The sequence below is a fragment of the Dipodomys spectabilis genome, unplaced genomic scaffold (genome assembly GCF_019054845.1).
Source record: "Dipodomys spectabilis isolate Male_0828 unplaced genomic scaffold, ASM1905484v1 ptg000173l, whole genome shotgun sequence".
NCBI lineage: Eukaryota > Metazoa > Chordata > Mammalia > Rodentia > Heteromyidae > Dipodomys > Dipodomys spectabilis.
Window position 1 is genome coordinate 7,987,140 of NW_024870850.1, and position 144,179 is coordinate 8,131,318.

A 144,179-nucleotide genomic window follows, 5' to 3' on the forward strand; every position below is an offset into this window, starting at 1 on the left:
TATCCAATAAATAAGTGGGCTAAAGACTTAAAGAGAAACATCTCTGAAGAGGAAAGGATGGCCAATAGACACATGAAGAAATGCTAAGCCTACCTAGCCATAAAAGAAATGCAAATCAAAACAAGATTAAGATACCACCTCACCCCACTGAGAATGGCAAAAATCAAGAACTCTAATAACAACAGATGCTAGAGGGCATGTGGACAGAAGGGAACCTTACTGCATTGTTGGTGGGAGTGTAAATTTGTTCAACCACTTTGGAAAATAGTATGGAGGTTCCTCAAAAGACTCCACATAGAGCTCCCCTATGACCCAGCAATCCCATTTGGGGCATTTACCCAAATGTTTACAAACAAGACCACACTAAAGCTACCAGCACAACTATGTTTATCGCAGCATTTTTTACTATAGCTAAGATATGGAACCAACCCAGATGCCCCTCAGTAGATGAATTAATCAAGAAAATGTGGTATATATACACAATGGCATTCTATGCCTCCATCAGAAAGAATGACATTGCACAATTTGTTAGGAAATGCAAAGTCTTGGATAAAAGTATGTTAAGTGAAGTAAGCCAAGCTCAAAGAAACATTGGTCCCATGGTTTCCCTTATTTGCAATATCTAGTATATATCTGAGTCAAGCAGAAAAGGTTAGATAAGATGATGTTAGGGAAATGAACCCTACGATATGTATTGAAATGTTTTTTTTTTTCATGTGATTGTTTCTAAGGCATTTATAAGATTATTTCTTTGTTGCTTTGTATGTCCCTCCCCCACAGTATAACCCCTGCTTTCACTGTATTTGATGTCGGTATATTTTTTGGAGAGGAAAAGGAAAAACAATCGTTTAAACAGAGATACAGTTGGACCCATTGCAACAATGAGATATACAAGTCATTATGTCGAAAAGGAACTTCACAGCTTTGGTTGGGGGGGGAGAATAGGATAGGGAGGACAGGGGGGTGGTCGATGGGAAGGGATGGGAAGGGGAAAAAAAGGAGGAGGCTACAATGATTGATAAGAAATGTACTCATTATCTCACCCATGTAATTGTAAACCCTCTGTACAATATTTTCACAATAAAAAAAAAAAAAAACTTGGCCAATCAACTTCAACAATTCATCCATAAGATCATACACCGAGATCGAACAGGATCAATTTCAGGGATGCAAAGATGGTTCAATATATGCAAATCAACTAATGTAATCTATCACACAAAAAACAGCAAGGATAAGATCCACATGGCTATTTCAATAGACGCAGAAATAGCATTTAACAAGATCCAATACTCCTTTATAATGAAGGCTCTGGAAAGACTACAAATCCAGGGAACATTCCTCAATACAATAAAGGCTGTATATAATAAATCTACAGCCAGAATTATACTTAATGCTGAAAAACTAAAGCCTTTTTCTCTTAACTTAGGAATGAGACAAAGATGGCCACTCTCTCCATTTCTCTTCACTTTAGTATTAGAATGCCTAGCTACAGCAATGAGACAAGATGCAATCATAAAAGGGATCCAAATAGGAAAGAAGAAGTAAAACATGACATGATCTTGTATTTAAAGAATCCCATGGACTCCAATCCCAAATTACTCAAGCTGATTTGAAACTTTGACAAACTAGCAGGGTACATACTTAACCCTCAATAATCAATGGCTTTTCTGTATGCCAACAATGAGAAGCGTAGGGCTAAAATCAGGAAAGAAACTCGTTTGTAATATCCCTACACACAAGAAATGACTAGGAATTAATTAAAGAAGTGAAGGACCTCTATGATGAAAACTAAAAACCTGAAAAAGGATTCAAAGCAGAACTTAGAAAGTGGATAAACCTCCCATGCTCCGATATTGGAAGGATCACCATCTTGAAAAAGGCAATACTTCCCAAGGCTATTTACAAATTCATTGTGATACCTATCAATATTCCAACCTCGTTCTTCAAGGATATAGAAGAAGCAATCCAAATATTCATATGGAACAATAAAAGACCCCGAATAGCACAAACGATCCTGAACAGAAAGAACAGTGCTGGAGGAATATCAATACCAAATTTCAAACTCTACTACAAAGCCATAATATCAAAGCAGCTTGGTACTGGCACAAGAAATGACCTGAGGAACAATGGAATCGAATTGAAAACTCAGAAACCAACTCACAAACCTATAGCCACCTAAACTTCGATAAGTTAGCTAAAAAAATAGAATGGAAGAAAGACACCCTCTTAAGTAAATGGTGCTGGCAAAATTGGTTAATCAACTACAGAAAACTAAAGCTATGTTCTTATATATCACCCTGCATCAGAATCAACTCCAAATGGATCAAAGAACTCGAAGTCAAAGCAGACACCCTGAAAACATTACAGGATGGAATAGGAGAAACCCTAGGTCTCCTTAGCACAAGGTGAAATTTTCATAATAGAGACCCAGAAATACAACAAATCAAAGAAAGGTTGGACAAATGGGATCCCATGAAATTGCAGAGCTTCTGCGTGGCAAAGGACATAGCTAGCAAGGTCAATAGAAAGCCCAGGGATTGGGAGAATATCTTCACTAGCCATACAATGGACAAGGGTATCATATCTAAAATATACTTGGAACTCAAAACCTGCATCTCCCCACAACAAATGCTCAAAGAAACAACTTCCTGATAAATAAGTTGGCCAAAGACTTAAAGAGAAACTTCTCTGAAGAGGAAATAAGAATGCCAATAGACACAGGAAGAAATGCTCAAATTCTCTAGCCATAAAAGAAATACAAATCCAAACAACATTGAGATTCTACCTCACCACAGTTAGAATGGCTATAATCAAGAACTCTAATAACAACAGATTCTGGAGGGGATGTGGATATAAAGGAACCCTACTACATTGTTGGTGGGAGTGTAAATTGGTTCAACCACTTTGGAAACTAGTACAGAGGCTCCTCAAAAGACTCCACATAGAGCTCCTCTATGACCCAGCAATCCCACTGTCGAGCATTTACCTGAATGATCACATACAAGACAATACTAAAGGTACCAGCACAACTATGTTTTTTGCAGCATTAATTACCATAGCTAAGACATGGAACAAAACCACATGCCTCTCAGTAGATGAATAGAACAAGAAAATGTGGTATATATACACAATGGAAGTCTATGCCTCCATCAGAAAGAATGACATTGCCCCATTTGTTTAGGAAATGGAAAGACTTGGAAAAAATTATATCAATTGAAGTAAACCAGGCCCAAAGAAACATATGTCCCATAGTTTCCCTTATTTGCAATAACTAGTATAGGTCTTGGACAAGTAGAAAAGATCAAAAGCTATGTACATATGACAAGATAAGATGATGTTAAGCAAAATGAACTCCAGGATAGGGACAAAAGTGGTTTTTTCTTTCTTCCTATTGTTTCTAACATATTTATAAGCTATCATGTGATTTTTTTGTTGCTTTCTGTGTTCCTCCCCCACACTATAACCCCTTTTTTCACTGTATTTGACCTTGGTATAATTCACGGAGGGGAAGGGTAAAAACAAAATGTTTAAATAGGGATGTAGGTTGACCCTTTGCAGTAATGAGATGTAGAACACTATGGTGAAAAGCAAACGTTACAATTTATGGGGCGTTGGGAGTAGAGGGGTATAGTTGTGGAGATGGTAGGAAAGGGATGATAGGGGAAAAACAAAGGAGGAGGCAAAAATACTTGATAAGAAATGTGTTCATTACCTTCCTCATGTGACTGTTACCCCTCTGACCAGTATTTTCACAATTAAAAAAACCTATTTAAAAAATTCAAAATCTCCTTGTTACTGATTATAATAATAGGTCAAGGTGGACTACTTGCTTGAAAACCTAAGATTATCTGAGCACAACTGTCCCATACCTGTGGATCACTCAAGGCTAAGTACTTAGGAGGCTGGGATCTGAAGATTTCAGTTCAAAGCCAAGCCAGACAGGGAAGTGTATGTGACACTTATCTCCAGTTAAGCACTAAAAAGCCAGAAGTGGAGCTGTGACTCCTATGGAAAAGTGCTAGCCTAGAGAAAGAATAAAATTAAAGGAAGTACCCAGGCCCTCAGTTCAATCCCCATGACAGGCACACACAATAAACTTAGTCTTGCTTGAGATAATCATTCCTAGGTGTCATAAATGTTCTGATTCTATTTAGTTTATTGTTTATCTATTTTCAGACTGAATCTCTGATTCAGGTTATGTATGGTTCATTGAAGAGAGGCAGTTAAGGTCTACCTTATCATAATTCATTAGTTAGGCAGATGTAGCTGGAGTTTTAATTTTTTTGTTGTTGGTCGAGGGGCCTGAACTCAGGGCCTGGGTGCTTTTCCTCAGCTCTTCAGCTGTAGACTAGCGCTCTACCACTTACTTGGATCACAGTGCCACTTCCGGCTTTTTCTGTTTATGGGTTGTGAGGAATCGACCCAAGGCCTCATGAATGCAAGACAAGCACTCTACCACTGAGCCACCTTCCCTGCCCCCAGCACTTTAGTCTTCTACAGGCTTGCATCTGCTCCACTTGATTAGATTCCTATGTGTGTGTGAACTGTGTGGTGGGAATGAAAGCTAATCAGAACTTGTCCATGATATTGCATTACTGTGGTCAATCTGGAAAGCACTTCAACATAGGGTAATGTGTGTCTTTTAGCTGCATCCTTTTTGAAGCAGATCCAATTTACCAATCCTGTCAGAGAACCAGTGGTTTTGGTTTTGGGGGAAGGGAAATTGGGGGCAGAGTGTGACATTCTGAGGTTTTGGAATTTTCCAGAATGTCTAGGACAAAGGGTGAAAGTTGACAAGTTTTCTCCATCAAAGCCACATGTTCAGTGATTGATTTTGTTTGAAATTCTGATAGAGTGACCCATAGGCATTACCAAAGTGGGAATGTCCATTTGTTTCGCTGTCTTCTTTTGAAGTTTTTGTTATTATTGAGTAGGTATAGAAAAAGCTTACAGTTCCCTAAATCAGACTGTGAGTACAATGATTGTTGACAATGTCACAGCATCCTAATTTCTCGCCCAGAGTTGGTTATTTCTGACTAGAATGACATGATCTCTGTATAAAAAAGCAATAATAATCTTAAGGGATGTAGATGAATGAATAACTCTGTATTTGATGTAGCTTACCATTTTTTCCTAATCTATGCTACTCCATTTTCCCCTAAATGACTTCATTCCCTTTCAATTAGGGAAATAGATGGACAAACTTTAAGCTTGAGTTTTTGAATTGCTGGCATGCATTAACCAGGCCTCATTTCCCCCTAGTCTATCATGCCTCAGTACGGCATCCTCAGTCTATTGCAATCAAGACCAAACAACTAATGCAAATCAAAACATCATTGAGATACCACTTCACCCCAGTTAGAATGGCTACAATCAAGAACTCTAATGACAACAGATGCTAGAGGGAATGTGGACAGAAGGAAACCTTACTGCATTATTGGTGGAACTGTCAACTTGTTCAACCACTTTGGAAAGCAGTATGGAGGTTCCTCAAAAGACTCCACATAGAGGTCCCCTATGACCCAGCAATCCCACTTTGGGGCATTAACCCAAATGTTCACAAACAAGACCACACTAAAGCTACCAGCACAACTATGTTTATTGCAGCATTATTTACCATAGCTAACATATGGAACCAACCTAGATACCACTTAGTAGATGAATGGATCGAGAAAATTTGGTATATATACACAATGGAATTCTATGCATCCACCAGAAAAAATGACATTACCCATTTGTTAGGAAATTGAAAGATTTGGAAAAAATTATATTAATAGAAGTAAGCCAGGCCAAAGAAACATATGTCCCTGGTTTCCCTTATTTGCAATAATCAGTATTTGCCTGAGCCAAGCAGAAAAGGTCAGATAAGTTGATGTCAGGGAAATGAACCCTAAGATATGTACTCAAATGTTTTTTTTCTTTCATGTGATTGTTTCTAAGGCATTTATAAGATTATTTCTTTGTTGCTTTGTATGCTCCTCCCCCTTGCTATAACCCCTGCTTTCACTGTATTTGATGTTGGTATAATTTGTGGAGGGAAGGGGGAAAAACAAATCGTTTATATAGGGATACAGGTGGACCAATTGCAACAATGAGAGGTACAATTCATTATGTCCAAAACGAACTTTACAACTTTGGTGGGGGGGGGGGGGATTGGGGGATCGGGTGGAGGATAGGAAGGGATGGGAAGGGAAAACAACAGAGGAGGCTACAATGCTTGATAAGAAATGTACTCATTATCTTGCCCATGTAATTGTAACCACTCTGTACAGTTTTTTCACAATAAAAAAAAGACCAGACTGCACTGGGTGAGCAGTACCATCCTCCCAGAGTGTATGTGGTAGAGGTGGCCTCATGGGCCAAGATTGCCCCAACCATATGCAATTAGTGATAGCTAGAGTAGATCTCAGATTCTCTGGTGGTAGATTACTTTCCCAGGTACTGAGGTGATTACAGAGCTCTGCCAGAGGCTGTTCTGGCTATGGGGTCATGTCACAATTCTGGTGCTATCACCTGGGCCACACTAAGCTGTGGGACAATATCACCATCTTGCTTCCCTGTCCTACCCATGAAAAGTGCGTAGGAGAACAAGGATGAGTCACAGCTGCATAGAAAGTTTTGTCAGGTAAGCCACAATCTTTGCACCGGTGGCAGACACCTGTAATCCTACCTACTTACGAGGCGGAGATCAGAGGATTATGGTTGAAAGCCAGCCCAGGCAGAAAAGTCTGTGAGTCTTTTATCTCCACAAAAACATAAGAAAACTGGTGATGGAACTGTGGCTCAAGTGTTAAAGAGCTAGCCTTCACCTGAAGGATTCAGGGTCAGAGCCCAGGCCTAGAGTTCAAACCACATAACCAACAACAAAAAAGCCACAGGGCATTTTTAGTGAATACTGCCATGCACTCAGGCTTAATATCCCATCCAGAAAGCCCAAACAGTCATATGGATACACTGAGGCCTCACTCTAGCTTGTGCTGTTGTAGACCAATGCACACTGGATTCCTAGAGCAACCTAAGTTTCATACTGATTCCATCTTGAGCACAGTCCTTCTAGGGCAATGGTCCCTGAGATGATTCACTGCCCAACAAGACTGGGACTGAGCCAGGTGTTAACAGAGTCACACAGAAATAGTGATTTTACAAGGCTAAGCATGAAGACAGGTGTCAGCCTACTCCACTCATGGTGGAAACTGATGCAAATGGCATTTGGTTCTGCCTCAGCGACCTTCCAACACCTCCTGAAAGATTCCAATGGAAGCTTGGGTGCCAGAACCAAAGAGTGCCTCTAGTTAATTCTGGATGATTGGTCCAACCATGACATGCCTGACACAGGGTTCAAAGAAAAACCCTGGCCCACTCTTATGCTCTCTTCACTAGGAGGTTGTACCTCATACCTGCTGTCGTTCACAAGATTGGAGGAGGGAAGTTGTGGCACTGTCTTCCTTGTCTGTCCTAAACCAGTTCCAGAGGCACAATCTAAAGGTCTGGACACAAGAGTAGAGAGTATAACCACTTCCCCAGCACTGGTCTCAGTGTATGGGGATGGTGCTGAGATTTAACTTTAATTCTCTCCCTCCCTGCAATGTTGGAGGGTTTCTGTCCATAATGAGCTACTAATGCTGTTGTATGGGAGGAACATGGAGATGGCTTCTTCCACCATTTCTCATTCATCCTTTCCTGTTGTTTTGTTCTAATAGAGAATAATCTCCGGTCCACACCACTTGACTCTCATATGTTCTTTGTTGGGTGGTGCAATCTTTATATTCTCTCTTTGTCAGCTGCCATCTTGCTCTGCTTCTGGGGAATCCTCTTGAATGATGACATTCACTGAGTCAGCTTAGTGTGCCTCTACTACATGACATGAATTGTATTTCTTTGTTTTCTTTTTTTGCTAGTTGTGGGGCCTGAACTCTGGGCCTGGTTGCTGTCTCTCAGCTCTTCAGCTCAAGGATAGCGCTCTACCACTTGAGCCACAGCACCAATTCCATCTTTTTCTGATTATGTGTGCTGAAGAATAAAACCCAGGACCTCATACAAGGCAAGCATTTTACCAGTGAGCCTCCTTCTTTGTTTTCTTTACTTTGCTCAGAAGGGAAGATTTACTTCTTTGCAGAAGCGTGCCTCATCGGCAAAAGTGTGGCAAGTGAGCACAGTCACAAGGCAGCCTGCTTTCCTATTTACTCCTAACACAGCAGGCCCTGCATCCCTGCTGATATTGGTTGAACTCAGGTAGACAATCTGCTCTCAAACTGAATTGTGTTTCTTGAGAGTTTCTTCATATGCAAATTTTATTCTTTCCTTGCTCCTCTCTTCTTCTCTCACCATCATAGAAACTCCTCTGGGTTCACGAATTTTATTCTGACAGAGACCTTGTGCAAGAACTCAGGAGATAATTCCCTTCCCACATCATGGATTCAGTATGTTTATAGCCTACTGATTAAGTCTGACTGCAGAGACTTGGGGCACTGTTCATACAATGCCACACTGCATTGGTTTCTGAGGCATATTTTTGACATGACCATGTCAGAAGAGAGTTACAATATCTATAATGCTGTGTATGCCATGGCCCATGCCCTCCACCAGATATTTCTTCATCACATGGAAGAGCCACAAGTGGACAATGCACAACCAAGGGCATTTCTCTCTTCACAGGTTTATGACATTGCTTTTGGGTGATCTGTTCTAGGCATGTAGACTTTCTATTGAAGGTTTCATAGCAGATAGTACTAAGTCATCCGGCTCCATTTTGGGAAATACAAGAGACACTGGGCCTATTGTGCTGACCATGAAATGACTGTAGAGCTATGAAGACAATCTCTTGAGGATCGCTGCATCCGTGACAAGGAAGTATCTGCACAAAGTATCTGCACAGAGATAGAAATGTCTGGAAACCCAACAGATTATTCCATTTACAATGACTCAAAGAAAAGAGTGCTCACTGTTCTGTAGGTGCTTATGTAATGGCTGTTTTTGTTGGACAACTATGTATTCAACACAGGGGAGTTGATGAATTTTACTACAATAAAATTTCAAGGCGAACCAAAACAGCCTAAGTAAATAAAGTAAATGGGTGTTAGAATGCCATGTCAAATGTCTACATCAAACTTTATGAAGTCTCTGATCACTTGCCCACTAGAGAAAAGGAAACTTCAAATCCAATAACTTTTTGCCCTTTATTAAGTATAAACTTACAATTTGGGGCTAATAATTAATAGGTAGTTGCCCTTATACATTCATCATACTCCAATAGTAAAGGAAGTTAGTGTTAAGTCATTTCTAAGCAAAGAGGCTAAGGTACAAGGGAACTGTTGCTGGATTCTCAGCAAGATAAAATGACTGTTTACCTTGTCAAAGAGGACAATGTACCAGAATGATTCTGATCTCATGTCTTTTGCCCATAAACAGTGAGCCCAATGCAAACACAGTTGTAACAGTTTGTGTTTAAACAGTCACAAGTTACATTAAAATTGCTCACACTTAGCTGAGTTCCAGTGCCTTAGGCCTGTAAACTTAGCTCCTCAGAGAGCTGATATATGAGGTTCATGGTTCCAAACCATCCTGGGAAGGAAAGTTCATGAGTCTTTTATCTCCAGTACCAACAAAAGTCAGAATGTATACGTGGTTAAAGTGGCAGAGCACTCACTTTACACAAAAACAATGCTCAGAAACAACACCCAGACCCTGGCTTCAACTATCAGAACCAGCACCAAAAAAACAAAACCCATAAGAACATCAGCTCATTTTCATTTCTTTAGGTGGCCAAGATGGAAATTCACTGTGAAGTACAGAAAGGTGAAGCATATGAAATTAAAAGAACAACACAGAAGACAGAGATCATAGCTTGGCAAAAATAGGAAATTCTGAATAGTATCATTGATGCTGGTATTGTTTTGTCAGTCTCAGGACTTGAACTCTGGGCCTGGGTGCTGTCCCTGAGCTCTTCAGCTGAAGGAGAGTGCTCTACTACTTAAGCCATAGCACCAATTCTGGTTTTATGGTGATTATTTGGAGATAATAGTTTCAGAGACTTTCCTGCCTGGACTGGCACTGAATCACAATCCTCAGATCTCAGCCTGTGAGTAGCTAGGATTACAGGCGAAAGCCACGAGTATCCCACCATTGATGCTGTTTTGATAACTGAGGTCCAGGCCTTTAATACTGTTGCAATAGTTCCTTTTAAGTACTCAGAAAGAGTTTAAAATAATACATGTATTGTAGTTAGGGGAAGACTTCAACAGGAAACAGAGCCAGTACAGTGTAGGTAGAAAAAAAACATTGGTTACCCATTCTGCTAACCAAACACAACTAAGGAGGTATAAAACTTGGTGAACTGTGAACACAAGTGTGAAATAATTTTTACTGGCTACCCAAGGCAATTATGTTTTTATGTTTTAAGAGGTGATATTTCCAAGGCTTTTAATTTACATCATTACTTACTACGTAGAGCTGCATCTGCCGTTAGACACAACTAAGGGGTAAAGAACCAAAGATCTTTTCAAGCTTGGAGCCCAAGGAAAGCTCAGCCTCAATCCTCAGGACTGACATACCAGGAGCTGGCCATTGCCAGCCTCTGTCTCAGAGGATAGAAGCGTGGAACCTATACCTCTCCAGGAGACACTCAAGTAAAGGAGAGAAAGGATGGGCTCATCATTGACTTCCATAGGACCTTGGTAAAATCAATTCCCAGAGCTCATAATGAGTCAATTTGTGCATCATATCGGTCCAAATCTCTAAGGACACCCAAATAGAAATGGAAGAAGAAGAGAAAAGAGAGCAACAGAAACACTAGATTTTTGAGGGGAATCTCTTTAGCCATGCTGGCAAAAGATAGTGTGTCCTTTCTTCCACTGCTTTATTTTCTACTTACATTTTTCAGATCCAGTGGTGTTCAATCACCTCTTAAGTGGACTAAATTACACATCATAAATGTGTTACTGTTTTACAATGAAATATGACAAAATAAACAAGACACAAGAAACAAAGCTTGGCTTCTTAATTTGTTATATAGTTTCTAAATGACTCTATATCCTGGCCGCATATATGGTGTATAAGCATGCACATCTAAGGGAAACTAAGAGGAGGGCAAAGAACTATAGGAAAATGGGTGAAAAAATACAGCAGAGGGGCCCATCAGCGGCATTGGTCATTGATGAAAGTGAACTAAGCAACTCAAGGCTGGTGATGGGAGGGAGGGAAAGAGAGAGAAAGAGGAAACAGCTGATACTGAGCAAAAGGAAAGAAATGTACATATCACCCGATTTGGGAGAAACCATTTTATTGTTAAACTCTGCAGAGTTCATAAGCTTTGTAGATGAAGACAATGACAAGATGCATTGTGAAGGTTAAAATGTGTTAGTGACTTTAGCTAAGTATCACTATGCCACAATACTGTGAAATTTATGTAATTACTCTCAATAAAGAAAAAGTGTTACTGTTTTAAAGTACTCACTAAAACATTGAGTCATATGTATTAACTTTTCACATTCTTTTGGAAGTCTATTAGTAAATTCATTATTAATTTCAATATTATAAACGCAATTTTTTCAAGTCAGACACCAATGGCTACTTTAGAAGGCTTGGATCTGAAGATCACAATTCAAAATTAGCCTGGACAACAAAGTGTATGAGACTCCATCTTTAACTTACAAGTAAGAATACAGGACGCGTGGTATTTCTCAAATGGTAAAATGCCACTTGTGAATTACAAAGCCAAGAAAGGGAGTTTGGGTCCTGATTTCCATGGCTGGCACACACATACACACACACACACACACACACACACACACACACACACACACACACACACACGATTTTTTCCATAAATTAATTTTTTCCCTTATCTTCTCACCAACCAACTCTGAAAACCATCAATCCTGTCTTTAATTTTTTTTAAAGCAAGTGATGTCTTTTCTCACAATGGTCTGTGGATGCCACTGTGGGCAGTGCCAATGATGCCAAGGGCTCAGCAGATACCAGGAAATAAAAAGGGGGAGAGCAAAAAATACCCAATATATTAAATAAAAACCAATCAAAGGAGGGACATGAAGGGTGGGAAGATGGGAGGGCAGGGATGGGAAGGGGATAAAAAGGAGGAGGCAAAAATGCTTGATAAGAAATGTACTCATTACCTTGCTCATGTAATTGCAACTCCTCTGTACGGTATTTTCACAATAAAAAAAAACATAAATTTTTTTAAAAAAGAAAACCAACCAAATCTGCCTGAGCAGGAAAAAAATGAAAAGAGATGCCCATACATTGCAGGTGAATCATCTCAACCTGGAGAGGGGCCAGAATAGCAGGAATAGGCTATGGATCCCACCCGTGCTCCCTAGACTTGCTGCTCAGATCTGCCTCGAGTTGGTGTTGCTGAACAAACCCTCAGACATGAACAAGGCCCTAGCCACATGCAGCCCCTCGTGCTCAAGGCCAAGGTCTCCTTCCTATGATGCTCACTGCCCCATGCCCCAGGGCATGCTGGGAGTATCCTTCCCCTTCCAGAACAGGATCCTGAGCCCCATCTTCCCCAGAGGCGCCAAACCATGTGCAGGGGCTAAGCAGCTCAGACATGCTGCTTGTCATGTCTGGAGACCGCTTGATGCACCCCGTGGGGCCTGCACCCTAGGTCGGTTGACCTGGTATGGGTGGATCTGGAAACTCCCAGAGGCAGAAGCCGCACTCCTGCACTAACAGGTGGTGAACAGCTCATGGACCAACCAGACTGGGTACTGTGATCTGGAAGTCTCTGCGTATGTTCCCAGGAGGTTCTGGCAATGTACTGGTAGCTTCCACCAGCCAAAGGGATAGAAGGTAGAAATTTTCTAACTGGCTTTGAGACCATCCAAAGCTAAGAATATTGCCTTGAGTTTTATGGTTTTCTTATTTTTCTTCTCTTATTTTGCCACTTCTTGCCAAAATTAACTCATCCAAACTCATATTTGCCTTCTTTCCCCATCCCCCCAGGATTCTTTTGATAAAACAATCATGCAGTGTGTGTTCAGATTTTCTATTTTCTTATAGATATAGGTCAGATAGATAATGTGCAGTTTGCTCTACATACATATTTTCCCATTGTGGTTTCCTTTAAGGGACAAAGAAAAAAAGTAGAAATTACATTTATATTTTCCTGGCTTTGGTTAGATATTTACTTCAATGTAAAACCTAATTTACGTTACTCGATCCTTTTTTTTTTTTTTTTTTTTGGTCGGTCATAGGGCTTGAACTCTGAGCCTAGGCTCTGTCCCTCAGTTCTTCAGCTCAAGGCAAGCAATCTACCACGTGAGCCACAGCACCACTCTTAGTTTTCTGAGTGGTTTATTGGAGATAAGAGTCTCAGGAAGTTTTTTGAAACAGCTAGCTTTGAACTGTGATCCTCAAATCTCTGCCTCCTGAGTACCTAGGATTATGGGTTTGAGCCACGGGCTCTCAGCTATAGCTCAATTCTTTTATTATTATTATTATTGCTCAATTCTTTACACACCAAAATGCCAATATATGAGTGTTTTTAACTAAAAGTTGCTTTCCTTCAAATATTACCTGAAGAAAGTTACAAGAGTGATATGTAAAGTGATGCAATCAGCTGCATTTTGAAAACACCAAGAGATGGTCTGAGATCCCTCAAGTTTGTTAAGTTTGGACTCTTCATGCAATGTCAGTCTACATGTGATTCTCCTGTTCTCCCTGCTTTAAAACCAAATGGGAAATACCAATTTACAACCAGTTTGTCTAAGGATTACTACTTTACATCTTTAAAAATGTCATTTTGAGATCAAATGTTTTCAAAGAGTTAATTAAACATGTAATTTTTAAAAACTCATTAAGGAATCCAGGTGCCAGTGATTCACACCTGTAATCCTAGCTACTCAGGAGGTTGAGATCTGAGGATCAGGGTACAAAGCCAGCCCAGGCATGAAACTTCATACAACACTTATCTCCAATTAACCACCAGAAAACCAAAAGCAGTGCTGTGGCTCAAGGGATAGAGCATTCTCCTTGAGCTGAAAACTGAGGGACAGCACCTAGACCCAGAGTTCAAATCTCATGACCAAGGGAAGATAATAAATGAAAGTCTTGAGAAAGGGAATTGATGAAACAAATTGGTTTCATTTGGATACAAAATGATTTCAGAAGCAAAAACAGTCTTCATTTTTTTTTTGGTGTGTTGTGGGGCTTGAACTCTGGGCCTTGGCACTGTCCCTCAGCTCTTCAGCTCAAGGCTAGCACTCTACCACTTCAGTCACAGCACCACTTCCCATATTCAATTTGTTATACCCACAAAATGTTCAAGTAAGTAGCAGAGGAGTACATCTTAAGTTTCATAAAATATAACTCATTATAAAATAATTAGCAATAAATAAGTTGATTGATTATTCAGAAAATTAATAATAACAGACACTAATGGAGATATGGCCAAAAGGAATATTATAACTCCTTTGGTAACATAATACGACAAAAGATATAATATTACATGCATATTACACACACACAAATATTGGTGTTTGTTATGTCTATGTTTACATATGGTGAGTGTTTATCATGATACTACTTAGAAGCTGAGTTGCAGAACCAGGCTCTGTTCCAATCAACACATGAATGGAAAAAGTAAATTGAATCACACAGACACAAGGAGTCTTGAGCATGCAATTATATGTTTGAGTCAGGAATATGGGTGGAAGTGGAGAACATCGTGTTCAGTTAATCACCCTGGCAAATGCAGCAGTGGTATATACTGGACACCGTGTGAACAATGAAGCATACAACCTTTCGGTGGGGCAGGGAGGGAAAAACTGGGTAACATTTTAAAAACAGAAATGTACTCACTACCTGATTTACATAATGGTAACTCTTCTGTACAACACATTTACAATACACACAGACAAACAAACAGACATACCAGAAAGAAAGCACACCCATAGAGGCAACAGAGATCCCCAAGTTTTCTCTTATTTTTGAAATGTAGGGAGAAGAAGGCATAGAGTACTAGAGTAGATATCAATGATAATGAAGTAGAAATTGTTAGCTTCTCCAGCAAGGAAACCTGATACACGGTTCAGGCAGAAAAGGCAAACTGGCCACCCTCAGGAGATGGAAGCCCCTGGAGAAGACAGAGGAAAAGGAATAAGAAGAAAATAAAAAGAGAGAGAAGGGGACCACAGCAGATGTGGAAGTGACCACAGAGTCTGGGGAACTTATCACTGTCCTACAGAGGTGTGACCAGGATGGTCCAGGAAGTGACCTCCGTGGATGAGGAAGTGACCTCAGATTGTGGGGTCCTTTGCTGACTCCAAGTCAGGTGATTAACAGGTGACTACTGGTTTCAGGCAAGTGAAGAAGAAGTGGGGAGGGCCTGTACTCTTGGGCAGACTGAACATAAATAGTTCGAGTAATAGATGAGGAGAATGGGATAAAAGTTTGTCCTCTGAGCCAGGCACAGCTGGCTCATACCGATAATCCTGGGTACAGAAGCAACAAAGATTTCTACCTCCAAACCCAAGTCAGGCTAGGACCAGCACTGATGCTCTTGCAAGTTCTTGCCGGCTACCATCACCAAATAGCATTTGCATCCTTACTTTTCCAACTTACATTTGCCAAGCCCTTCCTCATAAATATATGCAGCCAGTTCACAGAACCAGCCACCATGGTGAACTCTGTGCAGAGCAGGACACTATGCTGTGACCTTGGTTTCACTTCTAGTATGAGAAACTAGTAGAGAAGACAGGTAGGGAGACATGGACAGAGCTGGCACCATACAGCTGTCCAAGTGGGAAAAAGAATTCCCGGAGCACTCAGGACATGATGTGGACACAGCAGAGCAAGACCCATCCATACACCCACAGCTACCAGGATCCTCAGTGTGCAGGCCTGCTATGTTCCCAGATAGTCATAGATCATAGAACACCTCTGTCTAACAATGGACTGTCCATATATTGATAAGTGCAGTCTGATGGTCAACAACATGCAAGCACTGAAGAAGTTCAAGATTCAGAGTGCCAATGTCTAATTGGATAAATGCATTGAACTTAAAGTATTGATCTGTAATGGTAGGATTCCAGGACACTGTTGGTAACACCTGCAACAGTAAATAAATATATTGAGCTCTTCTGGATTCTTGTGCATGTGCAGTTGGTATAAAAACCTGAATGGGTCATTTCACCAAACTTCGGTGTCTCCCTTTTCCCTAGGTTGTGAGCCTGCCCATCCTCATCTTTGACGGTGCTCCAATAACTCTGACTGAGCCTTTGCCTGCCATGGTGCTCTATGATCATTTGACCTTCACATGGCATCCACTGCTGTCATCCATTCCCATCATCCCTAGTGACCCTTGATTGGTTGTGCTTTTTTGTTTTCAACTTTTTGCTTTCACACAAATTTGTGAACAACTCAACAAGAGAGGAATCCATCCCTGGAGTTTCATTATCTACAGTCTTGGATGAAATCATGGTCCTGAGGGTGTGGAGAGGAAGATGGTACACATGTTTTCTAACTTCTGTTTTGACCTTGAAGCTGGGCGCCAGATGCAGAGCCAGAGGGCAGAACAGGCTCTGTATTCCTCGAGGACAGTGGAGGACATCCAGGAAACAAGAAGCCACAGAAACTGAAGATCCATTTAGACACCTGCCTGAAGCTGCAGGCACAGTCTGCATCCAGAAACACAGCTCCATGTCAAAGCAGCAGCAATGTTCCCTGTGGCTCTGACACTGCTTCTCCTCCAGCATCCTCTCCTGATCACTTTCTCTGAAGATGGAAGATGCATTTGGACAGAGAAATCTGTGGCATGCAGCAAGGGAGATGTGGTCATTGCTGGATTTTACCCCCTCTATTCTTGGGAATTGGTCGGTCAAGGCTTGAATGACCCTACCCTGCAGCAACAGAACATTCAGTAAGTGATTTCTTGGATTTTCTTAAATTTTGAATTTTCTCTTTGTGTTACAGTCAGATGTGGGGGAAGTTTGGACACAATCACTGATGTGCTCTGCATCTTCTACACTGCCCTCACTACAACAGCTCTACTTCATTTCAAGTTTTCCTAATGAATATTTTTCTTTCTTCCAAGGGTATAGAGTTTTCTGTCTGTCTTCCATTCTACTCCTCTTTCCAGAGATGTCCCGACCACCCCACCATCACTGTGACTCCTCCACTCATCACTGTTATTCAGGGTCACTGGGGTGACCAAGAGTCCATACAAAGACACTAAAGTGCAATGTCCCCATCTATAGGGCAAAGGCCAGGGAATCTTCAATCCATTCTGTTCTTTATACTTTTCAAAACAGGGCCAATGTTTGGACCGCCTTCAGGGCAATGTTTCTTAGGATAGACATGCAGTTTCTGCTTCTGGGGTTAATTCATGTCAGCAAAACTCTGGAAATGGGGAGCTGCTGGACAGATCAGTAATGGGAAATGCATGACACATTTTATTTTTTTTCCCCTTAACTAATGTAAGTAAGCTTCTGTCCTGCTATCCATGTCTTGGCCTGTCTCCTATGTCATTCCCAGAAACTCTGTTTCCATTCCTTGTTCTCCAAATGTTTCCAGGCTTATTTATTTTTCCCTGCTCATAACTTCCTAAACTAGATTTTAATGTGTTTTCCATATATATTGCAGTAATGGCTCTTGAACTCTAGGCTTGGATGCTGTCCCTGTGCTATTCAGCTTAAGACAAGCGCTCGATTGCTGGTGCCACAGTGCCATTTCCAATTTTCTAGTGGTTTATTGGAGATAAGAGTCTGATGGACACTTCTGCCCTGGCTGGCTTTGAACCCTGATCCTCAGATCTCAGCCTCCTGAGTAGATAGGATGACAGGTGTGAGCAAAGGTGCCTGGCTTTTTCATAATTTTTATACACAGTTTCATTCATGCATTTGACCCAGGTGAGCTCATTACTTTCAGATCTATAGAATTCTCTGTAAACTAGATAAGTCATGGATGAATCTTCTCAGACAAGTTGTGTGGAAACACCCTGTATCGGGTTTGTTCAGGAGAAGAATACTTTATTCCATGATAGATTTATGAGAGATATTTAAGCCAAATTAATGTGGTGAGGAAGTGAGTGAGAAAGATAGGGCTCATGTGTAAACCCAGCATTGGAGACTCTAATGAGCTGTGTGTGTGTGTGTGTGTGTGTGTGTGTGTGCGTGTGTGTGTGTGTGTGTGTGCATGTTCACATACATTCTGGTACACATGCATCATCTCAAGTCTTGATGGCTGTCCCTTAGCATTTTTTCTCTCATGGCTGGCACTCTACCACTTGACCTACAGCTCTGTACCAGTTTCTGTGGAGTTGCTTGCACATAAAGAGTGTCACAGACATTCCTGCACAAAGTGACTACAAAACATAATTCTCCTATATCATCCTCCAGAGTAGTTATAATTGCAGGCCTGAGCCACCAGTTCCCAATTCATTATTTAGTATTACTGTCATTCTAGATGTCAAAGCCTCAGTTACATTGTACACAATGACATCAGCAAACATCCATGAGAGTTGAGATTCTCTCTATGAGAATTTCCCTAAAATGATTATATTGAATGCTAGGAGAATTCATCATTCTGGAACATTCTTCATTCATATTGGCATGTGATACCATCTGGCCTTTGAAATGTCTCCAAATTATACCAGTCTGACTGGTCTGGCTTTGTGCCTGTCTTTCCAGAAATCCCAGGCAGGCTTCAGTGTTCCTGAGTCTGTCGTGACTTCCACAATGTCAACACTAGATGGAGCCCAGGGCCTGTGAGAAGTCAGCTGTGAGGTGATAAACCATTTCAGTACCAGAGAAAACTAAAGGCTAATTTGGTGACAAATACTCTGTGGTTCTAAAAACCTCACGAGAACCCCAATGAGTCATGGGTCCAAATATGCCTTCTCCTGGGTGCACAGGGGTCCCATATGCCTCATCCACAGGGAATGGCCTTGTGCGTCGATTCTGCCTAGCAATAGCAAGATCTGTGTGCTGGAACTGGCGTTAGACACAGCTGTGCCACCAGAGCTCTATTACACTTGGAATACCAAACAGCAGGGTCACCAAAACAGATGAAGGTTAATGAAGTTTCACTCTAAAAGTAGGGACTCTTCACTTGGGATCCTGGACTCTGATCCCAGAAGAAGAAATTCTAGACAAGTCACAACAGGATGAAAATGTGGCAGAGCTTTTCTCAGTAAGGAAGCAATGAAACAAGCAGGTAGACAAACAAGAAACAGAAAGGCAAAGACACACTGTAATTGAGAAGAGACACTCAGCTCTTGGGCTTCCAGGGGTATTCAGATGGTAAAGGCAGGAGGTCTGACTTAAAAGTTACACAAACATAGGTTTGTCATCTTTGCTCTAATCATTCCTGCTGTTACACTTTCTGAGTTTCTGTATGTTTTGGCCATTCTTTCCAGATGATTATCCTTGAGGGAAGGAAGGTGTGCTGTTGTCTATATTTGGCATAGGATGTTGCTTACGTTTTGGGGAGTGTCTTGTGGGGAAGGCATTTGCCCTACAAGACAACTGCTAATTCATATGATGAGAAATGCATCTCTCAGGAAGCAATTCAACCTGTTTCCTCTCTTTGAAGTAAAGATGGTAGCCCTGTGTTTCGAAATCACATGTTTCTGAGTTGCCTTCTCTAGGACTCATTTTTTTCCTTAATTGATCCAGCTTCTTTTTGTGTTCAATGACTTTGGTCCCTTAATCTTTTTTTTTTTTTTTTTTGGGTGCGGTGGTGGGGCCTGAACTCTGGGCCTGGGCGCTGTCCCTCAGCTCTTCAGCTCAAGGCTAGAGCTCTACCACTTGAGCCACAGCGCCACTTCCGGCTTTTTTTCTTTTTGCTTATGTGGTGCTGAGGAATCGAACCCAGGGCCTCAGGCATGCAGGGCAAGCGCTCTACCACTGAGCCACCTTCCCAGCCCTGGTCCCTCAATCTCAAGATATGTAGATGGATGAATAGCTCTCTGTTCGCTGTGAGCTTCCCATACATCATATTTTACTAATCTATTCTACTCCATTTCCCCCTAAATGACGTCATTCCCTTAACATTAAGGGAAGTAGATGGACAAGTTTTAAGCTTGAGTTTTTGAATTCCTGGCATGCATTAACCAGGCCTCATTTTCCTATCCTGCCTGAGTACATCATCCTCAGTCTACTGCGATCAAGACCAATACAGTACTGGGTGAGTACTAAGATTGACTCAGGTTGAATATGGTAGAGGTGTGCTCATGAGCCAAGATGCCCACAACCATATACAATTAGTGATAGCTAATATAAAATTCAGATTGTCTGGTGGTAGATGACTTTCTCAGGTATTGAGGTGATTACAGAGTCTACCAAAGGCTGTCCTGGCAATATGGTCATGATACAGTTCTACTGCTATTATCTAGCCCACAGTAAGTTGTAGGACAATATCACCATCTTACTTCCCTGTCTTACCTATTATAATTGGGATGGAAAACCATGCAATGCTACAGAAGCATGGTAAGGTTTATAAAGGAAGCCACAAGCTGGGCATGGGTGGCTGATACCTAGAATTCTAGATACTTAGGAGGCTGAGATCTGAGGACCGGGGTTCAATGCCAGCCCAGGCAGAAAAGTCTGTGAGACTTTTATCTCCAGTAAAACAAAAGAAAGCCAGAAGTGGTGCTGTGCCTCAAGTGCTAGAGAGCTAGTCTTAAGCTGAAGATTTTAGGGTCAGATCCCAGGCCTACAGTTCAAGCCACACAATCAACAAAAACAATAAAGCAAGCCCCAGGACCATCTTGGTGAACACCACCATCTACTCAGGCTATCTAGCATCCCCAAAGCCCAAACTATCATGTGGATACACTTAAGCCACAATCTAGCTTATGCTGCTCTAGACCAATGCACACTGGATTCCTAGAGAAACTTCAGTTTCTGCCTGGTGCCATCTTGAGCACTGTCCTTCTAGGGCAGTGGTCCTGAAATAATTCACTGTGCAATGAGACTGGACTGAGCCAGATAACAACAGAGTCACATAGCCACAGTGGCTTCACAAGGCTAAGCAAGAAGACAGGTGTCAGCCTACTCCACCCATGGTGGAAACTGATGGAAATGGCATTTGGTTCTGCCTCAGCGACCTTCCAAATCCTCCTGAAAGATTCTAATGGAAGCTATGGTGCTAGCACCAAACAGTGCTCCTAGTTTATTCTGGATTATGGGTGCAACCATGACATGCTTGACAAAGGGTTCTAAGAAAAACTCTGACCCAATCTTCTGCCCTGATCACTAGGAGGTTGTATCCCATACCTGCTGTCATTCACAAGATTGGAGGAGGGAGGTTGTGGCAGCGTCTTCCTTCTCTGCCCTAAACCAGTTCCAGAAGCACAATTTAAGGTCTGGACCCAAAAGTAGAAACTATAAGCACTTCCCCAGCACTGGTCTGAGTGTATGGGGATGGTGCTGAGATTTAACTTTAATTCTCTCCCTCCCTGCAATGTTGAAGGGCTTCTGTGCATAATGAGCAACTAATGCTGATAATGGGGAAAACATGGAGATGGCTTCTTCCCCCTTTTTTCACACATCCTTTTCTGTTGTTTGTTCTACTAGAGAAGTATCCTCCAGTCCACACTCCCTGACTCTTGTCTGCTCTTTGTTGGGTGAGGCAATCTTTATGTTCTAGCTTTCTGGGATGCCATCTTGCTCTGTTCTGGGGAATCCCCTAGAATGATGACATTCTCTGAGTCAGCTTAGTGTGCCTCTATCACAAGCCATTGATTGTAGTTCTGTGATTTCTTTACTTTCCTCACAAGACAAGATTCACTTCTTTGCAGAAGGACGCACCATTGGCAAATGTGTGGCAAGCGAGCACAGACACAAAGCAGCCTGCTTTCCTATTTACTCCTAACACAGAAGGCCCTGCCTCTCTGCTCATACTGGTTGAACTCAGGTGGACAATCTATTCCCAATTGGAATTGTATTTCTTAAGAGTTTTTCCATATGCACAGCTAATATGAGGTACTAAATGATTTGGTATGTGAGCTGGGCCTGTTCCTATGTCACAGCAGACAGCAGTGTTTTTCACATATCCATAAGGTGCAGAGAGGAAAAGCCAGCTTGATCACTCCCCCCACCCTCTCTCTCTCTGCAACTCAGAAGAATAGTCATCTCATGTATGCTGATCAAGGCCTGTTCAGGAACTCTCCCAATTCTAAGAACTTTTCTTAGACTCCAAATTAGAATGCCATCCCGTTGGATCTATACATATTACTGTGTGTAGAAATCAACATTTGATTCAACAAAGTCATGAGATTTGCAGTTAATCATTTGTAATACTTGTATACCTACCCAAATTTGGTGATTTCTGTGCAGGATCAACTTAAAGAAATACCAATTGCTTCTCACCCTGGTGCTGGCTGTGGAGGAGATCAACAAGAATCCCCATCTGCTACCCAACATGACTCTGGGGTTTGAGATCTACACTGTGCATTACTCAGGTACTGATCTGTTAGAGGATCCACTCACCTGGCTGTCTGGGAAGAATAAAAACATCCCTAATTACACCTGCAGAAGAGACAGCAAAGCTATAGCGGCACTCACAGGAATCTCAAGCACATTCTTCCCAATAGGGACACTGCTGGACCTCTATAAACTTCCACAGGTGAGACTGGAACTGGTGGGCAGATGTGAAACCATATCCACAGTGACTGTCCTCAACAGGTTGAAGAGGAGGTGGTATCACAAACCCTTCCAAATGCATAATCTCACAGGGAGAAGCCTCCAAAAGTGGGTGGGACATACACATTTTCATTGCTGCAAATAAAAAGAGGGGTGTTGAGAGGAAAGGATGACCCAAAGTGCTTAGCCTTATCTGTACATGTCTACAAAGAGTTCAGAACATGGGAGATGACTTTGCAAATGGGATAAGCAAACTTTTGTTCCCACCTCTGTACTACGAGTTGTTGTGTCGTTCACATCAGGACTGAGATTTGCCTATGACCATCCTCTTCCTGATGTTGTTTCCATTTGTTCCCTGTAGTTCACCTTTGGGTCTTTTGATCCTCTCCTGAGTAACCATGGACAGTTTGGTACTGTCTATCAGATGGCTGCCAAGGACTCAGGTCTAGCCCTGGCCATGGTCTCCTTGATGCTTCATTTCAGCTGGAACTGGGTGGGACTATTCATCACTGAAGACAACAATGGTATGTGGTTCCTCTCAGAATTGAGAGAAGAGATGAGCAAGAGTAGAGTCTGCTTTGCCTTTGAGAACATGATCACTTACAGTGTCCTTTCAGATTACTCAAATGATCTATCGATGCAGCGCCAGCTAATGGACTTATCAACCAATGTGATTATCATTTATGCGGACAGTAAATTTCTACTAGGCTTCATTCTTAAATTTAGGCACTTTGTAATTACAGGCAAAGTCTGGGTCATGAACTCACCCTATGATGATGTGACTATTGCTAAAAGACATTTTCTGATTGACTCTTTCCATGCACCTCTTATCTTCTCTCACCATCATAGAAACACTGCTGGGTTCACCAATTTTATTCTGACAGAGACCTTCTCCAAGAACTCAGCAAATAACTCCCTTCTCAGGTCATGGATTCAGTCTGTTTATAGCCTACTGATTAAGTCTGACTGCAGAGACTTGGGGCACTGTTCATACAATGCCACACTGCATTGGTTGCTGAGGCACATTTTTGACATGACCATGTCAGATGAGAGTTACAACATCTACAATGCTGTGTATGCTGTGGCCCATGCCCTCCACCAGATGTTTCTTCATTACATGGAAGAGCCAAGAGTGCACAATGGGCAACACAGGGCATTTCTCTCTTCACAGGTAATGGCTTTTCTTTTGGGTGCCCTACTCTAGGCATGCAGAACTTCTATATAAGCTTTCATATCAGATGCAACTAGGTTGTCTGGCACCATTTTGGCAAATACAAGAGAGTCTGTTTTCTCTCCATGAAGTGACGGTAGAGCTGTGTAGACAATGTTCTTGAAGAACGCTGCATCCGTGACAAGAAAGTGCTGTGTCTTCTGTCCCCATCCTCACTATGTGTGGAAAAAGCCATCCCCATTTCAACAGGATATATTCAAATAATCCTTGTACCTTTTTAAAATAACAGATTAAGAGTGACTAGTTTTTTTATTGTGAAAATACTATACAGAGGGGTTACAATAACATGGGCAAGATAATGAGTACATTTCTTAACAAGCGTTGTAGCCTCCTCCTTTGTTTCCCCTTCCCATCCCTTCCCATCGGCCACATCCCCCCCCCCCCCCCGTCCCCCCAATGCTATCCTCCCCCACGCCCTGAACCAAAGCTGTGAAGTTTGTTTTCGACATAACCACTTGTACATCTCATTGTTGCAATGGGTCCACCTGCATCCCTATTTAAACGATTCTTTTTCCCCTTCCCCTCCAAAAAATATACCAACATCAAATATAGTGAAAGCAGGGATTATACTGTATACTGTGGGAGAGGGACATACAAAGCAACAAAGAAATAATCTTATTAATGTGTTAGAAACAATCCCATGAAAGAAAAAATCATTTGAATTCATATCTTAGGGTTCATTTCCCTAACATCACCTTATCTGACCTTTTCTACTTGACTCAGACATATACTAGATATTACTAATAAGGGAAACCATGGGACCTATGTTTCTTTGGGCCTTGCTTACTTCACTTAATATAATTTTTTCCAAGCCTTTCCATTTCCTAACAAATTGGGCAATGTCATTCTTTCTGATGGAGGCATAGAGTTCCATTTTGTATATATAACACTTTTTCTTGATCCATTCATCTACTGAGGGGCATCTGGGTTGGTTACACATCTTAGCTGTAGTAAATAATGCTGCAATAAACATAGTCGTTCTAGTAGCTTTAGTGTGGTCTTGTTTGTAAACATTTGGGTTAATGCCCAAAAGTGGGATTGCTGGGTCATAGCAGAGCTCTATGTTGAGTCTTTTGAGGAACCTCCATACTACTTTTCAAAGTGGTTAAACATGTTTACACTCCCACCAACAATACAGTAAGGTTCCCTATTGTCCACATCCCCTCCAGCATCTGTTGTTATTAGAGTTCTTTATTTTAGCCATTTTAAGTGGAGTGAGGTGTTATCTCAACGTTGTTTTGAATTGCATTTCTTTTAGGGATAGGGAGGTTGAGCATTTCTTCATGTGTCTACTGGCCATCGTTCGTTCCTCTTCAGAGAAGCTTCTCTTTAAGTCTTTAGCCGACTTATTTATTGGGCAGTTGTTTCTTTGAGGATTTGTTTTTGGGGCATTTAATTTTTTGAATTCCAAGTATATTTTAGATATGAGACCCTTATCCGTTGTATGGCTAGTGAAGATCTTCTCTAAGGGTGACTAGTTCTTGAAAACCTAATTTTGCCTAGACACAAGTGGCTCACACCTGTGGCTCACTCATGACTACAATTGACCACCAAAAAGACAGAGGGAGAGCTGTGGCTCAATGGACAGAATGATTACTTTGAAAAGAACAAAAAAAAAAATACCAAGTTGAGTGCCTAAGCTGTGAGGTCACACCAAAGTACAGGCATACACACATAGACACAGACATACACACACACACATACACACACACACACACACACACACACACACACATGCAGTGAACTAAGTCTTGCTTAAGGTAATCTTTCATAGTTGTGAAAAATATTCTATGATTCTACTTAGTTTATTATTTAACCCATATTTCAGACTGATTCTCTTATCAGAATCACAAAATTAGTGATTGAAATGCAATTTATAGAGTCTATCATGTGATAATTCATATTTGGTTGGTTATGGCTGCAGTTTCATTCCCTTGAAATTGAGTTTCTGCATCCCATCCTGGATACCCAGGTTTATGAACTTGGTAACACTTTAGTCTGCTGTGGGCCTGCATTTGATACAGTTGGTTGGCTTCCTGTGGTGTGTGAATCAGGAGATGGGAATGAAGAGTAATTCATTGTTCTTCGGTTCTGTGATAACACTGGGAAGCACCTCACCATACTGTAATGTGTACCTTTTAGCTGCATCCCTTTTTGAAGAAGATCCAATTTACCAATCCTGTTGGAGACCAAGTGGTTTTGAATGAGGAAAGGAACTTGGAGGCAGAGTATGACATTAAGAGCTTTTGGAATTTTCCAGAAGGTCTGGGACAAAAGGTGAAAGTTGGCAAGTTTTCTCCATCTAGGCCACATGATCAACAACTGATTTTGTTTGAAAATCTGATAGAGTGGCCCATAGGAATTACCAAGGTGGGTCATTTCTACTTTTGTTACTCTCTCCTTTATAAAAATGTATTGTTATTAGGAAGTAGTTGTAGAAAGAGCTTACAATTCTCTAAGCCAGGTTATGATCACAATGCTTGTAGACAATGTCACCACATCCTTATTTCTCCCCCAGGGTCAGTCGTTTCTAACCATAATGGCATGATCTATGTATAAATGAGCAATAAGCTTATCCTGTTTTAAAGTTTCTTCAATAAAACTATGGCTCAGTGGTGTACATTTCAAAACTTTCTGTTTCTGGAAGTTTCTTACTAACAGATTCATGGAGGGAACAGGGGAACATATCATGACCAATATGTTGTTCTATGTTTGCATAGTGAATATCATAAAGGTGACACCTGTGAATCATCATACCAGCACTGTGACAAAATATCTGAGTGAATCAAATGAGAAGGCAGAAGGGCTTGCTTTGCTTCTGCCTGGAGATTTCAGACCATGGTTGGATAGATTGTTGCTTCTTAGTCTAGTGAGACAGGATGTAATGAAAGGAGCATCTGCCAGAAAAATTCACCCACTTCATGACAGTTAGGAAGCCAAGAGTGATGTCAATGGCCCTGGGTACAGCAGCACCTCCAAAGCAATTAGCCATGCTTTAGAGCGTGGGTTTGAAATTTCCCTGAGTGATTTTCTTCTCATGCTCTTATTCATCTGTAAACAGATCACCTGAATTCAAGAATAGGATGCAGGATTAACTTCCATTTCCTAATTTCCTAGAATTAACATCCAACACTTCAAGGCTCCATGACTTCCCGATAGTATGAATGCTGGGTGTTCAGGCCCCACATGTTCTTCAGCTCATGTCAGATGAAACTGTAAGAAGATTCAGTAAATTCATTTTCTGTATGCATATAAATATTTTGTGTTTTGAGGATCATTTCCCCTAAAGCACTGGAGTAGCTCAGATGTCAGGTAAAAGGATAAATGGTCACTAACTTTCATCTGAATATTCTCAGACTCCTCAGTCTGTGTGCAGTGAGAGCTGTGGTCCTGGATTCAGAAAGACCTCTCTGGAGGGAAATGCTACCTGTTGTTTTGATTGCACTCCTTGCCCAGAGAATGAGATTTCTAATGTGACAGGTGAGTCTGTTAGTTAGAGAAATTCCCCATCTGTCCTTCCTAACCTTCAGTCCATGCAAGCCAGTGGAGTGATCTACAGTAACATGGCAGGAACACACATGCACCCTCATGCAGAGTTCCAGGGCTACCGTTAACCATACTTCCCTTAGAAGAAACACCCACTGCCCCTTCATTACATCTCTGATTGTATTTTCTAATCTATTACAGGCTTCATCATGAGAATACCCATGTTCCCCTCTCCTCAATCGCATTTTTTGTATTTAAAGAACCCATGGTTTCCATTATTTGTAACAACTACTATATGTCTAGGGGAAGCAGAAAAGGTTGAAAGCTATGTACTTATGGCCATATAAGTTGATGTTAAGCGAAATGAACACCAAGATAGGAACACAAGTGGTTTTTTCTTTCTTTTTTAAGGTATTTATAATGACCATGTGATTTTTTGTTTCTTTGTTATGTTCCACCCCCATGGTATAACCCGTGTTTTCAATGTATTGGATTCTAGTGCCCTGCATCTTGTATATACATTTTCCTAATTTGGGAAGGGCAAGGAAAAAACAAACTGCTTAAATAGGGATACAGGTTGACCAATTTTAACCAGGAGATGTACAAGACACTATATTGAAAAAGAACTTTACCACTTTGGCATTGTCGGAGGAGTTTTTGGGGAGGTGGGCAAGGAAGGGATGATAAAGAAAAAACAAAGGAGGAGGCAACAATGCTAGATAAGAAATGTACACTTTACCTTACTCATGTAACTGTAACTACTCTGTACAGTATTTTTAAAATAACAAACATTTTTTAAAAAAGGGGGAACAATGCTCGATAGGAGAAGTACTCATTACCTTACTCATGTAACTGTAACCACTTTGTACAGTATCTTAACAATAAAACATATATTTAATAAACAAGGGAGAAATGGAGAAAATAAGAGCTAAACACTGAAAAAAAGAAAATATCAAGGACCAGCTGTTGATCTTTGAAATGATATGCAAATCATCATGGAATTGTGGGTCTAACACAGCCTTTCTTTTCTGAGTGCCTATTGCTGCTCATTTCTAATTAAATTTTATTTTCTATTTAGCATGCACTAATAATACAATGGGCTATGTTATGGTCACTCCATGTCTGACACTGGCACTAGGATGACTAGCAATTCTTCAAATATAAAAGATTCAGAAGTAGTTTATCATCTCCATTTCATTTCTCTTCTGCCTCCTCCAGCTGATCTTTCCCAGACCATATCATATCAGTGGAGGACTACTGTTCTTGACACAGATCAAATGCTCTGTGTTTGGTGTAATGAGGAGATTGAGGTTTGGATTAGGCCCTCTTGTACAAAGTGAAGTGGTTGGGCTGATTCTCTATTTTCCATTATGTCTTGAATGAGTAGCAGAGAGCCAGAGTGGTATGACCTGTCAAGAATGCAGCACATAATGCTGGTAATTATATATTACACCTGTAATCCAATCGATTCAGGCAGTTGAGATTTGAGGATGGAGCTTCGATGTAATGATGTACAGGAAACTCAGTAAGATTCTTTCTCACCATTAAGCACCCAAAAACCTGTAATTGGAGCTGTGGCTCAAGTGGTAGAGTGGTAGTTTTGAGCATGAATACTCTGGAAAATGTCGCATGGCCAGAGTTCAAGCACTGGAGGAAAGAAAGACAGATGTAAGGAAGGAAGGAGCTAGAGAAGGAAGAAGTGAAGGAGGGAGGGAGGGAGGGAGGGAGGGAGGGAGGGAGCGAGGAAAGGAAGGAGGGAAGGAAGGAAGGAGAGAAAGAAAGAAAGAGAGAGAGAGAGAAAGAAAGAAAGAAAGAAAGAAAGAAAGAAAGGAAGGAAGGAAGGAAGGAAGGAAGGAAGGAAGGAAGGAAGGAAGGAAGGAAGGAAAAGAAAAAAAGAAAAACAAAAACAGAAAGAGGAGGGAAAGAAGAAGAAATGCCAGAAAGAGATTTGATGTGAAAGGATTTTGATATAGAGAGTTACTCTATTGATACTGAACTCAATACAGGGCAACTGGTGAATCAGGGAAAATGAGCTAGCTAGTTGAATCAAAGGGGTTGAGAGGAAAGACAAATACTGACCACAAACTAATAGTGATTCTCACACCTCACCAGACATGGAGCAGTGTGTCAGGTGTGCAGATCATCAGTTTGCCAACATCCAGAGAAATCACTGCCTGAGGAAAACTGAGGGCTTCCTGGCTTATGAAGACCCCTTGAGTATGGCTCTGGCTTGCACAGCTCTTTGCTGCTCTGCACTCACAGCTGCTGTTCTTGCGGTGTTTATCAAGCACCAAGACACCCCCATTGTCAAGGCCAATAACTGGGCCCTCAGCTACATCCTGCTCATCTCCCTCATCTGTAGCTTCCTCTGCACCTTACTCTTCCTTGGCCGTCCTCACAAAACTGCCTGCATCCTGCAGCACATCACATTCGCAGTGGTCTTCACTGTGGCTGTCTCCACAGTCCTGGCCAAGACCATCACTGTGGTTCTGGCCTTCACGCTCACTGCTCCAGGGAGAAGCACGAGGCAGAGGCTGCTCTTCTGGGTTCCTAACCTCCTCATCCCCATCTGCACTCTCATCCAGGTGACCCTCTGTGGCCTCTGGCTGCAAATCTCTCCTCCCTTTGTGGACAAAGATGCACAATCAGAACATGGATACATCATCATACTGTGCAACATGGGCTCCCTCACTGCCTTCTACTGTGTCCTGGGATACCTTGGCTCTCTAGCCCTGGCCAGCTTCACTGTGGCTTTTCTGGCCAGAAACCTGCCTGACACCTTTAATGAGGCCAAGTTCCTGACCTTCAGCATGCTGGTGTTCTGCAGTGTGTGGCTCACCTTCCTGCCTGTCTACCACAGCACCAAGGGGAAGGCCATGGTGGCCGTTGAGATCTTCTGCATTTTGGCCTCCAGTGCAGGTCTCCTAGGCTGCATCTTTGCCCCCAAGTGCTACATCATCCTCATAAGACCTGAGAGAAATTCTTTCTCCAGGTTCAGGGAGAGATCACGTTCTGGAAGAAACAAACATTAAGATAAACATAGATGTTGCCTAGAATGTTTAGAGGCTCTGAGAGCAATCTGTATTACATCTTAGTTTAATGTGAGGACTTCTTTGAACAAACAAGTTACTCTTATTCATTTCTCTGGTTATGTTAGAGACATAGCACATTCCCAACAAGACCTCCTACATTTGCATTCTAACTTGGATATTTTGTGATTCCTCCAGTGTAATCTGTCCTTTATACTATCATACTTCCTAATGAGTACATTATCTACTGTGCTTTTTCCTTTCTCTTTCCTGTCTCAATTATTCTTCCTACCTATCCTATATCACAGCTTCAATATCACTATATTGCTAAGCTACTAGTATAGGAAGTTACGTTGTTGAACATTTCCATGCTTTCATTATGGTAACTCAAGTCCATTCTCTGACCTAGCTGCATATTTCTGTTCACATATTTTCTATTTTGCTATATAACTGAGTGTGTTTTACTGGAAAATCTCTCATTCTCTCTCTTCTTTCTTTAAGAATTTTAGAGCAGGATGTTAATCTGTTGCAGTTTCTAACAGGAATCTATGAATGTATTTTTTGGGGAAGAAATGTGAGTGTACCAAAATAACTACAGTTGTCCAAATGAGTAGCTGCAGCAATAGTTTGCTTATTGGTCATTATTTCTTATTGAAATCCAAAAATACAGAGTATACAATTGGCCAAGCAGAGCCTTGTCATCCCAGTCCCTAAGAATCCTCAATAGTAATGGATGGAGAAATGGAATCCTTTATAAGAAGAGAAAAAACTCCCCAAGAGAGGACAAAAACATCAGATAGGCTCAGACTTCAAAACTCTCAATGATCTTTATAATTCTATGAGAACAAGAATGATTCAGAAGAGTCCCAAAGAAATCAAAATTTTGAGGAGCTTGAAGGAAGAGTATTGTCAGGCCACCCCCACATTGTATAGCCAGGAGGAGTCCAATGGATAAACAAGCACATGTCTTTGAGTCCAGAGATCTTGATGTCATTCAATGCTGTAGCTGTGTCTCAGTGGAGTGATGTCACCCAGACATGAATGACAGAGATACACACAGTGCTGTCTCTAATTCTGCTGGGCCAAGGATGGAAAACAGAAAAGCATCTGCACAGAGACAGAAATCTCTGGAAGCCAAACAGATTATCCCACTTACAATGACTCAAAGAAGAGAGTGCTCACTGTTCTGTATAGGTGCTCATTTAATGATTGCCACTTCTGGTTTTCAGTGGTCCATGGGAGAAAAGAGTTTCAAGGAATTCCCTGCTTGGGATGGCTTTGAACTGCAATCCTAAGATCTCAGCATCCTGAGTAACTAGGATCACAGGCATGTGGCACCAGCACCCTGCCATTGATGCTGTTTTGATAACTGAGGTCCAGACCTTCAATATGATTGTGATAGTCCCTCTGCAGTACTCAGAAAGAGTTTAGAATAATACAGGTATTGTAGTTTGGGGAAGAACTTAACAGGATCAGAGCCAGTACTGTATGGGTAGAAAGAAAAAAAAATTTTGGTTACCCATTCTGGTAACAAAACATAACTATAAGAAAGTATAAAACATAGGGAACTGAAGCATTCACACAAGTGGTGAAATAAATTTTACTGCGCTGTCCTACAATCTGGCTACCCAAAACCGTTATGTTGATATTTTTGAGGAAGTGGTGGTATTTCCAAGACTCTTCATGTATCAAATACATCAGTACTTACTGGGTAGAGATGCTTCTGTCTTTAGACACAACCAAGGAGTAAAGAACCAAGGATCTCTTCAAGCCTGGTGCATAGGGAAAGCTCAGCCTCCATCCTCAGGACTGACAGACCAGGAGCGGGCTAGTACCAGCCTCTGTTCCAGAGGAGTGCAGCTGTCCAGGAGATGCTCAAGTGAAGGTGGGAAAGGATGGACTCATCATTAACCTTAGGAAAATCAATCTTCAGAGCTCACAGTTAGCCAACTTGTGCATCTTATTGGACCAAATCACTAAAGACTTCCAAACAGAAATGGAAGAAGAGAAAAGACACGAATAGCCACACTCGATTTTTGGAGGAAATCTCGTTAGATATGCTGGTAAAAGGTAGTGTGTCCTTTCTTCCATTGCTTCATTTTCTGCTTATTTTTTAAGATCCAGTGATGTTCAATCTCTATTTGATTGGACTAAATTACATGTCATAAACATAAACAAGTAAACAAAGTAGACAAGTAAACAAGACCCAAGAAATAAAGGACCTGTTCTTACTTTTCATATAATTTCTAAATCACTCTGTGTTCTTGACCGCATATAAGCTGAATAGGCATGCACATCTGAGGGAAGCCAGGAGGAGGGCAAAGAAGTGGAGGAAAATGGGTGAAAAAAATACAGCAGAGGGCCCATCAGCAGCACTGGTCATTGATGAAAGTGAACTAAGCAACTCAACAGTGATTATGGGAGGGAGGGAATGAGAGAGAAAGAGGAAACAGCTGATACTGAGCAAAAGGAAAGAAATGTACATATCACCCAATTTGGAAGAAACAGATTTATTGTTAAAGTCTGTAGAATTCATAAGCTTTGTAGAACAAGACGATGACAAGATGCATTGGGAAGGTTAAAATGTGTTAGTGACTTTAGCTAAGTATCATTATGCCACAATAGTGTGAAATTTATGTAATTACATAATCTCAAAAAAGAAAATGTGTTACTCTTAAAATATGGACTAAAACCTTAGGTAATGTGTATTAAATTTTCACATTCTTGTGGAAATCTATTATTAAATTCATTTTGAATTTCTATATTAGACACGTAATTTTTTGAGAGCCAGACACCAGTGGCTCTCTTAAAAGGCTTAGATCTGAGGATTACAGTTCAAAATTAGCCTGTACAGAAACATCTATGAGACTTCACCTCTAACTTACAAGTAAAAATATAGGACAGGAGGTATTTGTCAAATGCTAAAATGCCACATGTGTATTACAAAGCCAAAAGAGGGAGCTTGGGGCCCTGACTTCCAGGGCTGATACACACACACACACACAAACACACACACACACACACACACACAGAAACACACACACACACACAGAGACGTTTTTCATATTGAAAACATAAATTCATATTTAATTCCCTTTACTTTTGCCACCCAACTCCAATAAACATCAATCCTGTATTTAAATTTTTTAAAGAAAAAGCAAGTGGTTTCATTTCTCACTAGGGTCTGTGGATGCCACAGTGAGCAGTGCCAATGATGGCAAAGGCTCAACAGAAACACGGAGAAAAGAAATGGTGAAGAAAGACAGACAGACAGACAGAATAGCCAATATATTAAAGCTACACAATCATTAAATGAAAATCATCCCAAACTGTGAGAGCAGGAGAACAAAAGAAAAGAGAAGCCCACACGTGGCAGGTGAGACACCTCAACCCAGAGAGGGGGCCAGAATAGCAGGAATAGACTATGGATCCCACCCATGCCCCCTGGGCCTGCTGCTCAGGATCTACCCGTGTTGTTGTTGCTGAATCTGCGCCCAGACACGGGCAAGGCCCTGCGGTATTCCAGAACCACATGCAGTCCCTCATGCTCAAGGGCCAAGTCTCCTTCCTATGATGCTCACTGCCCCATGCCCCAGGGCATGCTAAGAGTATACTTCACCTTCTAGAGCAGGACCCTGAGCCCCATCTTCCCCCAGAGGCGCCAAACCAACAATTTAATGACACATCTAAACCTCCTTGTAAAAGAGCAGCAAGATAAATCCCAATCCAGTAGACAGAAAGAAATAATTAAAATTACATCAGAATTCAACGAATAAGAATAAAAACACCATAGAAAGAATCAACACAACAGAGGGTTGATTCTTTGAAAAAATTAACAAAATTGACAAACCCTTAGCAAATCTTATCAGAAAAAGAAGAGAACACACCCAAATAAATAAACTCAGGGATGAGAATGGAAACCACCACAGAAAAAAAAAAACAAGATTCAGAACGTTATAATGGAATACTTCTCAAAACTTTATGCTAATAAGTTTGAGAACTTAGCAGAAATGGTCCTTTTCCTTGCAAATATCGACATGCCGAAACTAAACCAAAACGAATTAAACCATCTTAACAGGCCGATATCAAGCATTGAAATAGAAACAGCAATAAGAGACCTCCTATCTAAGAAAAGAAAAGGACCAGATGGATTTAGAGAGGAATTCTACAAGGCCTTCAAAGCAGAGTTCACACCAATACGACTCCAACTCTTCAATGAAATTTAAAGAGAAAGTTGACTACCGAACACATTCAAAAAAATTTGACCAATAGACTTCAACAATTCATCCAAAAAATCATACAGCACGATCATACAGGATTCATTCAGGGATACAAAGCTGGTTAATATAATTCATCACATCAACAAGACCAAGGATAAGAACCACATGGTTATCTCAATAGGTGCAGAAAAGGCATTTGAGAAGATACAACACTCCTTTATGATGACGATTCTGAAAAATTAGGAATCCAGGGAACAGTTTTCCACAATACAGTAAAGTCTGTATATGACAAACCTACAGCCAGCATTATAGTTAATGGTGGAGAACTAAAGCCATTTCCTCTTAGCTCAGGAGTGAGAAAAGGACGGCTACTCTCTCCACTTCTCTTAAATTTAGTATTAGAATGCCTAGGTAGAGCAATAAGACAAGATGCAAGCATAAAAGGAATCCAAATAGGGAAAGATGAAGTAAAACTCACCCTCTTTGCAGATGACATGATTTTGTACTTAAAGAACCCCGGACTCCACTCCCAAATTACTCAAGCTGATTCAAAACTTTGGCAAAGTAGAAGGGTATAAAATTAGCCCTCAAAAAATCAATGGCTTCTCTGTATTCCAACAATGAGAAAAGCATACCTGAAATCAGGAAAGCTACTCCATTAATTAAATAGCCACACAAAAAATAAAATACCTAGAAATTAACTTAACCAAAGAAGTGAAGGACCTTTATAATGAAAAATTTGAAAAACCTGAAAACGGAAATCAAAACAGAACTTAGAAAGTGACAAATACTCTCATGCTCCTGGATTGGAAGGATCAACATAGTGAAAATGGCAGTACTTCCTAAGGCTATCTAGAAATTCAATGCGATACCTATAAATATTCCAACCTCATTCTTCAAGGAAATAGAAGAGGCAATCCAAACATTCATATGGAACAATAAAAGACCCCAAATAGCAAAAAACAATCCTCAACAGAAAGAACAGTGCTGGAGGAATATCAATACCAAATTTCAAACTCTACTATAAAGCCATAGTAATCAAAACAGCTTGGTACTGGCACAATAACAGACCTCAAGACCAATGGAATAGAAATGAAAACCCACAAATGAACCTACAGGCGTATAGCCATCAAATCTTTGATAAGGGAGCTAAAAAAATAGAGTGGAGGAAAGACAGCCTCTTCAGTAAATGGTGCTGGCAAAATTGGTTAACTACTTGTAGAAAACTAAAGCTAGATGCTTATATATCACCCTGCACCAGAATCAACTCCAAATGGATCAAAGACCTTGGAGTCAAAGCAGACATTCTGAAAACATTACAGGATGGAATAGAAGAAACCCTAGGTCTCCTTGGTACAGGCCAAAATTTTTTTAATAGAGACCCAGAAACACAACAAATCAAAGAAAGGTTGGACAAATGGGATTGCATGAAATTGCAGAGCTTCTGTATGGCAAAGGACATAGCTAGAAAGATCAATAGAAAGCCCAAGGATTGGGAGAAGATAATAACCAGCCACACATCGGACAAGGGTCTCATATCTAAAATGTACTTGGAACTCAAAAGATTAAATCCCCCAACAAACCCTCAAAGAAACAACTGCTTAATAAACAACTGGTCTAAAGACTTACAGAGAAACTTCTCTGAAGAGGAAAGAAGGATGGCCAATAGACACATGAATACATGTTCAGCCTCCCTAGCCATAAAAGAAATGCAAATCAAAACAACATTGAGAAACCACCTCACCCCAGTTAGAATGGCTATAATCAAGAACTCTAATAACAACAGATGCTGGAGGGGATGTGGACAGAAGGGCAGTTTACTGCATTGTTGGTGGGAGTGTAAACTTGTTCAAGCACTTTAGAAAGTAGTATGGAGGTTCCTCATAAGACTCCATATAGAGCTCCTCTATGACTCAGCAATCCCAGTTTTGGGCATTTACCCAACTGATCACAAACAAGTCCATACTAAAGCTCCCAACACAACAATGATTATTGCAGTATTTTTACCATAGCTAAGATATGGAGCTAGCCCAGATGCCCCTCCGTAGATGAATGGATCAAGAAACTGTGGTATACATACACAATGGAATTCTATTCCTCCAACAGAAAGAATGGCATGGCCCCCTTTGTTAGGAAATGGAAAGACTTGAAAAAATTATATTAAGTGAAGTAAGGCAGGCCCAAAGAGATATAGGTCCCAAGGTTTCCCTTCTTTGCAATAACGAGTACATGTCTGAGACAAACAGAAACTGTCAGACAGGTTGATGTTAGGCGAAATTAACCCAAAGATAAGGATTCAATGTTTTTTTTTCTTTCTTGCTATTGTTTCCAGAAAAGGCAAACTGCATACATGCAGGAGATGGAAGAGCATGGAAAAGACAGAGGAAAAGGAAAAAGAGAAAAAGAGAAAGAAAGAGAAGGGGACTTGTGCTGAGACAGGACAACAGCGGATGTGGAAATGACCACAGAGTCTGTGGAACTTCTCACTGTCCTATGGAGGCGTGACCAGGGTGGTTCAGGAAGTGACCTCTGTGGATGAAGGAGTGACCAGAGAGTGTGGGGTCCTCTACTGAATCACAGTCAGGTGACTGACAGCTGATTACTGGTTTCAGGCAGGTGAAGAGGAAGTGGGGAGGGCCTGTTCTCTTGGACAGATTTAGCAGAAATAGAGTAATAGATGAAGAGAACAGGATAAATGTTTCTCTTCTGAGCCAGCCACAGGTGGCTCATACTGGTAATCCTGGGTATAGAAGCAACAAAGATTTCTACCTCAGAACCCAAGTCAGGCTAGGCCCCAGCACTGATGCTCTTGCAAGGTCTTGCTGGCTACCAATATCAAATAGCATTTGCATCCTTACCTTTCCAACTTACATTTGCCAAGCCTTTCCTCATAAATATATGCAGCAAGTTCACCAGACCAGCCACCATGGTGAACTCTGGGCAGAGCAGGATCCTATGTTGTGACCTTGATTTCACTTCTATTATGAGAAACTAATAGAGAAGACAGGTAGGGAGACATGGACAGAGCTGGCACCACACAGTTGTACAAGTGGTAACAAGAATTACCAAAGCACTCTGGACATGAGGGAGACACAGCAGAGCAAGATCCATCCATACACCCACAGCTACCAGGATTCTCAGTGGGCAAGCCTGCTATGTTCCCAGAAAGTCACAGATCATAGAACATCTCTGTGTCTAACAGTGGACCACCACAATATATTGATAGGTGCAGTCTGATGGTCAACGACATGCAAGCACTGAAGAAGTTTAAGTTTCAGAGTGCTAATATCCAATTGGATATGTGCATTGACCTTGAAGTATTGATCTGTAATAGTTGAATTCAGGGAGAATGTTGGTAACACCAGCAGAAGTAAATAAATGCCTTGACCACTTCTGGATACTTATGCATGTGCAGATGGTATGGAAAGCTGAATGGTTCATTTCAGCAAACTTCTGTGGCTCACTTGGCCCTGGATTGTGAGGCTGCCCATCCTTATGTTTGACGGTGCTCCACTAACTCTTATTGGGCCTTTTCTGGCCATGGCATTCTATGACCATTTGACCTTCACATGGCATCTTCTGGTGTCATCCATTCCCCTCATCCCTAGTGACCCTTGATTGGTTGTGCTTTTTCTGTTCAACTTTTTGCTTTCAAACTAATTTGTGAACAACTCAACAAGAAAGGAATCCATTCCTGGAGTTTCATTATCTACAGTATTGGATGAAATCACAGTCCTGAGGGAGTGGAGAGGAAGATTGTAAACATGTTTTCTAACTACTGTTTTGACCTTGAAGCCAGACCCCAGATGCAGAGCCAGAGGGCAGAATGGGCTCTGTATTCCTCTAGGCAGAGGAGGCCATCCAGGTAATAAGAAGCCACAAAAAACTGAAGATCTATTTAGACACCTGCCTGACACAGAAATCAGAGTCTGCATCCAGAATCACAGCTCCAGGTCAAAGCAGCAGCAATGTTCCCTGTGACTCTAACACTGCTTCTCCAGCATCCACACCTGATCAGTTCCTCTGAAGACAGCAGATGGATTTGCACAGAGAAATCTGTGGTATGCAGCAGGGAAGATGTGGTCATTGTTGGATTTTACCCCCTCTATTCTTGGGAATTGTTCATTCAAAGCTTGAATGACCCTACCCTGCAGCAACAGAACATTCAGTAAGTGATTTCTTGGCTTTCCTTAAATTGTGAATTTTCTCTTTGGGTTACAGTCAGAGGTGGGGGAAGTTTGGACACAATCACTGATGTCCTCTGCATCTTCTACATTTCCCTCACTACAACAGCTCTACTTCATTTCAGATTTTCCTGATGAATATTATTCTTTCATCCAAAGGTAAAGAGTTTTCTGTCTGTCTTCCATTCAACTCCCCTTTCCAGAGATGTCTGACCACCTCACCATCACTGTGTCTCCTCCACTCATCACTGTTACTCAAGGTCACTGGGGTGACTAAGAGTCCATACGGACACTAATGAGCAATGTCCCCATCCATAGTGCAAAGTCCAAGGACTCTTCAATCAATTCTGTACTTTACACTTTTCAAAACAGGACCAATGTTTGGACCTCCTTCATAGCAACTTTTGTTAGGGTGGACATGCAATTTCTGCTTCTGGAATTATTTTGTGTCAGCAAAGTTCTGGGAATGGGGAGCTGCTGGTCAGATCAGTAATAAGAGATTCAAGACATGTTTGATTTTTTCCCCTTAATTAATCTAAGTAAACATGTGCCCTGATGTCCATGTCTTGGCCTGTGTCCCATGTCATTCCCAGAAGCTCTGCTTCCATTCCTTGTCCTCCAACATCTTTCCAGGCTTATTTATTTTTCCCTGCTCATAACTTCCTAAACTACATTTGAATGTTTTTTTCATATCTATTGTCAGTAATGGGGCTTCAACTCTGGGCTTCGATGCTGCCCCTGTGCTATTCAGCTTAAGACAAGCGCTCCATTGCTTGTGCCACTTCCTATTTTTTGGTGGTTTATTAGAGATAAGAGTCTCATGAACTCTAATGCCTTTGATGGCTTTGGACACTGATCCTCAGATCTCAGCCTCCTGAGTAACTAGTATGACAGGCGTGAGCAAAGATGCCTGACTTTTTCATATTTTATACACACTTTCATTCATGCATTTGACCCAGATGAGCTCACTACTTTCAGATCTACATAATTCTCTGTAAACTAGAGAAGTCATGGATGGACAAGTTGTGTGGAAACATCCTGTTTGAGGAAGGTTTGGGAGAGGAATACTTTATTAAATAAGAGATATGTGAGGGATATTGAAGCAACTGATCCTGGTGAGGAACTGAGTGAGAAAGATGGGGCTCATGTGTAAACCTAGCATTAGAAACGTACCCCAGGGGAGGTGGGAGATGTCAGAGCTATCCTCTTCTCTGTCCATTCTCTAATTGGGCTGTGGATTTGTGTGTGTGTGTGTGTGTGTGTGTGTGTGTGTGTGTGTGTGTGTGTGTGTGTGCATGTTCACACATACTCTGATACTCAGGTGTCATCCCAAGTCCTGATGGCTGTCCCTTAGCATTTTTTCTGTCATGACTGGCACTCTACCACTTGACCCACAGCTCTGCACCAGCTTCTCTTGAGTTGCTTGCACATAAGACTGTCACAGACATTCCTGGCCAAAGTAACTACAAAACATAATTCTCCTATATCAGCCTCCTTAATAGTTATAATTACAGGCCTTAGCCACCAGTTCCCAATTCATATTTAGTATAACTGACATTCTAGCTGTCAAGCCTGAGAGTTAAATTGTACACAAGGACATCAGCAAACATCCATGAGAGTTGAGATTCTATGAGAATTTCCCCAAAATGATTACAATGAATGCTAGGAGAACTCATTGTTCTGGAACATTCTTGATTCATATTGGCATGTGGTACCATCTGGCCTTTGAAATGTCTCTGAATTACACCAGTGGTCTGGCTTTGTGCCTGTCTTTCCAGAAATTCCAGGCAGGCTTCAGTGTTCCTGAGTCTGTAGTGACTTCCACAATGGCACCACTAGAGGGAGCGCAGGCCTTGAGGGAAATCAGCTCAGAGGCGATAAACCACTTACTTCAGTACCAGAGAAAACCAAAGGCAATTTTGGTGACAAATACTCTGTGGTTCTAAAAACTTCAAAAGAACTTTAATGAGTCGTGGGTCCAAGTATGCCTCCTCCTGGGTGCACAGGGGGAACATATGCCTCCTCCACAGGGAATGGCCTTGTGAGTGGATTCTGCCTAGCAGTGGCAAGATCTGTGTGCCTTTGTCACAGCCGTGGACACCAGAACTCTATTACACCTGGAATACCAATCTGCAGGGTCACCAAATCAGATGAAGGTTAATGAAGTTTCCCTTGAAAATAGGAACTCTTCACTTGGGATCCTGGACTTTGATCACAGAAAAAAAAATTCTAGACAATCACAACAGTAAGAAAATGTGGCAGAGCTTTCCTGAGTAAGGAAGCAAACAAGCAAGCAGGTAGACAAACAGGAAGCAGAAAGGCAAAGACACACTCTAACTGAGGAGAGACACACAGCTCTTGGGCTGCCAGGGGTATTCATATGGTAAAGGTAGGAGTTCTCACTTCAAAGTTATGCAAACATATGTGTCTCACTTTTGTTCTAATAATTCCTGGTGTTAAACTTTCTGAGTTTCTGTATGTTTTGGGCATTCTTTCCAGATGATTATCCTTGAGGGAAGGTGTGCTGTTATCTATATTTGGGGTAGGATGTTGCTAAAGTTTGGGGGAGCATCTTGGAGGAAGGCGTACATACAACAAGACAACTGCTATTTCATATGATGAGAAATGCATCTCTCAGGAAGGAATGCAACCTGTCATCTCTCTTTGAAGTAAAGATAGCCCTGTGTTTCTAAATCACATGTTTCTAAGTTGCCTTCTCTAGGACTCATTTTTTCCCATAATTTATCCAGCTTCTTTTTGTGCTCAATGACTTTGGTCCCATAATCTTTTTTTTTAAGTTATTTCTTGCCTTTTCTTTTTTCTTTTCTTTGTTTATTGTGAAAATACTGTACAGAGGGGTTACAACTACATGGGCAAGATAATGAGTACATTTCTTATCAAGTATTGTAGCCTCCTCCTTTGTTTCCCCTTCCCATCCCTTCCTATGCTCCCCCTACTCCCCAATTCTCCCCCTCCCCCCGCACGGAGGTTGTAAAGTCCATTTTCGACATAAGGACTTGTACATCTCATTGTTGCAATGGATCCAACTGTATCCCTATTTAAATGATTTGTTTTTCCCCTTCCCCTCCACAAATTATACCGATATGAAATAAAGTGAAAGAAGGAGTTATACTGTGAGGGAGGGACATACAAAGAAACAAAGAAATAATCTTATAAATGTGTTAGGAACAATCACATGAAAGAAAAAAACATTTGAATACATATTTTAAGGTTCATTTCCCTAACATCAACTTATCTGACCTTTTCTGCTTGACTCAGACATATACTAGGTATTGCAAATAAGGGAAACCATGGGACCTATGTTTCTTTGGGCTTGGCTTACTTCACTTAATATAATTTTTTCTAAGCCTTTCCACTTCCTAAAAATTGGAGCAATGTCATTCTTTCTGATGGAGGCATAGAATCACATTGTGTATATATACCACAATTTTTTGATCCATACATCTACTGAGGGGCATCTGGCTTGATTCCATATCTTAGCTATAGTAAATAATGCTGCAATAAACATAGTCGTGTTGGTAGCTTTATTACGGTCTTGTTTGTAAGCATTTGGGTAAATGCCCAACAGTGGGATTGCTGGGTGAGAGGGGAGCTCTATGTGGAGTCTTTTGAGGAACCTCCATACTGCTTTCCAAAGTGGTTTAACAAGTTTACACTCTCACCAACAGTGCAGTAAGGTTCCCTTCTGTCCACATCCCTTCCAGCCTCTGTTGTTTTTAGAGTTCTTAATTTTAGCCATTCTAACTGGAGTGAGGTGGTATCTCAATGTTGTTTTGATTTGCATTTCTTTTATGGCGAGAGAAGTTGAGCATGTGTTCATGTGTCTATTGGCCATCCTTCTTTGCTCTTCAGAGAGGTTTCTCTTTGAGTATTTAGTGCACTTGTTTCCTGGGCAGTTGTGTCTTTAAAGATTTGTTGTTGGGGTATTTAATTTTTTGAGTTCAAGGTATATTTTAGATATGAGACCCTTGTCTGTTGTGTGGCTAGTGATGATCTTCTCCCAATCCTTGAGCTTTCTATTGATCTTTCTAGCTGTGTCCTTTGCCATGCAGAAGCTCTGCAATTTCATGCAATCCCATTTGTACAACCTTTCTTTGTTTTGTTGTGTTTCTGGGTCTCTACTAAAAAATTTTTGGCATGTGCCAAGGAGACCTAGGGTTTCTCCTATTCCATCCTGTAATGGTTTCAGAGTGTCTGCTTTGACTCCGAGGTCATTGATTCATTTGGAGTTGATTCTGGTGCAGGGTGATATACAAGGATCTAGCTTTAGTTTTCTACAAGTAGTTAACCAATTTTGACAGCACCATTTACTGAAGAAGCTGTCTTTCTTCCATTCTATTTTTTTATCTCCCTTATCGAAGATTAGATGGCTGTAGGTCTCTAGGTTCATTTCTGGGTTTTCAGTTCTATTCCTTTGGACCTGAGGTCTGTTCTTGTGCCAGTACCAAGCTGTTTTGATTACTATGGCTTTATAGTAGAGTTTGAAATTTGGTATTGATATTCCTCCAGCAGTGTTCTTTCTGTTAAGGATCATTTTTACTATTCGGAGTCTTTTATGTTCCATATGAATTTTTGGATTGCTTCTTCTATTTCCTTGAAAAATGAGGTTGAAATTTTGATAGGACCACAATGAATTTGTAGATAGCCTTGGGAAGTATTGCCATTTTCATGATGTTGATCTTTCCAAGCCAGGAGCATGAGAGTTTTTGCCACTTTCTAAGTTCTATTTTGATTTCCTTTTTCTAGTTTTTAATATTTTCATCATAGAGGTCCTTCACTTCTTTGGTTAAGTTAATTCCTAGGTATTTTATTTTTTGTGGGGCTATTATGAATGGAGTTGCTTTCCTAATTCCAGCCACACTTTTCTCATTATTGGCATACAGAAAAGCCATTGATTTTTTGAGGGTTAATTTTATACCCTGCTACATTGCCAAAGTTGTTAATCAGCTTGAGTAATTTGGGAATGGAGTCTATGGGATTCTTTAAATATAAGACCATGTCATATGCAAAGAGGGAGTGTTTTTCTTCTTTTTTCCCTATTTGGATCCCCATTATGTTTGCATCTTGTCTTATTGCTGTAGCTAGGCATTCTAATACTAGATTGAAGAAAGGGTGGACATCCTTGTCTTGTTCATGAGTTAAGAGGATATGGCTTTAGTTTTTCACCATTAAGTATAATGCTGGCTGTAGGTTTGTCATATACAGCCTTTATTGTATTGAAGAATGTTCCACGGATTCCTAATTTTTCCAGAACCTTCATCATAAAGGAGTGTTGGATCTTGTCGAATGCTTTTTCTGCATGGTCCCTTAATCTTAAGATATGTAGATGGATTAATACCTCTCTATTTACTGTGAGCTTCCCAAACCTCATTTTTTACTAATCTATTCTACTCCACTTTCCCCTAAATGATTTCATTCCCTTAATATAAAGGGAAGTAGATGGACAAGCTTTAAGCTTGAGTTTTTGAATTCCTGGCATGCATTAACCGGGCCTCATTTTCCTTAGTCTGTCCTGCCTGAGTACAGCATCCTCAGTCCACTGCAATCAAGACCAATACAGTGCTAGGTGAGCACTAAGATTGCCTCAGGTTGAATGTGGTAGAGGTGCATTCATGGGCCAAGATGGCCACAACCATACACAATTAGAGATAGCTAGAATAAAATTCAGACTGTCTGGTGGTAGACGACTCACAGGTACTGAGATGATTATAGAGCTCTGCCAGAGGCTGTCCTGGCTATGGGGTGATGGCAAAGTTCTAGTGCTATCATATGGCCCACACTAAGCTATGGGACAAGATCACCATCTTAATTCCCTGTATCCAACCCATGGGAAGTAGAATGGAGAACCATGCTGTGTCACAGCAGCTTGGTAAAGTTTGTAATGGAAGACACAGCTGGGCACCGGTGGCTGATGCCTGTAATCCTAGCTACTTAGGAAGCTGAGATCTGAGTACCAGGGTTCAAAGCCATCCCAGGCAGGAAAATCCATGAGACTTTTATCTCCAAATAAACGTCAGAAAGCCAAAAGTGGCATTGTGGCTCAAGTGGTAGAGCACTAGCCTTGAACTGAAAAATTCAGGGACAGATCCATGGCCTAGAGTTCAAGCACTAAAACTGACAAAATAAAAAAAAAGCAGGCCACAGGGCCATCTTGGTGAACACTGCCATACACTCAGACTCAATCTCCCATCCAGAAAGCCAAACTGTCAGGTGGCCCACACTCCAGCTAATGCTGATATAGACCAGTGCACATTAGTTTCCTAGAGCAACCTACGTTTCTGCTTGGTTCCGTGTTGAGCACTATCTTTCTAGGGTTATGGTCTCTGAGATTCTTCACTGTGCACAAGACTGGGACTGAGCCAGATTTCAACAGAGTCACATAGCAACAGTGGCTTCGCAAGGCTAAGCAAGAAGATAAGTGTCAGCCTACTTCAACCATGGTGGAAACTGATGGAAATGGCATTTGGTTCTGCCTCAGCGACCTTCCAACATCTCCTGAAAGATTCTAGCAGATGCTTGGGTGCTAGCATCAAACAGTGCTTTTAGTTTATTCTGGATTATTAGTCCAATCATGACATGCCTGACACAGGGTTCTAAGAAAAAACTCTGAAGCACTCTGCCCTGCTCACTAGGAGATTGTTTCCCATACCTGCTTTCATTGACAAGATTGGAGGAGGGAGGTTGTGGCAGTGTCTTCCTTCTCTGTCCTAAACCAGTTCCATAGGAGCAATCTAAATGTCTGGACACAAGAGTAGAGACTATAACCACTTCCCCAGCACTCGTTCAAAGATAAAGGGATGAGATTTAACTTTAATTATCTCCCTCCCGGCAATGTTGAGGGGTTTCTGTCCATAATGAGATAGTAATGCTCTTGACTGGGAGGAACATGGAGGCAGCTTCTTTCTTCCTTTTCTCACACATCTTTATCTGTTGTTTTGTTCCCCTAGAGAAGTACCCTCCGGTCCACACCCCATGACTCTCATCTCTTCTTTGTTGGGTGAAGCAAGCTTCAGGTTCTCTCTCCCTCAGTTGCCATCTTGCACTGCTTCTGAGTAATAACCTTGAATGATGGCATTCTCTAAGTCAGCTTAGTGTGCCTCTACCATATGAAATGAATTGAATTGCTTTGTTTTCTTTAATGTCCTCACAAGGTAAGATTCAGGTCTTTGCAGAAGGGTGCACCATCGGCAAAGTCTGGCAAGAGAGTGCAGAGACAAGGCAGCCTGTTTGCTATTTACTCCTGAGACAGCAGGCACTGCCTCTCTGCTCATATTAGTCGAACTCAGGTGGACAATCTGCTCCCAATTTGAATTGTATTTCTTAAGAATTTTTTCATATGCACAGCTAATTCAAGGTATTTAATGATTTGGGGTGTGAGCTGGGCATGCCCCTGTGTTCCAACAGACAGCAGTATTTTTCACATAGACATATGTGCAAAAGAGGAAAAGCCACCTTGCTCATCCCCCCCTCCTCTCTACAATCTCAGAAGAACAGTCACCTCATGTATGCTGATCAAGTCCTGTATAGGAGCTCTCTCAATTCTTTTTTTTTTTTTTTTAATTTAATTTTATTTTATTTGAGAACATACTGTACAGAGGGGTTACAATTACATGGGCAGGATAATGCATACATTTCTTACCAAGCATTGCAGCCTCCTCCTTTGTTTACCCTTCACCTCCCTTCCCAGCCTCCCCCCTCACTCCCACCCAATCATACCCCCCCTCCCCCCCCCACCGACATTGTAAAGCTGGTTTTGACATGACATTTTGTACTTCTCATTGTTGCAACAGGTCCACCTGAATCCTTAAACGACTTGTTTGTCCCCATCTCCTCCACATGTTATACTGACATCAAATATAGTGAAAGCGGGGGTTACACTGTGGGGGAGGGACATACAAAGCAACAAAGAAATAATCTTATAAATTCGTTAGAAACACATGCATGAAAGAAACAAAAACATTAAAATACATATTTGAGGTTTCGTTTTCCTAACATCACATTATCTGACTTTTTCCGCTTGACTCATACCTATACTAGATATTGCAAATAAGGGAAACCATGGGACCTATGTTTCTTTGGGCCTGGCTTACTTCACTTAATATAATTTTTTCCAAGCCTTTCCATTTCCTAACAAATGGGGAAATGTCATTCTTTCTGATGGAGGCATAGAATTCCATTGTGTATATATACCACATCTTCTTGATCCATTCATCTACTGAGGGGCATGTGGGTTGGTTCCATGTCTTAGCTATGGTAAATAATGCTGAATTAAACATAGTTGTGCTGGTAGCTTTAGTGTGGCCTTGTTTGTGATCATTTGGGTAAATGCCCAAAAGTGGGATTGCTAGGTCATTGGGGAGCTCTATGTGGACTCTTTTGAGGAACCTCCATACTGCTTTCCAAAGTGGTTGAACAAGTTTACATTCCCACCAACAATGAAGTAAGGTTCCTTCCTGTCCACATCCCCTCCAGCATCTGTTGTTGTTAGAGTTCTTGATTTTTGCTGTTCTAACTGGAGTGAGGTGATATCTCAATGTTGTTTTGATTTGCATTTCTTTTATGGCTAGGGATGTTGAACATTTCTTCATGTGTCTATTGGCCATCCTTCTTTCTTCTTCAGAGAAGCTTCTCTTTAAGTCTTTCGCCCACTTACTTATTGGGCAGTTGTTTCTTTGAGGATTTGTTGTTGGGTGGTTTAATTTTTTGAGTTCCAAGTATATTTTAGATATGAGACCCTTGTCCGTTGTATGGCTAGTAAAGATCTTCTCCCAGTCCGTGGGCTTTCTATTGATCTTGCTAGCTATGTCATTTGCCCTGCAGAAGCTCTGCAACCTTATACAATCCCATTTGTCCAGCCTTTCTTTGATTTGTTGTGTTTCCGGGTCTCTATTCAGAAAATTTCGGCCTGAGCCAAGGAGACCCAGGGTTTCTCCTATTCCATCCTGTAATGTTTTCAGAGTGTCTGCTTTGACTCCAAAGTCTTTGATCCATTTGGAGTTGATTCTGGTGCAGGGTGATATATAAGGATCTAGCTTTAGTTTTCTACATGTAGTTAACCAGTTTTGCCAGCACCATTTACTGAAGAGGCTGACTTTCTTCCATTCTATTGTTTTAGCTCCCTTATCGAAGATTAGATGGCTATAGGTCTGTAGGTTCATTTCTGGGTTTTCAATTCTATTCCATTGGTCCTGAGGTCTGTTCTTATGCCAATACCAAGCTGTTTTGATTACTATGGCTTTATAGTAGAGTTTGAAATTTGGTATTGATATTCCTCCAGCAGTGTTCTTTCCGTTGAGGAGCGTTTTTGCTATTCGGGGTCTTTTATTGTTCCATATGAATTTTTGGATTGCCTCTTCTATTTCCTTGAAGAATGAGGGTGGAATTTTGATAGGTATTGCGTTGAATTTGTAGATAGCCTTGGGAAGTATTGCCATTTTCACGATGTTAATCTTTCCAATCCAGGAGCATGGGAGGTTTTGCCATTTTCAAAGTTCTGTGTTGATTTCCTTTTTCAAGATTTTAAAGTTTTCATCATAGAGGTCCTTCACTTCTTTAGTTAAGTTAATTCCTAGGTATTTTATTTTTTGGGGGCTATTACAAATGGAGTTACTTTCCTAATTTCAGCCACACTTTTCTCATTGTTGGCATACAGAAAAGCCATTGATTTTGGGGGGTTAATTTTATAACCTGCTACTTTGCCAAAGTTTTGAATCAGCTTGAGTAATTTGGGAGTGGAGTCTATGGGATTCTTTAAATACAAGATCATGTCATCTGCAAAGAGGGAGAGTTTTATTTCTTCTTTCCCTATTTGGACCCCCTTTATGTCTGCATCTTGTCTTATTGATGTAGCTAGGCATTCTAATACTAGATTGAAGAGAAGTGGAGAGAGTGGGCATCCTTGTCTTGTCCCTGAGTTAAGAGGAAATGGCTTTAGTTTTTCACCATTGAGTATAATGCTGGCTGTAGGTTTGTCATATACAGCCTTTATTGTATTGAGGAATGTTCCATGGATTCCTAATTTTTCCAAAACCTTCATTAGGAAGGGGTGTTGGATCTTGTCGAATGCTTTTTCTGCGTCTATTGAGATAACCATGTGGTTCTTATTCTTGCTCCTGTTGATGTGATGAATAATATTAATTGATTTGCGTATATTGAACCAGCTTTGCATCCCTGAAATGAATCCTGTTTGATCGTGGTGTATGATTTTTTGGATGAATTGTTGAAGTCGGTTGGCCAAAATTTTGTTGAGAAGTTTTGCGTCAATGTTCATCAAAGAAATGGGTCTATAGTTCTCTTTCTTTGATGAGTCCCTGCCTGGTTTTGGGATGAGGGTTATGATGGCTTCATAGAATGTGATTGGTAGTGAGCTTTCTCTTTCAATTTCATTGAAGAGTTGGAGGAGAATTGGTGTGAGCTCTGCTTTGAAGGCCTTGTAAAATTCCGCTATAAAACCATCTGGTCCTGGACTTTTCTTAGCTGGGAGGTCACTTATTGCTGTTTCTATTTCAATGCTTGATGTGGGCCTGGTAAGATAGTTTACCTCATCTTGGTTTAGTTTTGGCATGTCAATATTTGCTAGGAAGAGGTCCATTTCTGTCAAGTTCTCAAACTTATTAGCATAAAGTTTTGAGAAGTATTCCCTTATAATGTTCTGAATCTTGCTTGTTTCCGTGGTGATGTTTCCATTCTCATCTCTGAGTTTATTAATTTGGGTGTGTTCTCTTCTTTTTCTGATAAGATTTGCTAAGGGTCTGTCAATTTTGTTAAGTTTTTCGAAGAACCAACTCTTTGTTTTGTTGATTCTTTCTATAGTTTTTTTGGATTCTAATTCATTTAATTCTGATTTAATTTTGATTATTTCTTTCCGTCTACTGGATTGGGGTTTATCTTGCTGCTCTTTTTCAAGGAGGTTTAGATGTGTCATTAAATTGTTAGTTTCAGATCTCTCCAATTTGTTGATGTAGGAGCTCAGAGCTATAAACTTGCCTCTGAGTACTGCCTTTGCTGTGTCCCAGAGGAGCTGGTATTTTGTGTGTTCATTTTTGTTGAATAGCATGAACATTTGAATTTCCTTTCTAATCTCTTCCATGACCCACTCATGATTCAGCAGTGTGTTGTTCAGCCTCCATGTGATACCGGACTTTCTTTGGTGTCTTTTGGTGTTGAGTTCTAACTTTATTCCCTTGTGGTCAGAGAGAATGCAAGGTATAACTTCAATGTTTCTGTATTTAGACAAGTTTGCTTTGTGGCCTAAAATGTGGTCTACTTTAGAAAACGTTCCATGTCCTGCTGAGAAAAACGTGTATTCTGATGCTGCTGGGTGAAATGTTCGGTAAATGTCTGTTAAGTCTAGTTGATCTATGCAGCTGTTTAGATCTGCGGTTTCTCTGTTGAGTTTTTGCCGAGTTGATCTATCTAGTGGGGAGAGTGGTGTGTTAAAATCCCCAACGATTAATGTCTTTGGATCTATATAGGATTTGAGGGAAAGTAGTGTTTCTTTGATAAATTTGGGTGCTCCATTGTTTGGCGAATAGATATTTAGAATTGTAATATCCTCCTGAAGGAGAGATCCTTTAATTAGTATGTAGCGACCTTCTTTATCTCTTTTCACGAATTTTAATTTGAAGTCTATTTTATCTGATATTAGGATTGCAACTCCTGCCTGTTTATGCGGTCCGTTTGCTTGGTAGATTTTGTTCCAGCCTTTAACATTGAAAATGTGTTTGTTTTTACGGGCAAGATGTGACTCCTGCAGGCAGCAGATAGAAGGGTCTTGTTTTTTAATCCAACTAGACAGTCTATGTCGCTTAATTGGAGAGTTCAGTCCGTTAACATTAAGAGATAGGACTGAGAGGTATTTGGGAGTTCCTGCCATGTTATCTACCTTCTTGGGGGCTGCGAAAACTGGGTTCTTCCTATGGTTCTTGGATTCTCAGTTTGGGTGCAGTTTCTTGGCCTTTATTGCGGTCTTGTTGGTTTTCTATGTGTAGGACATCTTTAAGAATCTTTTGTAGGGCTGGTTTGGTGGAGATGTATTGTTTCAATTTTTCTTTGCTATGGAAGGTTTTTATTTGGCCTTCAGTTATGAAGTAGAGTTTAGCTGGGTACAGTATTCTTGGTTGATAGTTGTTTGTTTTTAGAGCATGGCATACATCATTCCAGGCTCTTTTTGCTTTGATTGTCTCTGCTGAGAAATCTGAGGTGATTCTAATTGGTTTCCCTTTATAAGTGATTACCCTTTTCTCTCTGACAGCTTTAAGGATCTTTTCCTTGTTCTGAGTTGATCCTGTGTGGATTATAATGTGACGGTGGGATGTCCTAGTCTGGTCTGGTCTATTTGGGGTTCTAAAGGTTTCTTGTATCTGGACAGGCTTATCTTTTTGCATGTTTGGGAAGTTCTCTGCTAGGATCCTGTTAAACAGATTTCCTAGACCATTAACTTCTGTTTCTAGGTGTTCCTCTACACCCATTATCCTTAGATTAGGCCTTCTGATGGTGTCTTCCAGGTGTTGGATAGATCTATCATATTTCTTGGACTTGTCTTGGATGGTTGTATGTTCTTTCTCTATAATATCTAGGCTGTCTTCAATCCCTGAGATTCGATCTTCTGCATGGTCTAACCTGCTGTCAAGACTCTCTACTTTGTTTTTTATCTCTTTTCCTTCTAGTTGGTCAGCTTTGATGGCTTCAAGTTCTTTGTTGAAGCTCTGTTTTAGGTCTTGTATGAATTTCTTTACTTCCTTAATTTGGTGTTCAGTGTTTGTCCTCAAATCACTTAGTTGATTGGTTATGGTTTCTTTGGGCTCCCATTCCTTCTGTTGGGTTCCATTCAGCATTCCCTTTGTGGTCTCCCTGACTTCCTTCAGCTCTTTGTTAATGGATTCCATGAATGCCTTTAGTGATCTTTGTGTGTCTGTTGGGTTCCATTCAGCATTCCCTTTGTGGTCTCCCTGACTTCCTTCAGCTCTTTGTTAATGGATTCCATGAATGCCTTTAGTGATCTTTGTGTGTTCTCTACCTGGTCTCTCAATTCCTGTATTACTCTTTGATTAGCTTCCTCCCGTTCATGGTATTCCTGCAGATTTCTTTGAATGTTCTCAGCCTGCTCACGCCATTCCTCCCTTTCTCTTTGAGTATTCTCAAGTTGTTCACGCAAATCCTATATCAGTTTTTGAGTAGCTTCCTCACGCTTATGATATTCCTGTATAAACTTCTGGGATGCCTCCTCTCTCTCCCTATCACGCTCATACAGAGTCCTTTGTACGTTGTCAAACTTTTCATTTATCATGTTTGCCAGTAGTGTTTGTAGAGCTGTTTGGGAACTCTCCTCTGGATTATTCACTATCTGTTCTAACCCCTGATTATCAGGATTGGGAATTGAGATACCCGAATTTGCCATTTTTCTTGTGTTTTTCCGGCTTACTCTGCCCATTTGAGATGAAGATAGCACCAGTTTTGTGCTAGAACACTATCTTAAGGCAACCATCAACCAAAGTTTGCATTTGTACAGTCAATAATCTACAGATACAATCTAGTTCAACAGATACATCTATTAGACATCAAACAACTATATGTTAAAGGACTTCGAACCACAGAGAAGAATTTGGAAAACCAGAAATTATTAGGGTTAGGGAGAGATGTGGGTAAAAAATAGGAATAGATTGGTGTGGGGAGGCACAGGGAGAGTTAACTATGTCCTAATCACAATGCAGGAAATAGGTTGGGTAGGATGTAAGTAGAGAGAGAGAGAAAAAGAAGAAAGGGAAAGGGGGATGTAAGGAGACCAGAAAAAAAAATAGAAACGTAAAAATTAATGTTATTTTAGAGATTAAAAGACCATCTATTTATAGAGGAATATAGAGGACATAGAGGAGTTGAGAAAAACTTTAAAAAAATGCTTAAAATATTATATAGGTATAAAGAGGTAGTACTGCTATTAATGAATTTAAGTCTCAGAGGTTTTGAATTGAGTAATAAGTTTGTGGATTAAGTGTGTACACAATGGGGGATAGGGTCTACTGGTTAACTACGGGTTTATCTGAGGATGTGCAGGACAAGAGTTAAGTCACATAAAGATGAACAAAGAGGAAAAGATGGAAAGGATAGGAAAGTGAGAAGAAAAGATCAGAAGTTCAGTAGAGCTAGAAAAAAAAACAAAAAGATAATTAAGAATGAAAGAAAAAGAGAAAGAAGACAAGAAAAGAAAAGAAAACACACATTCACGTATTCCTAAAATAAAAATTATAAGAGGAGAAAAAAAAAAAAAGTTAATGGAAAACAATTATTTTTTCAGAAGAGGCAAAAATTAAAGATTAATAAAAGTTTTAGAAAAGCAAAAATAATTTTTTATATATATATAAGGTAACAAAAAACGAAAAAAAAACAAAACAAGAAAAAGAAAAAAGAAAAGAAGAAGAAGAAAAAAAAAGTTCTTTGATTTTTTTTTTTTTTTTGGGAGAGGTGGGAAGAGTCCTGTATCTCCCTTTTGTCTGTAACCAGAGTCTGGTTGGAGTCTCTGGTCAGCTTGAGGTCCTGTGGCTTGATTGGTTTCTTAAGTCAGTTTGTTGGAACAGGCAGAAAAATGCTCTGCTTTACCCAAGATTTTGAGATCCCCCTCCCAGGTTAGTTTACTGGGAGGGTGATCTGCTTTGAGAATCACAAAAGAGGGGGATGCAGTGATGAGGCTAGGTTCTGGGTAGAGTTGAGGCCTTTCAACAAACAGTTGCTTTTCCCTGGGGCTATTTTGTGAAAAAAAAACTCAGAGCACCCAGCCAGGAGCCATTCTCAGGGTTTCTGTTTTTCAATTGATTGTGGTGGCTGCTAGAGGGAGGGGCAGCCTCTGGCTCTGGTTACCCAGTGAGGAGAGCCACTCCAATGCCTGGCGCCTGAACTAGGTGACTTTTCCCTCGATGGAACTGAGTCTGTGAGGTCACTTCGCCGTTGAGTTCTTGTGACCTGCTAAATGACTAGTTTTATTCCAAGGCCTGAGCTGGAGCTAGCCGCTCCTCCGAGCTTTGTTGGTATCCAAGATGGAGATCACTGGTGCTGGGGGGGGAAGGGTGGCCTTCCCTCCTCTGCTCCCAGAGAAGGAGTGAGGAAGTGGGGCTTCTACTCACGCGGAGTCTTGGATCCCGGGTCGTCTCTGGTCTGCAAAGTGCAGGATGAAGTTGTCCGCTCCTTGTCGCTTCTTGCTGGTGTTGAGTAGAATCCGCTCGTCCGCTGAGTCTGGCTCCTACGTCCCAGACTGCGTCTCAGGTATGCCTCCGCGGCGGTGGTCGCCGCTGCGACCCTGCCGCCGCAGCGGCAGCTGCTCAGATGTGTCTGCTTGGCTTCCCCTCTCTTGACTAACTCTCTGTCCTGTGATGGCACACTTGGTGTGATTCTCTGGCTTGGGACTGTTCACTGGAACTCTGAAACTGTTTTCTATGCAAGAGCTTGTTCAGATTCCAGCTTCTCCTCCGCCATCTTCCCGGAATTCTCCCGATACAGTCGAGCTCTCTCAATTCTAAGACTCCAATTTAGAATACCATCCTGTTGGAAGATAGGATCTATACATACTACTGTGGGTAGAGATAAGCACTTGATTCAAAAAAAAGTCATGAGATTTGCAGTTAATCATTTGTGATAAGCATATACCTACCCAAAATTTGTGACCTTTGTGCAGGATCAACTTATAGAAATACCAATTGCTTCTCACCCTGCTGCTGGCTGTGGAGGAGATCAACAAGAATCCCCATCTGCTACCGAACATGACTCTGGGGTTTGAGATCTATACAGCACATTACTCAGGTACTGATCTGTTAGAGGATCCTCTCATCTGGCTGTCTGGGAAAAATAAAAACAGCCCCAATTACACCTGCAGAAGAGACAGCAAAGCTTTAGCAGGACTCACAGGAACCTCAAGCACATCTGTTCCAATCGGGACACTGCTGGACCTCTACCAACTTCCACAGGTGAGGCTGGGAGAGGTGGGCAGATGTGAAACTATGTCCACATGGACTCTGTCCTGGACAGGCTGAAGAGGTATTATCATGAACCCTTCCAAATGCATAATCTCACAGGGAAAAGACTCCAAAAGTGGGTGGAACAGACACATTTTCTTTGCTCTAAATAAAAGGAGAGGTTTTAAGAAAGGAAAGGATGACCCAAAGCTCTGAGCCTTAACCATACATGTATGCAAAGTGCTTGGAACATGGGAGATGACTTTGCAAATGGGATAAGCAAACTTTTGCTCCCACCCTTCCCAGTTTTTGTTTAGCTTACATCAGGACTGAGACTTGCCTATTACCATCCTCTTCCTGGTGTTGTGTTCATTTTTTCCCTGTAGTTCACTTTTGGGGCTTTTGAACCTCTCCTGAGTGACGATGGAAAGTTTGGGACTGTCTATCAGATGGCAGCCAAAGACTCAGATCTAGCCCTGGCCATGGTCTCTTTGATGCTTCATTTCGGCTGGACCTGGGTGGGACTGTTCATCACTGAAGACAACTATGGTGTGTGGTTCCTCTCAGAATTGAGAGAAGAGATGTGCAACAGTAGAGTCTGTTTTGCCTTTGAGAACATGATCCCTTACAATGCCTTTACAGATTACTCAGATGATCTATCCACGTATTGCCAGCTAATGGACTCATCAACCAATGTGATTATCTTTTATGGGGACAGTAAATTTCTACTAAGCTTTATTGTTAAATTTGGGCACATTTCAATTACAAGGAAAGTGTGGGTCATGAACTCACCCTATGATGACATCACCATTGGTAAAAGATATTTTCTTTTTTTTTTTTTTTTTTTTTTTTTTGGGTCCGGTTGCAGGGCCTGAACTCTGGGCCTGGGCACTGTCCCTCAGCTCTTCAGCTCAAGGCTAGCGCTCTACCACTTGAGCCACAGCGCCACTTCCGGCTTTTTTCTTTTTGCTTATGTGGTGCTGAGGAATCGAACCCAGGGCCTCGAGCATGCAAGGCAATTGCTCTACCACAGAGCCACCTTCCCAGCCCCCGGTAAAAGATATTTTCTGATCCACTCCTTCCACGCATTTCTCACCTTCTCTCATCATCATAGAAACACTTCTCTCTTCACCAATTTTATTCTGAAAGGTACCTTGTCAAATAACTTAGGAAATAATTCCCTTCCTAGGTCATGGATTCCGTCTGTTTATAGCCTACTGATTAAGTCTGACTGCAGAGACTTGGGGTACTGCTCATACAATGGCACACTCCATTGGTTGCTGAGGTATATTTTTGACATGACCATGTCAGAAGAGAATTACAACATCTATAATGCTGTGTGGGCCTTGGCCCACGCCCTCCACCAGATGTTTCTTTGTCACATGGAGGAGCCACTAGGGCACAATGGTCAATCAAGGGCATTTCTCTCTTCACAGGTAATGGCTTTGGTTTTGGGTGACCTACTCTAGGCATATAGACTTTCTATAGAAGATTTCATAGCAGATGGAACTAGGTCATCTGGCTCCATTTTGGAAAATATAAGAAACATTGGGCCTTTCATACTCTACATGAGTGAATGTAGAGCTGTGAAGACAATGTTCTTGAAGAACGCTGCATCCATGAAAAGGAAGTGCTGTGTCTTCTGTCCCCATCCACACTATGTGTGGAAAAAGCCGTCCCCTTTTCAATATATCCAAATTGTCCTTGTAACTTTTTAAAATAACAGATCAAGGTGACTAATTCTTGAAAACCTAATATTGTCTGGACACAAGTGGCTCACACCTATGGCTTACTCCTGACTATAGTTAACTATCAAAAGCCAGAAGTGGAGCTTTGGCTCAATGGATAGAATGCATACTTTGAAAAGAAATTAAAACCACCTCGATTTGAGTGTCTAAGCCCTGAGTTTGTGTCACAGGATAAACACACACACACACACACACACACACACCACAATGAACTAAGTCTTGCTTAAAGTAGTCTTTCATAATTGTCATAAATATTTTACTATCCTACTTAGTTTATTATTCCCCTTATTTCAGACTGACTCTCTGATCACAATCATAAAATAAGTGATTGGAATGCAATTGAGAGTCTTTGAGGTCTGTCATATGATAATTCATTATTTTGTTAGATGTAGCTGCATTAGATGTTGCATTCCCTTGAAATTGAGTTTCTGCATCCCATCCTGGATACCCAGGTTTTAGAACTTGGTAACACTTTAGTCTGCTGTGGGCCTGCAATTGATACAGTTGGTTGGATTCCTGTGGTGTGTATGAATCAGGGGATGGGAATGAAGTGTAATCCATTGTTCTGGGGTTCTGTGATAACACTGGGAAGCACTTCACCATACTGTAATGTGTCCCTTTTAGCTGCATCCCTTTTTGAAGAAGATCCAATTTACCAATCCTGTTGGAGACCAAGTGGTTTTGAATGAGGAAAGGAAATTGGAGGCAGAATATGACATTAAGAGCTTTTGGAATTTTCCAGAAGGTCTGGGACAAAGGGTGAAAGTTGGCGAGTTTTCTCCATCTAGGCCATATGGTCAACAACTGATTTTGTTTGAAAATCTGATAGAGTGGCCCATAGGAATTACCAAGGTGGGTCATTTCTACTTTTTTTACTCTCTCCTTTTTAAAAAAAAAGGATTGTTATTAGGAAGTAGTTGTAGAAAGAGCTTACAATTTCCTTAGTCAGGTTACAATCACAATGCTTGTAGACACTGTCACTACATCCTATTTCTCCCCCAGAGTTGGTTGTTTCTAAGCATAATGTCATAATCTATGTATTAATAAGCAACAAGCTTACCCTTTTTTTAAAGCTTGTTCAATAAAACTATGGTTCAATCGTGTACATTTCACCACTTCCTGTTTCTGGAAGTTTCTTACTAACAGATTCATGTAGGGAATAGGGGAACATTTCATTATCAATATGTTGTTCTATGTTTGCATATTGAATATCATAAAAGCTAAATGCCACTTGTGAATCATCTTTCCAACACTGTGACCAAATACCTGAGGGAATCAAATGAGAAGGCAGAAGGGCTTGCTTTGCTTCTGCCTGGAGATTTCAGACCATGCTTGGGTAGATTGTTGCTTTTGGATCCGTGTTGACACAGGTTGTAATGAAAGGAGCATCTGCCAGTGAAGTTCACCCACCTCATGGCAGCTGGGAAGTCAAGGGAGTGAGATGTGAATAACCCTGGATACAACAGCACCTTCAAAGCACTTAGCCATGCTTTAGAGTGTTGATTTAAAGTTTCCCCTAGTGATGTTCTTCTTATGAGAGAAAACACATCATCACCTGATACAAGAATGGGATGTAGGGTTAACTCCCATTTCCTAATTTCCTAGAATTAACATCCACCTCTTCAAGGCTCCATGACTTCCTGATAGCGTGAGGGGCTGGATGTCGATTCTCCATATATTCTTCAGGTCATGTTACATGAAACTGTAAGAAGGCTCAATCAATTCATTGGTTGTATGTATTTAAAGATTTTGTTTTTGATGATCTTTTTCCTTAAAGTGCTGGAGTGTCTGGGATTTCAGGTAAAAGGATGAATAGTACTACCCTTCATCTGAATGTTCCCAGACTCCTCAGTCTGTCTGCACTGAGAACTGTGGTTCTGGATACAGGAAGGCCTCTGTGGAAGGAAATGCTACCTGTTGCTTTGACTGCATTCTTTGTCCAGAGAATGAGATTTCTAATGCAGACAGGTGAGTCTGTGACTTATAGAGAAATTCCCCATCTCACCTTCTTAACCTTCAGTCCATCCAAACCAGTGGAGTGATATACAATAAAACAGCAGGAACACACATGCACCTTCACCCAAAGTTCTATGACTATCATTAACCATACTTCTCCTTAGAAGAAACAACCCACTGCCCCTCCATTACAATACCCTGTTCCCCTCTCCTCAGTCACATGTTTTTGTATGTAAAGAAAGTATATAAAAAAGAAAATATCAAGGATTAGTTGTTGATGGTTGAAATGACATGCAAATCTAAATGGAATTGTGGATGTAACAGAATTTCATTTGTGAATGCTCATTGCCACTCTTTCCTAATTAAATGTTATTTTCTATTTAGCACACCTAATAATACAAGGGGCTTTTGGGCTTTTTTGTTTTTTTTTTTTTGTTATTATCACTCCATATCTGACACTGGCACTAGGTTGACTAACAATTACTCAAATACCATTGATTCAGAAGTAGTTCACCATCTCCATTTCGTGTCTCTTCTCCTTCCTCAAGCTGAGCTTTCTGAGATCCTCTCATATCTGTGGAGGAGCATTGTTCTTTCTTTAATACATTTTTAGTGTTAAAATCCTCTACAGAGTGGTTACATTTACATCGGTAAGGAAATGAGTACATTTCTTATTGAGTATTGTTGCCTCCTCCTTTGTTTTTCTCTTACCATCTCTTCCTTCCAACCTCCCCAACTCCTCCTCCCATAGATCAAATGCTCAGAAAGTTTGTTTGGGGTAAGTAGTAGGTTGAGTTTAGGATTAAAACTTCTTTTTAAATTGAAGTGCTTGGGCTGATTCTATATTTTCCATTATTTCTTGAATGAGTAGCAGAGAGCCAGAGTGGTATGGCCTGTCAAGAATGCAGCAGGATGGCTAGGTAATTATATATTGCACCTGTAATCCAAGTGACTCAGGCAATTGAGATTTGAGGATGGAGCTTCATTGCAATGATGAGCAGGAAACTCAGTAAAAATCTTTTCCACAATTAAGCACCAAAACAGCTGGAATTTGAGCTGTTAGTCAAGTGGTAGAGGGGTAGTTTTGAGAATGAATACTCTGGAAAAATTCCTAGGGGCAGAGTTCAAGCACTGGATGAAAGACAAACAGACAGACAGACAGACAGAAAAAGAAAGAAAAAAGAAAGAAAGAAAGAGAGAGAGACGAGGGTGATGTGAGGGAGTGAGGGAGAGAAGGAAGGAAGCGAAATAAACAGAAAAAAGAGAAAGAGAAGAAGGAAAGAAGAAGAAATGTGTGAAAGAAAGAGAATTCAGGTGAACGTATTTTGATACAGAGAGTTATACTAGTTGGTATTGAGAGCAATACAGGTTAACTGGTGAATCAGGGGAAATGAGCTGCTTAAGTAGAGGAGGATGTGAGGAAAGAGAAATATGGAAACCAGACTAATAGTGATTCTCACTCCTCATCAGACATGGAGCCCTGTGTCAGGTGTGCAGATCATCAATTTGCCAACACCCAGAGAAACCACTGCCTCATGAAAACTGAGGGCTTCCTGGCTTATGAAGACCCCTTGGGCCTGTCTCTGGTCTGCACGGCTCTCTGCTGCTCTGCACTAACAGCTGCTGTTCTTGGGGGGTTTATCAAGCACCAAGACACCCCTATTGTCAAGGCCAATAACCGGGCACTCAGCTACATCCTGCTCATCTCCCTCACCTGCTGCTTCCTCTGCTCCTTGCTCTTCCTTGGCCGTCCCAACACAGCCACCTGCATCCTGCAGCACACCACATTCGCAGTGGTCTTCACCGTGGCTGTCTCCACGGTCCCAGCAAAGATCATCACTGTGCTTCTGGCCTTCACACTCACTGATCCAGGGAGAAGCATGAGACTGTGGCTGTTGTCCGGGGCTCCTAACCTCATCATCACCATCTGCACTCTCATCCAAGTGACTCTCTGTGGTCTCTGGTTGGGAATCTCTCCTCCTTTTGTGGACATAGATGCACACTCTGTACATGGCCACATCATCATCCTGTGCAACATGAGCTCTCTCACCGCTTTCTTCTCTGTCCTGGGATACCTGGGTGCCCTGGCCCTGGCCAGCTTCACTGTGGCTTTTCTGGTCAGGAACCTGCCTGACACCTTCAATGAGGCCAAGTTCCTGACCTTCAGCATGCTGATGTTCTGCAGTATGTGGCTCACCTTCCTGCCTGTCTACCATAGCACCAAGGTGAAGGTCATGGTGGCCGTGGAGGTCTTCATCTTGGCCTCCAGTGGAGGCCTCCTGAGCTGCATCTTTGCCCCCAAGTGTTACATCGTCTTGATAAGACCTGAGAGAAATTCACTGCACAGGTGTAGGGAGAGAACAACTGAAAGAAATAAATCTTAAGATGGACATAAATTTTGTCTAGAATGCTTGGAGGGTCTGAGACAAATCCATACAATTTGGGCAGTCAATAACCATTTGAACTCATTCATTTTGTGGGTTGTGTTAGAGTTAGAGCAAGATTCCAACTAGACTGTCTAAATTTGTATTTCCTCCTGGATATCCTTTGTTTCCTCCAATGTAATCTTCCTTTTATGCTATCAGTCGTCCTTTTAATTACAAATCTACTGTGATTCTTCCTTTCCCTATATGCAGGCTATAATGATGCTTTAATATCACTATATTGCTCATTTCACTGATATATGAACATTCATTTTGATGAAAGTTTCCATACTTTGATTACAGTTACTTGAGAATATTTTCTGAGCTAGTTGTGTATTTCTGTTCAAATATTTACTGTTCTGCAATATTACTGAGTGTATTTTCCTAGGAAATACCTCTCCCTCTCTCCCTCACCCCCTCTGTACATCTTTCTCTCTCCCCTTCCTCCTCCATACCTTCCTCCCTCCTTCCCTCCCTCTCTCCCTCTCTCTCTCTCTCTCTCTCTCTCTCTGTCTCTCTCTCTCTCTCTCTCTTTCACATTCTCTTTCACCTCCTTCAGAAATTTAGATCAGGGTATTAAGCAGCACTAGTTTCCCATGGGAATCTCTATGAGTACTTTTTTCTGGCAAAAAGGGCCAGGGCATCAACGTGACTTAAGATGAACCACTGGAGGAATAGTTTGATTATTGGTCATTATTCCTCACGGGAAGTTGAAGGTATCTAGTGCATGATGGTCTGAGTTTAGCCTTGTCACCTCAGTCTCTAAGGATCCTAAATATTAATAGATAGCAAAAAGAAAGGGATCCCCAAAGAGGGGGAAATACATTAGGTCATGCTCAGACTCAATATATGGCCATGATCTTTAAATAGTACAAGAGAAGGAACAGTTCAACCATTCAGAAGGCTCCTTGAAGAAATCAGAATCTGTTGCCTCCTTGTTTGGAGTTGAGGCTCCTTCACTTGCCATTTATCTTGTGTTTCTATGGCTTGTTCTATCCCACTTGGAATTGGCAACAGAGCAGCCAATGAAAAACCTAGAGGATAGTTCTCAAAATGCTCTAGAAACACTACTGGCAATCATGCTGAATGAAAAGGGACCGTTTGGTGACAGAGTGCAAGGGAAAGTCTATAAGGGAAAAAAATGGGAATCCAGAGGTGAAAGAAGTTAAAGAAGGCCAAGAAGGGCCAGATGCTCTTCGTTGGACAGAGACAGGTGGTAATTGAGGAGGTCCTGAATTGTGCAGGGAGGTATAGCTCATCCCTGATGAGAAATAATGACCCCTAGGTGTGAATAAAATCTGGCACAACTGAGTAGAGTATTTCAAGGCTCTGTAGCCCCAAGAAGCAAGAGGGTTAAGAAGGGGAGTGGAATGCTTGGTATTTACTTTTTTATTAATTCTTAAAAGGTATTTATTACTTTTGTCAACTTAAAAAATGTTTATGGTTATTACAAAGGGGATATACAGGGGGTTACAGTTACAGAAGTCAGGTAAAAATACATTTCTTTATTTTTTTTTGTAGATTTTAACAGTAGTCATGATCATCTTTTATTGATTTTTATAAACAGCGAATAGATTACATTTATGCTCCATATTTCTTCCCAATATACTTATAGCACAACTCACCACAGTTCTTCAATAAATATTCATTAAATCATTTTGTGGAGGCATTGGGGCTAAATCTCTTTTGAGTGAGATTTCAAAACAAATATTCAGAGACCTAAATATCTGGCAATTATTTCCTTCATGATAAAGAAAACATCCATCAGGTTTGTCATTTGGAACTATTTTAAAAGTGCAGTCCAAACAATTTAATTGAAAATAAGTCATGTAAAATATATCTGCACATCACGCTTCCCTATCTAGGCACATTCAGAGTCACATTTTTATGTTTCTTAAATAATTCTTTTTAAATAACTATCAATATCAAATATCAAACGGTTGAACTGATACCTTTTACAGATTCCAATTTATTTATTCATTAGTATTCATTGGGAATAATGTCCCTAGAGAATAAGGCGTGTGTGTGTGTGTGTGTGTGTGTGTGTGTGTGTGTGTGTGTGTAAGATGGTAATCTTATTCTTCCTGCTATTTAGTCCATCACTGCCATGCAGCTGATGGAGCAGATTTTTCCCCCCATTTAAACAAAGCCCTATATTATGAGCCAACATTGAAGAATGAGTCACTTGGCAAGCAAGCCACCATCTTTACATTATTGGTATTGCTTGGCTATCCCTTGGTGCTTAGCATCAGGATGTTAAGCTCAGTGGATCTCTCTGAGTGGATAGGGGCACTATGAGACAAAAGGAGTGCGTCCAGGCCCCAACACCGTGTCCCTGGACCAGTGTCTGATATTTCGAGCATGAGGTAAAATGGTGGCACTCATGGCATCTTCCATGTGGCTGCTTCACCAGCAGTACACACCAGGCTGATTTTTAATGCTGATTTTAGGGGGCTGTGTGCAGATTACTTTCCCTTGTTAAAGATCTTCATGAAAACCCGGCCATAGCCTAGTCAGCCTTGGAAGACGCTCCCTGGCGTCCGCCGTCACGCTCACCGTTGCTCTCCACGGAGCCGTTGCACTTCCTTCTGCCATCTTGCCAAGTCTTGGATCCTGGGTCGTCTCAAAAATACATTTCTTTTTGGACAATGTCACCTCTTTCCTTGCTCTTTCCCAGATTCTCCCTCTTTTCCCACACACAAGTTATATAGTTCCTTTGCCACAACTGCTGCATTTGTTCACTTTGTCCCTCCATTTCCTAATCAAATTGGAAAGGCCTCACCTCTTAATACTGCCATATTGGAGAAGACACATTCAAACCACAGCAAGGAAAAAGCTGGAGGAAAAGCTGTAGATCTGAAGAAAGAAAAGTTCAGGTGATAGAAAATCATTACTTTTTTAAAATCAGGTGATAAGAGAAATCAAAGCAATGCTTTAGAAAGACTGATTTAACACTGTAATGCTGGAGGGGAGAATGAAATGAGAACAAACTGAAGAATAATTAAATTGAAGTAGAGATTTTGTATCTTTGCATATTTATTACAAACAATATGTGTTATATATGTAACAGTATGGCAGATTTTGCTAGTTTCCAGAATTTAAGTCTAACTATAAACATACAAATAATTAACTAAAGATGGTACACTTAGGGGAGGATTCAGAGGATATAGAACCTTTGAACAACTAATGATCAGGTTGTTTGATATTTGGCTCAGCTGAAAGGCTGAAAAGAAGGAGGTCATATTGAAGAAGAAAACTAGGGGACAGGTTGTAATTGGTCAAGTCCTATTGTAGGGTTTGGTCAATATAATGGTGGCGGTCTCTAAATCCTTGAGGCAATACTGTCTGTGTTATTTGCTGAGCCTGGAGAGTATCTGGGTCTTTCCTAGGTGAAGGCAAAGATGGGCCTTGAGGTGATGTGTCAGGGGATAATAAAGAAGGTGTCGTTTAAATCAAAAACTGAAAAGACTGGGGAGTTGGAGAAGATGTGGAACACAAGGATAGGATAAATGAGAACAGATGAGATGACTCTGATTATTTTTTCAGGGTCCTGAAGCAAGCAGTAGGAGCCATTAGGATTTTTTTTATTCCTAATATGGGGTTTTGTGGGAGAGTGAATGGGAATTAGGAGAGAGGCAGAAAGAAGCTGAAGGATAATGGACTTTAGCCCTCAGCAGGTAGCAGGAAAGAGGAGATACTCATTTGGGGTTAAAAAAGGTATGTGAGAAGCTTTAAGGGAAATAAGAATTTGGTCATTGTGGGAGGGAATGGGGAGGAGGTTCTTGAAATGTGCCAAACTAAGGGGATTTACTTCTAGAAGGGGACTTGGGGGAGCAGAGGATTGGGTTCATTTCACCTAACATCAAATCACCTGACCAATTCTGCTTTTCTCAGACATATACTAGTTATTGCAAATAAGGGAAACCCTGTGACTATGTTTCTTTGAGCCTGCCTTACTTCAATTAATATAATTTTTCCAAGTCTTTCCATTTCCTAACAAACAGGGCAATGCCATTTGTTCTAATGGAGGCATATAATTCCACTGTGTATATATATAACATATCTACATACATATATATGTATGTATATATTACATATATACATACATATATATGTATATATAACATATATATGTATATGTATATATGTATGTATATATATGTATGTATATATGTGTATATATATTTTCTTGATCCTTTCATCTACAGAGGGGCATCTGGGTTGGTTCAATACCTTAGCTATGTAAATAAAGCTGCAATAAACATTGTTGTGCTAGTCGCTTTAGTATGGTCTTGTTTGTGATCATTCGGATAAATACCCAAAAGTGGCATCGCTGTGTCATAGGGAAGCTCTATGTGGAGTCTTTTGAGGAACCTACATACTACTTTCCAAAGTAGTTGAATAAGTTTACACTCCCACCAATAATGCAGTAGGGTCCCCTTCTGTCCACATCCCCTCCAGCATCTGTTGTTATTAGAGTTCTTGATTATAGCCATTCTAACTAGGGTGAGGTAGAAACTTAATGTTGTATTGATTTGCATTTTATGGATAGGGAGGTTGACCATTTCTTCATGTGTCTATTAGCCATCCTTCTTTCCTCTTCAGAGAAGTTTCTCTGTAAGACTCTAGCCCACTTATTTATTCGGCCGTTGTTTCTTTGAGGATTGTTGTTGGGGGCTTTAATGTTTTAAGTTCAGGAATATTTTAGGTATGAGACCCTTGTCTATGGCTAGTGAAGATCTTTCTGTATTACTCTTTGAATAGGTTCCTCACGTTCACACAATTCCTGTAATTCTCTGACTGTTGTCAGCTTGATCACACAATTCCTGTGTTTCTCTTTGACTATTCTCAGCCTACTCAGGCAATTCCTGTCTTTCTCTTTGTTCTCAGACTGCTCAGGCAATTCCTGTATTTCTGTTTGACTGTTCTCAACCTGCTAACGCAATTCCTGTACTAATCTTTGAGTAGCTTCCTCATGCTCACCAGATTCCTGTTAATCTTTGGTTTGCCTCCTCTTGCTCCCTATCATGCTCACACTGAGTCCTTTCCAGGTTTTCAATCTTTTCATTCACCATGTTTACCAGTAGCGTTTGTAGAGCTTTTTGGAAAATCTCTTCTGGATTATTTATTAACTGTTCTGTCAGGTCATTATCATGAGTGGGAGTTGAGATACCTGGACTTGCCATTCTTCATGTGTTTCTCTGACTTGTTCTGCCTATTTGGTATGGAAGTAACTCCAATTTTATGCTAGAACACTATTTCAAGGCAAGCATCAACCAAGTCCTGTAGTGGCACAGTCAAAAAGCTGCAGATACAATCTAGTTCAACAGATACAATCTTTTCAACATCAAACAACTATGGGTAAATGGGCTAAGAACAGCACAGAAGGATTTGGCAAAGTAGAAATTATTAGATTTATGGAGAAATATGGGGAAAAATAGGATGTGGAGAGGTAACAGGAGAGTGAATTTAAAAAAATCCTAATCTCAGAGAGGGAAATGGATTGGACAGATCATAGGAGAGAGATTTAAAAAAAGAAAGAAAAAAATGGAAAAACAAAAATTTAAATTTAAAAAGTGAAACACTTAAAATTATTTAAGTTTAAAGAAATGATATTTGAGAAGAAAAGGATAGGATGAAAGGAAGGGAGGGATAGAAAAGAAACATGAAAAACTAAAAAATAAAATTCTTAAAATTGGTTACTTGAAAATTGTATAGGTTAAAGAGATAATACTGCTGTTAAAGGAGTTAAGCCTAAGAGGTTGTGAAATGAGCACTAAATTTCTGGATTAGCTATGTACATAATGGGGAATAAGGTCTAATAATTGATGACAGGTAAATATCTGGGGGTGAGCAGAACAGCAATTAAGTCACAGAAAAAAGAAAGAAAGAGAGTTAAAAAAATGAAAAGAATTTTAAAAAGGACCAAAAGGTTAAAAGAGATTTTAAGAAAGCACACACACACACACACACACACACACACACACACACACACACACACACACATACACACACACACACACACACACACCTAAAATAAAAATTATGAGAAAAAAAGATTAATAGAAAAAATTATAAAAATAAAAATTAAAAATTAGGTAGAAAAAAGAGTTCTTTGGGTTTTTTTTTTTTGGCGGGGGAGGGTGAGGAATGGGAAGATCCTGTATCTCCCCTGTGTCCATAACCAGTCTCTTGGTGGAATCTCTGGTCTGCTTGTGGTGTTTGGTTTTCCTGTGGCTTGATTAGTTTCATAAGTCAGTTTGTTTGAACAGGCAGAAAAATGCTCTGCTTTACCCAGGATTTTGTGATCCTCCACCCAGGCTAGTTCAGAGGGAAGGAGATCTACTTTGAGTATCACAAAAGAGGGAGATGGCTGTTTCCTCTAGTTTGGAGATGCTGTGATGAGGCTAGGTTCTGGGTAGGGTTGAGGTCTTTCAGCAAACAGTCGCTTTTCCCAGATGGGCTAGTTCCTGTGACACTCACAGAGCCCAGCCTGGAGCCATTCTCAGGGTTTATGTGTACTGAGTTTCAATTGTTTGTCTAGGCTGCTGTAGGGAGGGACAGCTTCTGCCTCTGTTTAGCCAGTGAAGAAAGTCACTCTTCCGGGGGCAGAGCTGCCTCTGCTTGGGCAGCATGACTTTCCCTTAGGTGGAGCTGAGTCTGGCAGGTCAGGTCAGTGTCCTGAGACCTGCTAATGGCTCCCATTGTTTCCTTCCAAGGCTACTCAGCCAGGCCTTTGTCAGTACAAAGATGGAGATCTCTGGTGGTAAGGAGGGGTGGCCTTCCTTCCTGTTCCCTGAGAAGGAGTGAGTATGTCAGGGTTCTACTCATGCCACAGTCTTGGTTCCTGGGCGGTCTCTGGTCTGTGATCTGCAAGATGAAGATATCTGTTTCTTGTCACTTGTTACTGGTGGTGAGTAGAATCCGCTCACCCACTGCATCTGGAGCCTTTGTCCCAAAATCTCTCTGATGGTATGTTAGCTACTGCCGCTGCCACCGCTGCCACTGCTGCAGCCACAGCCACAGATACAAGCAAGTGCCCAGATATGTCTCCTGGCCTGGACTTTCCCACTCTCGCCAAACTCTCTGTACTGTAATAGCACACTTGGTGCGATTCTCTAGCCAAGGACTGTTCACTGGAACACTAAAACTGTTTACTATGTGAGAGCTTGTTTAGCCTCTAGCTTCCCCTCTGACATCTTCCTCTGAATCCTCAACATATTGTCTTTTGAAGGAGTAGTCAGGAGAAGATAGCAGATTAGAAGCACCAACACTTTTTTTTTCGGGGGGGGGATATCGGTCATGGGTCTTAAACTATGGGTTTTGGCGTAGTCTCTGCACTCTTCAGCTCAAGGCGAGGGCTCTACCACTTGAACCACAGAGCCAAATGTGGTTTTCTAGTGGTTTATTGGAGTTAAAAGTCTCACAAACTTTCCTTCCCTGGCTGGCTTTAAACTGCAAGCCTCAGAGCTCAGCCTCCTGAGTAGCTAAGATTACAGGTGTGAGCAACGGTGCCCAGCTGCACCAACACTTTTGTCCCCATGAATGTGAAGAATCAATATACACAAGAAAGAAAGTAGAGCTGTGGTTCAAGTGTTAGAATGTATTCAGCAGAAAAGTTCAGGGACAGGCCCCAAGCACCCAGTTCAAGCCCCAGAACCAGCTCAAAAAAAAAAAAAAAAAAGACAAAAAAACAGGAAAGTCTATACTGTAGGGAAAAAATAGAGGAAGAGCATTGGCAATCTGAACAAGAGCAAGCATAAGATCCACATGGTTATCTCAATAGATGCAGAAAAAGCCTTTGACAAGATCCAACACCAATTTATGATGAAGGCTCTGCAAAAACTAGGAATCCAGGGAGCATTCCTCATTATAATAAAGGCTATATATGACAAACCTACAGCCAGCATTATACTATATGGTGAAAAACTAAAGCCATTTTCTCTTAATTCAGGAATGAGACAAAGATGTCCAATCTCCACTGCTCTTCAATTGAGTATTAGAATTCCTAGCTACAGCAATAAGACAAGATGCAAACATAAAAGGACCCAAACAAGGAAAGGTAAAATAAAACTCTCCCTCTTTGGAGATGAAATTATCTCCTTTTTTAAAAAAATTTTTATTTTATTTCATTTTTTTGTGAACATATTGTACAGAGGGGTTACAATTACATGGGCAGGATAATGCATACATTTATTATCAAGCATTGCAGCCTCCTCCTTTGTTTACCCTTCACATCCCTTCCCAGCCTCCCCCCCCACCCTCTCACCCAATCCTCCCCCCCTGCCCCCCGCACCAACGTTTGTAAAGCTCGTTTTTGACATGACAACTTGTACCTCTCATTGTCGCAACAGGACCACCTGTATCCTTAAACGACTTGTTTTCCCCATCTCCTCCACAAGTTATAATGACAAGAAATATCTAGAAAGCAGGGGTTATACTGTGGGTGAGGGACATACAAAGCAACAAAGAGACAATCTTATAAATGTGTTAGAAACTAATGCATGGAAGAAAAAAACATTAGAATACATATCTAAGAGTTCATTTTCCTAACATCACATTATATGACCTTTTCCGCTTGACTCATACATATACTAGATATTGCAAATAAGGGATACCATGGTACCTATGTTTCTTTGGGCCTGGCTTACTTCACTTAATATAATTTTTTCCAAGTTTTTCCATTTCCTAACAAATGGGCCAATGTCATTCTTTCTGGTGGAGGCATAGAATTCAATTAAGTATACATACCACATTTTCTTGATCAATTCATCTACTGAGGGGCATCTGGGTTGGTTCCATATCTTAGCTATGGTAAATAATGCTGCAGTAAACATAGTTGTGCTGGTAGCTTTAGTGTGGTCCTGTTTGTAAACATTTGGGTAAATGCCCAAAAGTGGGATTGCTGGGTCATAGGGGAGCTCTATGTCAAGTCTTTTGAGGAACCTCCATACCGCTTTCCAAAGTGGTTGAACAAGTTTACATTCCCACCAACAATGAAGTAAGGTTCCCTTCTGTCCACATCCCCTCCAGCATCTGTTGTTGTTAGTCTTCGTGATTTTTGCCATTCTAACTGGGGTGAGGTGGTATCTCAATGTTGTTTTGATTTGCATTTCTTTTATGGCTAGGGATGTTGAGTATTTCTTCATGTGTCTATTGGCCATCCTTTTTTCTTCTTCAGAGAAGTTTCTCTTTATGTCTTTAGCCCACTTATTTATTGGGCAGTTGTTTCTTTGAGGATTTGTTGTTGGGGGATTTAATTTTTTGAGTTCCAAGTATATTTTAGATATGAGACCCTTGTCTGTTGTATGGTTAGTGAAGATCTTCTCTCAATCCGTGGGCTTTCTATTCATCTTGATAGCTATATTCTATGCCATGCAGAAGCTCTGCAACTTCGTGCAATCCCATTTGTGCAACCTTTCTTTGATTTGTTGTTTCCGGGTCTCTATTCAGAAAATTTCGGCCTGAGCCAAGGAGACCTAGGGTTTCTCCTATTCCATCTTGTAATGTTTTCAGAGTGTCTGCTTTGACTTCAAGGTCTTTGATCTATTTGGAGTTGATTCTGGTGCAGGGTGATATATAAGGATCTAGCTTTAGTTTTCTACAAGTAGTTAACCAATTTTGCCAGCACCATTTACTGAAGAGGCTGTCTTTCTTCCATTCTATTGTTTTAGCTTTCTTATCGAAGATTAGAGGGATATAGGTCTGTATGTTCATTTCTGGGTTTTCAATTCTATTCCATTGGTCCTGAGGTATGTTCTCATGCCTGTACCAAGCTGTTTTGATTACTATGGCTTTATAGTAGAGTTTGAAATTTGGCATTGATATTCCTCCAGCAGTGTTCTTTCCGTTGAAGAGCGTTTTTGCTATTCGGGGTCTTTTATTGTTCCATATGAATGTTTGGATTGCCTCTTTATTTCCTTGAAGAATGAGGTTGGAATTTTGATAGATATCGCGTTGAATTTGTAGATAGCCTTGGGAAGTATTGCCATTTTCACGATGTTAATCTTTCCAATCCAGGAGCATGGGAGGTTTTGACATTTTCAAAGTTCTGTTTTGATTTCCTTTTTCAAGATTTTAAAGTTTTCATCATAAAGGTCCTTCACTTCTTTGGTTAAGTTAATTCCTAGGAATTTTATTTTTTGTGGGGCTATTACAAATGGAGTTACTTTCCTAATTTCAGCCACACTTTTCTCATTGTTGGCATGCAGAAAACCCATTGATTTTTAAGGGTTAATTTTATACCCTGCTATTTGCCAAAGTTTTGAATCAGCTTGAGTAATTTGGGAGTGGAGTCTATGGGATTCTTTAAATAAAAGATCATGTCATCTGCAAAGAGGGAGAGTTTTATTTCTTCTTTCCCTATTTGGATCCCCTTTATGTCTGTATCTTGTCTTATTGCTGTAGCTAGGCATTCTAATACTAGATTGAAGAGAAGTGGAGAGAGTGGGCATCCTTGTCTTGTTCCTGAGTTAAGAGGAAATGGCTTTAGTTTTTCACCATTGAGTATAATGCTGGCTGTAGGTTTGTCATATACAGCCTTTATTGTATTGAGGAATGTCCCATGGATTCCTAATTTTTCCAAAACCTTCATCAGGAAGGGGTGTTGGATCTTGTCGAATGCTTTTTCTGCATCTATTGAGATAACCATGTGGTTCTTATTCTTGCTCCTGTTGATGTGATGAATAATATTAATTGATTTGCGTATATTGAACCAGCTTTGCATCCCTGAAATGAATCCTGTTTGATGGTGGTGTATGATTTTTTGGATGAATTGTTGAAGTCGATTGGCCAAAATTTTGTTGAGAAGTTTTGCATCAATGTTCATCAAGGAAATGGGTCTATAGTTCTCTTTCTTTGGTGGCTTTTGGTGTTGAGTTCTAATTTTATTCCCTTGTGGTCAGAGAGAATGCAAGGTATAACTTCAATGTTTCTGAATTTAGACAAGTTTGCTTTGTGGCCTAAAATGTGGTCTATTTTAGAAAACGTTCCATGTGCTGCTGAGAAAAACGTGTATTCTGATGCTGCTGGGTGAAATGTTCGGTAGATGTCTGTTAAGTCTAGTTGATCTATGCAGCTGTTTAGATCTGCGGTTTCTCTGTTGAGTTTTTGCCGAGTTGATCTATCTAGTGGGGAGCGTGGTGTGTTAAAATCCCCAACAATTAATGTCTTTGCATGTATATGGGATTTGAGGGAAAGTAGTGTTTCTTTTATAAATTTGGGTGCTCCATTGTTTGGCGAATAGATATTTAGAATTGTAATATCCTCCTGAAGGAGAGATCTTTAATTAGTATGTAGCGACCTTCTTTATCTCTTCTCACGAATTTTAATTTGAAGTCTATTTTATCTGATATTAAGATTGCAACTCCCGCCTGTTTATGGGGGCCGTTTGCTTGGTAGATTTTGCTCCAGCCTTTAACATTGAAAATGTGTTTGTTTTTACAGGCAAGATGTGACTCCTGCAGGCAGCAGATAGAAGGGTCTTGTTTTTTAATCCAACTAGACAGTCTATGTCGCTTAATTGGAGAGTTCAGTCCGTTAACGTTAAGAGATAGGACTGAGAGGTATTTGGGAGTTCCTGCCATGTTATCCACCTTCTTGGGGGCTGCGAAAACTGGGTTCTTCCTATGGTTCTTGGATTCTCAGTTTGGGTGCAGTTTCTTGGCATTTGTTGCGGTCTTATTGGTTTTCTATGTGTAGGACATCTTTAAGAATCTTTTGTAGGGCTGGTTTGGTGGAGATGTATTGTTTCAATTTTTCTTTGCTATGGAAGGGTTTTATTTGGCCTTCAGTTATGAAGGAGAGTTTAGCTGGGTACAGTATTCTTGGTTGATAGTTGTTTGTTTTTAGGGCATGGCATACATCATTCCAGGCTCTTCTTGCTTTGATTGTCTCTGCTGAGAAATCTGAGGTGATTCTAATTGGTTTCCCTTTATAGGTGATTAACCTTTTCTCCTTGACAGCTTTAAGGATCTTTTCCTTGGTCTGAGTTGATCCTGTGTGGATTATAATGTGAAGGTGGGATGTCCTATTCTGGTCTGGTCTATTTGGGGTTCTAAAAGCTTCTTGTATCTGAATAGGCCTATCTTTTTGTATGTTTGGGAAGTTCTCTGCTAGGATCCTGTTAAACAAATTTCCTAGACCATTAACTTCTGTTTCTAGGTGTTCCTCTACACCCATTATCCTTAGATTAGGCCTTCTGATGGTGTCTTCCAGGTGTTGGATAGATCTATCATACTTCTTGGACTTGTCTTGGATGGTTGTATGTTCTTTCTCTATAATATCTAGGCTGTCTTCAATCCCTGAGATTCGATATTCTGCATGGTCTAACTTGCTGTCAAGACTCTCTACTTTGTTTTTTATCTCTTTTCCTTCTAGTTGGTCAGCTTTGATGGCTTCAAGTTCTTTGTTGAAGCTCTGTTTTAGGTCTTGTATGAATTTCTTTACTTCCTTAATTTGGTGTTCAGTGTTTGTTCTCAAATCACTTAGTTGATTGGTTATGGTTTCTTTGGACTCTCATTCCTTCTGTTGGGTTCCATTCAGCATTCCCTTTGTGGTCTCCCTGACTTCCTTCAGCTCTTTGTTAATGGATTCCATGAATGCCTTTAGTGATCTTTGTGTGTTCTCTACCTGGTCTCTGAATTCCTGAATTACTCTTTGATTAGCTTCCTCCCGTTTGTGGGATTCCTGCAGTTCTCTTTCCTCCCGTTCGTGGGATTCCTGCAGTTCTCTTTGAGTGTTCTCAGCCTGCTCATGACATTCCTCCCTTTCTCTTTGAGTATTCTCAAGTTGTTCACGCAAATCCTGTATCAGTTTTTGAGTAGCTTCCTCACGCTTATGATATTCCTGTATAAACTTTTGGGATGCCTCCTCTCTCTCCCTATCACGCTCATACAGAGTCCTTTGTAAGTTGTCAGACTTCTCATTTATCATGTTTGCCACCAGTGTTTGTAGAGCTATTTGGGAACTCTCCTCTGGATTGTTCATTATCTGATCTGACCCCTGATTATCAAGATTGGGAATTGAGATTCCCGAATTTGCCATTTTTCTTGTGTTATTTCGGCTTACTCTGCCCATTTGAGATGAAAATAGCACCAGTTTTGTGCTAGAACACTATCTTAAGGCAACCATCAACCAACGTTTGCATTTATACAGTCAATAGTCTACAGATACAATCTAGTTCAACAGATACATCTATTCAACATGAAACAACTATATGTTAATGGGCTTCGAACCGCAGAGAAGAATTTGGAAAACCAGAAATTTTTAGGGTTAGGGAGAGATGTGGGTAAAAATTAGGAATAGATTGGTGTGGGAGGCACAGGGAGAGTTAACTATATCCTAATCTCAATGCAGGAAATAGGTTGGGTAGGATGCAAGTAGAGAGGGAGAGAAAAAGAAGAAAGGGAAAGGGAAATGAAAAGAGAACAGAAAAAAAAATTAGAACGTAAAAATTAATATAGTTATGGAGATTGAAAGACCATCTATATAGAAAGGAATGTGAATATAATGAGAAAACAGGAGGGAGATAGAGGAGATGTGAAAAACTTAAAAAATGCTTAAAATATTATATAGGTATAAAGAGGTAGTACTGCTATTAAGAAATTTAAGTCTCAGGGTTTTGGATTGAGTAATAAATTTGTGGATTAAGTGTGTACACAATGGGGGATAGGGTCTACTAGTTAACTATGGGTTTATCGGAGGATGTGCAGGACAAGAGTTAAGTCACATACAGAAGAACAAAAGAAAGGAAAAGGTGAAAAGGATAAGAAAGGGAGAAAAAAAAAGTTCAGAAGTTCAGTAGAGCTAGACAAAAAACACAAGAAAGAAAGAAAAGAGAGAGAAGACAAGAAAAGAAAACGTACATCCACGTATTCCTAAAATAAAAATTATAAGAGGGAAAAAAAGTTACTGGAAAACAATTATTTTTTCAAAAAAGGCAAAAATTAAAGATTAATAAAAGTTTTAGAAAAGGAAAAATTTTTTTTATATATATAAGGTACCAAAAAAAAAAAAAGGAAAAAAGAAAAGAAGAAAATAAAGTTCTTTGATTTTTTTTTTATTTTTTTGGGAGGGGTGGGAAGAATCCTGTATCTCCCTTTTGTCTGTAACCAGCCTCTTGTTGGAGTCTCTGGTCAGCTTGAGGTCCTGTGGCTTGATTGGTTTCTTAAGTCAGTTTGTTCGAACAGGCAGAAAAATGCTCTGCTTTACCCAAGATTTTGAGATCCCCCTCCCAGGTTAGTTTAATGGGAGGGTGATCTGCTTTGAGAATCTCAAAAGAGGGGTCATGAGGCTAGGTTCTGGTAGAGTTGAGGCCTTTCAATAAACAGTAGCTTTTCCCTGGGGCTATTTTGTGAAAAATTCACAGAGCCCACCCTGGAGCCATTCTCAGGGTTTCTGTTTTTCAATTGATTGTGGAGGCTGCTAGAGGGAGGGGCAGCCTCTGGCTCTGGTTACCCAGTGAGGAAAGCCACTCCAATGGCTGGTGCCTGGGCTGGGTGACTTTTCCCTGGATGGAGTTGGGTCTGGCAGGTCAGTTCGCCGTTAAGTTCTTGTGGCCTGCTAAATGACTCGTTTTATTCCAAGGCCTGAGTTGGATTAAGCAGCTCCTCCGAGCTTTGAAGGTATCCAAGATGGAGATCACCCGTGCTAGGGGGGGTGGAAGGGGTGGCCTTCCCTCCTCTGCTCCCTGAGAAGGAGTGAGGACGTCAGGCTACTACTCACGCCGAGTCTTGGTTCCTGGGTAGTCTCTGGTCTGCAGACTGTAGGATGAAGATGTCCGCTCCTTGTCGGTTCTGGTTGGTGCTGAGTAGAATCCGCTTGCCCGCTGCGTCTGGCTCCTTCGTCCCGGACTCACTGTCATTAACTTCTGTTTCTATGTGCTCCTCTACACCCGTTATCCTTAGATTAGGCCTTCTGATGGTGTCTTCCAAGTGTTGGATAGATCTATCATATTTCTTGGATTTGTCTTGGATGGTTGTATGTTCTTTCTCTATAATGTCTAGGCTGTCTTCAATCCCCAAGATTTGATCTTCTGCATGGTCTAACCTGCTGTCAAGACTTTCTACTTTATTTTTTATTTCTTTTCCTTCTAGTTGGTTAGCTTTGATGGCTTCAAATTCTTTGTTGAAGCTTTGTTTTAGATCTTGTATGAACTTCTTTACTTCCTTAATTTGGTGTTCAGTGTTTATTCTCAAATCACTTAGTTGATTGGTTATGATTTCCTTGGACTCCCATTCCTTCTGTTGGGTTCCATTCAGCATTCCCTTTGTGGTCTCCCTGACTTCCTTCAGCTCTTTGTTAATGGATTCCATGAATGCCTTTAGTGATCTTTGTGTATTATCTACCTGCTCTCTCAATTCCTGTATTACTCTTTGATTAGCTTCCTCCTGTTCATGGGATTCCTGTAGTTCTCTTTGAGTGTTCTCAGTCTGTTCACACCATTCCTGCCTTTCTCTTAGAGTATTCTCAAGCTTCTCACGCAAATCCTGTATCAGTTTTGAGAAGCTTTCTCACACTTATGATATTCTTGTATAAACTTTTGGATTGCCTCCTCTCTCTCCCTATCACGCTCATACAGAGTCCTTTGTATGTTTTCAATCTTTTCATTTATCATGTTTGCCAGCAGTGTTTGTAGAGCTATTTGGGAACTCTCCTCTGGATTATTCATTATCTGTTCTGTCCCCTGATTATCAAGATTGGGAATTGAGATACCCGGATTTGCCATTTTTCTTGTGTTTTTCCGGCTTACTCTGCCCATTTGAGATGAAAATAGCACCAGTTTTGGGCTAGAACACTATCTTAAGTCAAGCATCAACCAAAGTCTGAATTTGCACAGTCAATAGTCTACAGATACAATCTAGGTCAACAGATACATCTATTCAACATCAAACAACTATATGTTAGTGGGCTACGAACTGCAAAGAAGAATTTGGAAAACCAGAAATTATTAGGGTTAGGGAAAGATGTGGGTAAAAAATAGGAATAGAGTGATGTGGGAAGGCACAGGGAGAGTTAACTAAGTCTTAATCTCAAAGCAGGAAATAGCTTGGGAAGGATGAAAGTAGAGAGAGAGAGAAAAAGTCGAAAGGAAAGTGAAAAGAAAAGAGACCAGAAAAAAATAGAAAAGTAAAAATTAATAATATTATGAGGAAACCAAAACAATCTATTTAGAGAAGAACGTGAATATAATGAGAGAAGGGGAGGGATATAAAGAGATGTGAAAAACTTAAAAATAAAAATGCTTAAAATATTATACAGGTATAAAGAGGTAGTACTGCTATTAAGGTGCGACAGACCAGCTCAGCCAGAGCACTGGGACCGACGGGACAGGGATCTTGGGATAGGTGGGCAAAAGAGTCGGCGAAGTGACAGACAGACACAGACTCAAAAGAGTTGCATCTGAGTGTATCTTTATTGAGGAGAATTAACATTTTTATACAGTGTGTGATTGTGACATAGATTCTTTATTTTTTAAGCACATAATCAATTTTTTTAAGGCAAAGCATTGATGAATTACATTAAAATTAATGACTATCCCACCAACTGTTTAAGCTAAGTGGTGCGAAACAAGTCTAGCATATTGTTTAATAGAATACATCATCTATTCAGCCTTTTTTATGTTTAATAATTAACAAACCTAAGACAGGGCTGTACTTACATTGTACTCTTTTTAATTTTATTTTTATCCAACTAATTTCATCTTTATAAGCTCCTGTATAAGGAAATGGTTCTTGGTTGGTTCAGGAAACATGTTACTAACTTTATATTTTGTGTGAAAACACCATCTATTCCCTATAACGTAAGTTAGACTAAACTTAATCATAACTGTTGGGAGAATCTTTCTTTTTCTTATATAATCAGAGGTCCCTTCTTTTTTAGAACTCTCTAAACTACTAGGATAACTCTTTCTAACTTAGTTTAATTTATTGATTTTGTCTGTTGGACATATCTAGAAATTTTAAGTCTCTATATTTACTATTCATGAGCTGCAAAACTGCTTGTGAAGTTGTAGGAGTTTCTGGAGGCAACGTCACATCAGATGATAGATTGATTGGGGCATTGCCCACATTTAATCTTTGGCCTTAGTCTTTATTACTTAGAGAAGCCGTCTCTATTGGACTGGAAAAATACAACATGCTCTGTTCGCGGATCAATAGAAAAATAGCCAAAATGAGAATAAAGGCAACGAATGTACAGCCAAGAAGAATGTAGCAAGAATAAAGGTAGAGGCTATAAAGGTGCAGCCAAGTGTATGGGAAGCCTTGAACCAACAACATGATCTCTCACGCAGACTCCGCAGAAGGTGGCGTGACACCCACTGGTCACAGAAAGATGTCCACTCAGCTGGAGATACTAGGAACCACTGGAAGTGAAGAAACTTAAGCATTTGACCTTGTTTCTCTGGCCAGAGACTATTCATTGAACTTGCAGTCCCTTATTCTGTTGTCGATGTCAAATCAGAAGCCATCTATCCACCACAGGCAGCTTTATGGAAGTGCTACACTCACCTGCGCTGGCCTCTCTTTGCTGAACCCAGCTAAGAACTCCTTGCAGACACATCTTCATGGCTGCTTTGCCTGCTGTGATCTCTGCTCCTTTCCAAACGCTTGCTTCGGCAGCTTCCTCTCCATTGTGCCTCTTGGACTGGGTTCCCATGGTGGTTGGATACTGTGCTGCTTGTTAGAGGAGGAAACAAGGGTTGTTGTATACAATGGCAGGCCTGAATTGGCCTGGAGGCAGAACAGACGCTCTCCCAGGTGGGACTTGTCAGGGCACAGGGCAGGCATCCTGCCACTGGGCCCTGGGTCACTGTGGTGAGCAGCAGTCACACTGGAACTTCTCTTTCTCAGAGAACAACGGGTTAAGTCTGACCAGATTGTCTTTTTTAGGGAATCCAGTTCTCCACCAACTGCTGGGGGATGCCTGGAGCTTGAGTCTATGCCAGGCTCCACTCCTGTCCAGAACCTTTCATGCCAAAAGTTTCAACCAAGTGTATGTGGCGTGGCATTTCTTCCCTTTTTATTTTTTAATTGAAGCTCATGAATGTCCTGGCGCACAGAAGAGACAGATTTAAAGATCAGCCGGAAAATGATTGGAAATATAAGAATAAGAATTAAGAGAATTGATCCGACAATAGCAATTACAATTATTACATGAATCCAATCCAGAGGATTGAGGGCCTCCAAGTTATGCTTAATTGACTCTGCCAAAGACTGTAAATTTTTTACATCTAAATGAACTTTACTAACTGCTGCAATTTTGTCCTGTAAAGCCTTCATATCATGAGAAATATTGTTATCTCTCCATACTCCTAACAGATGATTTTTGCTGGCATTTTAATTAAAAGAAGAAATAAATTTTAAAGGAGTAACGCAGATATAATTAAAACTAGCATGACATTTAACTGAAAGTTGTATTTTTAAATTTTGAACTTCCTGACCTATCGCCAGAACTGCTTCCTCCAGAGCATTTATTTTTATTTCTAACTTTTTATCTATAATTTGTTGTTCTGCTAGGGCTAATGTAACATTTTTGCTTAAATCATTAACAAAATGAGCAGTATTTACTTTATTTACTAAGGCTGCTGTAGAAATTACTAAAGAGGTAATTATTGTTATTAAAGCACTTATTTTTAAAATTAAGGCTGCAACAAAGCGTTTTGGCCACAACATAACATCCAAAGTTTTTAACATTTGTAAAGGGGAATTTTTAAACCAAGGATCATTTTGTAGATCTACAGGTAACAATACATACGAAGGTCTTTTTAAGATAAAAATTACAGTATATGATTTATCCAAAGAAGAAGTAAGACAATTAGTAAAAATACAATTTTTACAACTAATATAGTATGATTTTTTTTTATTAATAATGATTACATTATCTGGTTTTCCAGCTATAATCCCCGTAGGATAACCCACACATGCTCTTACCCCAATTGCAGTACTCTTAGTTTCTTTGGGCTTTTTTAATAAAATCATGTTTGTTGCTGCAAAAAGTCTGAACAAAGCCTGCTGAACACCCGTTTTATTGTGTAAGGGGGAGTGACTCACCAAAATGGGAGCCACCCATCCTGGAGTGAACCATCTTTTTAAAGGTTCCCCGTATGTATCAGGAACATAGCCATTAAACTTTTGTGAATTTTGTTTTAAGTAGGTAGTATAATCATAATAGGGATTAGCAATAGAAAAATCAAAAATACTATCTGGTGCCCCGTAGGGTTGTAATAAAGAGGCCTTTTGAAATCCACATTCTAACCATTTTGGTGAGGTAATTAATGCATCCCAAAATTGATCTTTATCATGATATTTTTCTAAACAGTTATCTAAATGTATATTTTTTGGGGGAATAACAAAGGATTTATTATACGTATGAAATCCTAATGTCATCATACCAATTTCCCACATCAGTCTTTTTTGGAACTTTTTATCACAAAATCGATCAGGGGTGTCACACATCAATCCTTTTTGAGCTTTTTATTATTGGATTGATTAGGGGCATCAGTCAAAAATGTTCTATAGTTTATAGGCAAACACCCGGGGAGATTTTTTCCTGATAGCGTTATACAAATTGGAGTGGTATCTGTCATTCCTTCATCGTTAATTGTTTGAGAAGTCATATGAAAATCAGAATAGTCCTCCAACACCCCTAGCAGGTCATTATTATTTGTCATTACTTTTATTACATCCTCATCCCCCCATCCCACGGGATGTAGAAGAGGAGGATTAGGAACATATGTCCAGTATTGTTCTCCTGAAACAGACATAATGGTAGGCATAGCAAGAAACATATTTTTAACAGTGATAGTCTTTCCTGTAGACACCACAATCTCCTCTGCAGAATGGGTGAGCTTCTTAATTTGTCCCCAGGTTGGTGGTTGGACTTCTTTTGTTGTCTTCGCCTGTTGAAGAGAAAGATGAAGCCTTTTGAGCTTCTGTATCGCCTTCTTCTGCTGCTTTGTTTTCTTGGTTTCTGTTATTATTGTAGGGGCGCACGAGTCGGTCAGGAATCCAGATAGGTGACTCGGCATCCTGTGGAAACACACATGCATACCCTCTTCCCGAGATGATTAATATATCGGGTCCTTTCCATGTGCCTGTAAGCAAATCTTTCCATTTAACTTTTGGATGAACTTTTAATCCAATTTCGCCCCAATGGTTTTGCATAGGTGTAAGATTTTGTTTATTAGTATTAAGGTGATTTATTACAAATAAAGCATGTTGTAATGCTTGATGGGGGGAGTAATATTGATTGCTTTCTTTTTGTCTCTGTAACTGGATTCTTAGTATTTGGTGACTTTTTTCAATTATTGCTTGACCTTGAGGGTTATAAGGAATCCCTGTAATATGTTTTATATTCCACATTACACAAAATTTTTTAAAGGCTTGTGATGTATAAGCAGGTGCATTATCAGTTTTTAGCCATTTGGGAAGCCCCATAACTTGAAAGCAAGTCATTAGATGTTGTATAACATCTTTTACTGCTTCTCCTGTACGAGCTGAAGCATGCATTACGTGAGAAAAGGTATCTACTGTTACATGTACATAAGACAATTTTCCAAATTCTGGGATGTGAGTAACGTCCATTTGCCAGAGAACCTGAGGTTTAAGCCCTCGAGGATTAACTCCTAATTTTAATGGATGGTAAACATCTGGACAATAATCACAAGTTTTTACAATTTGTCTAGCCTGTTCTCTAGTTAGGCTAAACATTCTTCTTAAGGCTAATGCATTTTGATGATGCATTGCATGACTCTTTTGTGCTACTTCTAATGCATTACAGATGATGGTTTTTTTAGTTAATAAATTAGCCATCATATTTCCAAATGCAAGAGGACCTGGTAAATTTGTATGTCCTCTTATATGTCTAATAAATATTTTTTCTTTTTTAAATTGAATTAATTTTTGTAACTGTTGTAACAGTCTATAATTTTTGATTGTCCTGATAAAAGAGCTGTCTCTATAGCTGGAAATAAGTTAACCACATACTTAGAATCTGTGTAAATATTAAGCTGCTGGGGAAATGTGTTTAAGGCTAAAATTACAGCAATAATTTTTGCCTGTTGCGCTGATATATCAGATGCCCTTTTAATAATAGGGGGGTGGTCTGGAATGTATACCACCGAAGTTCCATTTGAGGACCCATCAGTAAAAACTGTTAGAGCATCTTCTAAAGGTGTTGTAGTTACCACTATTGGAAAAATGATTTCTACTTCTTTCACAAATTTTAATAAAGGATGTTGAGGAACATGAAATTTTATTTGTCCTGTATAATTTAATAATACTAATCCCCAATTATCATCATTTTGTAATAATATTTCTAATTGTTGTTTATTATAAGGTATAATTATATTATGCATTTTTTTCCCAAATAACTCTCGGGACCTACTCCTTGCCTTGACAATGAGTTGACTGCACAAGTATACATAAGAAGCTACCATTTTTGTTTGAGTGTGAGGCAAGTGAAGCCATTCCAGAACTCCATCTTGCCACAAACATCCAGTAGGAGTATAGGATGTCTTTAATATTATAAAATCCCAATCTTTATTATAGTCCAATTGGACCACTTTTGCTTGTCGTAACTTTTTTTTCACCAATGAAATTTTTTCTAACATTATTGGAGTCAATTGTCTCTTAGATTTAGGATTAGAATCTCCTTTTAGGGCTTTAAACAATGGGTGTAATTCTCCTGTGGTAATTTTTAAATAGGGTCTAACCCAATTTATATTTTCTAATAATTTTTGAAAATCATTTAATGTTTTTAATTTATCTAGCCTAATACTCATTTTTTGTGACATGATGTAATCATCATGTATTATTTTTCTTAAATAATTTAAAGGTTTATTATGTTGAATTTTATCTGGAGCAATAAGCAAATCAAAGTTGGTTAATTGTTCAATCATATGTTTTAAAATTTGTTCTGTTAAATGTTTACTTTCAGCAGCTATTAATATATCGTCCATATAATGAATAATATAAGCATTAGAAAACTCTTCCCTAGTTTCTTGTAAAGCTTTATCCGCAAATTTTTGACACAATGTAGGAGAATTTTTTATGCCTTGTGGCAAGACCTTCCACTGATATCTCTGCCAGGGCCTTTTTAAATTACATGAGGGCACACTAAATACAAATCTTTGAGAATTATTAGGATCCAATTTTATTGTAAAAAAGCAATCCTGTAAGTTGATGACTATTATATAATGTCCTTTAGGAACAGCCACAGGAGATGGAAGTCCTGGCTGAAGAGCCCCCATGTCATGCATGGTGTTATTAATGGCTCTGAGGTATTGTAACAACCTCCATTTCCCAGATTTCTTTTTAATTACAAAAATTGGAGTATTCCAAGGACTATTGGATTCCTCCAAATGTCCTTTTTGTAATTGTTCATTTACCAATTGTTTTACAGCCTGTATCTTTTCTTGTGTTAGGGGCTGATCATTTTTCCATGATATTGCATCAGCAAACTTTTTATCAGTGGCCCCTATGAAAAATTTTGTACACTAAAAGAATCTGAAGTAACTAATTTTAATTCCATGTTTTGTATGATGTCTCTGCCCCATAATGTAAAGGGCAAAGAAGATATAATATAAGGTTGAAAGTTTCCAAATCTATTTTCACACTCCCACTTTAAAATTTTTGAACTTTGGGCAACATTGTTAGCCATACCCAATCCCATTAATGTAGATTCTGTCTTCATAATTGGCCAAGATGAGGGCCAGTCTTTTCCTGCAATACATGTTCGGTCTGCCTCGGTATCCAAAAGACCTTTAATAGGTTTTCCATCTATTTTTATAGTTTTCATGGGTCGATCCTTAGAAATAGATTGTACCCAGGCCACAGTTTCTGTGGAACTGAAACCTCCTGTGCCTCGATCTTGTTTTAGGATTTGCTTTGGAAGATTTAAAATTAAGATTTGAGCTATTCTTTGATTTTTATGTATTTGTATATTTTCTTTTAAAGACCTTACCATTACTTTAATTTCCCCTTGATAATCTGCATCAACTACTCCTGGTAATACCTCAAAATTTTTCTTATAATTTGAGCTTCTACCAATTATCAAGCCCACAGTTCCTTCAATTAAAGGATCATAAACTTGAGTGTCTATTAACTGAATACCATCCACGATAGAGATAATGTAATCTCTTTTTGCTGCCGGATCTAACCCTGCACTTCCTGGAGTAGCTCTTGGCAAATCTCATACTGTAAAAGGAGGAGCCAAGGGATTTAATGAAACTGATCCCTTAGGGAAATTTTGTGTAAGAGTAAGTGTTTCCCCTCTTTCATTTACGGGGCTGAGGGAGCGCCCCTCTTCCCGTTTTTTGTCTCCTTTTCTTCCGCTGTTAGGGGAGTTCCATCCTTATGATATTTTGATCTACACTCATTTTTCCAATGATTGCCTTTCTTACATCGTGGACAAAGTCCAGGCGCTTTACCCTTCTTACTGTTACTAGGTTTACTTTGCTTTTGTTGACAATCTTTACTCATGTGTCCTGACTGGCCACATGAGAAACAGACCCCATTTCCGGCCTGGGGTCGTGTCTTATGTAATTTTTGTACATAAGCACTGAATGATTCTCCTTTCATTGCTGCAGCATATGCCATTCCTTGAATGACTGCTGGTGAGGCATCTATGCATGCTTTAACAAAATCTTGCAATGATCCCGTCTTTCTTATGGGTCTTATGAGTTCTTTACATAGTGAGTTTGCATTTTCCCATGCCAATTGTTTGAGCAATAGCTCTATTCCTTCAGAGGGGGGAAGCATTCTCTGCAAGGCTTCTTCTAGTCTAGCCACAAATTCTTCATATGGCTCATCTACTTTTTGCTGAATACCAGCTAAAACTGTGGTTTTGCCTTCAGCTGGTGGTAACCTTTTCCAGGCTGCTACTGCTAATTTTGATATTTCTATAAGCATTTCTTTAGGTATACCTGTTTGACTAGAGAGAGTAGTATATTCACCTCTTCCCATCAACATGCCCATGGCTGGTTTAATGCCTCCCCTTTTAACAATTGATTTTTGTACTATTTCTCTAGCTCTATCCTCATAATCAGTTTTCCACAAGATATATTGTCCTGGGCTGAGGACAGATTTTGTGGTTTGGAACCAGTCATAAGGCGTTAACCACATGCTTCCTACCATGTCTAAAATTTGAAGAGTATAAGGAGAAGATGGTCCCATAGTCTTGACAGCTGTTTGAAGCTCCTTAATAGTCTTTAGCGGAAGAGGCTCCCAATCAGGAGGAGCATCATCATACAAAACTGGAAAGCAAAAAGAGGAATCACCTTGCTGACGAGCCTCTTGTATTGCTCCCATAAATCCTGGCGATAAAGCTCTGGGGTGAGCTCTATTTCTTACTTCCTTGTTAGAGGGAGGAGGGGCAGAAGGAGTAGAGGGAAACACCATAGGACCTCTTTTTATTTTATTTTTCCTAAAACAATCCTCTCTTTCATCATAATCAATTTGCCCTTCATATGTTTCCCAACAAGTAACGTTATCTTCATAGCAATCATCATCAGGTAAAGCTTCTTACAAATTGACGCCATCTCCTGCCTCATTCTTGTTTATAGTATTATAATTTTTGTCATTTTTCCCTTTACCAGATGTTAAAAAGGCAGTCTCATCATTATTTTCAGACGGAGCTTGTTCAGGTAAGAGTTCCATCTCGGTCTCATCTGTAAGCATGTCCTTTACCTGTAACCAGATTGAAAAAGCAGGTGGGGGGACTTCTTCAGGGCCATGTTTTTTTATAGTACCTTTTTATTTCCACTCCAACTTTCTTCCAGTCTTGCAGAGACAAGCTTCCCACCTCAGGAAACCAGGGTGAAACCCTTAAAACAAACTCATAAAACTCCACAAGAGCCTTTTTAGAAACATGATTACCCCTACTTTCCAACATATGTTTTAGCACAGAGAGAAATAATTCCTTATTTCTTGACTGGGAATGCCCAATGATATTAAATACCCGCTCGTCGTCTTATCCTGATCAGCCTTCATCAGGGAGCCTGCAGCGCTCTGACGAGGTCCTATCCTTTGCATGAAAAATAATGAGAGAAAGAGAAGAGACAGATTACCTTCCAGAGAACTGTCTGTACAGTTTCAAGCTGCATGTGCTTTCGTGCCCCACGTTGGGCGCCACCTGCGACAGACCAGCTCGGCCGGAGCACTGGGACCGACGGGACAGGGATCTCGGGATAGGTGGGCAAAGGAGTCGGCGAAGTGACAAACAGACACAGACTCAAAAGAGTTGCATCTGAGTGTATCTTTATTGAGGAGAATTAACATTTTTATACAATGTGTGATTGTGACATAGATTCTTTTTTTAAGCACGTAATCAATTTTTTTAAAGGCAAAGCATTGATGAATTACATGAAAATTAATGACGATCCCACCAACTGTTTAAGCTAAGTGATGCGAAACAAGTCTAGCATATTGTTTAATAGAATACGTCATCTATTCAGCCTTTTTTATGTTTAATAATTAACAAACCTAAGACAGGGCTGTACTTACATTGTACTCTTTTTAATTTTATTTTTATCCAACTAATTTCATCTTTATAAGCTCCTGTATAAGGAAATGGTTCTTGGTTGGTTCAGGAAACATGTTACTAACTTTATATTTTGTGTGAAAACACCATCTATTCCCTATAACGTAAGTTGGACTAAACTTAATCATAACTGTTGGGAGAATCTTTCTTTTTCTTATATAATCAGAGGTCCCTTCTTTTTTAGAACTCTCTAAACTACTAGGATAACTCTTTCTAACTTAGTTTAATTTATTGATTTTGTCTGTTGGACATATCTAGAAATTTTAAGTCTCTATATTTACTATTCATGAGCTGCAAAACCGCTTGTGAAGTTGTAGGAGTTTCTGGAGGCAACGTCACATCAGATGATAGATTGATTGGGGCATTGCCCACATTTAATCTTTGGCCTTAGTCTTTATGACTTAGAGAAGCCGTCTCTATTGGACTGGAAAAATACAACATGCTCTGTTCGCGGATCAATAGAAAAATAGCCAAAATGAGAATAAAGGCAACGAATGTACAGCCAAGAAGAATGTAGTAAGAATAAAGCTAGAGGCTATAAAGGTGCAGCCAAGTGTATGGGAAGCCTTGAACCAACAACGTGATCTCTCACGCAGACTCCGCAGAAGGTGGCGTGACACCCACTGGTCACAGAAAGATGTCCACCCAGCTGGAGATACTAGGAACCACTGGAAGTGAAGAAACTTAAGCATTTGACCTTGTTTCTCTGGCCAGAGACTATTCATTGAACTTGCAGTCCCTTATTCTGTTGTCGATGTCAAATCAGAAGCCATCTATCCACCACAGGCAGCTTTATGGAAGTGCTCCGCCCACCTGCGCTGGCCTCTCTTTGCTGAACCCAGCTAAGAACTCCTTACAGACACATCTTCATGGCTGCTTTGCCTGCTGTGATCTCTGCTCCTTTCCAAACGCTTGCTTCGGCAGCTTCCTCTCCATTGTGCCTCTTGGACTGGGTTCCCATGGTGGTTGGATACTGTGCTGCTTGTTAGAGGAGGAAACAAGGGTTGTTGTATACAATGGCAGGCCTGAATTGGCCTGGAGGCAGGACAGACGCTCTCCCAGGTGGGACTTGTCAGGGCACAGGGCAGGCATCCTGCCACTGGGCCCTGGGTCACTGTGGTGAGCAGCAGTCACACTGGAACTTCTCTTTCTCAGAGAACAACGGGTTAAGTCTGACCAGATTGTCTTTTTTAGGGAATCCAGTTCTCCACCAACTGCTGGGGGATGCCTGGAGCTTGAGTCTATGCCAGGCTCCACTCCTGTCCAGAACCTTTCATGCCAAAAGTTTCAACCAAGTGTATGTGGCGTGGCATTAAGGAATTTAAGTCTCAGAGGTTTTGAATTGAGTAATAAATTTGTGGATTAAGTGTGTACACAATGGGGGATAGGGTCTAATAGTCAACTACGGGTTTATCTGAGGATGTGCAGGACAAGAGTTAAGTCACATAAAGAAGAATGAAAGAGAGGAAAAGGTGAAAAGGATAGGAAAGGAAGAAAAAAAGATCAGAAGTTCAGTAGAGCTAAACAAAAAACAAAAAGATAATTGAAAAAAAAAGAGAAAGAAAACAAAAAAAAGAAAGAAAAATGCACACTCACATATCCCTAAAATAAAAATTATAAGAGGAAAAAAAAGTTATTGGAAAACAATTTTTTTTCAAAACAAGGCAAAAATTAAAGATTAAAAAAAGTTTTAGAAAAAGAAATTTTTTTATATAAGGTATCAAAAAAGAAGAAGAAGAAGAAGAAGAAGAAAAAAAGTTCTTTGATTTTTTTTGGGAGGGGTGGGAAAAATCCTATATCTCCTTTGTGTCTGTAACCAGCCTCTTGTTGGAGTCTCTGGTCTGCTTGTGGTCTTGTGGCTTGGTTGGTTTCTTAAGTCAGTTTGTTCAAACAGGCAGAAAAATGCTTTGCTTTACCCAGGATTTTGCGATCCTCCTCCCAGGCTAGTTCAATGGGAGGCAGATCTGCCTTGAGAATCACAAAAGAGGGGGATGCAGTGATGAGGCTAGGTTCTGGGTACAATTGAGGCCTTTCAACAAACAGTAGCTTTTCCCGGGGGCTAGTTTTTGAAAAACTCCCAGAGCCCAGCCTGGAGCCATTCAAGGGATTCTATTTACTGAATTTCAATTGATTGTCAAGGCTGCTAGAGGGAGGGGCAGCCTCTGGCTCTGATTACCCAGTGAAGAAAGCCACTCCTAGGGCTGGCACCCGAGCTGGGTGACTTTTCCCTGGGTTGAGCTGAGTCTGGCAGGTCACGCCACTGTTAAGTTCTTGTGACCTGCTAAATGACTTGTTTATTCCAAGGCTTGAGTTGGAGCTAGCAGCTCCACCGAGCTTTGTCGGTATCCAAGATGGAGATCTCTGGTACTGGGCGGGGAGGGGTGGCCTTCCCTCCTCTGTTCCCTGAGAAGGAGTGAGGACATCAGGGTTCTACTCACGCTGAGTCTTGGTTCCTGGGTAGTCTCTGGTCTGCGAACTGCAGGATGAAGATGTCTGCTCCTTGTCGGTTCTTGCTGGTGTTGAATAGAATCCGCTCGCCTGCTGTGTCTGGCTCCTTCGTCCCGGATTCTGTGTGGCTCAGGTATGGTGCCTGCGATCGCCGCTGGCACTGCTGCCGCCGCTGCGGCAGCTGCTGGCAAGAGCTCAGATGTGTCTCCTTGCCTGGATTTTCCCTCTCTGGCCTGACTCTCTGTCCTGTGATGGCATACTTGGTGTGATTCTCTGGCTTAGAACTGTTCACTGGAACTCTAAAACTGCTTTCTATGGGAGAGCTTGTTTAGAGTCCAGCTTCTCCTCCGCCATCTGCCCGGAACTCTCATGAAATTATCTTCTATTTAAAGAATTCCACGAGGGGGGGGAGAGATTTGGTAGAGGAGGCAAGGGGGGGATGGGAAGGGATGGGAAGGGGAAACAAAGGAGGAAGCTACACTGCTTGATAAGAAATGTACTCATTATCTTGCCCATCTGTACAGTATTTTCACAATAAAAAAAAATAATCTAACGACTCCAATCCTAATTTACTCAAGCTGACTTAAAACATTGGCAAAGCAGCAGAGTATAAAATTAAACCTCAAAAATCAAAGGCTTTTCTGTATGCCAACAATCAGAAAAGCATGGCTGGAATCAGGAAAGCAACTCCATTTGTAATAGCCCCACAAAAAATAAAATAACTAGGAATTCACCAAAAAAGTGAAGGACCTCTATAATGAAAACTTTAAAAATCTGAAAAAGGAAATCAAAACAGAATTTAGAAAGTGGAAACACCTTCCGTGTTCCTGGATTAGAAGGATCAACATCTGAAAATGGCAATACTGGGGCTGGGAAGGTGGCTCAGTAGTAGAGCACTTGCCATGCATGCATGAGGCCCTGGGTTCGATTCCTCAGCAACACAGAAGCAAAAAAGAAAAAAGCCAGAAGAAGCGCTGTGGCTCAAGTGGTAGAGCGCTAGCCTAGAGCTGAAGAGCTGAGGGACAGCGCCCAGGCCCAGAGTTCAAGCCCCAAACCGGACCCTCCCCCCCCAAAAAAAAAGAAAATGGCAATAATTCCCAAAGCTATCTACAAATTTAATGTGATACCTATAAATATTCCAACCTCATTCTTTAACGATATAGAAGAGGCAATCCAAACATTCATATGGAACAACAAAAGACACCAAATAGCAAAAATGATACTTAACAGAAAGAACTGTGCTGGAGGAATATCAATACCAAATTTCAAACTCTACTACAAAGCCATAATAATCAAAACAGCTTGGTACATTCACAAGAACAGACCTCAGGACCAATGGAATAGAATTGAAAACCCAGAAATGAACCTACGGACATATAGCCATCTAATCTTCAATAAGGGAGCTAAAAAAAAAATAGAAGGGAAGAAAGATAGTCTCTTCAGTAAATGCTGATGGCAAAAATTGGTAACCTACTCGTAGAAAACTAAAGGTAAATCCTTATATGCCTGCACCAGAATCAACTCCAAATGGATCAAAGACCTTGGAGTCAAAGGAGACGCTCTGAAAACATTACAGGATGGAATAGGAGAAACCCTAGGTCTCCTTGGCACAGACCAAAATTTTCTTAATAGAGACCCAGAAACACAACAAATCAAAGAAAGGTTGGACACATGGGATTGTATGAAATTGCAGAGCTTCTGCATGGCAATGGATGGAAAGCTAGCAAGATCAATGGAAAGCCCACAGATTGGGAGAAAATCTTCACTAGCCACACAATGGAGAAAGGTCTTATATCTAAACATACCTGGAACTCAAAAAATTAAATTCCCCAACAACAAATCCTCCAAGAAACAACATCCCAATAAATAAGTGGGCTAAAGATTTAAAAAGAAACTTCTCTGAAGAGGAAAGGATGGCCAATAGACTCATGAAGAAATGCTCACCCTTCTTTAGCCATAAAACAAAGGCACATCAAAACAACATTGAGATACCACCTCACACAGTTAGAATCAAGAACTCTAATAACAACAGATGCTGGAGGGGATGTGGACAGAAGGGAACCTTACTGCATTGTTGGTGGGAGTGTAATCTTGCTCAACCACTTTGGAAAGCAGTATGGAGGTTCCTCAAAAGACTCTACATAGAGCTCCCCTACGACCCAGCAATCCCACTTTTGGGCATTTACCCAAATGATCACAAACAATATCATACTAAAGTTACCAGTACAACTATGTTTATTGCAGCATTATTTACCATAGCAAAGACATGCCCCTCAGTTGATGAATGGATCAAGAAAATGTGGTATATTTACACAATGGAATTCTATGCCTCCATCAGAAAGAATGGCATTGCCCCATTTGTTAGGAAATGGAAAGACTTGGAAAATTTATATTACGTGAGGTAAGCCAGGCCCAAAGAGACATAGGTCCCATGGTTTTCCTTATGTGCAATAACTAGTATATGTCTAAGACAAGAAGAAACGTCAGATAAGTTTATGTTAGGTGAAATGAACCCCAAGATTAGTATTCAAATATTTTTGCTGTCATGCAATTGTTTCTTAGATATTTATAAAATTATTACTTTGTTGCTTTGTATGTCCCGCCCCCATGGTATAACCCCGGCTTTCACTGTATTTGATGTTGGTATAATTTGTGGAGAGGAAGGTAAAAAACAAATCGTTTAAATAGGGATACAAGTGGACCCATTGCAACAATGAGATGTACATGTCGCTATGTCAAAAATGAACTTCACAACTTTAATGGGAGGGAGGAGGATCGGGTGGGGGACGGGGGGAGGATGGCAAGGGATGCTGAGGGGTAACAAAGGAGGAGGCTACAATGCTTGGAAAGAAATGTACTCATTATCTTGCCCAGGTAATTGTAAACCCTCTGGATATTATTTTCACAATATAAAAAAGAAAAAGAAAAACGAACTTTACAACTTTGCCAGGAGAGGGGTGTAGACGGGGGGAGGTGGGACATGGGAAGGGATGGGTAGTGGAAGCAAAGGAGGAGGCTGCAATTCTTGATACGAAATGGACTCATTATCTAACCTATGTAATTGTAACCCCTCTGTATGATATTTTCACCAAAAAGAAAGAAAAGAAAAAGAAAGGAAGCCATTAAAATGAAAAAAAAGAAAGAAAGGAGTCATATTGCTTAAGTTTTGGGGAGCATTTTCTCAGGAAGATATATTTCCTGCCAGACAAATATTAATTCTTAGGGTGAGATATGTACCTCACAGGAAGGAATGCACCCTGTTGTCTCTCTTTGAAACAAAGATAGTGCTTCTATATTTCTATGTACCATGTTTCCTCAATTTCTCCTGCCTCATTTTCCCCTAAAATGACTTTCTTACCTTAATATTAAGGGAAGTGGATGGATTACCTTTAAGCTTGAGGGTTTTCTGGTCATGTCTGGTAACCATTTCCCATGCCTCATTTTCCCTGGATTATCTTTCATTTTCCCCTGAAATGACTTTGTTCCCTTAATCATAAAAGATGTAGATGGGTAAAACTCTTCTTTATTAGCTACTAGCTTTTTTGATTACTGTCAATCATTTACCCTGCCACAGTTTTCCAAGGTTATCCTGCCTCACTCCCCTCAAATGACTTTGGTCCCTTAATCTCAAAGGACATTGACTGGTGAAGATCTGTTTCTGTCACTGCATTAGGCTGAGCAGGGACATTAACAGTCAAGTCTTGTCCTATCTTATCAATGGGTGACATGGGAAGTTCTGTTATTGAATTGTCAGTTTGGGACAACATTAGGAGCATTCTTTAACCAAAAACTGGAAAGGAAGCCAAACAAGAAATTCTGAAGCATAATAATCCTCAGAAGCTATATAAGGTGCAATAGATCAATACACCCCCACCTATTAATGTCATAAAGATAAATAACAAATTTCCCCACAAGTCGTTCCAGAGAACCATTAAGCAAGGCATTTGTTAAAACTAAGAGCAGAGTCAGACTTAGTATCAATTTGAGTGTGTAGAACCAGAGGGGCTGGGGAGATATTTGAGTTGTCTGGAATATCCACACAGCATTTAACCTTTACAGTTCTGCAGGTTCCTCCTTAGGCTGCAGGAATGATAGCTAAAGTCTTCCTGTTCTGCAGGAGAGTTTTTCCCATCCCATTTACAATAAGTATGAGAGTGCTATTTCCAGAAGAGAGAAGTCTTTGAGCTGAATTGCCCAAGAGTGGAAGGTAGCCAGAAATAACCTCCCTTGTAGAAAATTGGGCCCACTGTCAAAATGGGTTACTTTCCAAATCAGCCCAGGAAATAGTAATTAGAAAAGGTGATTTCTTATACATCCTAAGCTTAATGAAGGAGCTTTAACAATTGTTCTGAGACTAAAGAATGCTATTTATAATTGAGTTTACAGAAATTTAAAATTGGAAACTTGATCACAACATTCAGGCAATGTGGTTAACTCTCCTTTTATTAATCTTGAAGAGGAATCTCAAGTCTTTTTAGAGATTTACAGGTAGAGAAGTCCTGTGAGACTTCGTGTCTACCTGAATCTGAAACCTGAGATTGGGGATAAAGATATAAAGTTTTTATGCTATAAATGTGTATCCAAGAGTTAACAACAGACAATTTCACAGCTTTGGGAGTACTGAGAAGAACTGAACAGGGACATTCCCATTTAGGTAAAAGTTGATCGGAAGAAATTTGAGCATAGAAGGTATCCAAGCCATTCTTGGGTGGGGTTCTTCTTAAAACTTTTTATTTTATTGTAAAGATGCTGTACAGAGGGGCTACAGTGACATCAGTAAGGTAATGAATACATTTCTAGTCCAACATTATTACCCCTCCTTTGTTTTTCTCCTACCATCCCTTCCCTCTCCCACCTCCCTCACTCCTCTCTCCCCCAAATACGTAAAGTGCATTTCCAACATAGTGTCTTGTGAATATCATTGTTGCAATGGGTCATCCTGTGTCCTTCTTTCAGAATTTTCTTTCCCACTTCCTCTCCCCAAATTAGATAAATGTATATACAAGATTCAAGGTACTTAAATCAAATACAGTGACAACAGGGATATGCCATAGGAGAAAGAACATACAAAAGAAACAAAAAATCACATAGTACATTAAAAACAACAACAAAGAAAATCCTCATGTGTCTATACCTTGGGGTTCATTTTGCTGAGCATCATTTTATATGGTCATATGTACATAATTTTGAGCTTTTCAGGTCATCTGATAAGATTAGCCTAGACATATACCAAAATTACAATTAAGGGAAACAATGGGCCCTATATTTCTTTGGGTCTGGCATACTTTACTTAATATGATTTTTTCCAACTCTTTCCATTTTTTAGAAAATTGGGCAGTGTCATTCTTCCTGATGGAGGCATAAAATTCCAGTGTGTGTGTGTGTGTGTGTGTGTGTGTGTGTGTGTGTGTGTGTGTGTGTGTGTGTGTTGTGTGTGTGTGTGTGTGTGTGTGTGTGTCACATTTTCTTGATCCATTAATCTACTGAGGGGCATCTGGATAGGTTTCATATCTTAGCTGTGGTGAATAATGCTTCTATAAGCATAGTTGTGCTGGTAGTCAAGCCATTTTCCTACAGCAGAGCATTACAGCCTGCTTAGCACTCTGGTGTGCAAAAGCATTTCCCTGGTTGACTGGAGATCCTGAACTGTGGTGACCATTACACTGCATATCAGCTTTCTGTGAAGCTTCCCAGATATCTTTCAATGGGGACAAGATCTTAGATCCGTGATTAATTGGGGTTTTACAATACCAAGAAAGAATATTTAGAATGTATATGAATATTGCTTTACATCTGTGTTGTGCTCTATTAGAGCCAAATGGCCAGATGTCCTATTTTGGGCTTGTGAGAAGAGGCTTTTGATTTACCAACACTCCAGCCTTACCCTCTTTTTCAGACTGGCTGAATATATGTATCTGCTTCCATATCAGAAATTTACTCCAAACATAGCCTTAAGCAAAGGGTAGAGTCTGCCCTTTTGGATAAATTTAAGCTATCCCCAATTTCACAAACATAGCCTTAAAAACAAAATTTTACCTTACATAAAAATAATAGGTAATGCATATAAATTCCTGCCCAGTTAGAACGAAAGCAGATATGGGCATCAAATAGACATACTTTTCAACTACTTTCTTTTAACCTCCCAGCTGTGCTCAGTTATGCAAGGACAAGCACAAAGTGACTCCCTTTAGGATCTGACACCATCCCTCTTATGGATGCAGTTTTCCACTGGCATCGGGATGATCACTCATCCCCAGGATCCCTCCCCACTAAGACAGAATTTTTGTTCCAGGAGACTGTCTTTTTCCTCAGATAATGTCGTTATGGGTGATGATGATGATGATGATAATGATGATGATGATGATGATGATGATGATGATGATGATGATGATGATATTATTATTATTATTATTGTCGGTAGTGAGGCTTAAACTCTGGTCCTGGGCACTGTCCCTGTGCTCTTCAGCACAAGGCAAGTATTTTACCACTTGTCCCACAGCACCACTTCCGGTTCTCTAGTGGTTTATTGGAGATTAGACTCTCATGGGCTTTTCTGCTCCAGCTGACTTTGAACCGTGATACTTAGATCCCAGCTGCGTGAGTACCTAGAATTATAGGCGTGAGCCACTGGCACGCGGCTCTAACTGCTGTTTATGCCGAATTGTATCTCAAACATTCCTTCATTTACTTCAGATACAGATTTAATCTACATATATTTCATACACAGACCTACTTATTCTTATTTCTTGTTTTTTTATCTCTCTCCATTCATTAAGTCCTATCCATTCCCTCTCTGAGATTAGGATTTGGTTAAATTCACTCTTTCCTTTTACCTCACCACATTCCTCTAATCCTATTTTTCCTTACAATTCTCCCTAAACCTATTAAGATCTGGTCATCTGAATCCTTCTTTGATGTCCTTAGCCCATTAATCCATTGTTGTTTGATGATGAATAGATTGTATCTGTTGAACTAGATTGTATCTGAAGCCATTTTAATGTGTAACTACAGGACTCTGGTTGATGCTTGCCTTAAAATAGTGTTCTAGCACAAAATTGGTGTTAATTTCTTACCAAATGGACAGAACAAGCCGGAGAAAGACAAGAAAAATGGCTAGTCAGGGTATCTCAACTCCCACTCATGATAATGAGGTGACAGAACATTTAATGAAAAATCCAGAAGAGAATTCCCAAAAAGCTCTACAAACACTACTGGTAAACATGGTGAATGAAAGGTATGAAAATGTGTAGAGGATTCAGTGTGCAATGATAGGAAGCAAGATGAGGGCAACCAAAGATTAATATGGGAACTTCACGAGCATGATCAGGTTAACCAAACATTAATACAGGAATCTCATGAGCATGAGGAAGCTAATCAAAGATTAATAAAGGAATTGCATGGCAGGCTGAGAACAACCAAAGAGAAAGACAGGAATTGCATGAGCAGGCTGAGAACAGTCAAAGAAAAATACACGAATTGTATGAGCATGAAGAAGCTAATCAAAGAGTAAGACAGGAATTGTGTGAGCAGGATGAGAATAACAAAGATCAGTAGAGGTATACATGGAATCCATAAACAGACGCTGAAGAAATCCAGACAGACCACAAAGGGAATGCTAAATGGAACCCAACAGAAGTCCAAGGAAACCATAACCAATCAACTAAGTGATTTGAGAATAAACACTGAACACCAAATTAAGGAAGTAAAGAAGTTCATACAATATCTAAAACAAAGCCCCAACAAGGAATTTGAAGCCATCAAAGCCAAACAATTAGAAGGAAAGGAAATAAAAAACAAAGTAGAAAGTCTTGACAGTAGGTTAGACCATGCAGAAGATGGAATCTCAGAGATTGGAGACAGCCAAGATATTATAGAGAGAGAGCATACAATTATCCAAGACAAATCCAAGAAATGTGATAGATCGATTCAATATTTGGTAGACACCATCAGAAGTCTGAAAATAATAGATGTACAGGAGCAACAAGAGACAGAAGTTAATGGTCTAGAAATTTATTTAACAGGATCCCATCAGGGAACTTCCCAAACTTGCAAAAAGATAGGCCTGTTCACATACAAGAAGCTTTTAGAACCCCAAATACACCAGACCTGAATTGATCAATTCAGCTAAAGGAAACGATTCTTAAAGCTGTCAAGGTGAAAAGATCAATCACATATAAAGGGAAAGCAATTAGAATCACCTCAGATTTTTCAGCAGAGACAATTAAAGCAAGAAGAGGCTAGAATGATGTATACCACACCCTAGAGACAAACAGCTATCAACCAAGAATACTGTACCCAGCTAAACTCTCCTTCATAATGAAGGTCAAATGAAAACCTTCTATAGCAAAGAAAAACTCAAACAATAGATCCCCACCAAACCAGCCCTACAAAAGATACTTAAAGATGTCCTACACATAGAAAACCAACAACACCACAATAAAGGCCAAGAAACTGCACCCAAACTGAGAATCCAAGTACCATGTGAAGAACCAAGTTGTTACAGCACCTAAGAAGGTGGATAACATGGCAGAACTACAAAACACCACTCAGTCCTAACTCTCTACATTAACAGACTTAACTCTACAATTAAGCAACATAGACTGGCTACTTGGATTAAAAATGCAAGATCCTTCTCTATACTGCTTTCAGGTGTCACACCTTCCCAATTAAAACAAACATATTATGAAAGTGAAAGGCTGGAATAAAATCTACCAAGCAAAGGCCCCCATAAACATGTGGGAGTTGCAATCCTAATATCACATAAAATAGACTTCAAATTAAAATTACTGAGGAGAGAAAAAGTAGATCACTACATACTAATTAGGGATCTCTCATTCAGGAGGATATCACAATTCTAAATATCTATTCACCAAACAACAGAGCACCCTAATTTATCCAAGAAACACTACTTTCCCTCAAATCTCACATAGATCCAAAGGCATTAAGGGTTGAGTTCTTTAACACACCACCATCTTCACTAGTTAGATCAACTCAGCAAAAACTCAAAAGTGTAATCGCAAATCTAAACAGCTGCATAGATCAACTAGATTTAACAGATATCTACCAAATATTTCATCCTGCAGCATCAGATTATACGTTCTTCTCAGCAGCACACAGAACATTTTCCAAAATACACCACATTTTAGGTCACAAAGCAAACTGGTCCAAATTCAGAAACATTGAAGTTATGGCCTGCATGCTCTCAGACAAGGGAATAAAATTACAACTCAACACCAAAAGCCACCAAAGAAGGTCCTGTAACTCATGGAGGCTGAACAACACACTGTTGAATCACCAGTGGATCGTGGAAGAGATGAGAAAGGAAATTCAAATGTTCATGATATTCAACAAAAATGAACACACAAATTAACAGCTCCTCTGGGACACAGCAAAAGCAGTACTCATAGGCAAGTTTATAGCTCTGATTTCCTACATCAACAAATTGGAGACATCTGAAACCAACAATTTAATGAGACATCTGAACTTCCTTGAAAAAGCAGCAAGATAAACTCCAATCCAGTAGACAAGAAGAAATAATTAAAATTAAATCAAATTAAACTAATTAGAATCAAAAAAAACATAGAAAGAATCAACAAAACAATGAGTTGGTTCCTCGAAAAAGTTAAAAAAAAAATGGACAGACCCTGAGAAATCTTGTCAGAAAAAGAACACACCCAAATAAACAAACTCAGAGATGAGAATGGAAGCATCACCACAGAAATGACCAAGATTCAGAACATTATAAGGGAATATTTCTCAAACCAGTTTGAGAATCTGGAAGAAATGGAAAATTTCCTAGCAAAAAGCAATATGCCTGAAACCAAACCAGCATGAGTTAAGCCTACTAAAAAGACACAAATCAAGCCTTGAAATAGAAAGAGCAATAAGAGACCTCCTATCAATGAAAAACCCAGGACTGGAAAATTTACAGCAGAATTATATAAGGCTTTCAAAGCAGAACTCACACCAATACTGCTTTAACTCTTCAATGAAATTGAAAGAAAAATTTCACTACCGAACTCATTCTATGAAGCCATCATAACCCTCATCTCAAAACCAGGCAGGGACTCATTAAAAAAAAGAGAACTATAGAAGTGTTTCTTTGATGAACATCAATGCAAAACTTCTCCACAAAATCTTGGCCAAACGAAATTTTCTTAATACAGACCCAGAAACACAACAAATCAAAGATGGTTCGGACATATGCGATTGCATGAAGTTGCAGAGCTTCTGCATGGCAAAGGACATAGCTAGCAAGACGAATAGAAAGCCCACGGATTGGGAGAAGACCTTCACTAGCCATACAATGGACAAGGGTCTCAAATCTAAAATATACTTGGAATTCAAAAAATTAAATCCCCCAACAACAAATCTTCAAAGAAACAACTGCCCAATAAATAAGTGGGCTAATGACTTAAAGAGAAACTTCCCTGAAGAGGAAAGAAGGATGGCCAATAGACACATGAAGAAATGCTCAACCTCCCTAGTCATAAAAGAAATGCAAATCAAAACAACATTGAGATACCACCTCACCCCAGTTAGAATGACAAAAATCAAGAACTCTAATAACAACAGATGCTGGAGGGGGTGTGGACAGAAGGGAACCTTACTGCATTGTTGGTGGGAGTATAAACTTGTTCAATCACTTTGGAAAATAGTATGGAGGTTCTTCAAAAGACTCAACATAGAGCTCCCTTATGACCCAGCAATCCCACTTTTGGGCATTTACCCAAATGTTTACAAACAAGACCACACTAAAGCTACCAGCACGACTATGTTTATTGCAGCATTATTTATTATAGCTAAGGTATGGGACCAACCCAGATGCCCCTCAGTAGATGAATGCATAAAGAAAATGTGGTATATATACACAATGGAATTCTATGCCTCCATCAGAAAGAATAACATTACCCCTTTTGTTAGGAAATGGAAAGGCTTGGAAAAAATTATATTAAGTGAAGTAAGCCAAGCCCAAAGAAACATAGGTCCCATGGTTTCCCTTATTTGCAATATCTAGTATATGTCTGAGTCAAGCAGAAAAGGTCAGATAAGGTGATGTTAGGGAAATGAACTCTAAGATATGTATTCAAATGTTTTTTTCTTTCATGCGATTGTTTCTAAGTCATGTATAAGATTATTTCTTTGTTGCTTTGTATGTCCCTCCCCCACAGTATAACCCCTGCTTTCACTATATTTGATGTCGGTTTAATCTGTGGAGGAGATGGGGAAAAATAAGTCATTTAATGATACAGGTGGACCCGTTGCAACTATGAGAAGTACAAGTTGCCATGTCGAAAACGAACTTTAAAACTTTGGTGCGGGGGGGAAGGGGGAGATTAGGTGGGGGGGCAGGGGAAGGCTGGGAAGGGATGTGAAGGGTAAACAAAGAAGGAAGCTTCAATGCTTGATAAGAAATGTACTCATTATCTTCTCCATGTAATTGTAACCCCTCTGTACAGTAGGTTCACAAAAAATTAAAATTAAAATTGAAAAAAAGATTACTTCATTACTTCTTTGTTTCTTTGTATGTCCATCCCCTCAGGATAACCCGTGATTTCACTGTATTTGATGTCGGTATAATTTGTGGATGGGAAGGGGAAAAACAAGTCGTTTAAATAGGGATACAGGTGGATCCACTGCAACAATGAGATGTACAAGTCGTTATATCCAAAACGAACTTTAAAACATCGGTGGCGGAGGAGGGAGGGGGAAGGAGGGGGAGGGGGGGGAGGATTGGGGGTAGGAGGAAGGAAAGAAAGGGATGGGAAGGGAAAACAAAGGAGGAGGCTACAATGCTTGATAAGAAATGTACTCATTATCTTGCCCATGTAATTGTAACCCCTCTGTACAGTATTTTCACAATAAAAAAATAAAAATTAAAAAATAAATCTTGGCCAATCAACTTCAACAATTCATCCATAAGATCACATACCCAAGGTCAAACAGGATCAATTTCAGGGATGCAAAGATGGTTCAATATATGCAAATCAACTAATTTAATCCATCACATCAACAAGAGCAAGGACAAGATCCACATGTTTATTTCAATAGATGCATTTGACAAGATCCAACACCCCTTTATGATGAAGGCTCAGGAAAGACTAGGAATCCAGGGAACATTCCTCAATACAATAAAGGCTGTATATGACAAATCTACAGCCAGAATTATACTTAATGCTGAAACACTAAAGCCTTTTTCTCTTAACTTAGGAAGGACAGAAAGATGTCCACTCTCTCCACTTCTCTTCAATTTAGTATTAGAATGCCTAGCTACAGCAATGAGACAAGATGCAATTTTAAAAGGGATCCAAATAGGAAAGAAGAAGTAAAACTCTCCCTCTTTGCACATGACATGATCTTGTATTTAAAGAATCTCACGGACTTCACTCCCAAATTACTCAAGCTGATTCGAAACTTTAACAAACTAGCAGGGTACATAATTAACCCTCAAAAATCAATGGCTTTTCTGTATGCCAATAATGAGAAGAGTATGGCTGAAATCAGGAAAGCATCTCCTTTGGTAATATCCCAACACACAAAAAAAATGACTAGGAATTAATAAAAGAAGTGAAGGACCTCTATGATGAAAACTAAAAACCTGAAAAAGGATTCCAAGAAGAACTTAGAAATTGGATAAACCTCCCATGCTCCCATATTGGAAGGATCACCATCTTGAAAAAGGCAATACTTCCCAAGGCTATTTACAAATTCAATGTGATACCTATCAATATCCAACCTCATTCTTCAAGGAAATAGAAGAAGAAATCCAAATATTCATATGGAAAAATAAAAGACCCCGAATAGCACAAACAATCCTGAACAGAAAGAACAGTGCTGGAGGAATATCAATACCAAATTTCAAACACTACTACAAAACCATAATATTAAAACAGCTTGGTACTGGCACAAGAAATGATCTGAGGAAAAATAGAATTGAATGGAAATTCAGAAATCAACTCACAAACCTATAGCCACCTAAACTTCGATAACTTAGCTAAAAAAAATAGAATGGAAGAAAGACACCCTCCCAAGTAAATGGTGCTGGCAAAATTGGTTAATCACCTACAGAAAACTAAAGCTATATTCTTATATATCACCCTGCATCAGAATCAACTCCAAATGGATCAAAGACCTTAAAGTCAAACAGACACCCTGAAAACATTACAGGATGGAATAGGAGAAACTCTAGGTCTTCTTGGCACAGGCCGAAATTTTCATAATAGAGACCCAGAAATACAACAAATCAAAGAAAGGTTGGACAAATGGGATCCCATGAAATTGCAGGGCTTCTGCATGGCAAAGGACATAGCTAGCAAGGTCAATAGAAAGCCCAGGGATTGGGAGAACATCTTCACTAGCCATACAATGGACAAGGGTCTCATATCTAAAATATACTTGGAACTCAAAACCTACATCTTCCCACAACAAATGCTCAAAGAAACAACTTCCTGATAAATAAGTTGGCTAAAGACTTAAAGAAAAACTTTTCTGAAGAGGAAATAAGAATGCCAATAGACACAGGAAGAAATGCTCAACCTCTCTAGCCATAAAAGAAATACAAATCCAAACAACATTGAGATTCTACCTCACCAAAGTTAGAATGGCTATAATCAAGAACTCTAATAACAACAGATGCTGGAGGGGATGTGGATATAAAGGAACCCTAATACATTGTTGGTGGGAGTGTAAATTGGTTTAACCACTTTGGAAAGTAGTACGGAAGTTCCTCAAAAGACTCCACATAGAGCTCCCCTATGGCCCAGCAATCCCACTTTCGGGCATTTACCTGAATGATCACATACAAGACAATACTAAAGCTACCAGCACAACTATGTTTATTGCAACATTATTTACCATAGCTAAGACATGGAACCAACCCACATGCCTCTCAGTAGATGAATGGAACAAGAAAATGTGGTATATATACACAATGGAATACTATGCCTCCATCAGAAAGAATGACATTGCCCCATTTGTTAGGAAATGGAAAGACTTGGAAAAATTATATTAATTTAAGTAAGCCAGGCCAAAAAAAATGTGTCCCATAGTTTCCCTTATTTGCAATAACTAGTATAGGTCTGGGAGAAGTAGAAAAGATCAAAAGCTTTGTACATATGACCAGATATGATGATGTTAAGCAAAATTAACTCCAAGATAGAGACAAAAGTGGTTTTTTCTTTCTTGCTATTGTTTCTAACATATTTATAAAGTATCATGTGATTTTTTTGTTGCTTTCTATGTTCTTCCCCCACACTATAACCTCTATTTTCACTTTATTTGACCTTGGTATAATTCACGGAGGGGAAGGGTAAAAACAAAATGTTTAAATAGGGATGTAGGTTGACCCTTTGCAGCAATGAGATATAGAACACTATGGTGAAAAACAAACTTTACAATTTAGGGGGCGTCGTGGGAGTAGAGGGGTATAGTTGTGGAGATGGGAGGGGAGGGAAGGGATGATAGGGGAAAAACAAAGGAGAAGGCAAAAATACTTGATAAGAAATGTGTTCATTACCTTGCTCATGTGACTGTAACCCCTCTGAACAGTATTTTCACAATAAAAAAAAATATTTTAAAAAATCCAAAATGTCCTTGTAACTGATTAAAATAATAGGTCAAGGTGGACTACTTGCTTGAAAACCTAAGATTATCTGAGCACAACTGTCCCATACCTGTGGATCATTCCAGGCTAAGTACTTAGGAGGCTGGGATCTGAAGATTTCAGTTCAAAGCCAAGCCAGACAGGGAAGTGTATATGACACTTATCTCCAGTTAAGCACTAAAAAGCCAGAAGTGGAACTGTGACTCCTATGGAAAATTGCTAGCCTAGAGAAAGAATAAAATTAAAGCAAGTGACCAGGCCCTCAGTTCAATCCCCATGACAGGCACACACAATAAACTTAGTCTTGCTTGAGAGAATCATTCCTAGGTGTCATAATGTTCTGATTCTACTTAGTTTATTGTTTATCTATTTTCAGACTGAATCTCTGATCACATTCATACAGTAAAAGGTTATGTATGGTTCATTGAAGAGAGGCAGTTAATGTCTATCTCATCATAATTCATTATTCAGGCGGATATAGCTGGAGTTTTAATTTTTTTGTCGGTCATGGGTCCTAAACTCAGAGCCTGGGTGCTCTTCCTCAGCTCTTCAGCTGTAGACTAGCACTCTACCACTTGGACCACAGTGCCACTTCCGGCTTTTTCTGTTTATGTGTTGTGAGGAATCGACCCAGGGCCTCATGAATGCAAGACAAGCACTCTACCACTGAGCCACCTTCCCTGCCCCCAACACTTTAGTCTTCTACAGGCTTGCATCTGCTCCACTTGATTGGATTCCTATGCTGTGTGGGCACTGTGTGGTGGGAATGAAAGCTAATCAGAACCTGTCCATGATATTGCATTACTGTGGTCACTCTGGAAAGCACTTCAACATAGGGTAATGTGTGTTTTTTGGCTGCATCCTTTTTGAAGCAGATCCAATTTACCAATCCTGTCAGAGAACCAGTGGTTTTGGTTTTGGGGGAAAAGAAATTGGGAGCAGAGTGAGACATTATGAGGTTTTGGAATTTTGCAGAAGGTCTAGGACAAAGGGTGAAAGTTGGCAGTTTTCTCCATCAAAGCCTTATGTTCAGTGATTGATGTTTGAAATTCTGATAGAGTGGCCCATAGGAATTACCAAAGTGGGATTTTCCATTTGTTTCGCTGTCTTCTTTTGAAATTTTTATTATTATTGAGTAGCTGTAGAAAAAGCTTACAATTCCCTAAATCAGACTGTGAGTACAATGATTGTTGACAATGTCACAGCATCCTTATTTATCGCCCAGAGTTGGTTATTTCTGTATAAAAAAGCAATAATAATCTTAAAGGATGTAGATGAATGAATAACTCTGTATTTGCTGTAGCTTACTATATCTCATTTTTTCCTAATCTAAGCTACTCCATTTTCCCCTAAATGACTTCATTCCCTTTCTATTAGGGAAGTAGATGGACAAGCTTTAAGCTTGAGTTTTTGAATTGCTGGCATGCATTAACCAGGCCTCATTTCCCCCTAGTCTATCATGTCTCAGTACGGCATCCTCACTCCATTGCAATCAAGACCAAACCGCCAATGCAAATCAAAACATCATTGAGATGTTGACAAAGCTTTCCATGCTGCTGTGACACATCCTGGTTCTCCATCCCACTTGTTATAGGTAGGACATGGAAGCAAGATGGTGATATTGTCCCACAGCTTAGTGTGGCCCTGGTGATAGCACCAGACCTGTGCCATGACCCTACCATCCCTTCCCTCCCATCTCCCCAGTTAAATTAGCTACAACCAAGAACTCAAATAACGACATGCTGGAGGGGATGTGGACATAAGGGTACCTTACTGCATTGTTGGTGGGAGTGTAAACTTGTTCAACCACTTTGGAAAGCAGTATGGAGGTTCATCGAAACACTCCACATAGAGGTCCCCTATGACCCAGTAATCCCACTTTTGGGCATTTACCCAAACGTTCACAAACAAGACCACACTAAAGCTACCAGCACAACTATGTTCATTGCAGCATTATTTACCATAGCTAAGATATGGAACCAACCCAGATGCCCCTCAGTAGATGAATGGATCAAGAAAATGTGGTATATATACACAATGGAATTCTATGCATCCACCAGAAAAAAAGACATTGCCCATTTGTTAAGAAATGGAAAGAGTTGAAAAAAAATTATATTAATTGAAGTAAGCCAGGCCCAAAGAAACATATGTCCCATGGTTTCCGTTATTTGCAATAACTAGTACATGTCTGAGTCAAGCAGAAAAGGTCAGATAAGTTGATGTCAGGGAAATGAACCCTAAGATATGTATTCAAATGTGTTTTTTTCTTTCATGCTATTGTTTCTAACACAATTATAAGATTATTTCTTTGTTGCTTTGTATGCCCCTCCCCCATGGTATAACCACTGCTTTCACTGTATCTGATGTCCGTATAATTTGTGGAGGGAGGGGGAAAAAGTCATTTAAATAGGGATACAGGTGAACCAATTGCAACAATGAGAGGTACAAGTCATTATGTTCAAAAAGAACTTTCGGAGGTTCCGGGAAGATGGCGGAGGAGAAGCTGGAATCTGAACAAGCTCTCGAATAGAAAGCAGTTTTAGAGTTCCAGTGAACAGTCCTAAGCCAGAGAATCACACCAAGTGTGCCATCACAGGACAGAGAGTTAGACAAGAGAGGGAAAGCCAAGGCAGGAAGACACATCTGAGCCCATGCCAGCAGCCGCCACAGCGGCGGCGGCAGGGTCCCGGCGGAGACCGCAGCCGGGGCCATACCTGAGCGCTCACACAGAGAGTCCGGGACGAAGGAGCCAGACGCAGCGGGCGAGAGGATACTCAACACCAGCAAGAACCGACAAGGAGCGAACATCTTCATCCTGCAGTTTGCAGACCAGAGACGACCCAGGATCCAAGACTCGGCATGAGTAGAAGCCCGACGTCCTCACTCCTTCTAGGGAGCAGAGGAGGGAAGGCCACCCCTCCCCCCCCCAGTACCGGTGATCTCCATCTTGGATACCGACAAAGCTCAGAGGAGCTGCCAGTTCCAACTCAGGCCTTGGAATAAAACGAGTCATTTATCAGGTCACAAGAACTTAACGGCGACGTGAGCTGCCAGACTCAGCTCCATCCAGGGAAAAGTCACCCAGCTAAGGCACCAGCCATTGGAGTGACTTTCCTCACTGGGTAACCAGAGGCAGAGGCTGCCCCTCCCTCTAGCAGCCTCAACAATCAATTGAAAAACAAAAACCCTGAGAATGGCTTCAGGCTGGGATCTGTGAGTTTTTTTTACAAAATAGCCCCAGGGAAAAGCTACTGATTGTTGAAAGGCCTCAACTCTACCCAGAACCTAGCCTCACCACTGCATCTCCCTCTTTTGTGATTCTCAAAGCAGATCACCCTCCCATTAAACTAATCTGGGAGGGGGATCTCAAAATCTTGGGTAAAGCAGAGCATTTTTCTGCCTGTTCCAACAAACTGACTTAAGAAACCAATCAAGACACAGGACCTCAAGCTGACCAGAGACCCCAACAAGAGGCTGGTTACAGACAAAAGGGAGATACAGGATTCTTCCTACCCCTCCCAAAAAAATAAAAAAATAAAAAAAATCAAAGGACTTTTTTTTTTTTTCTTCTTTTTTTTTTCTTTTTTTGGTACCTTATATATATAAAAATTATATATAAAAATTTTTTTTTCCTTTTCTAAAAATTTTATTAATCTTTAATTTTTGCCTTTTTTGAAAAAATAATTGTTTTCCAGTAACTGTTTTTTCCTCTTATAATTTTTATTTTAGGAATACGTGAATGTGCGTTTTGCTTTCTTTTCTTGTCTTCTTTCTCTTTTTCTTTCTTTCTTAACTATCTTTTTGTTTTTTGTCTAGCTCTACTGAACTTCTGATCTTTTTTTTCTCCCTTTCTTATCCTTTCCAACTTTCCTCTCTTTTGATCTTCTTTATGTGACTTAACTCTTGTCCTGCACATCCTCAGATAAACCCGTAGTTAACTAGTAGACCCTATCCCCCATTGTGTACACACTTAATACACAAATTTATTACTCAATTCAAAACCTCTGAGACTTAATTTCCTTAATAGCAGTACTACCTCTTTATACCTGTATACTATTTTAAGCATGTTTTTAACTTTTTCACTTCTCCCCTATGTCCCTTCCCCTCTCTTAATATACTCATGTTCCTCTCTAAATAGATGGTCTTTTATACTCCATAATAATATTAATTTTTACGTTTCTATTTTTTTCTGGTCTCTTTTCATTTCCCTTTCCCTTTCTTCTTTTTCTCTCTCTCTCTCTACTTGCATCCTACCCAACCTATTTCCTGCATTGGGATTAGGACATAGTTAACTCTCCCTGTGCCTCCCCACACCAATCTATTCCTATTTTTTACCCACATCTTTCCCTAACCCTAATAACTTCCGGTTTTCCAAATTCTTCTCTGCGGTTCGAAGCCAATTAACATTTAGTTGTTTGATGTTGAATAGATGTATCTGTTGAACTAGATTGTATCTGTAGACTATTGACTGTACAAATGCAAACTTTGATTGATGGTTGCCTTATGATAGTGTTCTAGCACAAAACTGGTGCTATTTTCATCTCAAATGGGCAGAGTAAGCCGGAAAAACACAAGAAAAATTGCAAATCCGGATATCTCAATTCCCAATCTTGATAATTAGGGGTCAGAACAGATAATGAATAATCCAGAGGAGAGTTCCCAAATAGCTCTACAACCACTGCTGGCAAACATGATAAATGAGAAGTTTGACAACTTACAAAGGACTCTGTATGAGCGTGAAAGGGAGAGAGAGGAGGCATCCCAAAAGCTTATACAGGAATATCATAAGCATGAGGAAGCTACTCAAAAACTGATACAGGATTTGCGTGAACAACTTGAGAATACTCAAAGAGAAAGGGAGGAATGACATGAGCAGGCTGAGAACACTCAAAGAGAACTGCAGGAATCCCACAAACGGGAGGAAGCTAATCAAATAGTAATACAGGAATTGAGAGACCAGGTAGAGAATACACAAAGATCACTAAAGGCATACATGGAATCCATTAACAAAGAGCTGAAGGGAGTCAGGGAGACCACAAAGGGAATGCTGAATGGAACCCAACAGAAGGAATGGGAGTCCAAAGAAACCATAACCAATCAACTAAGTGATTTGAGAACAAACACTGAACACCAAATTAAGGAAGTAAAGAAATTCATACAAGACCTAAAACAGAGCTTCAACAAAGAACTTGAAGCCATCAAAACTGACCAATTAGAAGGAAAAGAGATAAAAAACAAAGAAGAGAGAGTTCCGGGAAGATGGCAGAGGAGAAGCTGGAATCTGAACAAGCTCTTGCATAGAAAACAGTTTCAGAGTTCCAGTGAACAGTCCCAAGCCAGAGAATCACACCAAGTGTGCCATCACAGGACAGAGAGTTAGTCAAGAGAGGGGAAGCCAAGCAGACACATCTGAGCAGCTGCCGCTGGGGCGGCAGGGTCACAGCGGCGACCACTGCCACGGAGGCATACCTGAGACGCAGTCCGGGACGAAGGAGCCAGACGCAGCGGACGAGCGGATTCTACTCAACACCAGCAAGAAGCGACAAGGAGCGGACAACTTCATCCTGCACTTTGCAGACCAGAGACGACCCGGGATCCAAGACTCCGCGTGAGTAGAAGCCCCACTTCCTCACTCCTTCTCTGGGAGAAGAGGAGGGAAGGCCACCCCTCCCCCCCCAGCACCGGTGATCTCCATCTTGGATACCAACAAAGCTCGGAGGAGCGGCTAGCTCCAGCTCAGGCCTTGGAATAAAACTAGTCATTTAGCAGGTCACAAGAACTTAACGGTGAAGTGACCTCACAGACTCAGTTCCATCCAGGGAAAAGTCACCCAGCTCAGGCGCCAGCCATTGGAGTGGCTCTCCTCACCGGGTAACCAGAGCCAGAGGCTGCCCCGCCCTCTAGCAGCCACCACAATCAATTGAAAAACAGAAACCCTGAGAATGGCTCCAGGCTGGGTGCTGTGAGTTTTTTTTTTCACAAAATAGCCCCAGGGAAAAGCTACTGTTTGTGGAAAGGCCTCAACTCTACCCAGAACCTAGCCTCATCACTGCATCCCCCTCTTTTGTGATTCTCAAAGCAGATCACCCTCCCAGTAAACTAACCTGGGAGGGGGATCTCAAAAACTTGGGTAAAGCAGAGCATTTTTCTGCTTGTTCCAACAAACTGACTTAAGAAACCAATCAAGCCACAGGACCTCAAGCTGACCAGAGACTCCAACCAGACTCTGGTTACAGACAAAAGGGAGATACAGGACTCTTCCCACCCCTCCCAAAAAAAAAAAAAAATCAAAGAACTTTTTTTTTCTTCTTCTTCTTTTCTTTTTTTTTCTTTTCCTTGTTTTGTTTTTTTTTCATTTTTTGTTACCTTATATATATATAAAATTTTTTTTTGCTTTTCTAAAACTTTTATTAATCTTTAATTTTTGCCTCTTCTGAAAAAATAATTGTTTTCCATTAACTTTTTTTTTTTTTCTCCTCTTATAATTTTTATTTTAGGAATACGTGAATGTGTGTTTTCTTTTCTTTTCTTGTCTTCTTTCTCTTTTTCTTTCATTCTTAATTATCTTTTTGTTTTTTTTTCTAGCTCTACTGAACTTCTGATCTTTTCTTCTCACTTTCCTATCCTTTCCATCTTTTCCTCTTTGTTCATCTTTATGTGACTTAACTCTTGTCCTGCACATTCTCAGATAAACCCGTAGTTAACCAGTAGACCCTATCCCCCATTGTGTACACACTTAATCCACAAACTTATTACTCAATTCAAAACCTCTGAGACTTAAATTCATTAATAGCAGTACTACCTCTTTATACCTATATAATATTTTAAGCATTTTTTTAAAGTTTTTCTCATCTCCTCTATGTCCTCTACATTCCTCTATAAATAGATGGTCTTTTAATCTCTAAAATAACATTAATTTTTACGTTTCTATTTTTTTTTCTGGTCTCCTTACATTCCCCTTTCCCTTTCTTCTTTTTCTCTCTCTCTCTACTTACATCCTACCCAACCTATTTCCTGCATTGTGATTAGGACATAGTTAACTCTCCCTGTGCCTCCCCACACCAATCTATTCCTATTTTTTACCCTCCCCCACAGTATAACCCCTCCTTTCACTATATTTGATGTCAGTATAACTTGTGGAGGAGATGGGGAAAAACCAGTTGTTTAAGGATACAGGTGGACCTGTTGCAACAATGAGAAGTACAAGTTGTCATGTCCAAAACGAGCTTTACAATGTCGGTACGGGGGGGGGGAAGGGGGAGAAGGAGAAGGATTGGGATTGGGGGAGAGGGGGGAGGCTGGGAAGGGATGTGAAGGGTAAACCAAAGGAGGAGCCTGCAATGCTTGGTAAGAAATGTACGCATTATCCTGCCCATGTGATTGTAACCCCTCTGTACAGTATGTTCACAAATAAAATTAAATTAAATTTAAAAAACAAAAAAAAACAAACAAAAAAAACAAAACAAAAAGAACTTTACAACTTTGGTTGGGGGGAAGAGAATTGGGGGAGCAGGGGGAGGATAGGAAGGCATGGGAAGGGAAAACAACAGAGGAGGCTACAATGCTTGATAAGAAATGTACTCATTATCTTGCCCATGTAATTGTAACCCCTATGAACAGTATTTTCACAATAAAAAAAAGACCACACAGCCCTGGGTGAGCACTAAGATCCTCCCAGGTTTTATGTGGTAGAGGTGGGCTCATGGTCCAAGATTGGGCCCACCATATGCAATTAGTGATAGCTAGAATAGAACTCTGATTGTCCGGTGGTAGATGACTTTCTCAGGTACTGAGATGATTACAGAGCTCTGCCAGAGGCTGTCTTGGCTATGGGGTCATGGCACCGGTGTGATGCTATCACCTGGGCCACACTAAGCTGTGGGACAATATCACCATCTTGCTTTTCTGTCTTCTCCATGACAAGTGGGATGGAGAACCAGGATGTGTCACAGAAGCATGGAAAGTTTTGTCAAGGAAGCCACAAGCTTTGCAGTGGTGGCAGAGACCTGTAATCCTAACTAATTAGAAGGCTGAGATCGGAGGATTAGGGTTGAAAACCAGCCCAGGCAGAAAAGACGTTGAGACTTTTATCTCCACAAAAACATAAGAAAACTGGTGGTGGAACTGTGGCTCAAGTGTTAAAGAGCTAGCCTTGACCTGAAGGATTCAGAGTCAAAACCCAGGCCTAGAGTTCAAGCCCCACAACCAACAAAAAAAAAAGCCACAGGGCCATTTCAGTGACCACCACCATGCACTCAGGCTTAATATCCCATCCAGAAAGCCCAGTCATTTGGATACACTGAGACCTCACTATAGCTTGTGCTGCTGTAAGACCAATGCACACTGGATTCCTAGAGCAACCTAAGTTTCAGCCTGATATCATGTTGAGCACAGTCCTTTTAGGGCAATGGTCCCTGAGATGATTCACTGCCCAACAAGACTGGGACTGAGCCACGTGTTAACAGAGTCACACAGCAACAGTGGTTTTACAAGGCTAAGCAGGAAGACAGGTGTCAGCCTACTCCACCCATGGTGGAAACTGATGCAAATGGCATTTGGTTCTGCCTCAGGGACCTTCCAACACCTCCTGAAAGATTCCAATGAAAGCTGGGGTGCCAGAACCAAACAGTGACTCTAGTTTATTCTGGATTAGTGGTTCAACCATGACATGCCTGACACCGGGTTCTAAGAAAAACCCTGACCCACTCTTATGCCCTCTTCACTAGGAGGTTGTATCCCGTACCTGCTGTCATTCACAAGATAGGAGGAGTAAGGCTGTAGCAGTGTCTTTCTTCTCTGTGCTAAACCAGTTCCAGAGGCACAATCTAAAGGTTTGGACACAGCAGTAGAGACTATAACCACTTCCCCAGCACTGGACTCAGTGTATGGGCATGGTGCTGAGATTTAACTTTAATTCTCTCCCTCCCTGCAATGTTGGAGGGTTTCTGTCCATAATGAGCTACTAATGCTGTTGATAGGGAGGACATGGTGATAGCTTCTTCCACCTTTTCTCCTACATCCTTTTCTGTTGCTTTGTTCTACTAGAGAAGTACCCTCCGGTCCACACCACTTGACTCTCATATGTTCTTTGTTGGGTGGTGCAATCTTTATATTCTCTCTTTGTCAGCTGCCATCTTGCTCTGCTTCTGGGGAATCCTCTTGAATGATGACATTCTCTGAGTCAGCTTAGTTTGCCTCTACTGCATGATATGAATTGTATTTCTTTGTTTTGTTTTTTGTGCCAGTTGTGGGGCCTGAACTCTGGGATTGGAAGCTGTCCCTCAGCTCTTCAGCTCAAGGCTAGCGCTCTACCACTTGAGCCACAGCACCAATTCCATCTTTTTCTGCTTATGTGTGCTGAAGAATCCAACCCAGGACCTCATACATGCAAGGCAAGCACTCTATCAATGAGCCACCTTCCCAGCTCTTCTTTGTTTTCTTAACTTTCCTCACAAAAGAAAGATTCACTTCTTTGCAGAAGGGTGTCCCATCGGCAAAAGTGTGGCAAGCGAGCACAGACACAAGGCAGCCTGCTTTCCTATTTACTCCTAACACAGCAGGCCCTGCATCTCTGCTGATATTGGTTGAACTCCGGTGGACAATCTGCTCTCAAATGGAATTGAATTTCTTGAGAGTTTCTTCATATGCAAATCTAATTTTTTCCACGCTTCTCTCATCTTCTCTCACCATCATAGAAACACTGCTGGGTTTACCAATTTTATTCTTGTGCAAGAACTCAGGAGATAATTCCCTTCCCAGGTCATGGATTAAGTCTGTTTATAGCCTACTGATTAAGTCTGACTGCAGAGACTTGGGGCACTGTTCCTACAATGGTTGTAGGAATTGGTTGCTGAGGCATATTTTTGACATGACCAGGTCAAAAGAGAGTTACAACATCTATAACGCTGTGTATTCCATGGCCCATGCCCTCCACCAGATGTTTCTTCGTCACATGGAAGAGCCAGGAATGCACAGTGGGAAACCAAGGGCATTTCTCCCTTCACAGGTAATGGCATTGCTTTAAGTGACCTGCTCTAGGCATGCAGCTTTTCTATTGAAGGTTTCATAGCAGATAGTACAGGGCATCTGGCTCCATTTTGGAAAATACAAGAGACACTGGGCCTATAGTGCTGACCATGAAATGACTGTAGAATTTTGAAGACAAGTTCTTGAAGATCGCTGCATCCAAGATAAGGAAATGCTGTGGCTTCTGTCTTCATCCTCACTCTGTGGGAAAAAAACCATCCCCTTTTCAATAGGATATATCCAAATTCTCCTTGTGCATTTTCAAAATAACAGATCAAGGGTGACTAGTTCTTGAAAACCTAAGATTGTCTGGACACAAGTGGCTCACACCTGTGGTTTACTCCTGACTACAATTAACCACCAAATAGATAGAGGTGGAATTGTGGCTCAATGGATGGAATGCTTACTTTGAAAGAAAAAGAAAAACACGTTAAGTTAAGTGCCTTGGCACTTTGGTTGAGGCACAGGGTAGGCACACACACACACACACACACACACACACACACACATACACACCATGAACTAAGTCTTGCTTAAGGTAATCTTTCATAGTTGTCATAAGTATTTTATGATTTTGCTTAGTTTATAGTTTATCTAGTTTTCAGACTGACTCTCTGATCACAATCATAAAATAAGTGATAGGAATTCATTATAAAGAGATGATGGAAGACTGTCATATAAAATGAATTCTAATATGAATTCTAACCAAATAATGATACTTAATTGGATGTGGCTAGAGTTTCATTCCCTTGAAATTGAGTTTCTCCATCCCATTTTGGATAACCAGGTTTTAGGAACTTCTTAACAAGTTAGTCCACTGTGGGTCTGAATTTGATACAGTTGATTGGATTCCTGTGATGTATGTGAATCATGTGGTGGGAAGGAAGGAAAATCTGTGTGCATCCATTGTTCTGGGGTTCTGTGATAACTCTGCGAAGCACTTTACCATACTGTAATGTGACCCTTTTAGCTGCATCCCTTTTTGAAGAAGATCAGATTTACCAATCTTGTTGAAGACCAAGTGATTTTGAATGAAGAAAGGAAATTGGAGGCAGAGTATGACATTATGAGCTTTTGGAAATTTCCAGAAGGTCTAGGACAAAGGGTGAAAGTTGACCAGTTTTTTCCAACTATGCCACATGGCCAACAACTGATTTTGTTTGAAAATCTGATAAAGTGGCCCACGGGAATTACCAAGGTGGGTCATTTATACATCTCCATTCTCTCCTTTTTTTAATGTATTGTTCAGGATGGAGAAATGGAATCATTTATAAGAAGAGAAAAAGAACCCGAAAGAGAGGACAAAAACATTAGATACGACAGACTCCATAACTTTCAGTGTTCTTTACAATTCTATGAGAACAAGAATGATTCAGAAGAGTCCCTTAAGACATCAAAAGTGTTCAGGAGCTTGAAGTGGGAATATTGTCAGGCCACCACTGCATTATACAGTCAGGAGTCCAAAGGACAAGCAAGCTCATACCTCTGAGTGCAGAGATCTTGACATCATTCAATGCTGTAGCTGTGGCTCAGTGGAGAGATGTCATCCACACATGCATGACAGAAACCCACACAGTGTTGCCTCTAATTCTGCTGGGCCATTGCTGGAAAACAGAAAAGTATCTGCACAAAGATAGAAATGTCTGGAAGCCCAACAGATTATTCCATTTACAATGAATCAAAGAAGAGAGTGCTCACTGATCTGTAGGTGCTTGTGTAATGGCTGCTATTGTTGGACAACTATGTATTCAACGCAGAGGAGTTGATGAATTTTACTACAATAAAACTTCAAGGAGAACCAAAACAGCTTAAGTAAATAAAGTAAATGGGTGTTAGACTGCCATGTCAAATGTCTACAACAAACTGTATGAAATATCTGATCACTTGCCCACTAGAGAAATGAAAACTTCAAATCCAATAATTTTTTGCCCTTTATTGAATATAAACTTACAATTTGGGGCTAATAATTAATAGGAAGTTGCCCTTATACATTCATCATACTCCAATAGTAAAGGAAGTTAGTATTAAGTCATTTCTAAGGAAAGAGTCTAAGGTATAAGGCACCTGTTCTTGGATTCTCAGGAAAATAAAATGAATGTTTACCTTGTCAAAGAGGACAATGTACCAGAATGATTCTGATCTCATGTCTTTTGCCCATTAGCAGCAAGCCCAATGCAAACACAGTTGTAACAGTTTGTGTTTAAACAGTCACAAGTTACATTAAAATTGCTCACACTTAGCTGAGTGCCAGTGCCTTAGGCCTGTAAACTTAGCTCCTCAGAGAGCTGATATGTGAGGATCATGGTTCCAAGCCATCCTGGGAAGGAAAGTTCATGATTCTTTTATCTCCAGTAAACCAACAAAAGTCAGAATGTATACATGGTTCAAGTATTCACAAAAACAATGCTCAGAAACAACACCCAGACCCTGGCTTCAACTATCAGAACCAGCACCAAAAAAACAAAACCCATAAGAACATCAGCTCATTTTCATTTCTTTAGGTGGCCAAGATGGAAATTCACTGTGAAGTACAGAAAGCTGAAGCATATGAAATAAAAAGAACAAACAGAAGACAGAGATCATAGCTTGGAAAAAATAGGAAGTTCTGAATAATATCATTGATGCTGTTATTTTTTTGTCAGTCTTGGGACTTGAACTCTGGGCCTGGGTGCTGTCCCTGAGCTCTTCAGCTGAAGGAGAGTGCTCTACTACTTAAGCCATAGCACCACTTCTGGTTTTCTGGTGATTAATTGGAGATAGTTTCAGAGACTTTCCTGCCTGGGCTGGCACTGAACCACAATCCTCAGATCTCAGCCTGTGAGTAGCTAGGATTACAGGCATAAGCCTCCAGCACCCCACCATTGATGCTGTTTTGATAAATGAGGTCCAGGCCTTTAATATTGTTGCAACAGTTCCTTTTCAGTACTCAGAAAGAGTTTAGAATAATACATGTATTGTAGGTAGGGGAAGACTTCAACAGGAAACAGAGCCAGTACAGTGTAGGTAGAAAAAAAACATTGGTTACCCATTCTGCTACCAAACACAACTAAGGACGTATAAATCTTGGTGAACTGTGAATACAAGTGTGAAATAATTTTTGCTGGCTACCCAAAGCAATTATGTTCTTATGTATGATTAATAGGTGATATTTCCAAGACTCTTAATGTATCAATTACATCATTACTTACTAGGTAGAGCTGCTTCTGCCTTTAAATACAACCAAGGGGTAAAGAACCAAAGATCTTTTCAAGCTTGGAGCCCAAGGAAAGCTCAGGCTCCATCCTCAGGACTGACGAACCAGAAGCTGGCCATTGCCAGCCTCTGTGTCAGAGGATACAAGCGTGGAACCTATACCTGTCTCTCCTTTACTCAAGTAAAGGAGAGGAAGGATGGGCTCATCATTGACTTCCATAGGACCTTGGTAAAATCAATGCCCAGAGCTCACAATGAGTCAATTTGTGCATCATATTGGACCAAATCTCTAAGGACACCCAAATAGAAATGGAAGAAGAGGAGAAAAGAGAACAACAGAAACACTAGATTTTTGAGGGGATCTCTTTAGCCATGCTGGCAAAAGATAGTGTGTCTTTTCTTCCACTGCTTTATTTTCTACTTACATTTTTCAGATCCAGTGGTGTTCAATCACCTCTTGATTGGACTAAATTACACATCATAAAAGTGTTACTGTTTTACAATGAGATATGACAAAGTAAACAAGACACAAGAAACAAAGGTTGGCTTCCTAATTTGTTATATAGTTTCTAGATGACTCTATATACTGAACCGCATATATGGTGTATAAGCATGCACATCTAAGGGAAGCTAAGAGGAGGGCAAAGAACTACAGGAAAATGGGTGAAAAAATACAACACAGGGGCCCATCAGCTGCACTGGTCATTGATGAAAGTGAACTAAGCAACTCAAGGCTGGTGATGGGAGGGAGGGAAAGCGAGAGAAAGTGGAAACAGCTGATACTGAGCAAAAGAAAAGAAATGTACATATCACCCAATTTGGGAGAAACAGTTTTATTGTTAAAGTCTGCAGAGTTCATAAGCTTTGTAGATGAAGACAATGACAAGATGCATTGTGAAGGTTGAAATATGTTAGTGACTGCAGATAAGTATCACTATGCCACAATACTGTGAAATTTATGTAATTATTCTCAATAAAGAAAAAGTGTTACTGTTTTAAAATACTGACTAAACGTTGAGTCATCTGTATTAACTTTTCACATTCTTGTGGAAGTCTATTATTAAATTCATTATTAATTTCAATATTATACACGCAATTTTTTTCAAGTCAGACACTAATGGCTACTTTAGAAGGCTTGGATCTGAGGATCACAGTTCAAAATTAGCCTGGACAGAAAAGTGTATGAGACTCCATCTTTAACTTACAAGTAAAAATACAGGACGGGAGGTATTTCTCAAATGGTAAAATGCCACTTGTGAATTACAAAGCCAAGAAAGGGAGCTTGGGTCCTGATTTCCAGGGCTGGTATACACACACACACACACACACACACACACACACACACACACACACACACACACACACACACTATTTTTTTCCATAAATTAATTTTTTATTCCCGTTTCTTCCCAGGACCCAACTCTGAAAACCATCAATCCTGTCTTTAATTTTTTTTAAAGCAAGTGATGTCTTTTCTCACGATGGTCTGTGGATGCCACTGTGGGCAGTGCCAATGATGTCAAAGGCTCAGCAGATACCAGGAAATAAAAATGCAGGGAGAGAAAAAATAGCCAATATATTAAATGAAAACCAAACAAGGGTGGGAGATGAAGGGTGGGGAGATGGAAGGGCAGGGATGGGAAGGGGAAACAAAGGAGGAGGCAACAATGCTTGATGAGAAATGTACTCATTACCTTGCTCATGTAATTGTAACTCCTCTGTACGGAATTTTCACAATAAAAAAAACTTATAAATTTTTTAAAAAAAGAAAACCAACCAAATATGCCAGAGCAGGAAAAAAAGAAAAGAGATGCCCATACGTTGCAGGTGAGTCATCTCAACCAGGAGAGGGGCCAGAATAGCAGGAATAGGCTATGGATCCCACCCGTGCTCCCTGGACCTGCTGCTCAGGATCTGCCCTGAGTTGGTGTTGCTGAACAAACCCTCAGACACGGACAAGGCCCTTGCCACATGCAGCCCCTCATGCTCAAGGCCCAGGTCTCCTTCTTATGATGCTCACTGCCCCATGCCCCAGGGCATGCTGGGAGTATCCTTCCCCTTCCAGAGCAGGACCCTGAGCCCCGTCTTCCCCAGAGGCGCCAAAGCATGTGCAGGGGCTAAGCAGCTTAGACATGCTGCTCGTCATGTCTGGGGACCGCTTGATGCACCCGGTGAGGCCTGCACCCTAGGTTGGTTGGCCTGGTAGGGGTAGATCTGGAAGCTCCCAGAGGCAGAAGCCGCACTCCTGCACTAACAGGTGGTGAATGGCTCATGGACCAACCAGACTGGGTACTGTGATCCAGAAGTATCTGCATATGTTCCCAGGAGGATCTGGCAATGGACTGGTAGCTTCCACCAGCCAAAGGGATAGAAGGTAGAAATTTTCTAACTGGCTTTGAGACCATCCAAAGCTAAGAATATTGCCTTGAGTTTTATGGTTTTCTTATTTTTCTTCTCTTATTTTGCCACTTCTTGCCAATATTAACTCATCCAAACTCATACTTGCCTTCTTCCTCCGCCCCCCCCCCCGATTCCTTTGACAAAACAATCTTGTAGTGTGTGTTCACATTTTCTACTTTCTTATAGATATGGGTCAGATAGATAACGTGCAGTTTGCTCTACATACATATTTTTCCCATTGTCGTTTCCTTTAAGAGTCAAAGAAAAAAGTAGAAACTACGTTTAAATTTTCCTGGCTTTGGTTAGTTATTTACTTCAATGTAAAACCTAATTTATGTTACTGGATTCTTTTTTTTTCTTTTTTTTTTTTTTGTCGGTCACAGGGCTTGAACTCTGAGCCTAGGCTCTGTCCCTCAGTTCTTCAGCTCAATGCAAGCAATCTACCACTTGAGCCACAGCACCACTCCTAGTTTTCTCAGTGGTTTATTGGAGATTAAGAGTCTCATGAAGTTTTATGCCCAGGCTGGCTTTGAGCCATGATCCTCAAATCTCAGCCTCCTGAGTAGCTATGATTATGGGTTTGAGCCAGTGACTCCCAGCTATTGCTCAATTCTTTTATTATTATTATTATTATTATTATTATTATTACTCAATTCTTTACACACCAAAAGGCCAATATATGAGTGTTTTTAACTAAAAGTTGCTTTCCTTTAAATATTACCTGAAGAAAGTTACAAGAGTGATATGTAAAGTGATGCAATCAGCTGCATTTTGAAAACACCAAGAGATGGTCTGAGATCCCTCAAGTTTGTTAAGTTTGGACTCTTCATGCAATGTCAGTCTACATGTGATTCTCCTGTTCTCCCTGCTTTAAAACCAAATGGGAAATATCAATTTCCAACCAGTTTGTCTAAGGATTACTACTTTACATCTTTAAAAATGTCATTTTGAGATCAAATGTTTTCAAAGATTTAATTAAACATGTAATTTTTAAAAACTCAGTAAGGAATCCAGGTGAGAGTGATTCACACCTCTAATCCTAGCTACTCATGAGGTTGAGATCTGAGAATCAGGGTACAAAACCAGCCCAGGCAGGAAACTCCTTAGGACTCTTATCTCCAATTAACCACCAGAAAACCAAAAGCAGTGCTGTGGCTCAAGGGATAGAGCATTCTCCTTGAGCTGAAAACTGAGGGACAGCACCTAGACCCAGAGTTCAAATCTCATGACCAAGGGAAGTTAGTAAATGAAAGTCTTTTTTTCTTTTAATTTAATTTAATTTTATTTGTGAACATACTGTACAGAGGAGTTACAGTTACATGGGCAGGATAATGCGTACATTTCTTACCAAGCATTGCTGCCTCCTCCTTTGTTTACCCTTCACATCCCTTCCCAGCTTCCCCCCTCCCCCTCTAATCCCAATCCTTCTCCTTCCCCCCTTTCCCCCCCTTCCCCCCCCCCCCCCCGTACCAACGTTGTAAAGCTCGTTTTGGACATGACAACTTGTACTTCTTATTGTTGCAACAGGTCCACCTGTATCCTTAAACAACTGGTTTTTCCCCATCTCCTCCACAAGTTATACTGACATCAAATATAGTGAAAGCAGGGGTTACACTGTGGGGGAGGGACATACAAAGCAACAAAGAGATAATCTTATAAAAGTGTTAGAAACACATGCATGAAAGAAAAAAAACATTAAAATACACATCTAAGGGTTCATTTTCCTGACATCACATTATCTGACCTTTTCCGCTTGACTCATACATATACTAGATATTACAAATAAGGGAAACCATGGGACCTACGTTTCTTTGGGCCTGGCTTACTTCACTTAATATAATTTTTTCCAAGTTTTTCCATTTCCTAACAAATGGGGCAATGTCATTCTTTCTGATGGAGGCATAGAATTCCATTGTGTATATATACCACATTTTCTTGATCCATTCATCTACTGAGGGGCATCTGGGTTGGTTCCATATCTTAGCTATGGTAAATAATGCTGCAATAAACATAGTTGTGCTGGTAGCTTTAGTGTGGTCTTGTTTGTAAACATTAGGGTAAATGCCCAAAAGTGGGATTGCTGGGTCATAGGGGAGCTCTATGTGAAGTCTTTTGAGGAACCTCCATACTGCTTTCCAAAGTGGTTGAACAAGTTTACATTCCCACCAACAATGAAGTAAGGTTCCTTTCTGTCCACATCCCCTCCAGCATCTGTTGTTGTTAGAGTTCTTGTTTTTTGCCGTTCTAACTGGAGTGAGGTGATATCTCAATGTTGTTTTGATTTGCATTTCTTTTATGGCTAGGGATGTTGAACATTTCTTCATGTGTCTATTGGCCATCCTTCTTTCTTCTTCAGAGAAGTTTCTCTTTAAGTCTTTCACCCCTTTATTTATTGGGCAGTTGTTTCTTTGAGGATTTGTTGTTGGGGGGTTTAAGTTTTTGAGTTCCAAGTATATTTTAGATATGAGACCCTTGTCCGTTGTATGGCTAGTAAAGATCTTCTCCCAATCCGTGGGCTTTCTATTGATCTTGCTAGCTATGTAGTAAATGAAAGTCTTGAGAAAGGGAATTGATGAAACAAATTGGTTTCATTTGGATACAAAATGATTTCAAAAGCAAAAACAGTCTTCATTTTTTTTTGGTGTGTTGTGGGGCTTGAACTCTGGGCCTTAGCACTGTCCCTCAGCTCTTCAGCTCAAGGCTAGCACTCTACCACTTCAGTCACAGCACCACTTCCCATCTTCAATTTTTATACCCACAAAATGTTCAAGTAAGTAGCAGATGAGTACATTTTGAGTTTCATAAAATAAAGCTTATTATAAAATAATTGGTAATAAATAAGTTGATTAATTATCAAGAAAATTAATAATAACAGACACTAATGGGGATGTGGCCAAAAGGAATATTATAACACCATTGGTAATATAATATGACAAAAGATATAATATTACATGCATATTACACACACACTAGTATGGGTGTTTGTTATGTCTATGTTTATGACACTACTTAGAAGCTGAGTTGCAGAACCAGGCTCTGTTCCAATCAACACATGAATGGAAAAAGTAAATTGAGTCACACAGACACAAGGAGTCTTGAGTATGCAATTATATGTTTGAGTCAGGAATATGGGTGGAAGTGGAGAACATCGTGTTCAGTTAATCACCCTGACAAATGCAGCAGTGGTATATACTGGACACCATTTGAAAAATGAAGCATACAACCTGTGGGTGTGGTAGGGAGGGAAAAACTGGGTAACATTGTAAAAACAGAAATGTACTCAATACCTGATTTACATAATGGTAACTCGTCCGTACAACACATTTACAATACACACAGACAAACAGACATACAGAAAGAAAGCACACAGACAGATAGAGGCAACACAGATCTCCAAGTTTTCTCTTATTTTTGAAATGTAGGGAGAAGAAGGCTTAGAGTACTAGAGTAGACACCAATGACAATGAAGTAGAAATTGTTAGCTTCTCCAGCAAGGAAACTTGATACACGGTTCAGGCAGAAAAGGCAAATTGCCCACCCTCAAGAGATGGAGGCCCATGGAGAGGACAGAGGAAAAGGAAAAAGAAGAAAATAAAAAGAGAGACAAAGTGACTTGTGTTAAGCCAGGACCACAGCGGATGTGGAAGTGACCACAGAGTCTGGGGAACTTCTCACTGTCCTAGGGAAGTGTGACCAGGATGGTCCAGGAAGTGACCTCCATGGATGAGGAAGTGACCTCAGATTGTGGGATCCTTTGCTGACTCCCAGTCAGGTGATTGACAGGTGATTACTGGTTTCAGGCAGGTGAAGAGGAAGTGGGGAGGGCCTGTTCTCTTGGGCAGACTGAACAGAAATAGTTAGAGTAATAGATGAGGAGAATGGGATAAAAGTTTGTCCTCTGAGGCAGCCACAGGTTGCTCATACCGATAATCCTGGGTATAGAAGCAACAAAGATTTGTACCTCAGAACCCGAGTCAGGCTAGGCCCCAGCACTGATGCTCTTGCAAGGTCTTGCTGGCTACCAACACCAACTAGCATTTGCATCCTTACTTTTCCAATTTACATTTGCCAAGACCTTCCTCATAAATATATGCAGCCAGTTCACAGAACCAGCCACCATGGTGAAGTCTGTGCAGAGCAGGACCCTATGCTGTGACCATGGTTTCCCTTCTAGTATGAGGAACTAATAGAGAAGACAGGTAGGGAGACATGGACAGAGCTGGCACCACGCGGTTGTCCAAGTGGGAACAAGAATTCCCGGAGACCTCAGGACATGATGTGGACCCAGCAGAGCAAGACCCATCCATATACCCACAGCTACCAGGATCCTCAGTGTGCAGGCCTGCTATGTTCCCAGAAAGTCATAGATCATGGAACATCTCTGTCTAACAGTGGACTGCCAATATATTGATAGGTGCAGTCTGATGGTCAACAACATGCAAGCACTGAAGAAGTTCAAGGTTCAGAGTGCAAATGTCTAATTGGAAAAGTGCATTGACCTTGAAGTATTTATCTGTAATGGTAGAATTCCGGGACACTGTTGGTAATACCTGCAGCAGTAAATAAATACATTGAGCTCTTCTGGATTCTTATGCATGTGCAGTTGGTATAAAAACCTGAATGGGTCATTTCACATAACTTCTGTGGCTCCCTTATGCCTAGGTTGTGAGCCTGCCCATCCTCATCTTTGATGGTGCTCCAAGAACTCTGACTGGGCCTTTGCTGGCCATGGCGCTCTATGATCATTTGACCTTCACATGGCATCCACTGCTGTCATCCATTCCCATCATCCTTAGTGACCCTTGATTGGTTGTGCTTTTTTTGTTTTCAACTTTTTGCTTTCACACAAGTTCGTGTACAACTCAACAAGAGAGGAATCCATCCCTGGAGTTTCATTATCTACTGTCTTGGATGAAATCATGGTCCTGAGGGTGTGGAGAGGAAAATGGTACACATGTTTTCTAACTTCTGTTTTGACCTTGAATCTGGGCCCCAGATGCAGAGCCAGAGGGCAGAATGGGCTCTGTATTCCTCTAGGACAGTGGAGGCCTTCCATGTATCAAGAAGCCACAAAAACTGAAGATCCATTTAGACGCCCACCTGACACTGCAGGCACAGTCTGCATCCAGAAACACAGCTCCATGTCAAAGCAACAGCAATGTTCCCTGTGGCTCTGACACTGCTTCTTCTCCAGCATCCTCTCCTGATCACTTTCTCTGAAGATGGCAGACACATTTGCACAGAGAAATCCGTAGCATGCAGCAAAGGAGATGTGGTCATTGCTGGATTTTACTCCCTCTATTCTTGGGAATTGGTCGTTCAAGGCTTGAATGACCCTACCCTGCAGCAACAGAACATTCAGTAAGTGATTTCTTGGATTTTCTTAAATTTTGAATTTTCTCTTTGGGTTACAGTCAGATATGGGGGAAGTTTGGACACAATCACTTATGTGCTCTGCATCTTCTACACTGCCCTCATTACAACAGCTCTACTTCATTTCAGGTGTTCCCAATGAATATTTTTCTTTCTTCCAAGTGTACAGAGTTTGCTTTCTCTCTTCCACTCCACTCCCCTTTCCAGAGATGTCCCGACCACCCCACCATCACTGTGACTCCTCCACTCATCACTGTTACTCAGGGTCACTGGGGTGACCAAGAGTCCATACAAAGACACTAAAGTGCAATGTCCCCATCCATAGGACAAAGGCCAGGGAATCTTCAATCCATTCTGCTCTTTATACTTCTTAAAACAGGACCAATGTTTGGACCTCTTTCAGGGCAATGTTTCTTAGGATAGACCTGCAGTTTCTGTTTCTGGGGTTATTTCATGTCAGCAAAGCTGGGAATGGGGAGCTGCTGGACAGATCAGTAATAAGAGATGCATGACAGATTTGATTTTTTCCCCTTAACTAATGTAAGTAAGCTTCTGTCCTGCTATCCATGTCTTGGCCTGTCTCCTATGTCATTCCCAGAAACTCTGTTTCCATTCCTTATTTATTGTTCCCTGCCAATAACTTCCTAAACTAGATTTGAATGTTTTTTTTTCATATATATTGTCAGTAATGGGTCTTGAACTCTGGGCTTGGATGCTGTCCCTGTGCAATTCAGCTTAAGACAAGTGTTCGATTGCTGGCAACACAGTGCCATTACCAATTTTCTAGTGGTTTATTGGAGATAAGAGTCTCATGGACTCTTCTGCCCTCGTTGGCTTTGAACCCTGTTCCTCAGATCTCAGCCTCCTGAATAGATAGGATGACAGGTGTGAGCAAAGGTGCCTGGCTTTTTCATATGTTTTATACACACTTTCATTCATGCATTTGACCCAGGTGAGCTCACTACTTTCAGATCTATACAATTCACTGTAAACTAGGGAAGTCATGAATGAATCTTCTCAGACAAGTTGTGTGGAAACACCCTGTATGGGGTTTGTTCAGGAGAGGAATACTTTATTCCATGAGAGACTTATGAGAGATACTGAACCCAAATTAGTGTGGTGAGGAAGTGAGTGAGAAAGATGGGGCTCATGTGTAAACCCAGCATTAGAAACGTACCGCCATGGGAGGTGGGAGATGTCAGAGCTATCCTCTTCACTGTCCATTCTCAAATTGAGCTGTGTGTGTGTGTGTGTGTGTGTGTGTGTGTGTGTGTGTGTGTGTGTGTGTGCATGTTCACACACACTCTGGTACTCAGGCATCATCTCAAGTCCTTATGGCTGTTCCTTGGCATTTTTTCTGTCCTGGTTGGCATTCTACCACTTGACCTACAGCTCTGCAACAATTTCTGTGGAGTTACACAAAAAATGTGTCACAGACATTACTGCCGAAAGTGAATACAATACAAAATTCTCCTATATCATCCTTCTTAGTAGTTATAATTGCAGGCCTGAGCCACCAGTTCCCAGTTCATATTTAGTATTACTGATATTCTAGATGTCAAGCCTCAGTTACATTGCACACAATGACATCAGCAAACATCCATGAAGTTGAGATTCTCTCTATGAGAATTTCCCTAAAATGATTATATTGAATGCTAGGAGAACTCGTCGTTCTGGAACATTCTTGATTCATATTGGTATGTGATACCATCTGGCCTTTCAAATGTCTCCGAATTATACCAGTCTGTGCCTGTCTTTCCAGAAATTCCATGCAGGCTTCAGTGTTCCTGAGTCTGTAGTGACTTCCACAATGTCAACACTAGAGGGAGCTCAGGGACTGTGAGAAGTCAGCTGTGAGGCAATAAACCACTTCAGCAGCAGCGAAAACCAAAAGCAATTTTGGTGACAAATACTCTGTGGTTCTAAAAACCTCACGAGAACCCCAATGAGTCATGGGTCCAAATATGCCTTCTCCTGGGTGCACAGGAGGCCCATATGCCTCATCCACAGGGATTCTGCCTAGCAGTAGCAAGATCTGTGTGCTGGAACAGGCCTTAGACACAGCTGTGGCCACCAGAACTCTATTACACCTGGAATACTAACCAACAGGGTCACCAAAACTGATGAAGGTTAATGAAGTTTCCCTCTAAAAGTAGGGACTCTTCAGTTGGGATCTTGGACTCTGATCACAGAAGAAGAAATTCTAGACAAGTCACAACAGTAAGAAAATGTGGCAGAGCTTTCCTGAGTAAGGAAGAAAACAAACAAGCAGGTAGACAAACAGGAAACAAAAAGGCAAAGACACACTCTAACTGAGGAGAGACACACAGCTCTTGGGCTGCCAGGGGTATATAGATGGTAAAGGCAGGACGTCTGACTTCAAAGTTACACAAACATCAGTTTGTCATCTTTGCACTAATCACTCCTGGTGTTACACTTTCTGAGTTTCTGTATGTTTTGGCCATTCTTTCCAGATGACAGGGAAGGAAGGTGTGCTGTTGTCTATATTTGGCGTAGGATGTTGCATATGTTTTGGGGGAGCATTTTGGGGGGAAGGCATTTGCCCTACAAGACAACTGATAATTCATATGATGAGAAATGCATCTCTCAGGAAGCAATGCAACCTGTTGCCTCTCTTTGAAGTAAAGATACTAGCCCTGTGTTTCTAAATCACATGTTTCTGAGTTGCCTTCTCTAGAACTCATTTTTTTCCTTAATTTATCCAGCTTCTTTTTGTGCTCAATGACTTTGGTCCTTTAATATTAAGTTATTTAGATGGATGAATAGCTCTCTGTTTACTGTGAGCTTCCCAGACCTCATTTTTTACTAATCTATTCTATTCCATTTTCCCCTAAATGACTTCATTACCTTAATATTAAGGGAAGTAGATGGACAAGCTTTAAGCTTTGAGTTTTTGAATTCCTGGAATGCATTAACCAGGCCTCATTTTCCTTAGTCTATCCTGCCTGAGTACAGCATCCTCAGTCTACTGAGATCAAGACCAATACAGTGCTGGGTGAGGACTAAGACTGACTCAGCTTTAATGTGGTAGAGGTGTGCTCATGAGCCAAGATGCCCACAACAATATACAATTAGTGATAGCTAATATAGAATTCAGATTGTCTGGTTGTAGATGACTTTCTCAGGTATTGAGGTTATTACAAAGTCTGCCAGAGGCTGTCCTGGCTATATGGTCATGGCACAGTTCTAATGCTATTACCTAGCCCAAACTAAGCTGTGGGAAAATATCACCATCTTACTTCCCTGTCTTACCTATTATAATTGGGATGGAAAACCATGCAATGCTACAGCAGCATGGTAAATTTTGTAAAGGAAGCCACAAGCTGGGCATAGGTGGCTGACGCCTAGAATTCTAGCTACTTAGGAGGCTGAGATCTGTGGACCGGGGTTCAATGCCATCCCAGACAGAAAAGACTGTGAGACTTTTATCTCCAGTAAAGCAAAAAAAAAGCCAGATGTGGCTCTGTGCCTCATGTGCTAGAGAGCTAGTCTTAAGGTGAAGATTTTAGAGTCAGATGCCAGGCCTAGAGTTCAAGCCCCACAACAAACAAAAAATAAAAGCAAGCCACAGGACCATCTTGGTGAACACCACCATCTACTCAGGCTATCTAGCATCCCCAAAGCCCAAATTGTCATGTGGATACACTTAAGCCACAATCTAGCTTATGCTGATGTAGACTAATGCACACTGGATTCCTAGAGAGCCTTCAGTTCCTGTCTGGTGCCATCTTGAGCACTGTCCTTCTAGGGCAGTGGTCCCTGAAATTATTCACTGTGCAACGAGACTGGACTGAGCCAGATAGCAACAGAGTCACATAGCCACAGTGGCTTCACAACACTAAGCAAGAAGACAGGTGTCAGCCTACTCCACTCAGGGTGGAAACTGATGCAAATGGCATTTGGTTCTGCCTCAGCTACTTTCCAAAACCTCCTGAAAGATTCTAATGGAAGCTGTGGTGCTAGCACCAAACAGTGCCTCTAGATTATTCTGGATAATTGGTCCAATCATGACATGCCTGACAAAGGGTTCTAAGAAAAACTGTGACCCAATCTTCTGCCCTGCTCACTATAAGGTTGTATCCCACAGCTGCTGTCGTTCACGAGAATGGAGGAGGGAGGTTGTGGCAGTGTCTTCCTTCTCTGTCCTAAACCAGTTCTAGAGGCACAATCTAAAGGTTGGACCCAAGAGTAGAAACTATAAGCACATCCCCAGCACTGGTCTCAGTGTATGGGGATGGTGCTGAGATTTAACTTTAATTCTCTCCCTCCCTGCAATGTCGGAGGGTTTCTGTCCATAATGAGCTACTAATGCTGTTAATGGGGAGGAAAATGGAGATGGCTTCTTCCCCTTTTTCTCACACATCCTTTCCTGTTGTTTGTTCTACTAGAGAAGTATCCTCCAGTCCACACTCCCTCACTCTCTTCTGTTCATTGTTGGGTGAGGCAATCTTTATGTTATAGCTTCCTTGGCTGCCATCTTGCTCTGCTTCTAGGAATCCCCTTGAATGATGAGATACTCTGAGTCAGCTTAGTGTGCCTCTACCACATCAAATGGATTTTGTACTTCTGTGATTTCTTTACTTTCCTCACAAGGCAAGATTCACTTCTTTGCAGAAGGATGCACCATTGGCAAATGTGTAGCAAGCGAGCACAGACACAAAGCAGACTGCTTTCCAATTTACTCCTAACACAGCAGGCCCTGCCTCTCTGTTCATACTGGCTGAACTCAGGTGACAATCTGCTCCCAATTGGAATTGAATTTCTTAAGATTTTTTCCATATGCACAGCTAATTTAAGGTACTAAATGATTTGGGATGTAAGCTGGGCCTGCTCCTATGTCACGGCACACAGCAGTGTTTTTCACTTATCCATATGGGGCAGAGAGGAAAAGCCAGCTGGCTCATTCCCCCCCCCCCGCCTCTCTCTCTCTCTCTCTCTCTCTCTGTCTCTCTGCAATCTCAGAAGAAAAGTCATCTCATGTATGCTGATCAAAACCTGTTCAGGAACTCTCCCAATTCTAAGAACTTTTCTTAGACTCCAAATTAGAATGCCACCTGGTTGGATCTATACATATTACTGTGTGTAGAAATCAACATTTGATTCAACAAAGTCATGAGATTTGCAGTTAATCATTTGTAATACTTGTATACCTACCCAAATTTTGTGATTTCTGTGCAGGATCAACTTAAAGAAATACCAATTACTTCTCACCCTGGTGCTGGCTGTGGAGGAGATCAACAAGAATCCCCATCTGCTACCCAACATGACTCTGGGGTTTGAGATCTATACTGTGCATTACTCAGGTACTGATCTGTTAGAGGATCCACTCACCTGGCTGTCTGGGAAGAATAAAAACATCCCTAATTACACCTGCAGAAGAGACAGCAAAGCTATAGCGGCACTCACAGGAACCTCAAGCACATTTGTCCCAATAGGGACACTGCTGGACCTCTACAAACTTCCACAGGTGAGGCTGGGAGGGGTGGGCAGATGTGAAGCCATATCCACAGTGACCCTGTCCTCAACAGGCTGAAGAGGAGGTGGTATCACAAACCCTTCTAAATGCATAATCTCACAGGGAGAAGCCTCCAAAAGTGGGTGGGACATACACATTTTCATTGCTGCAAATAGAAAGAGGGGTGTTGAGAGGAAAGGATGACCCAAAACTCTGAGCCTTATCTGTACATGTCTACAAAGACTTCAGAACATGGGAGATGACTTTGCAAATGGGATAAGCAAACTTTTGTTCCCACCACTGTACTACCAGTTGTTGTTTCATTCACATCAGGACTGAGATTTGCCTATGACCATACTCTTCCTGATGTTGTTTCCATTTGTTCCTTGTAGTTCATCTTTGGGGCTTTTGATCCTCTCCTGAGTGACCATGGAAAGTTTGGTACTGTCTATCAGATGGCTGCCAAGGACTCAGGTCTAGCCCTGGCCATGGTCTCCTTGATGCTTCATTTCAGCTGGAACTGGGTGGGACTATTCATCACCGAAGAAAACTATGGAATGTGGTTCCTCTCAGAATTGAGGGAAGAGATGGGCAAGAGTAGAGTCTGCTTTGCCTTTGAGAACATGATCACTTACAATGTCCTTTCAGATATATCAGATGATCTATCGATGCAGCGCCAGCTAATGGACTTATCAACCAATGTGATTATCATTTATGGGGACAGTAAATTTCTACTAAGCTTTATTCTTAAATGTAGGCACTTTTTAATTACAGGCAAAGTCTGGGTCCTGAACTCACCCTATGATGATGTGACTATTGCCAAAAGACATTTTCTGATTGACTCTTTCCATGCACCTCTTATCTTCTCTCACCATCATAGAAACACTGCTGGGTTCACCAATTTTATTCTGACAGAGTCTTTCTCCAAGAACTCAGCAAATAACTCCCTTCCCAGGTCACGGATTCAGTCTGTTTATAGCCTACTGATTAAGTCTGACTGCAGAGACTTGGGGCACTGTTCATACAATGCCACACTGCATTGGTTGCTGAGGCACATTTTTGACATGACCATGTCAGATGAGAGTTACAACATCTACAATGCTGTGTATGCTGTGGCCCATGCCCTCCACCAGATGTTTCTTCATTACATGGAAGAGACAAGAGTGCACAATGGGCAACTCACGGCATTTCTCTCTTCACAGGTAATGGCTTTGCTTTTGGGTGACCTACTCTAGGCATGCAGAACTTCTATATAAGCTTTCATAGCAGATGCAACTGGGTTGTCTGGCACCATTTTGGCAAATACAAGAGAGTCTGTTGTGCTCTCCATGAAGTGACGATAGAGCTGTGAAGACAATGTTCTTGAAGAACGCTGCATCCGTGACAAGGGAATGTTGTGTCTTCTGTCCCCATCCTCACTATGTTTGGAAAAAACCGTCCCCTTTTCAATAGGATATATTCAAATTCTCCTTGTACCTTTTTAAAATAACAGATTAAGGGTGACTAGTTTTTTTATTGTGAAAATACTTTACAGAAGGGTTACAATTACTTGGGCAAGATAATGAGCACATTTCTTACCAAGCATTGTAGTCTCCTCCTTTGTTTCCCCTTCCCATCCCTTCCATAACGACTTCTACATCCCATTGTTGCAATTGGTTCACCTGTATGCCTATTTAAACGATTTCTTTTTCCCCTTCCCCTCCACAAATTATACCGACATCAAATACAGGGGTTATACTGTGGGGGAGGGACATACAAAGCAACAAAGAAATAAACTTATAAATGTGTTAGAAACAATCACATGCAAGAAAAAAAACATTTGAATATATATCTTAGGGTTCATTTCCCTAACATCACCTTATCTGAACTTTTCTGCTTGACTCAGACATATACTAGATGTTGCAAATAAGGGAATCCATGGGACCTATGTTTCTTTGGGCCTGGATTACTCTACTTAATATAATTTTTTCCAAACCTTTCCATTTCCTAACAAATTGTGCAATGTCATTCTTTCTGATGGAGGCATAGAGTTCCATTTTGTATATATAACATTTTTCTTGATCTATTTATCTACTATGGGCATATGGGTAGGTTCCACATCTTAACTATAATAAATAATGCTGCAATAAGCATAGTCATGCTAGTAGCTTTAGTGTGGTCCTGTTTGTAAACATTTGGGTTAATGCCCAAAAGTGAGATTGCTGGGTAATAGGGGAGCTCTACGTGGAGTCTTTTGAGGAACATCCATACTACTTTCCAAAGTGTTTGAACATGTTTACACTCCCACCAACAATGCAGTAAGGTTCCATTCTGTCCACATCCCCTCCAGCATCGGTTGTTATTAAAGTTCTTGATTTTAGCCATTCTAACTGGAGTGAGGTGATATCACAATATTGTTTTGATTTGCATTTCTTTTAAGGATAGGTAGGTTGAGCATTTCTTCATGTGTCTATTGGCCATCCTTCTTTCCTCTTCAGAGATGTTTCTCTTAAGGCTTTAGCCTACTTATTTATTGGGCAGTTGCTTCTTTGAGAATTTCTTATTGGGGCATTTAATTTTTGAGTTCCAAGAATATTTTAGATATGAGACCCTTGTCTGTTGTATGGCTAGTGAAGATCTCCTCTAAGAGTGACTAGTTCTTGAAAACCTAATATTGCCTACACACAAGTGGTTCACACCTGTGGCTCACTCATGACTACAATTAACCAACAAAAAGACAGAGGGGGAGCTGTGGCTCAATGGACCGAATGATTACTTTGAAAAGAAAAAAAAAACAAAACGAGTTGAGCACCTAAACTGTGAGAACACACCACAGGGCAGGCATGAACACACCACAGGGCAGGCATACACACACACACACACACACACACACACACACACACACACACAGAGAGAACGAAGTCTTGCTTAGGTAATCTTTCATAGCTGTCACAAATATTCTATGATTCTAGTAAGTTTATTATTTACCTATATTTCAGACTGATTCTCTTATCAGAATCACAAAACAAGTGATTGGAATGCAATTTAGAGAGTCTGTTGGGGCCTATCATATGATAATTCATTATTTTGTTGGATGTGGCTAGAGTTTCATTCCCTTGAAATTGAGTTTCTGCAACCGATCCTGGATACCCAGGTTTTAGAACTTGGTAACAGTTTAGTCTGCTGTGGGCCTGCATTTGATACAGTTGGTTGGATTCTTGTGCTGTGTGTGAATCAGGGGATAGGAATGAAGAGTAATCCATTGTTCTGGGGTTCTGTGATAACACTGGGAAGCACTTCACCATACTATAATGTGTCCCTTTTAGCTGCATCCCTTTTTGAAGAAGATCCAATTTACCAATCCTGTTGGAGACCAAGTGGTTTTGAATGAGGAAAGGAAATTGGAGGCAGAGTATGACATTAAGAGCTTTTGGAATTTTCCAGAAGGTCTGGGACAAAAGGTGAAAGTTGGCAAGTTTTCTCCATCTAGGCCACATAGTCAACAACTGGTTTTGTTTGAAAATCTGATAGAGTGGCCCATAGGAATTACCAAGGTGGGTCATTTCTACTTTTGTTACTCTCTCCTTTTAAAAAAATGTATTGCTTTTAGGAAGTAGCTGTAGAAAGACCTTACAATTCCCTAAGTCAGGTTATGATCACAATGCTTCTAGGCAATGTCACCACATCCTTATTTCTCCCCCAGGGTCAGCCGTTTCTAACCATAATGGCATGATCTATATATAAATGAGCAGTAAGCTTATCCTGTTTTAAAGTTAGCTCAATGAAACTATGGCTCATTGGTGTACATTTCAAAACTTTCTGTTTCTGGAAGTTTCTTACTAACAGATTCATGGAAGGAACAGGGGAACATATCATGATCAAAATGTTGTTCTATGTTTGCATAGTGAATATCATAAAAGTTAAATGACACCTGTGAATCATCATTCCAGCACTGTGACAAAATATCTGAGGGAATCAAATGAGAAGGCAGAAGGGCTTGCTTTGCTTCTGCCTGGAGATTTCAGACCATGGTTGGATAGAGAGTTGCTTCTTAGTCTAGTGAGACAGGATGTAATGAAATGAGCATCTGCCAGTAAAATTCACCCACTTCATGACAGCTAGGAAGCCAAGAGAGATGTGAATGTCCCTGGGTACAGTAGCACCTCTACAGCAATCAGCCATGCTTTAGAGTGTGGGTTTGAAATTTCCCTGAGTGATTTTCCTCTCATGCTCTTATTCATCTGTAAACAGATCACATAATTCAAGAATAGGATGCAGGATTAACTCCCATTTCCTAATTTCATAGAGTTAACATCCAACACTTCAAGGCTCCATGACTTCCCGATAGTATGAGTGCTGGGTGTTGAGGCCCCACATATTCTTCAGCTCATGTCAGATGAAACTGTAAGAAGGTTCAGTAAATTCATTTGCTGTGTGCATATAAAGATTATGTGTTTTTATTATCATTTCCCCTAAATCACTGGAGTTCCTCAGATGTCAATTGAAAGGATAAAATGTCACTAACTTTCATATGAATATTCTCAGACTCCTCAGTCTGTGTGCAGTGAGAGCTGTGGTCCTGGATTCAGGAAAGCCTCTCTGGAGAGAAATGCTACCTGTTGCTTTGATTGCACTCCTTGCCCAGAGAATGAGATTTCTAATGTGACAGGTGAGTCTGTTAGTTAGAGAAATTCCCCATCTCTCCTTCCTACCCCTCAGTCCATGCAAGCCAGTGGAGTGATCTACAGTAACATGGCAGGAACACACATGCACCTTCACGCAGAGTTCCAGGGCAACGTTAACCATACTTCTCCTTAGAAGAAACACCCACTGCCCCTCCATACATCTCTGACTGTATTTTCTAATCTATTACAGACTTCATCTTGAGAATACCTATGTTCCCCTCTCCTCAATCGCATTTTTTATATTTAAAGAAAATGTTTACCCATGGTTTCCATTATTTGTAATACCTACTGTTTGTCTAGGACAAGCAGAAAAGGTCAAAAGCTAGGTACTATGACCATATAAGTTGATGTTAAGTGAAATGAACGCCAAGATTGGGGCGTTTATAATGACCATGTGATTTTTTTCTTTCTTTGGTATGTTCCACCCCCATGGTATAACCCCTGTTTTCAATGTATTGGATTTGGTGCCCTGCATCTTGTATATACATTTTCCTAATTTGGGGAGGGCAAGGAAAAAACAAACTGCTTAAATAGGGATACAGTTGCCCCATTTTAGCCAGGAGATGTACAAGACACTATATTGAAAACGAATTTACAACTTTGGCATTGTTGGGGGAGTACTTGGGGATGTGGACAAAGAAGGGATGGTTAGGCAAAAACAAAGCAGGAGGCAAAATCCTAGAAGGGAAATGTACACTTTACCTTACTCATGTAAATGTAACTACTCTGTACAGTATTTTTACAATAAAAAACATTAAAAAAAAGGGGGGAACAATGCTCCATAGGAAAATACTCATTACCTTAATCATGTAACTGTAACCACTTTGTACAGTATCTTAACAATAAAACATATATTTAATAAACAAGGGAGAAATGGAGAAAATAAGAGCTAAACTGAAAAAAAGGAAATATCAAGGACCAGTTGTTGATCTTTGAAATGATAAGCAAATCATCATGGAATTGTGGACCTAACACAGCCTTTCATTTCTGAGTGCCTATTGCTGCTCATTTCTAATTAAATGTTATTTACTATTTAGCATGCACTAATAATACAACGGGCTTTGTTATGGTCACTCCATGTCTGACACTGGCACTAGGCTGCTAGCAATTCTTCAAATATAAAAGATTCAGAAATAGTTTATCATCTCCATTTCATTTCTCTTCTCCCTCCTCCAGCTGATCTTTCCCAGACCTTATCATATCAGTGGAGGAGCACTGTTCTTGGCACAGATCAAATGCTCAAGAAGTTTGTGAGATTGAGGAGATTGAGGTTTGGATTAGACCCTCTTGCACAAAGTGAATTGGTTGGGCTGAGTCTCTATTCTCCATTATGTCTTGAATGAGTAGCAGAGAGCCAGAGTGCTATGACCTGTCAAGAATGCAGAACATAATGCTGGTAATCATATATTACACCTGTTATCCAAGCGATTTAAGCAGTTGAGATTTGAGGATGGAACTTCGATGTAATGATGTACAGGAAACTCAGTAAGATTCTTTATCACCATTAAGCACCCAAAAAGCTGTAATTGGAGCTGTGGCTCAAGTGGTAGAGTGGTAGTTTTGAGCATGAATACTCTGAAAAACATCCCATGGCAAGAGTTCAAGCACTGGAGGAAAGACAGACAGATGGAAGGAAGAAAGGAGCTAGAGAAAGAAGGAGGGAGGGAGGGAAAGAGGAAAGGAAGGAAGCAAGGAAAGAGAAGGAAGGAAGGAAGGAGGAAAGAAAGAAAACATAAACATAAAAACGGAAAGGGAAGAGGGAAAGAAGAAGAAATGTGAGAAAGAGATTTGATGTGAAAGCATTTTGATATAGAGTTACTCTGTTGGTATTGAACTCACTACTGGTCAACTGGTGAATCAGGGGAAATGTGATAGCTACTTGAATAAAGGGGGTTGAGAGGAAAGACAAATACTAAACACAAACTAATAGTGATTCTCACACCTCACCAGACATGGAGCAGTGTGTCAGGTGTGCAGATCATCAGTTTGCCAACATGCAGAGAAATCACTGCCTGAGGAAAACTGAGGGCTTCCTGGCTTATGAAGACCCCTTGGGTATGGCTCTGGCTTGCACAGCTCTTTGCTGCTCTGCACTCACAGCTGCTGTTATTGGGGTGTTTATCAAGCAGAAGACACCCCTATTGTCAAAGCCAATAACTGGGCCCTCAGCTACATCCTGCTCATCTCCCTCATCTGCTGCTTCCTCTGCTCCTTGCTCTTCCTTGGCCGTCCCCACACAGCCACCTGCATCCTGCAGCACACCACATTCGCAGTGGTCTTCACTGTGGCTGTCTCCACAGTCCTGGCTAAGACCATCACTGTGGTTCTGGCCTTCATGCTCACTGCTCCAGGGAGAAGCACGAGGCAGTGGCTGCTGTTCTGGGTTCCTAACCTCCTCATCCCCATCTGCACTCTCATCCAGGTGACCCTCTGTGGCCTCTGGCTGTGAATCTCTCCTCCCTTTGTGGACAAAGATGCACAATCTGAACATGGATACATCATCATCCTGTGCAACATGGGCTCTCTCACTGCCTTCTACTGTGTCCTGGGATACCTTGGCTCTCTGGCCCTGGCCAGCTTCACTGTGGCTTTTCTGGCCAGAAACCTGCCTGACACCTTCAATGAGGCCAAGTTCCTGACCTTCAGCATGCTGGTGTTCTGCAGTGTGTGGCTCACCTTCCTGCCTGTCTACCACAGCACCAAGGGGAAGGCCATGGTGGCCGTGGAGGTCTTCTCCATTTTGGCCTCCAGTGCAGGTCTCCTAGGCTGCATCTTTGCCCCCAAGTGCTACATCATCCTGATAAGACCTGAGAGAAATTCTTTCTCCAGGTTCAGGGAGAGATCAGGTTCTGGAAGAAACAAACATTAAGATAAACATAGATGCTGCCTAGAATATTTAGAGGCTCTGAGAGCAATCTGTATCACATCTTAGTTTACTGTGAGGACTTCTTTGAACAAACAAGTTACTCTAATTCATTCCTCTGGTTATGTTAGAGACATAGCACATTCCCAACAAGACCTCCAAAATTTGCATTCTAACTTGGATATTTTATGATTCCTCCAGTGTAATCTGTCCTTTATACTATCATACTTTCTAATGACTACATTATCTACTGTGCTTATTCTTTTCTCTTTCCTGTATCAATTATTCTTCCTACCTATACTATATCACTGCTTGAATATCACTATATTAGTATAGGAAGTTACTCGTATATTAAGTTATGTTGTTGAACATTTCCATGCTTTCATTATGGTAACTCAAGTCCATTCTCTGACCTAGCTGCATATTTCTGTTCACATATTTTCTATTTTGCTACATTACTGAGTTTATTTTACTGGAAAATCTCTCATTCTTTCTTTTCTTTCTTTAAGAATTTTAGAGCACGATGTTAATCTATTGCAGTTTCCAACAGGAATCTATGAATGTATTTTTTAGGGAAGAAATGCGAGTGCACCAACATAACTACAGTTGTCCAAATGAGCAGCTGCAGCAATCGTTTGCTTATTGGATATTATTTCTTATTGAAATCCAAAAATACTGAGTACACAATTGGCCAAGCAGAGCCTTGTCATCCCAGTCCCTACGAATCCTCAATATTAATGGATGGAGAAATAGAATCATTTACAAGAAGAGAAAAAGCTCCCAAGTGAGGACAAAAACATCAGATAGGATCAGACTTCAAAACTCTCAATGTTCTTTACAATTCTATGAGAACAAGAATGATTCTGAAGAGTCCCAAAGAAATCAAAGTGTTGAGGAGCTTGAAGTAGGAATATTGTCAGGCCACCACCACGTTGTACAGCCAGAAGGAGTCCAATGGATAAACAAGCACATGCTTCTGAGTCCAGAGATCTTAATGTCATTCAATGCTGTAGTGTGGCTCAGTGGAGTGACGTCACCCCCACATGGATGACATAGATACGCATAGTGATGTCTCTAATTCTGTTGGGCCATGGATGGAAAATAGAAAAGCATCTGCACCGAAACAGAAATGTCTGGAATCCAAACAGATTATCCCACTTACAATGACTCAAAGAAGAGAGTACTCACTGTTGTGTATAGGTGCTCATTTAATAATTGCCACTTCTGGTTTTCAGTGGTCCATTGGAGAAAAGAGTTTCTTGGAATTCCCTGCCTGGGATGGCTTTGAACTGCAATCCTCAGATCTCAGCATCCTGAGTAGCTAGGATCACAGGCATGAGGCACCAGCACCTTGTCATTGATTCTGTTTTGATAACTGAGTTTCAGACCTTCAATATGATTGTGAAAGTCCCTCTGCAGTACTCAGAAAGAGTTTAGAATAATACAGATATTGTAATTTGGGGAAGAACTTAACAGGATCAGAACCATTACTGTATAGGTAGAAAGAAAAAAAATTTTGGTTACCCATTCTGGTAACAAATCACAACTATAAGAACGTATAAAACATTGGGAACTGAAGCATTCACACAAGTGGTGAAATAATTTTTACTGCGCTGTCCTACCATCTGACTTCCCAAAACCATTATGTTGATATTTATGATTAAGAGGTGGTATTTCCAAGACTCTTCATGTATCTAATACATCAGTACTTACAGGGTAGAGATGCTTCTGTCTTTAGACACAACCAAGGGGTAAAGAACCAAGGATCTCTTCAAGTCTGGTGCATAGAGAAAGCTCAGCCTCCATCCTCAGGACTGACAGACCAGGAGCGGGCTAGTGCCAGCCTCTGTTTCAGAGGACTGCAGCTGTCCAGGAGATGCTCAAGTGAAGGTGGGAAAGGATGGACTCATCATTGACATTAGGAAAATTAATCTCCAGAGCTCACAATTAGCAAACTTGTGCATCTTATTGGGCCAAATCACTAAGGACTTCCAAACAGAAATGGAAGAAGAGAAAAGAGATGAATACCCACACTCGATTTTTGGAAGAGATCTCATTAGCTATGCTGGCAAAAGTTAGTGTGCCCTTACTTCCATTGCTTCATTTTCTGCTTATTTTTTTAAGATCCAGTGATGTTCAATCTCCATTTGATTGGACTAAATTACATGTCATAAACATGTTTTACATTGAGATATGACAAAGTAAACAAGACCCAAGAAATAAAGGACCTCTTCTTACTTTTCATATAACTTCTAAATCACTGTATGTTCTTGTCCCCATATATGCTGCATAGGCATGCACATCTGAGGGAAGCCAGAAGGAGGGCAAAGAAGTAGAGGAAAATGGGTGAAGAAAATACAGCAGAGGGCCCATCAGCGGCACTGGTCATTGATGAAAGTGAACTAAGCAGCTCAACAGTGATGATGGGAGGGTGGGAATGAGAGAGAAAATGGAAACAGCTGATACTGAGCAAAAGGAAAGAAATGTACATATCACCCAATTTGAAGGAAACAGTTTTATTGTTAAAGTCTGTAGAGTTCATAAGCTTTGTAGATCAAGACGATGACAAGATGCATTGTGAAGATTTAAATGTGTTAGTGACTTTAGCTAAGTATCATTATGCCACAATAGTGTGAAATTTATAAATTACATAATCTCAATAAAGAAAAAAGTGTTATTCTTCAAATATGGACTAAAACCTTAGGTAATGTGTATTAAATTTTCACATTCTTGTGGAAATCTATTATTAAACTCATTTTGAATTTCTATATTAGACACGTAATTTTTTGCCATCCAGACACCAGTGGCTCTCTTAGAAGGCTTGGATCTGAGGATTACAGTTCAAAATTAGCCTGGACAGAAAAGTCTATGAGACTTCATCTCTAACTTACAAGTAAAAATATAGCACAGGAGGTATTTGTCAAATGCTAAAATGACACATGTGTATTACAAAGCCAAGAGAGGGACCTTGGGGCCCAGACTTCCAGTGCTGATACACACACACACACACACACACACACACACAGACGTTTTCATATTGAAAACATAAATTTCTCTTTAATTCCCTTTACTTTTTGCCACCCAACTCCAATAAATGTCAATCCTGTATTTAAATTTTTTAAAGAAAAGGCAAGTGGTTTCACTTCTCATGAGGGTCTGTGGATGCCACAGTGAGCAGTGCCAATGATGGCAAAGGCTCAACAGAAACACGGAGAAAAAAATGAGTGAAGACAGACAGATAGACAGACAGACAGACAGAATAGCCAATGTATTAAAGCCACACAATCATGAAATGAAAATCATCCCAAACTCTGAGAGTAGAAGAAAAGAGAAACCCATGCGGCGCAGGTGAGACACCTCAACCCAGAGAGTGGGCAGAATAGCAGGAATAGACTATGGATCCCACCCCTGTCCCCTGGAACTGCTGCTCAGGATCTGCCCCGTGTTGTTGCTGCTGAATCTGCACCCAGACACGGGCAAGGCCCTGCGGTATTCCAGAACCATATGCAGTCCCACAGGCTCAAGGACAAGGTCTCCATCCTATGATGCTCACTACCCCATGCCCCAGGGCATGCTGGGACTATCCTTCCATTTCCAGAGCAAGACCCTGAGCCCCATCTTCCCCCAGAGGCACCAAACCATGTGCAGGATTTTCCCATTAACTCCACCCCCCCCCAAAAAAAAATTTCAGGAACTCTTTCTTGGATCTTTTATTAAATTTTTAAAAAATAAACAATATTTTTAATGTTTTTTTTGCTCTTATAATTTTTATTTTAGGTATATATGTTGTGTGTGCTTTTTTAAATCTCGATATTTTGGTCCTTTTTTTTCTTCATATTTTCTTTTTTTTCTTTCTTTTTTGCGTGACTTAATTGCTGTTCTGGTCATCCTCAGGTATATACCCATCATCGATTATTAGACTGTATCCCTCATTGTGTACATATTTAATCCAGAAATTTATTCCTCAATTCAATACTTCTTAGCCTAAAATTCTTTAATAGCAGTATTATCTCTTTTAACGTATATAATTTTGTAAGAATTTTTACTGTTTATTGTTTACTTTTTCATGTCTCCTTTCTGTCCCTCCACTCCTCTCATTCTATCCCTTTCTTCTCAAAATTTCACTTAGATAATTTTTAAGTTTCACTTTTTCAATTGACTTTTTTGTTTTTCCAGTTTCTCTTGTCTCCCTTTTTTTTCTCTCTCTCTCCTATTAATCTGTACAACCCATTTCCCTCTTTGAGATTAGGACTTGGTTAATTTCACTCTCCCTTTACCTCTCCACATCCCTCCCTAAAGCTAATAATTTCTGGTTAGCCAAATTCTTCTTTGCTGTTTTTAGCTCATTTATCCATAATTGTTTGAAAATGAATAGATTGTATCTGTTCAACTAGATTGTATCAGCAACCTTTTGACTATGCAAGTACAGGACTTTGTTGGTGCTTGACTTAAAATAGTGTTCTAGCACAAAACTGGTGTTACTTTCATACCAAATGGGCAGAACAAGCCATACAAACACAAGGAAAATGGCAAGTCTGGGTATCTCAAATCCCACTCATGATAATCAGGTGACAGAACAGATAATGAATAATCCAGAGGAGAGTTCCCAAAAAGCTCTACAAACACTACTGGTAACATGATGAATGAAAAGATTGAAAACCTGCGAAGGACTCAATATGAGCATGATAGGGAGCCAGAGGAGGCAAACCAAAGATCAATAGAAAAATCTGATGAGTGTGAAGAAGCTACTCAAAGATTAATACAGGAATTGCATGAGAAGGTTGAGAACACTCAAAGAGAAATAAAGGAATTGTTTGAGCAGGCTGAGAACAGTCAAAGAAAACTACAGGAATTGGGTGAAAGTGAAGAAGCTAATCAAAGAGTAATTCAGGAATTGCAAGAGTGGGATGAGAATAGACAAAGATCACTAGAGACATTCATGGAATCCATAAACAGACAGCTGAAAGAAGTCAGGGAGACTACAAAGGGAATGCTGAATAGAGCTCAGCAGAAGGAATGAGAGTCCAAGGAAAGCATAACCATTCAACGAAGTGATTTGAGAATAAACACTGAACACCAAATTAAGGAAGTAAAGAAGTTCATACAAGATCTAAAACAAAGCTCCAACTAAGAATTTGAAGCCATCAAAGCCAATCAATGACAAGGAAAAGAAATAAAAAACAAAGTAGGAAGCTTTGACAGTTGGTAAGACCATGCAGAAGATTGAATCTTGGGGATTGAAGACAGCCTACATATTATAAAGAAAGAACATACACCTATCCAAGACAAATCCAAGAAATATGACAGACCTATTCAACATTTGGAAGACACCATCAGAAGGCCTAATCTAAGCATAATGGATGTAGAGGAGCACCAAGAGGCACCTAGACCAGGAAATCTGGTAAACAGGATCCTAGTATAAAATTTCCCATACATGCAAAAAGATAGGCTTATTCAGATACAAGAAGCTTTTAGAACCCCAAATAGACCACACCAGAACAGGACATCCCACTGTCACATTATAATCTGCACAGGATCAATTGAGAAACAAGGAAAAGGTCCTTAAAGCAGTCAAGGAGAAAAGATCAATCACATATAAAGGGAAAACGATTAGAATTACCTCTGATTTCTCAGCAGAGATAATTAAAGCAAGAAGAGCCTAGAATGTCCTATACCACTCCTTAAAGACAGACAACTATCAAGCAAGAATACTGTACCCAGCTAAACTCTCCTTCATAACCAAAGATCAAATAAAAACCTTCCATAGCAAAGAAAATCTGAAACAATATATCTCCACCAAACCAGCTCTACAAAAGATACTTAAAAACCAACAAGACCACAATAAAGACTAAGAAACTGCAACCAAATGGAGAATCCAAGAACCATAGGAAGAACCCAGTTGCCGTAGGGAGAACCCAGTTGCCGCAGCACCTAAGAAGATGGATAACATGGCAGGAACTCCCAAACACCTCTCAGTTCTGTCCTTCAACATTAATGGACTTAACTCTCCAATTAAGCAACATAGACTGTCTAGCTGGATTAAAAAGCAAGATCCTTCTATCTGCTGCCTTCAGGAGTCAAACCTTGTCCATAAAACAGACACATTTTAAAGGTGAAAGGCTGGAACAAAATCTACCAAGCAAATGGCCCCCATAAACAGGCAGGAGTTGCAATCCTAATATCAGATAAAACAGACTTCAAATTAAAATTAGTGAAAAGAGATAAAGATAAAGGGATCTGTCCTTCAGGAGGATATTACAATTCTAAATATCTATTCACCAAACTACAGAGAGCACCCAAATTTATCCAAGAAACTACTACTTTCCCTCAAATGTCACATAGATCCAAAAAATTAATTGTTGGGGATTTTAACATACCACTATCCCCACTAGAAAGATCAATTCTGCAAACACTCAACAGAGAAATCGCTTATCTAAACAACTGCATAGATCAACTTGATTTAACAGACATCTACCGAATATTTCACCCAGCAGCATCAGAATACAAATTTTTCTCAGCAGCACACAGAACATTTTCCAAAATAGACCCCATTTTACGTCACAAAGCAAACTTGTCCAAATTCAGAAACATTGAAGTTATACCTTGCATTCTCTCAGACCACAAGGGAATAAAATAAAATAAGAACTCAACAGCAAAAGCCACTAAAGAAAGTCCTGTAACACATGGAAGCTGAACAACACACCATTGAATCACGAGTGGGTCATGGAAGTGATTAGAGAGGAAATTAAT

At 40.5% G+C, this 144,179-nt stretch overlaps 2 protein-coding genes, 2 non-coding genes and 1 pseudogene across 4 annotated transcripts; all 5 read left to right on the plus strand.

The window, feature by feature from the left end:
- Positions 1 to 11,896: 11,896 nt before the first annotated feature.
- LOC122119998 lies at positions 11,897 to 11,982 on the plus strand. The gene has a single exon (XR_006149620.1). It is a non-coding gene; the product is annotated as a small nucleolar RNA SNORD35 (small nucleolar RNA).
- Positions 11,983 to 16,676: 4,694 nt separating this feature from the next.
- Positions 16,677 to 30,353, plus strand: LOC122119594 (vomeronasal type-2 receptor 116-like). The gene is made up of 6 exons (XM_042693606.1): positions 16,677 to 16,879; positions 22,299 to 22,587; positions 22,966 to 23,775; positions 25,978 to 26,205; positions 27,192 to 27,315; positions 29,434 to 30,353. The coding sequence occupies exons 1-6, from the start codon at positions 16,677 to 16,679 to the stop codon at positions 30,351 to 30,353; spliced, it is 2,574 nt and encodes an 857-aa protein (XP_042549540.1).
- A 7,465-nt stretch (positions 30,354 to 37,818) lies between these two features.
- LOC122119595 (vomeronasal type-2 receptor 116-like) lies at positions 37,819 to 62,012 on the plus strand. Its single transcript, XM_042693609.1, has 8 exons — positions 37,819 to 37,887; positions 54,453 to 54,728; positions 55,103 to 55,529; positions 55,866 to 56,152; positions 57,089 to 57,316; positions 58,308 to 58,432; positions 59,910 to 60,499; positions 61,714 to 62,012. Exons 1-8 carry the CDS (start codon positions 37,819 to 37,821, stop codon positions 62,010 to 62,012), a joined length of 2,301 nt encoding a protein of 766 aa, XP_042549543.1.
- Positions 62,013 to 113,303: 51,291 nt separating this feature from the next.
- LOC122119597 lies at positions 113,304 to 137,435 on the plus strand (annotated as a pseudogene).
- On the plus strand, positions 118,112 to 118,197 carry LOC122119992. The gene has a single exon (XR_006149614.1). It is a non-coding gene; the product is annotated as a small nucleolar RNA SNORD35 (small nucleolar RNA).
- Positions 137,436 to 144,179: the final 6,744 nt, after the last annotated feature.

What these genes read in the sequence shown, in the direction of transcription:
- LOC122119594 (XM_042693606.1), top strand. Translation starts at nt 16,677, where the DNA reads ATGTTCCCTGTGGCTCTGACACTGCTTCTCCTCCAGCATCCTCTCCTG. An exon ending in CTGCAGCAACAGAACATTCA is followed by an intron (nt 16,880 to 22,298) that starts GTAAGTGATTTC and finishes ATTTCTGTGCAG; the next exon opens with GATCAACTTAAAGAAATACC. An exon ending in GGCCCATAGGAATTACCAAG is followed by an intron (nt 26,206 to 27,191) that starts GTGGGTCATTTC and finishes GAATATTCTCAG; the next exon opens with ACTCCTCAGTCTGTGTGCAG.
- LOC122119595 (XM_042693609.1), top strand. Translation starts at nt 37,819, where the DNA reads ATGCAAGCACTGAAGAAGTTTAAGTTTCAGAGTGCTAATATCCAATTG. An exon ending in CTATGATGACATCACCATTG is followed by an intron (nt 55,530 to 55,865) that starts GTAAAAGATATT and finishes TTATTCTGAAAG; the next exon opens with GTACCTTGTCAAATAACTTA. An exon ending in CTCTGTCCTGGGATACCTGG is followed by an intron (nt 60,500 to 61,713) that starts GTGCCCTGGCCC and finishes ATCTTTAAATAG; the next exon opens with TACAAGAGAAGGAACAGTTC.